This window comes from Leptosomus discolor, chromosome 12 (genome assembly GCF_034619465.1).
Source record: "Leptosomus discolor isolate bLepDis1 chromosome 12, bLepDis1.hap2, whole genome shotgun sequence".
Taxonomy (NCBI): domain Eukaryota; kingdom Metazoa; phylum Chordata; class Aves; order Leptosomiformes; family Leptosomidae; genus Leptosomus; species Leptosomus discolor.
The window spans coordinates 22033156-22176592 of record NC_141402.1 but is presented as its reverse complement, the minus strand read 5'-3'; the positions used below and the strand labels follow the sequence as shown (position 1 = coordinate 22176592).

At 49.0% G+C, this 143437-nt stretch overlaps 3 protein-coding genes and 1 long non-coding RNA gene across 4 annotated transcripts; all 4 read right to left on the bottom strand.

The window, feature by feature from the left end:
- Positions 1-56160: 56160 nt before the first annotated feature.
- LOC147414650 (serine/threonine-protein kinase PAK 3-like) lies at positions 56161-111540 on the bottom strand. The gene is made up of 20 exons (XM_086472016.1): positions 111515-111540; positions 111206-111371; positions 110704-110800; positions 110501-110620; positions 103007-103190; positions 101597-101663; positions 100949-101054; positions 100561-100590; positions 99646-99683; positions 98532-98662; positions 97394-97551; positions 73736-73797; positions 72610-72660; positions 69870-69982; positions 68879-68996; positions 67928-68027; positions 67299-67495; positions 63241-63400; positions 57737-57854; positions 56161-56236 (listed from the first exon to the last, which is right to left on the bottom strand). Exons 1-20 carry the CDS (start codon positions 111538-111540, stop codon positions 56161-56163), a joined length of 2118 nt encoding a protein of 705 aa, XP_086328142.1.
- Positions 81179-93004, bottom strand: LOC147414651 (serine/threonine-protein kinase PAK 3-like; the record flags this gene model as incomplete). Its single annotated transcript, XM_086472353.1, has 6 exons — positions 92964-93004; positions 87944-88061; positions 86995-87094; positions 86362-86558; positions 82780-82917; positions 81179-81235 (listed from the first exon to the last, which is right to left on the bottom strand). Coding segments are annotated over exons 1-6 (651 nt in total), but the record flags the coding sequence as incomplete, so codon positions are not given.
- A 1033-nt stretch (positions 111541-112573) lies between the features above and the next one.
- Positions 112574-124148, bottom strand: LOC147414649 (coiled-coil domain-containing protein 40-like). The gene is made up of 17 exons (XM_086472227.1): positions 123986-124148; positions 123613-123803; positions 123007-123090; positions 122699-122918; positions 121713-121867; positions 120766-120888; positions 120248-120369; positions 119282-119525; positions 118992-119174; positions 117506-117751; positions 116551-116764; positions 115830-115999; positions 115614-115705; positions 114891-115011; positions 114039-114227; positions 113669-113827; positions 112574-112906 (listed from the first exon to the last, which is right to left on the bottom strand). Exons 1-17 carry the CDS (start codon positions 124086-124088, stop codon positions 112661-112663), a joined length of 2862 nt encoding a protein of 953 aa, XP_086328353.1. The 5' UTR covers positions 124089-124148; the 3' UTR covers positions 112574-112660.
- A 386-nt stretch (positions 124149-124534) lies between these two features.
- LOC147414648 (uncharacterized) lies at positions 124535-125461 on the bottom strand. The gene is made up of 2 exons (XR_015183845.1): positions 125339-125461; positions 124535-124657 (listed from the first exon to the last, which is right to left on the bottom strand). It is a non-coding gene; the product is annotated as an uncharacterized LOC147414648 (long non-coding RNA).
- Between the last annotated feature and the right edge of the window lie 17976 nt (positions 125462-143437).

The window sequence follows — 143437 nt, the reverse complement described above, 5'->3', positions numbered from 1 at the left end:
ACCTTTTCCTTGGCAACAGAGCTGCATCCTGGTCTCCTTGGTAGATAAAGAATTTGAAGTCCAGGATGCCTTTGTTCTCCAGTGTGAAGGTGCAGGTTTTCCTGGTACCGTGCGTCATGGCACCGAAGCTGATGAGCGAGGCAGGGTAAATGCTGTACTTGCTGAACACAGCTTTCGCTGACACCCTCACTGGGATGACGGCGATGGTCTCGCCTCCTTCACAGAGGCTGGGCTCAACCACCTGCAACCGGAGGAGGGGTTGGTCAATAGGACAGAGGCCAGCCTCTCTCTCTGTCCCCCGATGCCACCCCAAGACCCCACCAGCCTCCCCCAGAGCCAGATTTTCAGCTCCACTTAGGAAGTGTCACAAATGGTTTCTGAAAGACCTTGTATATGTATGAGAGAGGATTGCCCAGCTAGAGCCTTCCTTCCAGAAGACATGCCCTGCTTACACTCCCAAGCCATGGTGTGCTAACACCGCCTGGCCCAGACAGCTCACCTGGCAGTGCAGGATGTGTTTGTCCTCAACATTCATTTCCATCTTGGGCTGGAAGAGCAGCTGGACCTGCACAGGGCGCCCAGAGGCAGTCAGCACGCCCTTCCGCGGCTGGATAGGGAAGTGCAATGCCAAGTCGGGTATGTTGGTATCTGTGGTTTCCAGCCCAAAGCTGGGAAGAAAGGGAAGGAACGAAGACGTCTGCAGTTAAAAGTGCAGGTGGCACCAGCACAGCCAGCACTTTGCACAGGACCATCAGAAAAAATAAAAAGAGAAAGAGTCCAGCTCTGCTTGGGGAATCCCACATCTTGACACAGAGTGCGGACAATCCCGAGCGTTGCAAGCTAACCTGGACACTAAATTTTTTCATTCCCTCCTTTAAAGAGTCTCATAAAGAGATATGAGCTGACCCTCAAAGAAAGGCAATGAATCTCAGCAGTGAGTGGCTTAAATGTCAGAGTCTCTCCTCCTGTTTCCCGCTGAGCTGCGAAGAAATGCTGGTGTGTGGCTGGATTCTCTATCAAAACATCTGAGGTTCGAGAGCCCAGGTTTTGTATTTACCCAGACCATGAGGCAGCCAGCACAGCAACAGCTTCCAGCCATGGACAGAAGGAGAATGCAGGCCTGGGCAGATGGTGGCACCACGCGTTCACAGACCAGGCAGCTGGACCCACCTGTATGCAATGTCGTACTTCCCTTTGTTCTTCAGAGTCAGCACTTGCTTCACATCATCCAGGACCTTAACGACTCCAAACTCCACCCCGCCATCTGTACCTGCAGAAAACCCACAGAGCGAGGTAAGAAACGGTGAATATTTGTGAGCTGCTGCAGACTACACCGAGTGACAAGATACATATTTGGAGATCTCAGGCGGCACAAAACCCTTCTCAGCAAGTTTCCGTTCTCAGAAGTTTTCTCTGGCTACTTTGCTGCCCCTTCTCTCCTTACTAGGAGAATATCCACAGGGTTTAGCAGCTAAGGAGCTCGTCTTCCATCTCCTTGCTTCCAAGCACAGATCCAACAACTTTATTGCCATGCTGCGCCTTCAGGAGCTGCCAACTGCTGGTTGACATCACTGTGGTTTCAAAGCCCCCAAATAAATCTGCACAGGAAGTTCCACACTTCAGAGGTGACAGATGCAGGGCTGGCTGTGCCCCGACAGTGCTTTACTCCCTGCAGCTTGCAGGACATGTACTTTATGTATCTGTGCCACCCTTGCATGCCATCCCGTCCCGTCCTGTCCCAAGCACTTTGGCTGCCCACCTGCCACAGCAATTCGTTTTGGAGGCATCCACTGACCTTGAGGAATGTCGATGCTCAGAGCAATACCGTAAGCCTCCGCAACGATCTGGATATTTTCAACCTGAACAAACCCCAGGACGTTTTCTGCGTCTGAAACCTGAAGGCAGCAAGAAACAAACACTGCTTAGACCATTCTCCTAAATGCTTTTGGTAGACCACATACAAGTCCTTGTCTCCGCTGGCTGCTTCCACCATGGCCTCCCCCGCTTCACAAGCATTTGCGGACTCCCAGGCTTTCCTAACCTGTTCATCTCACGGGCTGACCCAGTGCGATTCTGTTGCAGTAAGAAACACTGTCAGCCCAACTCCGCACTCCTACAGCGGGGAAACTGCTGCCAAAGCACCCTGGGAGGCACAGCGATGTCAAAACGACCACAAGAAGGGCAAGGTGTCCCAGAGCAGGTGGCATTGACAACCACCCCTCTCCTCTTAATCACCCAGCATCCCCACTGAAAGGCAGCCCCTGAACCACAGCGAACCAAACCCCAGGGTGAGAGTTTGCTGCTCTGTGTTAAGAGCCCCAGATGGACCCCAGGATGGGTGCAGGGAGCACGCCCAAGTCTGGACAACCAATTCAACCACGCACAGCAGCAAGGCGCTTGTAGTACAGGCTCGGGACGCAGCCTCATAACGCAGGGTAAGCCCCGCAGAGGCTGCACCTGGTCATCTGGGGCGACGTGGATGCTCAGGGATGCGCTGTGTGTTCTGGCGAACCCAGAGGCAGCAGCAGCTGGGGACAGAGCACCCTTGTGGCCGTCAGGTACACCTCTTCCTGACTCCACAGCATACTTGCCCCATGAAGCTCAGCTATAGGAGCACCTGAGTTGTCACTGAGTTTCCAAAACTTTACCCTTCAGTGAGTCCCCTGCTGCTACGGCCTGGACCCCCTGGCAACGGGGGTAGAAAGGAATCTCATGAAGGCTTATCCTTTTGCCCTCTTTGCAGGGTAACTTTCAAGCACAGACTCCATCCCTAAGAGCACAGGGCTGGTCACTGCCCTGCTCTGCCAGGGAGGGCACAGTCCCCCTCACCTCTAGTTGGATCATTTTCTTAACGCTGAGAGCCTTTGTGGCCTTGAAATATAGATACACCACAAACTCTGTGCAGGGACCAACGGTGCCCTTGTCTTGTGACACAGAGAAGTCCTCGCCAAGGTTTTCCAGCCCACTGAGCCGCCAGGCCACGGGCAGTGGGATGCTGTTTCTCAAGACCAGGGTCTTGCTGTCCCTCCTGCAGAGACACAAAGACAGGCAGCACCAGTCGTGTGACGGTCATGCTAGCCTTGCAACCGAATGCAACTCAAAGCAGCCCTATCCACACATCGGAAACTGCAGTTAAATGTTTTCTCTTTGCCACAGACCTGAGAGGTGAGGTCCTTGGGGGAGAGCTTGGTGTTAGAAGTGTATCCGACAGACGGGAGATAAGGAGGAGCAACTGGATTGCTCTCTGAGCCAGCAGACAAGATGCAAATGCATCGGGATGCTCATCACACAGGATCGCTGGGGGGCTACAGAGCTGGTGGCTGTCACGGGATATCCAAGCCAGCAAGGAATGGTGAGCAAGAGACTGGGAACCACTGGGAGAAAGAGAGGTGCTAGCCCAACCCCCAACCTGAGCGGCCGCTGAGGAGGAGCTTGCTGACAACTCTTGTCCCCAGCAGAGGGACCACGGGATGACTGACCTGTGCAGAAGCAGCTTGTTGAAATGCACCTGCTTGGGCTGACCCCCAGCTCCACCTGCACCCCCTGGCAGCACAGGTGGAAGACCACTGGCTCGGGGTTCTCCTGAACGCAGCAGATGAGGTTGTCTTCCACGAGGCCGGCCGAAGTGGGGTACGCCCAAACACTCAGCTCCTAGCCCCGTCCCCGCAAAACAAACACCAGAAGAGCATTCGGTGAGCAGGGAGAACGGCTCCTGGGCACTTCTGCTGGTGCTGGCCCTACCTGCCCGTCTCCTACCTGCTGCTCGTTAGGTTTCAGCCTCATGCTGGGGGGGGTCTGAAAAGAACGTGCCCGCTTTGCGATCCCGCTCAAAGAAGAAACGCACTGCTGCTTCGAAGGGGGTGACGTTGAGGATGGTCAGCTTCTCGCAGTTGCTGGGAGATTGCAGCGCCTTGTACCTGTCCACAAAAGGGGAAAAGGCTGCAGAGGAGACCGTTGCCTTTATCACACATCGAGGAAAGCACTGTGTCCAGGCAGCAGGAGGCTGCGCTGGAAGGCCACGATCTAACAAGCAGGCTAAGAAAAAGGATCCCTTGCAGGGGCACGTTCCGTGGTACATGTCTTCATCTCGATGTCACTTTGATGCCCGCCCCTACACTTGGTGCCTCCATCCCAGGAGCGTGACGATGCACAGGCCCCTTAAAGAGCGTTTTACAAAACACAAATTCAAAGGCGCCTGGAAAAATAAAAGTACGCCAAGCACATGGGTTCTTCCCCCTTCTTTGTTGGGTTTCCTTCCCTGCAGGGTATAAAGAAAGGCTTTTGAAAAGAGGTTTCAAAAATAGCTAAGCTTCTCTCTTTCAAAAGTCATGAGACTGCCTCGTATTTCATGGATTAGCTCAAAGTCTGAGGGAAGGAAACGGAAGGGATTCATTCCCAAGAGGAATGCTAAATTTAACAAACGTCCCTGCTCTCTGGTGTGGAACAGAATTTGGAGTTAAAGGGCTAAAAAACCAAACAGAAACCCTAGACCATTCATCACCCTGGCTAAAGATCCTCCTTTGGTTTTTAAACTGCTTTGATTAAATCTCCTTGGATTGTCAAGATACCACTAGTTCTCCAGAGCTCCCAGGAAGACAAGAACTTCATTTCTAATAATAAAAAAACCCAAAAAGTGATGCTAAACCCAGAAATATGCCAGCAGCTACTATGACAATTTTTTTTAGGCAGGTTTTATCCAGCAGCAAGGATCAGGAAAATGTAATTCCCCTTTTTCATTCCTCTGCAGGTTTCCCCCTTGCCCACACTCATATTGGCAGGTCAAATCACAAAGTCTTACTAATATTACAGATTAACGAGTGGCTTACAAAGCCATCAGCAGAATAATTCAGTCTACCCCTAGAGCTCAAAGCACTTTAAAGAAGCCCCACAAAATTCATTTCACAGGTGGTGAAGCTGAGAGGTGGTGAAGATGAGACGTGGTGGAGTGGGACACAAGTTGCCCCAACTCACCTTCAGGCCGGAAGCAGCATGTGGCTGTGGCCACCAAAGCACCCACCAGGCAGCAAGATCAGCTCCATCTCTCCCCGGGTCGTCCAAGACTCATGTGCCTGCTATCTGCTCAAGTTCACACATCCATGGTCCTTCAGCCCCATGTATCTCCCAGGTCTGTGCCTGGGCCCGCCCTGAATTGTGCCACCAGGGCAGTGTGTCTCCAAGCGTGTCCACGAAAGCACAAGGCTCTGGAGAGCCCATCCCAACATCTCACTCTGGGCAGGCAGCGCATCAGCATGCTCACTCAGTGCAGGAAACACGTACCGGTCTCTTGACTCCCCACACAGCAGTGGTCCAAAGTGGAAGACGCCCGTGTTCATGACATACTGCTTGAAGACGATGTCATCATCTGCCTTGCTCTTCCTCCAGCAAGGAAACACCAGCCTGGGCAGAGAAAATGAGGAATGAGGAGTCGTGAGATGCTCTAAGTAGAAAACCTGGTCAGAAAGCCATAACTCTTATGGGTGGCTGAGGTACCAACACCGATTCCCAGCTCCAAGCATGGGAAGAGATGCTGGGCGGCTCAGGCAGCGCGCTCTGCCCAAGCCAGAAGGTCACTGGGGTACAAGGGGCAGCCCTGGCTCTGAGTTCAGGGGGGAGCAGCGTGGGAGGCTCCCTCAGGCCAGCTTTACCGCGGGTCCTCGCTGGTGGTGGGATACAGGCAGGTGCCCCTGCAGTGCAGCTGGTACAGGCGCCTTGTCCCCAAGATCTCAAAATGCAGGCTCCGATCAAACTGGCCCGTCACCGCGGAGCTGAAGTGGACCGTCAGTTCCACCTCACCACGGGCAGGCACTATCCACCGGCAGCTGCTCAGCCTGGCAATTAGAAAGGAGGCTTCAGACATTGCTAACCAGCAAATGAGCCAGGAGGAGGGTCATGGACTGGCCCTCCCATGGAGGGACCGGCAGAGGGTCCCTGCAAAGCTGGGGACATTGGACTTCACTTGGCAAGATGGCCGTAAAGCAGAGGGATCACCTCCTCCCTCACAGCTCACCTGACGGACCTCCCCAGGGATGGGAGCGTGTCCACACTGCTTTGGTGTGCCTCAGGGGAAGGTGTGGGTGCTCCTGTGTCTGGCCCCTGGAGACCTCTCCTGCCCTGGCCAGAGCTCTGTTTCTCCCTCGCAGCCTCCCGGCTGCCCGCGGCTTTCTGCTTCCTCCATCGGCCCCTGGTTGGGGTGACCTGCTCCTCCGGCATCTTTGCATCGAGGGAGAGAGAAAAGGGAGAGAGGTGAGACCTGCCCCGAGACATCCCCACCCTGGAAAGAAAGCTGCAGCTTGGTTCAACAGGAGAGAGACTAAATACCCCACCACATCTGCCTGTGGACTTGGTCTTCCTTATCAGACTTTGTTTTGCCTACGACACCTCTCCCTGCCCAGGACCCCTCCTTGCCCAGCACCCTCTCCTCAAGGGAAGTTGGGGGGTTTATGTGTTGGGTTTTTTTTTCTCTCATCTTACAGAACTGCCCTGTCTCTTTTGGACAGACAGAAGGGTTGCCTGCAGACATGGGGCCCCATCATGTCTTCACTGCCCTTCCACAGTGATCCTTTTCCATCCCACCTGCCCCCCATCCAGCCTGGCCCCCGCCCTGGCACCTTCACTGTGGGCACAGTGGGGGCATCCACGAGACTTTCTGGACCCTTCCTTTCTTCTTCCGCAGGGACACCTCTGGGCACAACGAAGATGAAGTGCTTGAGGGCTTCTCTGGCTGCAGGGGCCATCCGCTTCTCCGGGTAGTGGATCACAGAGTAAAAAGTGGTAGGTGGAATGGGAGGCCCTGAGGGACCCAGTCCCAGGTCATCCAGGATCTAAAAGCATAAGAGAAAATCCTTTTTATACATACTTCCACCACCTTCATCCTCACACTTCCTTAAAGACACTAAACTTTTGGCCATGTTTTTTTTTTTTATATCTATGGAGCGCGGTGCTTTTTTTTTTTTGCCCAGAGGGGTGGGCAGGCTCCAGAGCAGTGCCAGGACCTACAGAGAGAAATCTCTCCTCTGAGTGACTCAGCTGAAGGAAACCGTGACCATGAGCTTCCCTGCCCTGGGACCATCTTTAATGGTTTACAGACTGGGAAACTCTCTGAACAGACAGGGTGCTTGAATAGAGAGCACTCTCTCTTTCCACCCATCTGAGGGACGGTGAGAACCTCCCCAGCCACCTGACTGCTGTGGAGCTGTCGTGGAACATCACCAGTGGCCTGGACAAGGCTCTGTGCCATTGTCATCTGGTGGGACACAATGCACAAGGGCCCAGACCATGGAAGGCTCAGCATCTGAGCCTCATGGGGCTTTACCTGCTCTGCTGCCGGCAGCTTGCCGCTCTCCAAGATCCTCTTAGTGACATCTGCTGAGCTCAGCACCTGGATGTCCAAGCAGGGCACTCCAACACCCTGGCCTCTGGCTGACCCTGATGCACCTTCCCCTTCCAGCGGAGATAACTTGGTGTCCTCAAAAGCCTTGAGTTTCTTCAGCCGCTCCTTCTCCAGCCGCTCCTTCTCTCTGTTCTTCCAGTTCCTGTGGCGGGATAAACGCTGGCGCTGGTCTTCTGCTTGGTGCCGCACTTCCTCTCGACTCAGAGGGGACAGCAGGATACACTGAACCCTGTCCCAGGATGACAAAATGCGCGTGACATCCTTCTGCGATGCCTCATACATCTCAAACCTCAGGGTCAAGTTCTTCTCACTGTCACTCTGAGCCTCGTCTTTGGTTTCCCCCTGTTCTGGGTCTGAGAGTTGCACAACCGCTGCTGGGCAGGCCTCTGTCAGGAGAACCTTGCTCTGCTTTTTCGTATCTTCCTTGTCACCTGCAGAGTCTGCGTCCTCCTTTACAGATCCCTTCCTGTCTACCCCCTTGGTGGCATCCAGACGGTTGCTAGTGGACACCCTGGTGCTGCTGGCGGATGTGTTCACACTCTGGGCAGGAGGAGCAGGAAAAAAGCAGTGAGTATTTCAAAGCACTGACACAAATCATAGAATCACAGAGTGGAAGGGGTTGAAAGGGCCCTCTGGAGATCATCTAGTCCAACCCCCTGCTAAAGCAAGTTCACCCAGAGCAGGTTGCACAGGACCGTGTCCAGGTGGGTTTTGAATATCTCCAGGGAAGGAGACTCCACAAGCCCCCTGGGCAGCCTGTTCCAGGGCTCTGCCACCCTCAGCGTAAAGACATTTTTCCTCATGTTCAAGCGGAACTTCCAGTGCTCCAGTTTCTGCCCATTGCCCCTTGTCCCGTCACTGGGCACCACTGACGAGAGCCTGGCCCCATCCTCTTGACACCCGCCCTTTAGGTATCTATAAGCGTTGATAAGGTCCCCTCTCAGTCTTCTGCAGGCTAAAGAGCCCCAGGTCTCTCAGCCCCCTAAGCATCTTAGTAGCCCTCTGCTGGACTCTCTCCAGTAGTGCCTCTTCAACTGGGTGCCCCGGAACTGGACACAGCACTCCAGATGTGGCCTCACCAGGGCAGAGTAGAGGGGCAAGAGACCCTCCCTCGACCTGCTGGCCACACTCCTCTTAATGCACCCACAAGGGCACATGGCTGGCTCATGGCCAACTTCTTGTCTACAGCTCCCAGGTCTTCTCCACAGAGCTGCCCTCCAGCAGGTCGGCCCCCAGCCTCTACTGGTGCAGGGGGTTATTCCTCCCCAAGTGCAGAACCCTACACTTGCCCTTGTTGAACCTGCCGAGGCTCCTCTCTGCCCAGCTCTCCAGCCTGTCCAGGTCTTGCTGAACAGCAGCACAGCCCTCTGGCGTGTCAGCCACTCCTCCCAGTTTGTATCGTCAGCAAACTGGCTGAGGGTGCACTGTGTCCCTTCAGCCAGGGCGTTGATGAATATGTTGAATAAGACTGGACCCAGTGCTGACCCCTGGGGAACGCCACGGGGTAGCTGCAGTAGGACAGTGATGAGCTTTGCAATAGCACCCCAAGCCTCATCCAGGATCTGTGCTAGGTTCTCTACAAATCCCAATTCAGAACGCAGCTGGTACCCAGTTTAGCTCAACCGAAACCAAACCCTCCAGCATCAGGCTGATGAGGAGTCCTGCAAACCAGCTGAGAAACAGAACAGCTTCCCAACCCAAACAGGGAACTTAAGACACCTCCCTACTCCTATGCAGTCCCTCTGGGCTCATTTCTGGTGTGCTGAGCATCCCTGACACTTTGGGAAGTCTGGCTGCTAACAAACACCTAAGGCCTGGTGGGATCTCCTGCCAGACCTGGAAGAAAAGACACTGCATCCCAGACTGATCGTGTCTCAGAGGTGTAAGTCGCATGCAGAGTGGGCAGAAATGCTGGCCTAAAACTATCTAGAGCTTCACAGTGAATGGATGGAGTTACGTGAAGCCATGACTCAAAGGCAGCATGATCCTAGAAGAGCAGCTCTACCAACAAAGCCATGGGAAAACACCCTGGGTGAAGCAGCAGCGTGTTCAAGCACCAGCTGTTGTTTCCCAGTACAGCCCCACATGTTCCTCAGGGCCAGGTACTCGTCCCCAGCACTGCTTGTGGCTGCTGGCTTCCCGGGAATGGCACAGCTCAGCTAGAAGGTCCCCAGGGCTTTTACTCATCTATAAACACAGCCACCTACCTGCCTGACTCCAGGCCGGCTTTTCTTCCCTGAAGCTTTATCTTTGTCTTTTCCAAGCTCTCTCATCCCCCGCCTAGACTTCTGCTTCAGCTCTTCTTCCTCCTTCAAGCGTTCTAGCTCCTGTCGGTGCTTTTCCTCAAGTTCTCGAGCCAGCTGCTCCAGCTCCCTTCAGAACGACAAACAGAAAACAACCTTGAGAGTCACCACCAGAAATCTGGGCTCGCTGTAACCCCAGCTGGTTCTGCACTTCATCCATCGACCCTGAGGCCATTGACAGAACCATTAGATCATCTCCACGGACTTCCCTCAACCTGGGGAGGCTGGGAACATCCAAAGTGAGGAAAGGTGGGAGGGGACCTCCAGGGCCAGCCAAATCTAGGCTTTGCTGTCATAAGGTCCAAATTGTGCTGCTTCTCAAGAAGGTCCACCTGGACACCTCCAGCACACTGCTGAAGGCTGATCCACCGTCATTCCGCACTGATGCCTGAAGCCCTCTCGATTTCCCAGTGTAAACCAGCTCACAAATCACTTGCACTTACTTATTCCTGCACCAACACTGACTTGGCTTATCCAGCCCTTCCCCTGGGCATAGCCCACTCCTTAGTGAGAATAACCATATCCATTGGAAAGCAAAGGCTGCAGTAACTCCCCTCCTCTGGTCTGAACCACCAGATTTCCTGCTGCAACCCAGCTGTGACTTGTGCTGCCTGTCCTGGAAATCACAATCTGAAGCAGTCCTAGTGATACCCTCCCAGGGAAACAAGCTTCAGCTGGCGCTGCAAGTGCTGAAATGCTTGCTTTAAGCAAGTCCCTCCCCGAGTTTTAGGTGGGGATTAATACAGGCTTACCCTTATCCTACCCATCCTCCTGAACATGGCTGCTTTGCTGGACTAGAGCTTCTCTTAGGCTCACCTGCTGCTGGAGCTGAAGGTGAGCCCCAGAGACACTCGCTTTTATGGCTGGTGTCACTCAGTAAGGAGAACCCTGGGAGACCAGCACTGCAAGGGCTTCATCTATGGCAGGACTGGTATCTGAACCAAGCCAGCACAGCTACGCCTCACACCAACCCACACCACAACCCCTCTGGTTTGGTGACAGGGGGATGACAATGATGAGAATCAACATCATTAACTTAGAGACACTCGTAAGTGCAGTGGCAAGTCAAGCACAGAGACGAGCTCCTTGCAGGTAGCATCTAAGTCAGAGGGCTCACCGCTAAAATGGAGAGAAGATGTTCTCATCTCACCAGAGGAAGGTCTTTCCTCTGTTGGGAACCAGGGAGGTGGAACTGGCCATCTTTGTGCTGCCTATAACGGACACTTTTGGCCTCTGCTCTGTCAACCCTCTGAGCTCCACCAAGGTCTCTGGAGCAGGGAAACCCTTTGGGGACACTATCCTGGGGAGTCACCCATGGAAGGCTTACAGACCTCTTCTTCTCTCAAGCCTTCAACATTATCTGTGTGTATCTGGGCTACCAACAGAGCTTGTAGGAAATGTTTTTATTAATCCTTCCTCCTTCTGCCTCAGTATAGCCAGCACTCAGCTCCCAGCTGCTTAAAATACAGCAGAGCTGAGGCTGTAAGCCTTGCCTTAGTCTCTAACATTAAAGCTTGGGCACAAGTGCAAGCTGCTGTGGCTCAGTAACTGGCTGCTGGCCAGCTGTCCACAGCACTCACTTTCCTGCTCTTTTGCAGCTGTTTCCCTGGCTTTCAGAGAAGCGTAATCCTGGAACAGGTTCACAAAATAGATATATATGGCCGATTTCTCACAGCTTTGAGCAGGCAGAGGAGAGCAGATGCCATGTTGCAGGAAAAGAGGGTCTCCAGGCCATCAAACAACACGCCTTGGTAGCTCAGCTGTGAACCAAGTCGAAAAGGAGAGAAGGAAAGCTATCAGACGCACTAGGGTCTCAGCGGGGCAGTAAATCCCAAGGTCAAAGGACACCACATTAGGTGGAAAATAGAAGTTCCAGAGAGTTTCTATGGCATTCCATGGCAACTAGAAGTTCCAAAGCTTTCCATTGGATTCCAAGGCAACTAGAAGTTCCAGTGTCTTCCATAGTGTTGCGTGGCAACTTGTAGTTCCAGAGCGTTTCTATGGCATTCGATGGCAACTAGAACTTCTGCAGCATTTCATGGCATTCCATGGCAACTAGAAGTTCCAGAGCATTTCTATGGCATTTCATGGCAACTACTATTTGCGATGTGTTTCCATGACATTCCGTTAGAATAAGAAGTTCTGGATCGTTCCATTGCATTCCATGGTAAGTAGGAGTTCCAAAGCATTACATGGCATTCTACGTCACCTAGAATTTTGAGAGGGTTTCTGTGGCATTCATCGGCAACTATTATTTGCGATGTGTTTCATAGCATTCCATGGCAACTTGTAGTTCCAGAGCTTTTCTATGGCATTACATGGCAACTATTATTTCCGATGCGTTTCCATGACATTCCATGGGAAATAGAAGTTCCAGGGCGTTCCTTGGCATTGCATGGCAACTAGGAGTTCCAGTGCGTTTCTATCACATACCATGGCAATTAGAAGTTCCAGAGCGTTCCATTGCATTCCATGGCAACTAGAAATTCCACAGCGTTCCATACCAACCAAGGGCAAGTAGTAGTTCCAGAGCTTTTTATGGTATTAGGTGGCCACTAGAAGTTCCAGAGAGTTTCTATTGCATTCCATGGCAACTAGTAGTTCCAGAGCATTTCTATGGCATTCCATGGCAAGTAGAATTTCTACAGCATCCCATTGCATTCTATTGCAACTAGTAGTTCCAGAGCGTTTCATTGGCATTCCATTGCAACTATTATTTGCGAAGTGTTTTCATGACATTCCATTGCAACTAGAAGATCCGCAGCATTCCATGGCATTCCATGCCAACTATTATTTCCAGAGAATTTCTATGGCATTTTGATGGCAACAAGGAGTTCCGCAGCGTTTCATGGCATTCCATGCCAACTCTTATTTGCAATGTGTTTTCATGGCATTCCATGGTAATTAGTAGTTCCAGTGCGTTTCTATGGCATTTAGAAGTTCTGCAGCGTTCCTTGGCATTTCATCGGAACTCAAATTTTGGGAAGGTTCCATTGCATTCCGTGGTAACTAGAGGTTTCAGAGAGTTTCTATGGAATTCGATGGCAAGTGGTAGTTCCAGAGGGTTTATTTGGCATTCCATAGGAACTAGAAGTACCGGAGCATTCCATGGCATTCCATGGCAACTAGTATTTCCAGAGCTTTTCATAGCATTCCATGGCAAGTAGTAGTTCCAGAGTGTTTCTATGGCATTCCATGGCAACTAGAATTTCTGCAGCAGTCCATGGCATTCCATGGCAACTAAAAGTTCTGCAGCGTTACATGGCATTTCATGGCAACTAGAAGTTCCGGATCATTCCATTCCATTCCATGGCAACTAGGAGTTCCAGAGCATTTCTATGGCATATCACGGCAACTATTACTTGCGATGTGTTTCCATGACATTCCATGGCAACTAGGAGTTCCAGAGCGCTTTTATGGCATTCCATGGCAACTGGTAGTTCCAGAGTGTTTATTTGGCATTCCATAGTAACTAGAAGTACCGGAGCATTCCATAGCATTCCATGTCAACTAGAAGTTTCATAGCGTTCCATAGCATTCCATGGCAAATAGTATTTTCAGGGAGTTACTATGGCATTCGATAGCAACTATTATTTGCGATGTGTTTCCATGAAATTCCATAGCACCTAAGATTTCCAGTGCATTTCTATCGAACACCATGGCAACTAGAAATTCCAGAGCGTTCCATACCAATCAAGAGCAAGTAGTAGTTCCAGAGTTTATTATGGCATTAGGTGGCCAATAGAAGTTCCAGAGAGTTTCTACGGCATTCCATGGCAACTAGAAGTTCCAGTGTTTTCCATAGCGTTCCACGGCAATTAGTAGTTCTAGAGCGTTTCTATGGCATTCCATGGCAACTGCTATTTGCGATGTGTTTCCATGGCATTCCATGGGAACTAGTAGACCCAGAGCGTTTCTATGGCATTCCATGGCAACTGTTATTTGCGATGTGTTTCCATGGCATTCCATGGGAACTATTAGACCCAGAGCATTTCTATGGCATTCCATGGCAACTAGAAGTTCTGCAGCGTTCCATGGCATTTCATGGCAACTAGACATTCCGGAGCGTTTCATTGCATTCCATGGCAACTTGTAGTACCAGAGCGTTTCTATGTCATTCCATGGGAACTAGGATTTCCAGTGCATTTCTATCGCATACTGTGGTGGTTTGGCCCTGGCCAGACGCCAGGTATCCACCAAAGCCACTCTATCACTCTCACCTTCTCAGCTGGACAGGGGAGAGAAAATATAACAACGGGCACTTGGGTCAGATAAAGACAGTTTAATGAAGCAAAAGCCGCGCGCAGAAGCAAAAGTAAAACAAAAGATCTTATTCTCTACTTCCCATTAGCAGGCGATGTCCAGCCACTTCCTGGGAAGTAGGGCTCCGGTACGCGTAGCGGTTGCTCTGGACGACAAATGCGAAACGAATGTCCCCCCCTTCTTCCTGTTTTCCTGAAATTATATTGCTGAGCAGACGTCATGTGGTATGGAATATCCATTTGGACAGTCTGGGTCAGCTGTCCTGGCTATATCTCCTCCCAAGTTTTTACCCATCCCTAGCCTACTGGGGAAATGTTGGGGAAGCAGCCTTGGTGCTGTGTGAGCCCGGCTCAGCAGTAGTCAAAACATGGTAGTGTTATCTAGCTACCACTGCACAGCACGGTGAGGGCTGCATCTCAGGCAGACCCATTACACATACCATGGCAACTAGAAGTTCAGGAGCGTTCCATTGCATTCCATGGCACCTAGAAGTTCCAGAATCTTCCATAGCGTTCCGTGGCAACTAGTAGTTCCAGAGAGTTTCTACATCATTCCATGGCAACTAGAATTACTGCAGCATCTAATGGCATACCATGGCAACTGTTATTTCCGAAGAGTTTCCATGACATTCCATTAGAATTAGAAGTTCTGGATCGTTCCATTGCAATCCATGGTAAGTAGGAGGTCCAAAGCATTACATGGCATTCCATGGCAACTACAATTTTGAGAGGGTTTCTGTGGCATTCATCGGCAACTATTATTTGCGATGTGTTTCATGGCATTCCATGGAAACTAGGAGATCCGCAGCGTTCCGTGGCATTCCAGGACAACTAGTATTTCCAGAGCATTACTATGGCATTTTGATGGCAATGAGAAGTTCCGCAGCATTCCATGGCATTCTATGGCAACTAGAAGTTCCAGAGCGTTCCATAACCTTCCATGGCTACTAGTAGTTCCAGAGCGTTTCTATGGCACTCCATGGCAACTAGAAATTCCAGAGCGTTCCATACCAATCAAGGGCAAGTAGCAGTTAAAGAGCTTTTTAAGGTATTAGGTGGTAACCAGGAGTTCCAGAGCGTTCCATGGCATTCCATGGCAACTAGATGTTCCAGAGCATTCCATAGAGTTTCGTGGCAACTTGTAGTTCCAGAGCGTTTCTATGGCATATGATGACAACCAGAAGATCCAGAGCGTTCAATGCATTCCATGGAACTAGAAGTTCCAGAGAGTTTGTATGGCATTCCACGGCCACTAGGATTTCCAGTGCGTTTTCATCGCATTCCATGGCAATTGGAATTTCTGGAGTGTTTCATTGCATTCCATGGCAACTAGGAATTCCAGAGCGTTCCATAGCATTCTATAGGAACTAGTAATTACAGAGTGTTTCTATGGCATTTCATGGCAACTATTATTTGCGATGTGTTTCCATGACATTCCATGGCAACTAGAAGATCCACAGCGTTCATTAGCATTCCATGCCAACTACTATTTCCAGAGCATTTCTATGGCATTTTGATGGCAACGAGGAGTTCCGCAGCGTTCCATGTCATTCCATGGCAACTAGAAGTTCCAGAGCGTTCCATACCCTTCCATGGAAACTAGTAGTTCCAGAGCGTTCCATGGTATTCCATGACAAATAGAAGTTCCAGAGCGTTTCTATGGCATTCCATGGCAACTCTTATTTGCGACCTGTTTCCATGACATTCCATTAGAATTAGAAGTTCTGGATCGTTCCTTTGCATTCCATAGTAAGTAGGAGTTCCAAAGCATTACATGGCATTACGTTGTATCTAGAATTTCTACAGCATTCCATGGCAACTAGTAGTTCCAGCGAGTTTCTATGGCATATCATGGCAACTAGGAGTTCCAGTGTGTTTCTGTCATATTCCATGGCAACTAGAATTTCCGGAGCGTTCCATTTCATTCCTTGACAACTAGATATTCCAGAGCGTTCCATACCAATCAAGGGCAAGTAGTAGTTCCAGAGCTTTTTATGGTATTAGGTGGCAACTAGTAGTTCCAGAGCCTTGCTATGGCATTCCATGGCAACTAGGAGTTCCGGACCGTTCCATGCCATTCCATGGCAACTAGATATTCCAGAGCATTCCATACCAATCAAGGGTAAGTAGTAATTCCAGAGCTTTTAATGGTATTTTGTGGCAACCAATAGTTCCAGAGCCTTGCTATGGAATTCCATGGCATCTAGGATTTCCTGAGCGTTCCATAGCATTCCATAGCAACTAGTAATTACAGAGGGTTTCTATGGCATTACATGGCAACTTTTATTTGCGAAGTGTGTTTCCATGGTATTGCATTGCAACTTGAAGATGTGCAGCGTTCCGTGACATTCCATGCCAACTAGTATTTCCAGGGAATTTCTATGGCATTTTGATGGCAAGGAGGAGTTCCGCAGTGTTCCATGTCATTCCATGGGAACTAGAAGTTCCAGAGCGTTCTATAGCCTTCCATGGAAACTAGTAGTTCCAGAGCGTTTCCATGGCACTCCATGGCAACCAGGATTTCCAGAGCATTCCATGCCATTCCATGGCAAGTAGAAGTTCCAGAGCGTTTCTATGGCATTCCATGGCAAATCCTATTTGTGATGTGTTTCCATGACATTCCATTAGATTTAGAAGTTCTGGATCATTCCATTGCATTCCATGATTATTAGGAGTACGAAAGCATTACATGGCATTACATAACATCTAGAATTTCTGCAGCATTCCATGGCATTCCATGGCAACTAGAAGTTCCAGAAAGTTTCTATGGCATTCCATGTCATCTAGGAGTTCCAGTGCACTTCTATCGCATACCATGGGAACTAGAAGTTCCGGAGCGTTCCATTGCATTCCATGGCAACAGAACTTCCAGAGCTTTTCTATGGCATTCCATGGCAACTCTTATTTGCGATGTGTTTCCATGACATTCCATTAGAATTAGAAGTTCTGAATCGTTCCATTCCATTCCATGGTAAGTAGGAGTTCCAAAGCATTACATGGCATTCCAAGGCAACTACAATTTTGAGAGGGTTTCTGTGGCATTCATCAGCAACTATTATTTGCAATGTGTTTCATAGCACTCCATGGCAACTAGTAATTCCAGAGACTTTCTATAACATTCCATGGCAACTAGTAGTTCCAGAGCGTTTCTATGGTATTACATGGTAACTATTATTTGCGATGTATTTCCATGACATTCCATGGCAACTAGAAGATCCGCAGCGTTCCTTGGCATTCCATGCAAACTAGTGTTTCCAGACCATTTCTATGGCATTTGGATGGCAACGAGGCGTTCTGCAGCTTTTCATGGCATTCCATGGAAACTAGAAATTCCAGAGCGTTCCATACCAATCAAGAGCAAGTAGTAGTTAAAGAGCTTTTTATGGTGTTAGGTGGCAACTAGTAGTTCCAGAGCCTTGCTATGGAATTCCATTGCAACTAGGAGTTCCGGAGCGTTCCATAGCATTCCATAGCAACTAGTAATTACAGAGCGTTTCTATGGCATTACATGGCAACTATTATTTGCGAAGTGTTTCCATGACATGCCATGGCAACTAGAAGATCTGCAGCGTTCCGTGACACTCCATGCCAACTAGTATTTCCAGAGTATTTCTATGGCATTTTGATGGCAACGAGGAGTTCCGCAGCGTTCCATGTCATTCCATGGGAACTAGAAGTTCCAGAGCGTTCCATAGCCTTCCATGGAAACTAGTAGTTCCAGAGCGTTTCTATGGCACTCCGTGGCAACTAGGATATCCAGAGCGTTCCATGGCGTTCCATGGCATTCCATGGGACGTAGAAGTTCCAGAGTGTTTCTATGGCATTCGATGGCAACTCTTATTTGCGATGTGTTTCCATGACATTCCATTAGATTTAGAAGTTCTGGATCGTTCCAGTGCATTCCATGGTAAGTAGGAGTTCCAAAGCATTCCATGGCATTCCATGGGAACTAGTACTTCCAGAGAGTTTCTATGGCATTCCATGGCAACTAGGAGTTCCAGAGCGATTCTATCGCATACCATGGTAACTAGAAGTTTTGAAGCATTCCATTCATTCCAAGGCAACTAGAAATTCCAGAGCCTTCCATACCATTTCAATGGTAAGTAGTCGTTTCAGATCTTTCTATGGTACTAGGTGGCAACTAGAAATTCCAGAAAGTTTCCATTGCGTTCCATGGCAACTAGAATTTCCAGTGCCTTCCATAGCATTCCATGGCAACTTGTAGCTCCAGAGCATTTCTATGGCATTGAATGGCACCTAGTAGTTCCAGAGGGTTTCTATGGCATTCCATGGCAACTAGGACTTTTAATGCGTTTCTAACGCATACCATGGTAACTAGAATTCCAGAGCGTTCCGTTGCATTCCATGGCAACTATACATTCCAGAGCGTTCAATACCAATGAAGGGCAAGTAGTAGTTCCAGAACTTTTTATAATATTAGGTGGCAACTAGAAGTTCCAGAGAGTTTCTATATGGCATTCCATGGCAACTAGAAGTTCCGGAGCGTTCCAATGCATTCCATGGCACCTAGAAGTTCCAGCGTGTTCCATAGCGTTCCATGGCAACTTGTATTTCCAGAACGTTTGTATGGCATTCCATGGTAACTAGAATTTGCAGAGAATTCCACAGCGTTTCCTGGCAACTTGTAGTTCCAGAGCGTTTCTATGGCATTTGATGGCAACTAGTAGTTCCAGAGCGTTTCTATGGCATTCCATGGCAACTAGAAGTTCCAGAGCATTTCTATGGCATTTCATGGCAACTACTATTTGCGATGTGTTTCCATGACATTCCGTTAGAATAAGAAGTTCTGGATCATTCCTTTGCATTCTATCGTAAGTAGGAGTTCCAAAGCATTACATGGCATTCGATGGCAACTGCCATTTTGAGAGGGTTTCTGTGTCATTCATCGGCAACTATTATTTTCGATGCTTTTCGTGGCATTCCATGGCAACTAGTAGTTCTAGAGAATTTATATGGCCTTCCATGGCTACTAGAATTTCCAGAGGGTTCCGTGGCAAGTAGAAGTTCCAGTGTATTCCATAGCACTCCATGGCAACTAGTAGTTCCAGAGACTTTCTATGGCATTCCATGGCAACTAGTACTTTCAGAGCATTTCTATCGCATTCCATGGCAACTAGAAGATCCAGAGCGTTCCATGGCATTGTATGGCAAATAGTAGTTATGGACAGTTTATATGGCATTCCATGGCTTCTAGGAATTCCAGAGGGTTCCGTGGCAAGTAGAAGTTCCATTGTGTTCCATAGCATTTTATGGCAACTAGTAGTTCCAGAGCGTTTCTATGGCACTCAATGGCAACCAGGAGCTCCAGAGCGTTCCATGGCATTCCATGACAACTAGAAGTTCTGGAGCGTTCCATTGATTCCGTGGCAAATAGTAGTTCGGAGACTTTCTATGGCATTCCATGGCAACTAGGAGTTCCAGTGCACTTCTATCGCATACTATAGGAAGTAGAAGTTTTGGAGCGTTCCATTGCATTCCATGGCAACTAGAAATTCCAGAGCATTCCATACCAATCCAGGGCAAGCAGTAGTTCCAGAGCTTGTGATGGTATTACGTGGCAAGTAGAAGTTTCAGAGAGTTTCTATGGCACTCCATGGAAACCAGGTGTTCCAGAACGTTCCATGGCATTCCATGGCAACTAGAAGTTCCAGAGCGTTCCATAGCCTTCCATTGAAACTAGTAGTTCCAGAGTGTTTCTATGGCATTCCATTACAAATAGAAGTTCCAGAGCGTTCCATGGCATTCCATGGCAACTAGAAGATCCGCAGCATTCCGTGGCATTCCACGCCAACTAGTATTTCCAGAGCATTTCTATGGCATTTTGATGGCAATGAGGAATTCCGCAGCGTTTCATGTCATTCCATGGCAACTAGAATTTCCAGAGAGTTGCATAGCCTTCCATATAAACTAGTAGTTCCAGAGCATTTCATGGCATTGCATGGCAACTTGTAGCACTCTACAGTTTATATGGCATTCCATGGCTTCTAGAAATGCCAGAGGGTTGCGTGGCAATTAGAAGTTCCAGTGTGTTCCATAGCATTCCATGGCAACTAGTAGTTCCAGAGCGTTTCTATGGCACTCCATGGCAACCAGGAGTTCCAGAGCGTTCCATGGCATTCCATGGCAACTAGAAGTTCTCGAGCGTTCCATTGCATTCCATGGCAAATAATAGTTCCAGAGCGTTTCTATGGCACTCCATGGCAACCAGGAGTTCCAGAGCGTTCCATGGCATTCCATGGCAACTAGAAGTTCTCGAGCGTTCCATTGCATTCCATGGCAAATAATAGTTCCAGAGCGTTTCTATGGCATTCCATGGCAACTCGGAATTCCAGAGCGTTCCATACCAATCAAGGGCAAGAAGAAGTTCCAGAGCTTTTGATGGTACTAGGTGGCAACTAGAAGTTCCAGAGAGTTTCTATGGCGTTCCATGGCAAGTAGAAGTTCCAAAGCATTCCATAGCGTTTCAAGGCAACTTGTAGTTCCAAAGCGTTTCTATGGCATTTGATGGCAACTAGAAGTTCCGGAGCATTCCATAGCCTTCCGTGGCAACTTGCAGTTCCAGAGCGTTTCTATGTGATTATACGGCAACTAGTAGTTCCAGAGCCTTTCTACGGCACTCCATAGGAACCAGATGTTTCAGAGCGTTCCATGGCATTCCATGGCAACTAGTAGTTCCAGAGCGTTTCTATGGCATTCCATGGCACCTCTTATTTGCGATGTGTTTCCATGACATTCCATTAGAATTAGAAGTTCTGGATCGTTCCATTGCATTCCATGGTAAGTAGGAGTTCCAAAGGATTACATGTCATTCCATGGCAACTACAATTTTGAGAGCGTTTCTGTGTCATTCATTGACAACTATTATTTTCGATGTGTTTCATGGCATTCCATGGCAACGAGTAGTTCCAGAGCCTTTCTATGACATTGCATGGTAACTAGTAATTACAGAGCGTTTTTATGGCATTCCATAGCAACTATTATTTGCCATGTGCTTCCATGACATTCCATGGCAACTAGAAGATCCACCGCCTTCCGTGGCATTCCACGCCAACTAGTATTTCCAGAGCATTTCTATGGCATTTTGATGGCAATGAGGAATTCTGCAGCATTTCATGTCATTCCATGGCAACTAGAATTTCCAGAGCGTTCCATAGCCTTCCATATAAACTAGTAGTTCCAGAGCATTTCTATGGCATTCCATGGCAACTAGAAGTTTCAGAGCATTCCATGGCATTGCATGGCAACTTGTACTTCTCGACAGTTTATATGGCATTCCATGGCTTCTAAATATGCCAGAGGGTTCCGTGGCAACTAGAATTTCCAGTGCCTTCCATAGCATTCCATGGCAACTAGTAGTTCCAGAGCGTTTCTATGGCATTCATGGCAACTAGGAGTTCCAGTGCATTTCTACCGCATACCATGGGAACTAGAATTTCCGGAGCGTTCCATAGCATTCCATGGCAACTAGAAGTTCCAGAGCGTTTCTATGGCATTCCATGGCAACTATATTTGCAATGTGTTTCCATGACATTCCATTAGAATAAGAAGTTCTGGATCGTTCCATTGCATTCCATGGTAAGTAGGAGTTCCAAAGCATTACATGGCATTCCACGTCACCTAGAATTTTGAGAGGGTTTCTGTGGCATTCATCGGCAACTATTTTTTCCGATGTGTTTCCATGGCATTCCATGGCAAGTAGAAGTTCTGCAGCATTCCATGGCATTTCATGGCAACTAGAAGTTTCGGAACGTTCCATTGCGTTCCATGGCAACTAGTAGTTCCAGAGGGTTTCTATGGCATTCCATGGCAACTAGGAGTTCCAGTGTGTTTCTATCACATACCATAGCAACTAGAAGTTTCGTAACGTTCCTTTGAATTCCATGGCAACTAAAATTTCCAGACCGGTCCATACCATTCAATGGCAAGTAGTAGTTCCAAAGGTTTTTATGGTGTTAGGTTGCAACTAGAAGTTTCACAGAGTTTCTATTGCATTCCATGGCAACTAGAAGTTCCAGTGTCTTCCATAGCGTTGCGTGGCCACTTGTAGTTCCAGAGCGTTTCTATGGCATTCCATTGCTACTATGATTTGTGATGTGTTTCCATGACATTCCATGGCAACTAGGAGTTCCAGAGCATTTCTATGGCATATCATGGCAACTATTATTTGCGATGTGTTTTCGTGACATTCCATGGCAACTGGAGTTCCAGAGCATTTCTATGGCATATCATGGCAACTATTATTTGCGATGTGTTTTCGTGACATTCCATGGCAACTGGAGTTCCAGAGCATTCCATTGCATTCCGTGGCAACTAGTAGTTCCAGAGCGTTTCTATGCCATTCCATGGCAACTGGTAATTCCAGGCGATTTATTTGGCATTCGATGGCAACTATTATTTGCCATGTGTTTCCATGAAATTCCATTGCACATAGGATTTCCAGTGCCTTTCTATCGAATACCATGGCAACTAGAAATTCCAGAGCGTTCCATACCAATCAAGAGCAAGTAGTAGTTCCAGAGTTTATTATGGCATTAGGAGGCCAATATAAGTTCCAGAGACTTTCTATGGCGTTCCATGGCAAGTAGAAGTTCCAGTGTCTTCCATAGTGTTCCATGGCAATTAGTAGTTCCAGAGTGTTTCTATGGCCTTCCATGGCAACTCTTATTTACGATGTGTTTCCATGACATTCCATTAGAATTAGAAGTTCTGGATTGTTCCATTGCATTCCATGGTAAGTAGGAGTTCATAAGCATTACATGGCATTCCATGGCAACTACAATTTTGAGAGGCTTTCTGTGGCATTCTTCGGCAACTATTATTTGCAATGTGTTTCAATGGCATTCCATGGCAACTTGGAGTTATGTAGCGTTCCATGGCATTCTATGGCAACTAGTAGTTTCAGAGCATTTCTATGGCATTCCATGGCAACTAGCAGCTCTGCAGCATTCCATGGCATTCTATGGAAACGAGTAGTTCCAGACAGTTTCTATTCCATTCCATGGCAACTAGGAGTTCCAGTGTGTTTCTGTCACATTCCATGGCAACTAGAATTTCAGGATCGTTCCATTGCATTCCTTGACAACTCGATATTCCAGAGCGTTCCATACCAATCAAGGGCAAGTAGTAGTTCCAGAGCTTTTTATGGTATTAGGTGGCAACTAGTGGTTCCAGAGCCTTGCTATGGCATTCCGTGGAAACTAGGACTTCCAGAGCGTTCCACGGCATTCCATGACAACTAGTAGTTCCAGAGCATTTCTATGGCATTCCATGGCAACTAGAAGTTCCAGATCGATCCATGGCATTCCAAGGCAACTAGAAGTTCCAGAGTGTTCCATGCCATTCCATGGCAACTAGTACTTACAGAGCGTTTCTATGGCATTCCTGGCAAATAGAATTTCCAGAGTGTTTCTACGTCATTCCATTTCAACTATGAGGTCTGGAGGGTTCCATGGTATTTTAGGCCAACTAGAATTTTGAGAGCCTTTCTATGGCGTTTAACAGCAATTATTGTTTGCGATGTGTTTCCATGACATTCTGCAGCATCTAGAAGTTCTGAAGCATTCCATGGCATTCCATGGCGACTAGAAGTTCCAGAGCGTTTTATAGAATTCCATGGCAACTAGTTGTTCCAGAGCCTTTATTTGGTATTCCATGGCAATTAGAAGTTTTATAGCGTTCGATAGCATTCCATGGCAACTGGTAGTTCCAGAGCGTTTCTATGGCAGTTCATGGCAACTAATGTTTTCAGAGGGTTTATTGTCATTCCATGGCAACTAGTATTTCCAGATCATTTTTATGACATTCCGTGGCAACTAATATTTTCAGAGGGTTTATTTGGCATTCCATGGCAACTAGTATTTCCAGAGCATTTCTATGGCATTCCATGGCAACTAGGAATTCCGGAGTGTCCCATGCATTCCATGGCAACTAGTATTTCCAGAGCGTTTCTATGGCATTCCATGGCAACTAGGAATTCCGGAGTGTCCCATGCATTCCATGGCAACTAGGAGTTCCAGAGCATTCCATGGCATTCCATGGCAACAAGAAGTTGCGGAGCATTCCATGGCATTCCATGGCAACTAGTAGTTCCAGAGCATTTCTATGGCATTCCATGGCAACTATTATTTGCGATGTGTTTCCATGGCAACTAGAAGATCCGCAGCGTTCCGTGGCATTCCATGCCAACTAGTATTTCCAGAGCATTTCTATGGCATTTTGATGGCAACGAGGAGTTCCACAGTGTTCCATGGCATTCCACGGCAACTAGAAGTTCCAGAGGATTCCATAACATTCCATGGACACTAGAAGTTCCAGAATGTTTCTACGTCATTCTGTGGTAACTAGGAGTTCCGGAGGGTTCCACTGCATTCCATGGCAACTAGAATTTTGAGAGCGTTTCTATGTCATTCAATGCAACTATTATTTGCCATGTGTTTCCATGACTTTCCATGGCAACTAGGAGTTCCTGAGCGTTCCATGTCATTCCTTGGCAACTATTAATTCCAGAGCGTTTTTATGGTATTATATGACAACTAGAAGTTTTGCAGCATTTTATGGCACTGCATGGCAACTAGAAGTTCCAGTGTGTTCCATAAAATTACATGGTAACTAGTAGTTCCAGAGCGTTTCTATGGCATTCCATGGCAACTATTATTTGAGATGTGTTGCCATGATAGTCCATTTCAACTAAAAGTTCTGCAGCATTTCATGATATTCAATGGCAACTAGAAATTCCATTGTGTTCCATGGCATTCCATGGAAACTAGATATTCCAGAACGTTCCATAGCATTACATGGTCAGTAGTAGTTCCAATGCGTTTCTATGCCATTCCGTGGCAACTACTATTTGTGGTGTGTTTCCATGACATTCCATTGCATTTACAAGTTCCACAGCCTTCCACTACATTCCATGGAAACTAGAATTTCCAGAGCGTTCCTGAGTATTCCATGGCAACTAATATTTCCGGAGTGTTTCTATGGCACTACCTCGTAACTAGTACTTCCAGAGAGTTTCTATGACATTCCATGGCAACTAGAAGCTTCAGAGCGTTCCATAGCATTCCATGGCAACTAGAACTTCCAGAGTGTTTCTCCGTCATTCCATGGCCACTAGGAGTTACGGAGGGTTCCATGGCATTTAACTGCAACTAGGATTTTCAGAGCGTTTCTATGGCATTTAACAGCAAGTATTACTTGCGATGTGTTTCCATGACATTCCATAGCATCTAGAAGTTCAAGAGCATACCATGGCATTGCATGGCAAATAGAAGTTCTGCACCGCTCTATGGAATGCCACGGCAACTATAGTTCCAGTGCGTTTCTAGGGCACTCCATGGCAAATAGGATTTCCAGAGCGTTCCATGGCATTCCATGGCACCTACAATTTTGAGAGCGTTTCCATGGTAAACAACGGCAACTATTATTTGCGACATGTTTCCATGGCAGTTACATTGTCAACCCAGCTTCATTTCTTAGTGGGAAGACTGGAGAACCAGTGGACCACGACTGCCTCGAGATGATTGAGGCCACGTACTCTAGCCGCATCGACCTCAAAGATGCCCCCATGGATGGGGTAGAGCACTGCTTCACAGATATGAGCAACTATGTTCTGGGCAGAAAACAACATTCCGGCTACGCAATCACCACTACGGAAAAGGTAATAGAATCTGGACCACTACCGGCTGACACCTCAGCGCAAAAGGCCGAAATCATAGCCCTCACTCGGGCCCTGGAGAGGGCTGAAGGAAAGGCTGTGAATATTTGGACTGATTCTAAATACACCTTTGGAGTGATAGATGCCCACGGAGCAATTTAGAAGGAGCAAGGACTGTTGAACTCCCAAGGAAAGACTATCAAGCACGCGAAGGAAATTTTAAGACTTTTAAATGCAGTCCAGCTTCCTGAAAAGGTGGCAATTATGCACATCAGGGCACACCAGAAAGTGAGCACCGAATTGGAAAGAGGAAACGAACTGGCGGACAGAGAGGCAAAACAGGCAGCTAAAGAAATGGTAAAGGTGGGGAGGGAGCACTAGTCCCAGACGGACAGATAACCCTAGAAGGTAAGCCAGAATACACTAAGGAGGATCAAAAGTTAATCACAGATTTGGAAGGAACATCCAATGAGGATGGGTGGGCTGTAACATCACATGGGAAACTCATAGTCCCCTCTTATATGGTTTGGCCATTGGTCCGGGAGGAACACAAGAAGGGACACTGGGGGGCGGAGGCATTACACAAATACCTTATCAGACACGTGACGGCTCAAAATTTATACACCACTGTCAGACAAGTGACTCAGCAATGCGACCTTTGCCTCCAGACTAATCCAAAAATTGTCCCAAAACCAGAAATGGGCCAAATTGGGAAAGGGAATTGTCCGGGACAACACTGGCAAATTGATTTTGCGGAACTTCCTAGAAAAGGAGGGTGTAAATACTTGCTTGTACTAACTGATACCTTTTCAGGCTGGCCAGAAGCCTTCCCATGCAGAACAGCCAAAGCTCGAGAGGTGACCAAGGTGTTGCTACAAGAAATCATACCCAGGTTTGGAGTCCCAGCGGTGATGTCCTCAGATAGAGGGCCGCAATTCATCTCCAAAGTTGTGCCAAAAATAAACCACCATCTAGGGACAGATTGGCAACTACACACTCCATACTGGCCACAATCCAGTGGCCAGGTGGAGAAAATGAATCACTTGATTAAACAACAGATTGTTACATTAGGACAAGAAACCAATTGGGCCTGGCCACAATCTCTGCCCCTAGCAATGCTATGGATACGAACTAGACCCCGAGCTAAGGAAGGACTAAGCCCATTTGAAATCCTATATGGGCGACCCTATGGGGTACAAAAGGGAACCTCTTCACAAATTGGTGAAGAATTGATGACTTCCTATATGGTGGCATTAGGGAAACAGCTTCGTAAAATTGAAAAACAGGTGTTTGGAACCCGATGCAGGGGTTTGGATGGGCCAGTGCCTAACATACAGCCTGGAGACTATGTGTGTGTTAAGTTTCTCACAGAGAAAACTTTGGAGCCACAGTGGGAAGGACCATATCAAGTGCTTCTCACCTCTTTCACGGCAATTAGGCTCAGGGAACAAAGCGCCTGGATTCACTACAGCTGTGTGAAGAAAGTACCTCCTGGGATTTTTCTAAGCTGTGGGTAAAGCTAACCTCTTGGTTGTCAAATCTAACATGGTTAAAGCAATTGCTTGTCACAATGATAACAATTATCCTTTTGTTTATAGTCCTTTGTATAACAGTCTGATGTAGTTTATGGTGTTTTCAAAAGACAGGGGATTCCTACAATGAATTGAAAAAGAACCAATGACGACGGAAGCTTGAGTCTAATAAGTATTTTAAAAATGTTAGATAGAGGAACATTATGTTCGGCTGTAGTAAAAGAATTCACTTAACAGAAAAGGGGGGAATTGATAGGGGGCCATATAGAAAATATATTTTATAACCAAAGATATATCGAAAATATTAATAGGGAGCTACATAGAAAAAGCTAAAACTATTAAAACTTGCTTCCCAGAACTAACACACAGGCAAGTAAGCAATTAGTCACTAACCCCTGCAAATTGCTTGAGAAAGAAGCTGATAAAGGAAACAGAAAGGACAGAAACAAGGACGCAATTCATGGCTCAAAGGCGTCAAAGGCAGGAGGAGATAAGAGCTAAGGAGGGCTCGCTAACATCCATCTCTAAACAAGAACAAAGAGGAGATAGCCAGGTGTGCACACAGGGACAGACCAGGCTGAAACCAGTCTGGGACTGCAAGCTCAGCCAAATTAGAGATTCCAGGGGAGAGGTGAGGAGTACACAGCGAGGAAGACCTATGGCCTTCATCCCTGAAGACCCCTGTTCACGACCACCAGGAGGAACTGTGCAAGGGCACCGAGGAGGAGCCTGTGGCGGAGATTATGGAAATGAAGTGACCAGAAGGAACTGCCTTTTCAGGGGTAGATCATGAATATGTACAGGCGTTTCGAAATAGGTGATGTTTTAACTGTATAAATCCTGGACAAGCAGCCACGGTGGGTATGCCCATGTGTGGTGGAGCGATCCCCCGTGCATCTGTGCGCAATAAACACACCTACTGTGTAACCTTGCAGGTTGTAGAGTCTTTTCCGCACCTCATGTGTCACTTTCCTTATTATCATTTAAAAAAAAACAAACCCAAACAGGACTTGCTTATTGATGATCATGAAAGGGACTTAGCCCGGCATTGGCTACGAGCTGCCGTTCAGGACTGCCAGGAACTGCCCCCCCCCCCCAAGCCCCCCAAGCCCCTCCCAGCTGTGAGTGAGCGCAGGTCTCACTGCTGCAAGCTGGGGTGCCCCTGGGGTAACAATGCACGGGCCCAGTGAGGGCAGAGCTCGCTTGCCCTGAGGAGGAGCAGGGGGACAAGGGGAAGGAAGCCAGTGCCTTCTGCCAGGCGAGAGCGTGGCATTTCCCAGCACCCACTGCACTGGAGAGCTGGAGCAGACACTGGCAGCAGCACTGAGCTTGTAGGTACTGCAGGAGTTCAGAAGACAGGTCAGCTTCAAAGTGCCCGTGAGGTGGAAGAAGGGTCTGAGCTGAGCTGTGCTGTGCTTCCTCCCCCGTTGCTGAGAAGCTCGGAGCATGAACCTGTCCCCCCGTTTCCCCTGTCCTGGCTCATGAACATAGAAGAGTGGTTGGCAGAGCAGACTTTGGGGGCTGCTAATGCTGCTGCCTCTGAACTCCGAGGGGGAGAGAAAATCAGATGAGGAGGGAAGAAGAATGGCCTGAGGCAAACTGCAGAGGAAGTCAAGCACCAAGTAAACCGACAGCCCCACTCTTAAAGCCAGCCCTCTGCTGTGTTTCACCACGGCAGGGATTCCAACAGCACAACCTTTTACCTTGAAGATTCTTTTTTCTTAGATGACTAAAATAAGGTAATCTACCTCAGCTGTTTGATGGATTTTTCACTGACAGCTGAGGATTTGAAACCCCCCTCTAAACTACAGAGCACTGAACTAATAAACTGCTGCTTGAAAGTGGAAATGGGAAAAAGATTAGAAAAGGCTCCGATCGATTAACACTGTGTTGTAGCACGGTGCTCGACTGCCTTGAGTCACCCATGCCAAGGTGTGAGGCAATGGATGAAGGTTCACAAAGCCTGAATGCTGCCTACAGCAAGGAATCACAGAACTAATTCAGCTCTTTACAAGGTGCTTGTGCCTGGGGCAGCGACAGCCCCAGCCGAGCGCTCGCTAGGGGGGGTGGGGTGGGTCTCAGGAGTTTGGGGAGCACAAGGGGGACCCAGCATCCCCATGTCCTGGAGGTACCTACAAACCGGACGGAGCAGCCGCTCAGAACGGGGATTTATTCCCACCCCACGTAGCCAGCACTCCGCCAGAGTGCAGTACAGCTCGGGGTCAGCTGGGAATATCACACTCCGCGGCTTGGCCCAAGAATGCCCAAGTTTCACCATCGATCCTTTCGGCACGATGACCCCACTCACAGAGGGGGAACCGGCCCACGCCCGGTGCCCCGACCCTGCAACCACTCACCGACAGGCGAGGGCTTGCTCACGGACAGAATCTGCGGGGTCTCCACTCACCCAAGGCCCCCGGGGGGTGAGGGCCCTCAGCCCCGGGCAGCGTCCTCGGGCACGTCCCAGCCCCCGGGAGAGTCCCCGGCCGCAGCCCCGCTGCTCCCCGGAGGCCTGGAGTGGCTCCCAGCACCTCTTGGTTGGGCTCCGGCTGCGCCCCCTCGGCTCGGGCTGGGGTCAGCTCTCATGAGCTGGGGCCAAGTGCCAAAACCGTGAGGTAAACGCCATGATGAGATCTTACCGGCTGAACTCCGATCGTTGTCTTTGGCAAGTCCCTGTCAATGTTGGCTCTTTGCCAGGGCGGGTGCATCTGCCACAACCCACCCATGACCACAGCCGTTACTCAACTGGTTTCCTGGGAGCGGTCGTGCAGCCACCTCTTGCCTCCAGCGTTAAAAGCGAGCGTGACCTCGGGGAGCTTTCGTGCTCACTGTGGATCGTCATTCCTCAATTATCCTTCTGTCCAACACGGACAGAACAGGTTTCAAGGGGGTGCACTCTATCGTTAACAGGTTTCAGTACTGCACGCCTACTCTGGCTTATTACAATACAAATTACAATAATCATAACTGCAGTCACCTAGTAAAATCCAAACATTCCAAAACTTTCCCCGACCCATTAGTCCCCGGTACAGCAACAACTGCCTCCCAGCCTTTTACCACTTTCTTCATTTCGTTGGCCTGATCCCGAGGTGGCATCGACACATCTCGGATGTGGATGCAGCCCTATTCCACACACTCCTTCTCCTTTGGTCACACAGCATTGTGTTCCACTGAGCACCACACTCAGCTGTCGCCCTGGGAATGTTGAAACGCAGGGTAGTGCCATTCCAGTCCCCACCCCACGGTGTCATGAGCAGGTAGGAAGGAATAAGTTCATCGCTCAGGTGAATCCCACTGGCATTTTTGCCACCACATGGTCATCCAGGTCCTGGTTGTCACCATGGCCAGCAGGGACACCAGGGCAATCGCTGTCCCTGTAAGACAACACGGCTGGCCTCAGCTTGGAAACTGGGCTTCAGGGTTAGAAGTCAGGGATTATCCACCGGCACCAATATGGTGGATTTCCCACTCCCATCCAGGGCTTCCCAGGCAAATATGCCTCTGGGTTTCGCCAGGGTCATGGGCACAATGCCGAGGGAGGGCAACCTCACCATTACAGGTTGGCCCACGTATGTCCACAGTGTCCCTTTTATCATCTGGTACAGGGGCGATGCCCATCAATGGTCCCATAGGACAAAACGCTCGAATTTTGGGGTTTCCATGACGCCCCCAGTGGTTCTTGTCAATAAAGACCGCCTGTGGTGGCTGTACATCCCAGTTACGGTGTCAGACATCGGCACATCTTTCAATCAAACCACGGGTTCATTCGACTGCATGGTCAGCCTGAGTATGAGACCGTGGATGAACACCCACCTGATGCCCTCCCCTCGAGCCCAGTGCTGCACCGCTGTGGCCATAAAGTGTGGCCCATTGTCACTTTGGATGCACTCAGGAGTGGGTAAAATACCGTGCCTTGCCGGGCACGTTCGATTGTGGCAGCGCAGGAGCGAGCTGCAGGGGCCTGATCCACCCCCAGTTCCCGAAACCCCAATGCTGAGAAAAAATGTGGATTAGAAGGAGAGATGTTAATGCCATGTGCGGAGGAAAAGGAGAAAAAGGAAAAGAAACATCTGCCTGGATGTTGGGGGGTGACAAACAAGAGGATGGGCAGTTGCGAGTCCCTTCTTCCCCTCCCCCGTGTGACCCCGGTCCAAAGGGGAAGAGAGGCAGGAAAACCCAGACAGAGCAGAAAGGACAGAGAAGAAATGGGGAGTTCGGGGCTGTTTCAAGCGGCACTAGAGGGCACTGAGGGCACTCAGCACACACACCCCACACCCCCCCCCCCACAGGTGCCGCTGAGCCAGGCTGTCGGGGTGGATGCTGCGGCATCTTTCTTTCTCCCATCCCAGCACCCCCAAATCTGGTTATATTCCCACCTGCACCCCCAAGTCCAGTTAAATCCCCCACCCTGCACCCCTAAATATGGTTAACTCCACAACTTGCACCCCCAAACCAGGGTGTATCTCTCATCCTGCACCCCCACATCCATGGGTGCCTTGGTGCTGGGGGACCACCCAGGCAGGGTGAGACACAAAAGATGACGCGGAGGCCACGGCCTCGCAGGACGCAGTGTTTATTTTTGGCAGGGGAAACTGAGGCACGGGGATGCGGACAGACCTGTGTCCCACCCCCTGCCACCCCAGCCCGGGGAATGCACCCGTGCCTCAGCAGGCATGGCCACTGCCCCCTTGGGTTAAATAGCTTAAAAAACAAACAACCAAACCAAAACAAGCCCAAAGGAAAAAAAAAAAAAGAAAAAAAAAAAAAAAAAAAAAAAAAAAAAGGAGATTTTAAGGGAAATAAAAGGGTGAGAAGCCCCAGAGCTCAGTGGGGACCAAGGCCGGGGCTCCCAGGAGCCTCGCAGGGGAAACTGAGGCACGCGGCGGTGTCATGGCCAGCACCCCACGGGATGCGGTACCACACCTTCCCTGAGAGCCTGTTTAGTGTTAAACTGGGCAGACCGGAGGCTGCTGGCTGGACCTCCTCAGAACTAGCCCTTGGGGTGGGGTCTGCCCCACGGTCAAGGGGAAACTGAGGCACGGGGTGGGAGGAAAAGTCAGTCCCTCATCCCTGCAAATGGGATCCTACTTTGCTGTCAGCAGGGGAAACTGAGGCACGGACTCATCCTCCACCTCTCCAAGGTGCCCCAAACCAGCTCCCAACTGGAGAAACTGAGGCACGGACCCACTGGTGCTCCCCCCCCAAAACCCCAGCCCTGCTCAGCAGGGGAAACCAAGTCACGGATCCACCTCCCCCTCACCTCCCCGCCCCCTCCCCCAACAACTCCAGCAGCCCCACTTCTCCCAGTCGCGCCTTGGAGTGCTCCCCCCAGCCCCGGCTAGTTTCGGGGCTCGGGTGGGGGTGACCCCTCGCCGCGGAGGGCCGGGCCGGCGGCTGCCACTCGCCGTAACGCCCCCGCCCGCCCCCCGAACACCCCCGGCCCGGCCGCGTTGGGCGGGGGCAGGTTCGGGCCGCGGAGGCGAGCGGAGAGGCGGGGCGGGGGCCGCAGAAGGGGCGGTGCCGGCGGCGGGGGCGGTGGTCGCGGCAGAGGGTCTGGGCAGGGCGGGGCAGGGCCCGCACCGGGCGCTCGGGGGCGGCTTCTTCGCCCCGCGACGGCCCGCGGCCACCTCCGCGCGTGCCAGGCGCCGCCGGAGGGCACCGGCGGGACCGGGGGGGGGGGGCGGGGGGGCTGGTGGTCGCCCCCCCGGGCGCGGTTTCTCCTCCCTCACGAGCGGGGGGCAAGTGCCAAACGGGCTACTGAGCCCTGCGATCAGGCTTTTGCAGCCGAGGCCGGTTGGTGGGGGGTTGGCCGCGCTGGGATGACCTGATCTCCGCCACACTTTGGCAACCCCTGGCCGCTGCCGGGGCTTTTCAGGGCAGGGCCACGAGCCACAGCGGGGGATCGGTGAAACCCCCCACTCGATCGCTCTTCCCTTCCGACCAAAGCTCCGGTCGTACCGCCGTGTAGGGGGCTGCTCCAGGCGCAGTGATTTGCCACAGAAGAGTAAAATCATTTTGGATGTTGATACAACGGGGAGGAGTTGGTGCAGCTCGGGAGTCAGGAGCGCTGACCAGGATGATGCTGGACTCCCAGTTCATGGGGAGCGTGTGAGCAACCACGCTCAGCTCAGTGTGGGCACTTGCATCATTTAAAGGTCAGGCTCGCTGAAACACTTCCCTGAACCGAAGCTGCACTGGGTTGTGCCCTAAAAACCCCCGGGACCGCCCCGCTGCACCAACCCCAGGCGTCTCCACCGGCGCGCCGTTCCTTGCAGGCTGGCCCGCTCCTGCCAGCACAAGCCCTGATCCCTGCTGGCTCCTCGGGACGAGGCGGGTCACCCCGCTGCCGCCAGCAGCACCTGCCCCAGCAGCGGGGCCGTGTGCCCAAACCTGTGTTTCTCTGGCCATGGAAGTGCAGCTGGAGTGAGGGCCGAGGGCCAGCGGGGACTGCCAGCGCTCACGACACCCCTCTCGTCCGAAGGGTCTTTGCTGGGGCAGTGCTGAGGGACAGGCTCTACTTAGACCATGCACAAGGTGTATTTATTTTTAATCAACTTCCTTGCTGACAGGTGCACACTTCAGTGAGAAAAGATCATTAAACAGCTTTCTGTACCACGGAAGTCTAACCATGCAAAAGAAAGATTATTCTGTTTTTCCCGGAAGAAAACATAAACTCCGAAAACAAGTCTCAGCACTGAAAGCAAATTATTAATTTAATAGCACTGTAAAACCAGATCACAAAACCACACATGCAAGACAAACGATTAGGATGTCTAACTTGGAGCCTCTTTCCCTTGAGAATCAAGACAAAACCAATTTCACTAGAACGGATGGGTTATTTCTGTTACAGCAGCAGTATTTGGACAAGGCAGGTGTTACCATTCTTACAGCTACAAAAGCAGGGCCTGTCCTGGGTTACAGTGTAAAATGTGCCAAAAGAAAAAATATATTCTATTACCATCTTCAGGAGCTGTTGAGACCAGGTGGGGCGGTGCTCCCTGCCTCCCCCCTCTGGACTATCTCCTGTTACTGGGCACAACAATGCCTTATCGCCTGACCCATCGGTAACTCGCTCCTGGGCTATCTCCTGTTAATGGCCCATCAAGGAACTGCCTCACGACTCCCCATCCCATTGTGAGATGCTCCGCCCGGGGAGGGGGGGGGGGAAGGAGCCAAGCAGTCCATGCCAAATAAAAAACGGAGATTTTGAACACCCTAGCCGCTTTTCTTCCACTGGATTCCCAGAGGAGCTTTTTCTTCCACTGGATTCCCAGAGGAGCTTTTCCCCCCACTGGAGTTCCAGAGGACAAGAGCTACCTGCCGAACACTGGACCTTCGGAGGAAGATCAGACTCTTTTACCTGATCGCTGCTTCCACAGAACTACACTCATCACTTCAGGAGGACTGCAGCCAGCATCTTATCGGACTGCTACTGCCACCCTAACAGGGTGTCAGGTTGTATTCCTGACTCTTGTCAGTGTAAACTAGTGGGTTGTTTGTTTTTTTTCCCTGCCTTGTGTTATATACATATATATATTAGTAAAGAACTGTTATTCCTATTCCCCATATCTTTGCCTGAAGGCCCGTTAATTTCAAAATTATAATAGTTTGGAGGGAAGGGGGTTACACTCTCCATTTCAAGGGAGGCTCCTGCCTTCCTCCACAGACACCTGTCTTTTCAAACCAAGACAGATTTTGGCGCCCAACGTGGGGCTCGAGGGCATCGAGAGATAAAGGAATAACGGTTTTTGTGCATTGGATATAGATTCCTTGTTAAGTGGCATCATGTGGGCTAGTTTATCCCGGTTCGTGTGGCATGTGGTGGTGGCTGTATTTCTCCCATTTGCAGGCCCTTATCTAAACATGGGTCCTATAACTAAGGCTACCGTGACTGTTATCCAGTTTGTTTTATGGATTAATAAGGTGAGGAATTCATGGCTTATTAACTTCCTCTGGAAGGCGGGCACATGGATTCGGAGCTATCAAACACTAAATGTATGCTTTTGGGGTTACTTTAATAATGGTACCTACTGTGAGGAAATGACACCGGGAGAAACTTTCTCCCAACCCCTAACCCAGCTCTTTGGGTCTACTCCACCAGTTTTCGAAGGATTCAGAGCTTTCCTAAGTGCTAATGATATCATACAGTGGCTGGTGTTGCTGATAATCCTGTTTTATTCAGTATTCAGAGATCAGGGGAGATTGGCTTGGATAACTACCCTGACTAGGAATGCTGCTCCAGAATCTGACCCTGCCTCACAGCTCACATCAGAAATGAACCACTCGGATTGGGTGAAGGAGATACGTGAGATGGGCCAGATGCTGAAGGAGTGCATTCTCTCAGCTGCTGGGAATCCCTCCTCCTGCCTTGAAGAGGGAGAGTCTAATGGTGCAGCAGTAGAACCCACAGACGTTACAACCGTCCAGGTTCCAGCTGAAACGCAAGGGCAGTCAGAGCCAGCAGCAGTCGCCCCTGTGGAAACGAGGAAATCTAAGATGAAATCAGACCACTCAGTTAAGAAAGGAGGGCCCTCAGAACCTGCAGGCGAGCCAGTGGTTGAGATAATCACAGAGTCCCTGACGTACGACAGTCTCCGTAATCTGCACAAAGACATCGTACGGCGGGGGCGTGAGGCTTTTACAACCTGGTTACTTCGGGTCTGGGATCTTATGGGTACGGGTGTGCAACTGGATGGCAGTGAGGCAAGGAATTTGGGACCCTTGACTCAGGACTCAGGTGTCAATCTGGTATTTGTAAGGGAGCCAGGGACCCTTTCCCTCTGGGAGCGGCTTTTAATGAGTGTGAGAGAGAGGTTTGTCCACAGAGAGAGAATGCAGGAGCACCATCATAGAATGTGCTGGAAGACCCTTGAGGAAGGGATCCAGCAGCTGAGAGAAGTGGCAGTATTGGAGGTACTCTTTGGGAGGGATGGACAGCATGGTAATGACCCTGACAAAGTCAGGTGCACAGGGCAAATGTTGTGGAATCTGGCAAATCTAGGGCCATCCGAATACTCCACCTTCATTGCAATGATTAATGCAGATAACGACCGAGAGACAGTGGGTTCTGTCACGAGCAAGCTTAGAAATTTTGAAAGCATGATCAATGGCCCAATGCAGGCTAACGTTTCTGCTGTGATTAAGAGCCTACAAGAGGAGATGAGGGAAATAAAGCAGGAGGTGAGGAGGAGCAGTTCCCATTTGGCACCGGTACAAGTCACAGGCCCCAAAGTCGGAGCCCAACGTCCCCCAGCTAGAGGGAGAGGGTACACCCCACGAGCTGAGCTATGGTACTTCCTGCGCGACCATGGGGAAGACATGGGAAGGTGGGATGGGAAACCCACTTCTGTCCTGGCAGCACGGGTGCGTCAACTCAAGGAGGGAAACACTAACCGGGGGAGTAACACTAAAGTGAAGGTAGCCTCAACCTCCCAGGACCGAGCTGCCAGATATTACAGAAGGGAGGATGATCTGACAGATCCCCTTGAAGGAACCTCTAGTATGTATGTCCAGGAAGGGAATGGTAACCAGTGCTAGAGGGGCCCTGCCTCTAGCCAGGGAGAGGCACGGGAAAACCGGATATTTTGGACGGTGTGGATCCAATGGCCTGGCACGTCAGAGCCACAAAAATACAAAGCGTTAGTTGATACTGGTGCGCAGTGTACCCTAATGCCATCGGGACATGTGGGGGCAGAACCTGTTTCCATTGCCGGGGTAACGGGGGGATCGCAGCAATTGACTCTGTTGGAAGCCGAGGTGAGCCTTACTGGGAAGGAGTGGCAGAAACATCCGATTGTGACTGGCCCAGAGGCCCCGTGTATTCTGGGCATAGACTTCCTCCGGAACGGCTATTACAAGGACCCAAAAGGTCTCAGGTGGGCATTTGGGATAGCTGCTGTGGAGGCAGAGAGCATTAGGCAATTGAACACCTTGCCCGGACTATCAGAAAACCCATCTGCAGTAGGACTCTTGAAGGTGGAAGAGCAACAAGTGCCAATTGCCACCTCGACAGTGCACCGCCGGCAGTATCGGACGAATCGAGATGCCGTGATCCCCATCCACAAAATGATCCGCGAGCTGGAGAGTCAAGGGGTGGTCAGCAAGACCCACTCACCCTTCAACAGCCCCATTTGGCCTGTGCGCAAGTCTGACGGAGAATGGAGATTGACTGTGGACTATCGTGGCTTGAATGAAGTGACTCCACCGTTGAGCGCTGCCGTGCCGGACATGCTGGAACTCCAGTACGAGCTGGAGTCCAAGGCAGCAAAGTGGTATGCCACTATTGACATTGCCAATGCTTTTTTCTCCATTCCTCTGGCAGCAGAATGTAGGCCTCAGTTTGCCTTCACCTGGAGGGGCGTACAGTACACCTGGAACCGACTGCCCCAGGGGTGGAAGCACAGTCCCACCATCTGCCATGGACTGATCCAGGCTGCACTGGAAAAGGGTGAAGCTCCGGAACATCTGCAGTACATCGATGACATCATTGTGTGGGGGAACACGGCAAAGGAAGTATTTGGGAAAGGAGAGAAGATCATCCAGATTCTCCTGGAAGCTGGTTTTGCCATCAAGAAGAGCAAAGTCAAGGGACCTGCCCGAGAGATCCAGTTCCTGGGGGTAAAGTGGCAAGACGGACGGCGTCAGATCCCCACCGAGGTCATCAATAAGATCACTGCGATGTCTCCACCAACCAGCAAGAAGGAAACACAGGCTTTCCTAGGCGCCATAGGCTTTTGGAGAATGCACATTCCTGAGTACAGCCAGATTGTGAGCCCTCTGTACCTGGTTACCCGCAAGAAGAACGATTTCCACTGGGGCCCTGAACAGCAACAAGCTTTTGCCCAAATCAAGCGGGAGATCGCTCATGCGCTAGCCCTTGGCCCAGTCAGGACGGGACCAGAGGTGAGGAACGTGCTCTACTCTGCGGCCGGGAACAATGGTTTGTCCTGGAGCCTTTGGCAGAAGGTGCCTGGAGAGACTCGTGGCCGACCACTGGGATTCTGGAGTCGAAGTTATAGAGGGTCTGAGGCCAACTACACTCCCACAGAGAAGGAAATCCTAGCAGCCTATGAAGGAGTCCAAGCTGCCTCGGAAGTGATTGGCACCGAAGCACAACTCCTCCTGGCACCCCGACTACCGGTGCTGGGGTGGATGTTTAAAGGAAAGGTTCCCTCCACCCACCATGCCACTGACGCCACATGGAGCAAATGGATTGCCCTCATCACACAACGCGCCCGTATTGGAAACCCAAATCGCCCTGGGATTTTGGAGATAATTACGAACTGGCCGGAAGGTGAAGACTTTGGCCTCACTGACGAAGAGGAGCAGGAACAAGTGATGCGGGCTGAAGAAGCTCCACCGTACAACCAACTACCAGCAGAGGAAACACGATATGCTCTTTTCACTGACGGTTCCTGTCGCATCGTAGGGATGAACCGGAAGTGGAAAGCAGCCGTATGGAGCCCCACACGACAGGTCGCACAAGCTACTGAAGGAGAAGGTGGATCAAGTCAACTTGCTGAACTCAAAGCCGTTCAACTAGCCCTGGACATTGCTGAAAGAGAGAAGTGGCCAAAGCTCTACCTTTATACTGATTCGTGGATGGTAGCCAATGCTCTGTGGGGCTGGCTGGAAAGGTGGAAAAAGGCCAACTGGCAGCGTAGGGGAAAACCAATTTGGGCTGCTGATGAGTGGAAAGATATTGCCACTCGGGTAAAGAAGCTACCTGTGAGGGTCCGTCATGTAGATGCTCATGTCCCCAGGAGTCGGGCTAACGAAGAACATCGTAACAATGAACAGGTAGATCAGGCTGCAAAAATAGAGGTGTCCCAGATAGACTTAGATTGGCAACATAAAGGAGAGTTGTTCTTAGCTCGATGGGCCCATGATGCCTCAGGCCATCAAGGCAGAGAGGCCACTTATAAATGGGCACGGGACCGAGGGGTGGATCTAACCATGAACAGTATCTCCCAGGTTATCCAAGACTGTGAGACCTGTGCTGCAATCAAGCAGGCCAAGCGGGTGAAGCCTCTGTGGTACGGTGGACGATGGTCGAAGTACAGGTATGGGGAAGCCTGGCAAATTGACTACATCACTCTTCCCCAAACCCGTCAAGGCAAGCGCTACGTGCTGACCATGGTGGAAGCAACCACTGGGTGGCTGGAGACCTACCCTGTGCCTCATGCTACTGCCCGGAACACCATCTTGGGCCTGGAAAAGCAAGTTCTTTGGAGACATGGCACCCCTGAGAGAATCGAGTCAGACAACGGGACACATTTCAAGAACAGCCTCATAAGCACTTGGGCCAGAGAACATGGAATCGAATGGATATATCATATCCCTTATCATGCACCAGCTGCCGGGAAAGTTGAACGGTGCAATGGGCTACTTAAGACTACCCTAAAAGCACTTGGAGGGGGGACTTTCAAAAATTGGGAACTGAACTTAGCAAAGGCCACCTGGATGGTCAATACCCGAGGGTCCATCAATCGAGCTGGTCCCGCCCAGTCTGGACCCTTGCACACAGTGGACGGAGATAAAGTCCCTGTGGTACACACGAGAGGTATGTTAGGAAAGACTGTTTGGATTAATCCCACATCAGGCAAAGGCACACCCCTCCGTGGGGTTGTTTTTGCTCAAGGACCTGGTTACACTTGGTGGGTAATGCAGAAAAATGGGGAAACCCGTTGTGTACCACAAGGAGACCTAATTTTAAGTGAGAACTCTGTGTAAGGTTTCATTGTGTATATATGTATATATGTATCTGTAAGGGGGCATTGGGTTGGGTATGGTGTAGATGGTAATAGAATAAGGGGTGGATTATGTCCTGGGTTACAGTGTAAAATGTGCCAAAAGAAAAAATATATTCTATTACCATCTTCAGGAGCTGTTGAGACCAGGTGGGGCGGTGCTCCCTGCCTCCCCCCTCTGGACTATCTCCTGTTACTGGGCACAACAATGCCTTATCGCCTGACCCATCGGTAACTCGCTCCTGGGCTATCTCCTGTTAATGGCCCATCAAGGAACTGCCTCACGACTCCCCATCCCATTGTGAGATGCTCCGCCCGGGGAGGGGGGGGGGGAAGGAGCCAAGCAGTCCATGCCAAATAAAAAACGGAGATTTTGAACACCCTAGCCGCTTTTCTTCCACTGGATTCCCAGAGGAGCTTTTTCTTCCACTGGATTCCCAGAGGAGCTTTTTCTTCCACTGGATTCCCAGAGGAGCTTTTCCCCCCACTGGAGTTCCAGAGGACAAGAGCTACCTGCCGAACACTGGACCTTCGGAGGAAGATCAGACTCTTTTACCTGATCGCTGCTTCCACAGAACTACACTCATCACTTCAGGAGGACTGCAGCCAGGTTCTTATCGGACTGCTACTGCCACCCTAACAGGGTGTCAGGTTGTATTCCTGACTCTTGTCAGTGTAAACTAGTGGGTTGTTTGTTTTTTTTCCCTGCCTTGTGTTATATACATATATATATTAGTAAAGAACTGTTATTCCTATTCCCCATATCTTTGCCTGAAGGCCCGTTAATTTCAAAATTATAATAGTTTGGAGGGAAGGGGGTTACACTCTCCATTTCAAGGGAGGCTCCTGCCTTCCTCCACAGACACCTGTCTTTTCAAACCAAGACAGGGCCCTTCAGGCTTGACAGCTCCCCACTACTGTTAAGGCCAGAGGACAAGTTCATAGAAACCTCTAAATTGGGCATTACAAGAATTAAAAACCCTCAGATGTGTGATTTTCCCCCTATGCCTATGCAGAAGAATCAAAGCCCAGACAACGACCATCAGAAACAGCAACCGCATTAAACAAGACTTCGTGAGGAATTTGTGAAGTAAAATTTTTCATCTTTTTTTTTTTTTTCTTTTTTCTTTTGGCAGTATACAAAGAGCCAAACCAAACCAAACCCCAACAGACTTATTTTGAGACCTGACTCTAAGATCTTAAAGTAAAATCAATTATTTTTTCCATTCTCTTTTTTTTTCTTCTTAATTTTGCAAGCCAAGGCCTGTAACGTTACACGAACAATCCCTTTTCGATGTGACATCACGTGGCTATGTACTTCCCAGACTAATGCTCAGGAGCAACCACAGCTCAAACACCACCCCGGGGTTTTGTTGGGTTGGTTTGTTTTCAAAAACATTTTATATTCCTCTCCGGTAAGAAAACAACAACAACTTGCCTGGGGTCCTGTGATCAAAACCCCCAAAATTCTGCCAGTGACACAGGGCTCGGAGCCAGGTATTCATCTGATGGCTGTTCCTGTCTCTTCCCTCGTCACTCCCTGCAACTGGAAGGAAAGGAGAACACTACTTGTGTTCCTGATCCCTTCACCACTCCTCCCAAGACCCTGAAGTCTCTCTTGATTGCCCTTGGACTTCTGGTTACAACTTCATCGCTGCCTACCTGGAAAATCAATCCCGGATAATGTACAGGGTACTAACGGATAGGCACACCCTAGGCCATCCCCCCCGCCCCCCAATACTTATAGTCACGCGAATTGGTGGGGTGAATTTCTGTTAGGCCATGATGCTGAATTTAAAGCAATCACTTAGACGTAAAATACAACTGTAACAGGCAGAAAATGTTCACCTCACTCTACAATGTTCCAGTAATTTAACCTTTGAAGGACAAGGAAGAGATAAATCACCATTGTTCCACCAAGTGAAAATCCAACGACCTATTTTCTGATGATACAAGGTAAGCACCAGACTGCAGTACTGTAATTCTTAAAGTTATCTTTTCAGGGAAACGGTCAGTATTTCTCCCCCCTCACTGAAGAGGGTATTTCAAGCAAGAGTTCATGCAGACAGCTGCAGTGCACAACCATCTGCATCAACAACTCAGCAGCCTTTTGCCACCTTACCCACTGTTTTCTATCACCTAAAACTGTTAGCTGTCCCGCCCTTTTCACCAGCAGGGCGGGACTGCAACATTTCCTGACTGCAACAGATCCAAGATGTTCACAAAATGTACCTCCTCAGGGGACACCACATGGGTGACTCTGACAGGAAAGGGATCTCCTGGACCAGGTAGCGGTGGCAACAGGTACGAAGGCAAACCAGGAACGTCTTCTTCGAGTAGCTCCTAGACCAAGAGAGGTTTTGGTCAGGCATCATGTTTAGTAACAAAATGGAAACTAGCTTTGGTATGATTCCTGGCACAAAGGAGTTATCTGAGAATGTAACCAGCATGTCTTTGACGAAAAAGATATTAATCAACATTTCCAACAAAAACTTAAGCTAAAAGATAACAGAAGAGAACTAGTTAATTAACACTTTTAAAATAGAAAGCATCTATCTTTGAAATGGTCCTAACACACTGACTTGCTAACTTGGCTGCTGTTAATTCAAAAGTGCACTGAATATGGCATTCCCTTTAAAGAGAGAAAATATTTAGAAAGAAAAACGAAGATAACAGCAATTTACCTGCACGGATTAACCCGAATGCCGTGCCCAAGGCTACTGCAGTTTGCCAGAGCAAGCTATCCCTTACGAGAAAGGCAAAGGATAATTTGACTCCTTAGCCGCCAGCATCATCCCACGTTCAAAACAGATCACAGACTTTGCAGAGTACAGATGCCCATTGTCTGGGCAGCACAGCACGCTCCGGTCTGTCGTCTTCTAGACCCTCATATTGTACAGGTTCAGCTCTACGTGCCGTACGCTCACTTGGCTCAGGACAAAATCAACCTTGGCACATTCCATTATGCCTTTAAAGTAAGGATGGATAGCACATAGCTCAGCTGGACCATAGCTCCGGGGTACAGCTCCTGTCCTCTCTCGTACTTTAATGTCATACGTAACAAAAGGCACAATTTCTCTGAAATAATTTTATTTTTCAAATATCTACTTCTGCCCAAAACAAAAAGTGGAAGCAATCAGATACCGATAACTGCAAAATAAAACAGCTTAAAAACCCCCACAAACCCATCTTGATAAATACCGGTAAAGAAAGGACATCTAACTAGATCACAGACACACACAAAGTGCCAGATTTCTGCCAAATCACCAGGAATATTGTGACGGGCCACCTGACTGCACCTGGCTCTGAAGATTCCTCTGAAATTCCTGCTTGTTCCCAACAGAGCACTGCACATCGCCCAGCCGGGCACCTTGGTCACCTCTCGTGCGCGTCTTTGAAAGAAAAACTGCCCTCGCAGCTCTGCTGTTGTGTTACCAGCCCTTCCTCGCTGCCAGCAGGGTGCTTACTGCCAGATCTGCCACACCGGGGCGTGGACAGCCCAGTTGCAAACACTGACCCTAAAAAGGTGTCCTGCCAAGACCTCTCAAGGAGCTACCCGTTTCAAAAGGCTGTCCCTCTGCCTTTCCGCCTTTCCGCCTGTTCTTGAAACACCTGAAAAGGCCTCACATTCCTTAATGCATCTTTGAAGCCACAGCCAAACCCCTGAATGTTGAATAGATAATTCACACATCACCTAACACTGCACACTTAATAAGGCAACACAGGAGCGCTTTTCAGCACGAGGAATTCAATCCAAAGAAAGCAAAGGGCAGGCTGCAGGGCAGCGTGTCACCTCGTACCTCCTTCACCACGTACGTCCTTCACCACACGCAAAGCTTTGGCCATGAGCAGCCTACATGAGCCCAGCCAGTAGGCTGAGGCATTAAAGACGTCTTTAGGGTGAGGAAGATCGAAGTGACAGTCCGGCAAGTCTCAGATTCTGTACTTCCCCGACACGGACAGGGTACCGTAGACTTCCCTCTCCTGTTGACAAAAGGAAAGCAGAAAGGGCTTTCTACCCAGGTGTTTGCAGAACGCCTTTCCACTGGACTTGTTGCGAACATCAGCCACAGAACAGGTCTTCTTGGTGTCACAGATGGCGGGACCCACGACCCACACAGCTGGCCTTCAGCATACGGCCACAGTCACGTGACAGCCCCGTCCTTCATCCAGGCCTGGCCTGATAAATTTCTAACAAGGAAACAACAGCTCAGGGGATCGGGCAGGTCTTTCAGTCGTACAGATCACCGGTTCCAGAGGGAATTAACTGCCTGTGTAAAAGTGGGGAACAGGGACAGGAGGAATAAGCCTTCCTGCAAGCCGCAGGGCCCAACCACCTCGCAGTCCCAGTGCTAGGATCTGCAACTCTGCCGGCAGTGCTGCAACACCAACTGCAGCATCTGCTCTCCTACCGTGGAAGCCCACGTGGAATCAGAGGAGAAGGAACCAGCCCTTCGCACGCTGCTGCTTCTGCCTAAAGGGTTCTCCCTCTGCCTGAGGAGACGCTGGTCCCTCCTAGAACGGCTGGTGGCTGAACAGCTCCTGGTGAGGCTGGAAGCGCTCAGACGACTACAAGTCAGTCCCATCACAAACGGCTGTGCGTCAAGTCTGTTCAGCACGGCCTTGGCTGTCATTCAGAAGGCAGGGGCTCACTGAATGAACGTGCCCAGGGTGTCAACAGCAGTTTGAAGCGCAGCTCTCCTCCGACCCGAGCTGACGGACTGTTCCAAAAGCCAGCATTGCCATTTCCAGGGGCAGATTACAAGGGACCAGGCTGGCCAAGGGCTCGCTCAGATCATGAGCTTAAAACCTGCAGACCTCAAGTACCTCCCTACGGAGGGGCTGACAGGCAGCGCGGTTAAATACAAAAACAGGCCGTAGGAGGAACTGGGGACTTATTTTGGCTCAGACGCTTGGAAAGGGTTTGTCGTCAACTGCTGTAGAAAAAGTAATTCTAGAAATGACGGTTAGTTAAACCTCAGCTCAGAACAAAGAGATTAAAAACTCGTCTGTCAAATGAAGCAAGGTCACAGTCCCCCAGGCCTGAATCTAGGAGCACAAGGCAGCACCTGTACCTACGCGTATGCACACGAAGACACGTTCACGTGCATACGTTCACCCAGAACGAGACTCGCTGCCGTGAGCTCACCACGCCCGGGGTTCTGGGGTGCTCTCCAACACCCTAGTGCTTGCCAGGGAATCTCCTGGCTAATGACTAAGCCGGGATGGTGCTACGGTAACAAAGACCAGCTCCTGAACTCGCCTGTCAGCTCAGCAGAAGCGCATCTCGCAGACAGGAACACACTCTGAAGCAAGACACCGGTGTAGCGGGCTCTGCATAAGCAGCTCATTACCACTGTTAACAGCACGACAACACTCCCAGAACAGACCACAGTCCTTACCAGGTTACCTACCCGAAAACACGCATGTGAAGCAAGGAAGTAAAGTTACTATAAAATAATAACATGGGTAATGGCTGTACTTTACATAGTAATGGTATCCTTCAGCCAACGCAGCGTAGCAGCTGGCTTGTGAGGACGGAGGGCTGCTGAGCCTCTCTGCAGCTAAACCCAGAGCTGATCGCGGCTGAACATTCTCAGAGCTGCAGGCTTCCCCCTTCTGCTGTTCCCGAGGCTCTGCTCCCGGAACCAGCTCGAGCTCTGGACGCCTTGCTCCTTTTCTGGTCCACAAATGAACACCTCCAACACTCATTTTCTTACACATTCTTCTGAACCGCTTATTTCTGGATTGGGTCTGCTTAATGCTACATGCCTTGCGGAGAGCATTCCTGGCTTTCCGAACGCTCCTTGCTTACAACCGCCTTACGCAGCTTGGTGGCTGTTTTCCAAATTTCATTTTTGTTCTAAGGGTACAATCCCATTTCAAGACAGTTTGCAGAAAGTCGCGTGTCACGTGCTGACTTTACCAAAACGCAACAAGAGACTGATTCACCATTGGGGTTTCACTGTTACTCAGTTCTAACGCACGCTGAGAGATTCTTCTAACTGCATCACTGCCATGCACGCCACGATTACATCAGCAGTGACAGCAGCGTCCTCTGAAGGGGAAAACGATCCTCTGAAGCAGAGACGAGCAACTGAGCAGTCTTTTTAATGTCAGAGGGACAGCAGCAAGAGACACACCTACCCACACAAAAAAGCTCACCAGCTTTGTTATGTCCTGACCCTCTTCAGCAACACAGAACTTCTGACGTGCCATGAAGGAAGAAAGCGACGTTCCACCAAAACACAGGCTGACGGACAATTTGCCCCACGGGTTATCTGGTAATTCCTACTTAGACAGGACAAAATAAGATTAGAACAGGCACAGTGTGACTGAGGTTTTAGAAACAGCGACCCGGAAGTTCCAACCTGTCAGTCCTACGCGCGCCCCACTCATTCGCCAACAGGACGAAACCCCCAAGGATGGTCGTTAACGTCAGGTAACGACACAAATGGGAACGTGCCCGTCCCTGGAACGGCAGCCCCTACCACTCGGTCCAACACCGAAACACCATCCCACGTTCGCTCACTCAGCGATAAACCCTTCTCTTCCACAATATACCATTAGAAATTAAATTATCTGAAATTGCAGGTTTTCAGACAATACAGATTATCTGTTTCCCTGTAGTGTCATACATTAATTTAAGCATGTCCATACTCGATTACGCCCAATTTTAATAACTTAAAATTGAATTGACAAGAATTTATGCTGTTGGTAGGTAGGTTGCTTGTCAGAACGACAACACAGAATACAAACAGCACCAAAAAGCATTTTTGACCTCTAAAGGACGCGTTTCGGGCCTGAAAATTATAACAAAGGTAAAGTCACGGGAGAAAACTTTAGTTTGGGATTTTGATCTGTCTACGCAACACATTTACTGCTGTACTCCTTCACCTATTATTCCTGATGCAAGTTAAAAGGAAATTAAAGCAAGATAACAGAAAGTAAGCCTCATTCCACACCCGTGAATACATTAAGCTACCTGAACATGGATTTCAACCTCCTCATGTGTAAGTAGTTCTTGAAGGCAATCCATTGCACCTTGCTGCCAAAAGCTGCCGATCTGTTGGGTGAAAGCAAGAAAATCGCCACACGTTAAGACGCTGACACTAAGCCCCACACCATCCTCAACACAGGGGCATGAAAATAGGCGACTACCATTGAAAAACTTGGTTGAAAACACCCATCACTGGTTTGATTTGTCTACAACAGTTTAAACGTTACCTGCTCTTTGGGACACTAAAACTTTCCGTGTGACAAAGCCCACCAGCCAGTTCAGACGTTGAAGTGGCTTAGAAAGAGACGCTGCTTGCCAAGGCTGACCTTTACCCCAGGCATAACAAGGTCTGTGTGCACAATCACCCAAAGCAGAACCCAAAGACACAGAATTACACTCGGAGATAACAGACAACAGGAAACACAGGACACTTTAAAGACTTCTGTGTTTCCCTGCAATATCTGTCTGCGTCCCAACCCGCAGGCCGATAAGCCTGTCTGTCTGAATCTATCCGTTGAACTGCTCCCAGCAATAAAAAGGTTTTCTTTATGAACAAGTTCAAAAGTGAGCCAGTCGTTTCAGTAATTGACCTTTACTAAATGCACCATTCAAATGGGACTAAGGTGTGATGACACCCGAGAACGTTGTTTACATACCAATTACCGACTAACAAAACCCCTAAACCACTCACTCCCATGAGCTGAGCAGCGGTAACAGAGGGTTTCCCTCACAGCTACCTGCAGAATGACAGAAACGCTTTTGCAGGACTTGAAGACTGACAATTTTCTGGCTATTTTGCATTAAGAAATCCAGGCCCCCCTTCTTCTCGCTGCTACTGCAAAACAAACTACCACTCCTGAGTATCATCCTGCCAACTACCGCAGCGTCCCCTCTCACAAAGATTTAATTCCAAGGACAGCTGCTTCTGAAGCACGGTCACTTCATAAAGTAATCCAGCAGCTCCTGGTAAAAGCCTGCCTTGCTGAAACCATCCTCCAGCTGTTCTCCCCATCCTCGCAGGCAAGAAAACACGCCAGCAACTAGCCTCAACCTTGGTGGGACTCAACAGCGTACCAGTTTGAGTAACTACCAGCTAAAACCTCTTCCAAGTCACTGTTGCTCACCGGTACTGTCTTGTGGAGCTCACAGGGTATGCAAAACGCAGGAACACCAGCATACAGCGCGGCTGGATACAGAAGGCACGGAATAACCCTCTCCATGTAACCATGGTCTATGTACTGTACCTATAGGAAAAGAAAAGCTTTCCTGAAATAATTCAGTCAAGTTTACTCAGAGAACGCGTTCATTGACAGCATTCACTTCTCTGGGGGAAAAAATAACGGTCTGCTGAGAGCAGGTGATGTGATGAGGTGGAAATGAAGGAAAGGATTAAAAAACCGCTATGGCAGGTCAGAAGTTCACTTTCCAAACTTGTCTTGCAAGAGACCCCACGTGTTGTGCAATAACCCACAGCAGTTTAGAAGTGAAAGACATGAAGAATGCGTGAACCAGGCTGGAGTCAGACTTGCAAATCTACGTTGAAAGAGGGCAAGCAGACTCAAGAGTTTAGGTAGGATTAACTGCTCATTCGAAAAAGGAGCTCTGTACCTGTGCAGCAGAAAGCATTCAAAACACACAGCCAGCCCCGACTCTCTGGGTGGGGGGAAGCTAAACCCAAGTATTTTCAAAGCGTTCCACACATGGTAACACCAACAGCAAAAGAAGAAAAAACCTGCAAGGGATTACTTACAGGGGATCAAGGGGAGCTTTTTACTTAAGAACATTTATCATCACCAGGAAAACTACGGGAAAGATTGTGACAACTGAGATAGGTACGTAGAATTCATCTTTAACAGAAACGTTAACATCCGGACAGTTACCACACTTTTAAGCAGAATGAGCATCTGGAAAGTCAGGTCAGCTGAATGAAAAAAAAGGTGTGATCATAAACTGACAGTAGACGACTGGATTATTTGCCTTTTTTTTTTTTTTTTTTTTAACATACACGTGCGCCTGTTCATACGCACATGCCCCCTGCCCCCATATAATCAAACTTACCTGGAGACAGGCACTGCTGAGTCCTACAACTCTACCTCGATACCACATGGCATCTGGTCCTCTTACAACACAAGCTTCTCCCTTTGCCCAGCAGTAGGGTTGCAGAAGACCAAGGCACTGGAGGTTACTTTGTATGTCAGTCATCAATTGGTTTAGTGCCGTTTCTGGGGGTGGGGGGAGGAATAAAAAAAATCAATTCAAAACAGTCTATAACATAGTAGTGCAAATGATTTCAGTCACCAAACCCCAGCAGATTCAGGTGAAGACCTGTATAAACAGAAACCACACGTGCTGCTCCAAAGAATATTTTCCAACACTGATACAATCTGTATGTTCGACGTCCAGCATATGCAAACACGCTACTGCTCAAAACAAAAAGCAAACTGCATTCTAATTGGGAAGCCATTAGTATTTCTGGACTCTCATCTCAGAGAAGGAGGGTCTGTAAATTTTGCAATCGACACCTTGACAGCACTAGTACAAGAGCCTCTCCATGACCAACGCAACAGATTGCCAGAGACAGCAGCAGGACACCATGAACCACCACCAAACACACGTCCGGACGACCCTCTGGAAACCGGGAAACTGGGTACTGAGCTCACGCGGAAAGAGGAAAGTCCAGCAGTAGCTGAGAACCAGGCTAACTCCCAAGCATCTTTAGGCCTGCACCTTCCTCAACAGCGGCAAAACATACCACCAGCTCCGCGTTCCAAAGCCAAGCACTCGCTGCTGCACCCCAGACTGCCCAGAGAAGAGGTGAGTAACCCGCCTGTCGAAGCGCTCGGGCCTCCTGGATTTCTGGGGCGGACGGAAGGAGGAGAGAGCCCGTTGGGGTGGGTGTCAGGGCACGGAAACTCCTCCGGGGATCAGGGTTTCCTCTGCCAGGGAGCTGCCGGAGCTCTCCCCACCGCTGCAGCGCAGGGGGTGCACGGGCATGCACCCCTCGCCCCCCCTGCCAAAGGCCTCATCGCCTCCCAACAGCAATCCTCCCCAGCAGGAACCTTCCAGAGCCGGGCTCTGGCACAGGACGCGCACACCAGCACACAGAGCTGCCATGTTCCGATGCACCCAAGCCAGCAGATTCACAGGCACAAACGTATTTTCTCCTCTGGAACCTTACCGGAGGATTTGGGTATTATATAAATAGTTCCATCGCATCCAACGCAACTCACTACAGCTTGAAAAGTCTTCGCTTCAGGTATAAAGGGGGGTTTATAGATTTCACCCATTCCTGAATGACGCTGTGACACACGTGTTTTACACGACTGTTCTTCACTCTCTGAAACAGCGATGTGGTCCTCCAGAGCAGCGCTGGTTTTCACACGTGCCGTTTCTGAACCGCAGCCGTCCAGTCGTGTGTTCCCTTGCTCTAAATGTACTTTAAGATGTTCCTTGGAGACTGAGCGAGCCACACCAGCTTTATGAGTTCTAGCAGGTTCAATCAAAGCATATCAACACATTAACTGGCAAAGAACTTGAAAAGTGCAAAAGAACAAAATAACAGAAGTCAAAACCCAAACACACCAAGATGGCAAATGCTTGTTAAAATACTGCCCAACATCTCATCTACCAGCTGAGAGAACTGAAATGTGCACTGGGTACAACTACGAACGTTATAATCCAAGTAGTTCACTGCAGATGGAGTTCAGCTGCCACATGTGCTGTAGAGGACAGTGCAAACTTCTGGTTTACTCATTAGCTTATCACGATGCGAATATGAGAGTCAGAAAGAACATAAAAAGGAAAGTATCCAAACCTCCTGTTTTGAAAAACCAAACCCTTTTTAACAAGCTGCTCTGCAATATCAATCAATTCTCCTGTTTCATCTTTGCAAAGAATTTTCACAGGCAATGCACCAGCCACATCCCTTTCCTGGAGAAAATGAGAGAGATCGACAACATATTACACTGTGCAGCTCCGCTAACTACCGGCGTTTTCCATTGTACTGGTACTGGCCGCCAGTCAGACGTTGTTGAACAACTGGTGCCCACATCAGAAGACAAAAACCATTTGATCTGTGTCACAGTTCCCATCGTTTTACCACCTGTTCTAAACAGGTCATTTAAAAAAAAAAAACAAATCACAGCACAAACCCTTGCTTAGTCCCTCAGCTCTGTCACTTGCATGAGCTGCCAAACACCAGTTTTCCTCCAGCAGGAGCTTTAAGCCCACTTGTAACCACCTGTGCTCACCAGTGCTGTCACTTCCAGACACACTGTAAAGCCTCGCTGGCAGCTGCCAACGGACACTGAATCCATCAACCCCCACAATAATTCCGTTTTGTTTTACCGGTGCAAGCACTCAGTGACTAACGATGCTCGTACAGCATCGGACTCGTTCTTTCCATTTCCGAGCAAACTTGAAAGCTAATAGAGTGGCTGCTGAGACTGTTCTCCTCAAGAACGTGAGCATCTTGCTCACCTGTCCATAAAAGCTGTCAGCATCCAGTGATCCCAAAGATGTAAATATTATTCTTCAGTAACTAAATGTAGCTCAGACTCTGTTCTTTCCGCCCCGGGGGCCAAACTGCTCTAACGCACCAGGGAATAACGAGAGTAAAGCAGAAAACAGAAAAAGCCCCTTTCTCCCCACAGCAAACACCACCTTTCTCCCCACAGCAAACACCACCTTTCTCCCCACAGCAAACACCACCATCTAAGCAAACTCCATTCAGGACTTTTTGAAGAGTAACAACATTCAGAAAAAAGAAATAAAAAATTAAGAGACAACCTGACAGAAAGTTTACAAATCCTGCTGGGTTTGGTTACAAACCTGTAGGAACACTTTGACTCGTGCCCCAGCTAGGTAAGAGGATAAACACTCACATGCTGTTGCTGTCCACTGCGGGCTTCCACCTGCTGGTCTGACACAGAACAATCACGATCCCTTTAGTACAAGAGAAGTTGGCATCTCCTGAGCTTAACCACAAACCCTGCCCTTTACTCGGCTTTTGAATGTTTTTTGAAACTGCCTGAACTGTCAGGGGGAAAAAAGACAGTTTCCATTACAGTCAACAGGAAAAAGAAATGGTTATTCATCTCTGGATCTACACGACAGGAAGAATTCAAAAATCTAACCCCAAAACTTCAAAATGAGGAGCATCAGGAGGTCCAGAAGGATGACGCCTGTCTGAACAGAACAAAGGAAAATCCATATGTCATCTGCAAATTGGCTTTTTATAGTCATTCAGAGAACAGGTTTTACAAACATGATTATTTTTTCTTCACAGCACAGACGGCACATAAACAAAGGCACGGGACGATACCCCGGTTCTCTGACCTCCTGCATGTTTTCACGAGACCAGATTCATCTCAAACTCTGAGACAAGGAAAAAAGCACTCAGTGCAGTCAGAAAAACCTCTACCATCTGCCCACTATTTTAGAATTCATCCTATAAGTATGCTTTCTTGCTTTCTATAGCCCCGTTTCTGCTTTACTGGTAAGTAGCTCAACCCTTCGGAAAAAAAAAAAACCTTTTTATAGAGCAAATCACAGCTGCCATCCCGTTTCTTCTTTATTCAAAAAGCAAAGCCCATCCAAATCCCAAATAATCAGTGCTAACACAGAAAAATACTAAGTTATGGCATTATTAGGTGACTAAGACTGCTACTCCGTATAAGGAAAGGCTACCTTATATCTGCCAAGGAACATTCTGTTGCCAATGGCCTAATGATCTTCAGATTTTCCTCGAGTCTTCTTAGACAGCTGATATCCACTGTTTTTTCAGCTCCAGAATCATAAAGCATTACCTGTTACAGATAAGAAACACAACAGAACAGAACAAAACCCCCCTCTCACTCTTCGCTGTAAGGAACAGAATTCAAAGCATGCCTGAAGAGGTGAACAAAATTCAAACAAACAGTACCAGGATTCACTGAGTGGCCTTTGTGCTGAAGTACTTCCTCACACAACACCGGTGACCACCGCAGCGGGCCGAGAGGACAAAACACACACAAACATGCTCAAAGGGGGTCCAACAACTTTACAGGGCCTGTGACTTGAGTAAGAAAAGTTCTTCTCCTGTGCTCCAGTTACGTGGGTGCATTTCAGTTTGTAAACCCAGGAACGGCGGAACAGCTCCTCTCCACCCCCCGCTTTTCACTCCGAGGTGGTTAAAGAGCTGCTCGAGGGCTCTTTGCCTCAGAAAGCAGGCGACAAACCACAAGTAGAGAAGGTCCCACCGCTGCTCCCAACTACCACCACCCACGGGCATCAGCTGATGAGGGTGGAGAGAACCCATGGCAATCCAGCCCTGGATTATCTGCAGGATTAAAAAGCCACTCTGACTTTTGAGGCAAGTGGTTATCTATTCACAAAACGCCTCTTCTGGTGCTCCTCCCTCTTCAAATGAGCGCAACAACACGCCTGTTTAAAGCCGCCCTGTGGGAGAAGCTCCCGGGGAAAAGGTTACCCCTGCTCGGCCCAGGGCGTCACCGCCCGTTTAGGGCCCAAGCAACAGCAGGACGGCATGGGCGCTGGGGTGCTGCTCTCCCTTCAGTTGGCTCCCTCGTTTACTTTGGATGAAGCGTGAACTACTGGGACCCTCAGGCTCACGCAGCTGGAATCTAAGCTAAACCATTAGGCTGCAGTTTGGGAATCTGCCATGGTGCAAAGCATCGCGTAAACACCCGCACAGTCAACCTCCTGAGCCCTCCGCCACGGCCGGGCCCCTGCTACAGGCACCTGCGCTTTGATCAGACAGAAAGCTTGTCTGCAGCAACGCACAACAGAACCCGACCTCTCGACAAAAGCAGGAGGCTGGATGAGACTGTATTAACACAGAAGTAAGCAGCAGAGATTTGACATTATTTCAATCAGCGCACGCTTACAACCTTTAGAAATCAAAGCACGAACCCTCCCCCGGCAAGAGGCTTACCTCTGCACAGCTGTCAGGCACAGTCCTGCTTACTCGACCTCTCTGCCACTGTTTCACCTCACAGCTGTAAACAGCACAGTGCGTGCCACGTTCCCACTTCACGGGCTGGGGCTGGGATTCTCTGTAGGTGGTGGCCATCTTCTCCTGCAAACTAACATTCAAGGAAACCACGTTTCTAGTGGCCCAGTTTTGTCCGGCGAATGAAGGGGTATTTAGCCCACCACTGCCCAACTAGCACACAGGACAGTCTCAGTGACCGTTTAACAGACACACAGTATTGTTGTTTTTCTTCATGACATGTTAGAAATACCTGAAGTGGAGCTCCCAAACACATGCCGTACCTAAACACCTGCCAAAGGCAGGCGGATGGATACACCATGTCTAGAAATGGCCTTCAGACTTTCCTAACAGCCTATTAGAAGCACCTGGAAAGAACGAACTTGACTGAAGCTCTACAATGCAAGATACTGGGATTCTTTAGCAAGATTTCTAACACGGGAACGTGGAGGAGAAAAGAAAGAGCAGAAAGATTTCATCTCTTTCTGGACAGTGTGGCATTTATCAGGCCCCAACATTTACTACACTAGAACTGACCAGAAATAGGAGTTCGACATGTGCTTAATTTGGAATCCCAAATATTTAATAAAACACAACATAGTGCCAATCTGCCTTCTGGCCCTAGACTTTCCCCAACAAAGCCAGGGGAGCCCACAGCACCAGAGTTTGCTCTAACTACACTTCACCAGTTTGTCCTAAGAATGCTTTGAGAAAATTCATTTGGATTTCAGTACCTTTTCAGTGTCCTTTCTGATGACAGCCACTGTAGAAAGATTTTACTGGGAGATACAACATGACTAATTCTCGCTTGTAGCTCCTGCTTAGAAAGGGATTTGAAATCTCCTCCGTCCATGGACTCCACGTCTCTAGGATTTAAAGCTTCCGAGGCTTCAGGAATTTCTAGAGGAACATCCCATATTTCATTGGGCCTTACACCAGTACTTTCAGGGCACCTGTAAAGAGCATAAAGTCATTGGAACGGGAAGTTTAAAGCCATTTGAGACAACACAAAAAAGAGCTCAACCAACAGTTCAACATGACGGGAATCACTCAACGCGGAGAAGAGCGAAGAACAAGTAACTTAGAAAAGCAGACAAAAAAAGGCAAAATCATTTCTAAGTGCTGAAACACTTGGGAGAGTACCTTGCTTTTATTCCCCTTCAGAAGGCATCCTTGCACGTTCTGCTGAGAGATGGCAGCACTACACAGTCCAGGCTGCCAGCAGAAAAGCAAGCCTGACACAAACGGACTGCTGAACATTCATGTTTGCGTCTGGCTTAAAAGACATCAAATGACCGACATCAAGCTTCTGGGAGATCAGTGTTGTCTCCGAGTGAAAGCTGCAACATTCTGCTTCTAAGATGTGTAAGTATTCCTTCCAGACGTGAAGATGACGAACGTCAGCCAAACATTTACCTTTCTAGCGGTCCCTGAGCATACAAACGCACCGCAACCGGTGCCAGCACTGTCCTCAGCAGAGTCCCAAGTGAAGTCTGGTCATGCAACACCTTGACGAAAACTTGTTTAAATGGCCTGAACCGGATAGAATAAAGCCCAGCAGCAACCCAGAGGTGGCTGGTAGGTACTTTGAGCCACAGCCCGGCTCAAGACAAGCCTGTGTGAGCTGCGCCAGCTAGAGCCGTAAGAGACTGCAGCTCCAACAAAAAGCTGTGAACACAAAAGAACTGGCTTCTGGTAACCACCGCTGACCAAAGGAGACGGCAAGCGTGAGTTTAACTGTGGGCACTGCTGGGCCGCCAGGAAGAAGCTCTGTTCTCGGAGATCTACCACCCGTCTATGCCTTCCTTCACGGGAAGGAAACAAACTGCTCTGGCAGAGAGAAATTCCCTGAAGCTTTGACTCACCCACTGCCCACTGCCCCACAGTTATTTCTGCAAACCTGCCTGGGGCAGGCGTTTGGAAACCAACGGGTAAAACAGCCGCCTTGTAGAACCAGGGAAGAAAGGAACACCAAAGCTCACAAGCAACGCTTGCCGTGTGTCCAACCAGCCTGAACTGGGAAACGGACAGAGGCAACGTGCCACAGAGAGCTCTCCCAAGTGAAGCACACGTTACGAGTCCTCCAACACCCTCTCTAGTAACTCCAGTACAGCAGTATCACTGCACACCCATCAGCAAAAACCATCTGTTTGGAATGAACTTCAGGCTCCAAGGTTGCTCCCCGGAATTCTGCATGGACTACTTCCTATCCCAACGCAAGAGCGAGGTGACTAAGGTTTGCTGGCCAGCAAGCCAGCTTCAGCGGAGCTGTGCTCTCCCGCTTAGAGTCTCTTCTACCAGTTCAGGGCTGGCCTGGGCATCCCCCAACAACAACCTTAAACACGGAAGAGTAATCCTAATGGGAGCCGGTGGCACCTCTCCTTTCCTGAAGGGCAGAAACGCCAGGGAGAGAGAGGAGGGAACAGAACAGAGGGAACAGAGGGAGAAGGAACCAAGGTCAGGAGAGCAGAGGGTATTGGAGGGGGGCAGAGGCACACTCCTGAAGGGACCGAGGCCTGCGGAGGGCCCACGCTGAAGCACGGGAAGCAAAGAGCACGGAGGAAGGAGCAGCGGGGAGAAACGGCTGGTCCTGGCCCCAGCCCCTGCCCTGCCCATGGCCTCACCGAAGGGACTGAGGGGAGCCGGGGCATCAGGAGAGGAGAGGGGCTTGGAGCAAACTTGCGCTGGGAAAGGGAGAGGGGGCTGCTGTAACTGTTTGGGTACAATGCTTGCACCAGTCTTGAAGGATTTATGCTAATTAGCAATAAACTAAGGTAAATTGAGTCTGTTTTGCCCACAACAGTAGTCAGTAAGCAACTTCCCTGTCTTCTGTCATGTTGACCCATGAGATTTCTTGCTCCTCTTTCTTCTGTTTTCTCCCCAGTCCAACCAAGGAGGGGGCAGTGAGCGAGTGACCACAAAAATCCACATTAGGCAAGCCACCAACTTTAGACACTTACAGTAAAGTCACATGGCTGCTTGTTTGCAGCTGCCACACAATAAAACACCCCAGTGACAGTGACAAAACAACTCTGCTGTTCAGGTTTCAATAAAGCTCCTTCACTTGACAAAAACCTGACTGAAAAGCGTGACCAGTAAGGAAAAGTCTTCCTAGGATTTAGTCGTATTTCTGAGCTAAGAGACGAAAATCCACTTACTTACTTCCTCCTGAAAAAAGCAAATTCAGAAATTCCCTTTCGGAATCAAAATTTTCTACACAACAATCTTCTTATTCTCATCCCTATTCAAGAGTTATTCACGAGAGAGTAATGACTGTTTTTCACAAACACAGCCCACGGATTAGCCTTCCAAAAAGCCAACAAACTAAATGCAGCCCTGTCATCTCCTTATCAGCCCCATCTCCCCCAGCAGGCTTCCCAACCCTTCTGTCTGTGGCTGTCACAGCTGGTTACCTCAGTACTTCTTCTCCAACAACAGACCTTCCACAGAGACGACTCACCTCAGCTGCAGGTCCAACACACAAAAGGGGTATTTCTTTCCTTACTACAAGGGAAGGGGAACCTTCACGATAACCAGTTTGGGAGGACTGGGCACTTAAGCACACTACAAGTATGATGCAGACATTTCATCTCCACCTTCTCCATCAACTACAATTCCAATACATGACGTTGGTCAAGATTCAGCTGGAGAACTCGATCATGCCAAACTGCAGAGTTACACTCTGTAACTCACATCAGCTGAGGAATGTGACTTGTCATGAATTTATCACAAATGTGGTAAGTTACAGTCACTGGAGGCGACATATTAAAGCCAGAAACTTTACTACACAAATTCAGTATCTCCACATACTTTACGTTACACACAGAGTACTTACCCAGTTATGTAGGACGCCAGGTCTTCTTTAACTAGCTGGCAGTTAATACTAAAGATTCTTCCAGGAGGAGCAGGGGAGTCCACGAGTTCAACAGACAAGATGTTCGCCTCTAAAATTTCTGTGAATGAACAATATAAACAGAACTAGAGCCACCCAATGACAGTATAAAGACTACTGACGGCTTTGGAGGCAAATGGTACTATAAAAGACAGAATTCTGTAAAATGACATTTTGTTTATAAAGCAATTGATTCTGAACATCAACAAAATGCAGAGGCTTAGCTTTGCACGTATCTACAAAATTTAACTTCAAATACACCAATAATTACACCATGTTTTTGTACAAAATAACCAACTGCTACATGTCATTTCATTTATGAGATGGGCTCCAAACCACCATCCCCCAGGCGCTGAAAAATAACGAGCTACAGGTTAACAATAAATGGTGTTGAGAAAAATCCTACTAAGGCATAGATGTGTTAGCTGAAATTCTTCTTGCTTGTTTCTTCTTTTTGCGATGCTTTACAGCCGCAGCGATCCCACTCCCAGCTACCAGTAAAGTCAGAAGAGTCAAGGACAGCGAGCACTTCTGGAAACAGGCCCCTCTTAATAAACCAGGACACTTATGTCCCTCAAGGCTGGTGTGGTCTGTAAGAGGAGCCATAACCAGAGCTTTTGTCAGCAGCCATCATCTGTTAGGTCTCCTCCAGCTGGCTCATGGTGAGATACTCTCACTCCAGGCCACCTGTCACAAGTACGAGCACAAGCGCTTCCAACAAACACTATCTAAAACACGAGAGTGCATGTTTCAACGTTTGAGTCAATTCAATCATACTGAAACAGAAACTTGATAACTTACCAAAAATTGAACACAGCAGAATTTTACCTTCAGTCATTTCTCCAAATCTTGCCTTGGCTTCTCTGTTCCACTCGTCTGCCCCTTTGCAGGGCTCAATGCCAGCCAGCCTGCACCTGATCGCCTACAGGAAGACTCAAGTTATCGATCTCCCATCACGCACCAAGGCCGTCTCACCACAGCCCCGTCACAGCCTCTGCTTTGCGCTCACGCAGGACAGCGAGACAGCGTGACCTCGGCTTCTGCTGCCACGTCACCGCCATTTGATTGGATCTGAATTAAACACACACACACTATACAGACACCTCCTCACCCCAAGGCAGCCTCAGATTTCATTTAAAACTGGATGAAACTGGATGATCCAAAACCAATTAAACGGGTTTTCAATGTGACAAGGAACTGGCTTAACATTTTATTTACTTCTGAACGTTAACAACCCTCGCCTTCCTCTTCCATCCACCCAGATTCTGTTTATTTTGAGTATTTAATCCAGGCGAGCTCTAATTTACCTTTTCTGGAAAGCTCAGAAACTCCTTTTCGACTCTGCGTATGTCTTTAAGAGTTAAGGTGGCAACATTGCCAAAGTCAACATATTTCACCAAAACTGCTTGATGACTTGGCAGCCCTTCAAGAAAAACAGCCCAAGTTATTAAAACAAAAAATGAGTATCTGATACAGGTTAAAGCACCCGAATTTCAGAGCAAACCCCACATTTACACCATACAATCATCAAATATCACAGCTTCAAGTGTCCTACAACCCAGTTCCAAAACTCTGTTCTTTGAGAGTCAGCTCTGTCACGTTCCTGCAACGACAGAGTTTGCAGTTTGGTCCCCTTCCATCTAACCACTTCATGAGACCCGGGCACATCAAGTATGTGCCCAGGAGACACGCGAGCACACAGGCACGCGGCGCTGCCCACACAGGCAGCACAGGAGCCAGCACAAGAACGGCCAGTCCCCTTCGGAATTGCCATGGGGAATAAGCGACCCACGCGAGCTAGGCTCAGAGGTTGGCTTAACAGACAAACCTGTAGTGCAAACTGTAGCAGTAAGAGAAAAATTATTTAAAATAATTAGATCATAGAATTTCAATAATATATAGAAAATGAAGTATACCGCTTCTCTTGATTTAAAGAAAAGTAAAAATGCATAACCCACTCCAGTAACAGCAAAAGGTCATAACATGCATTAGTACTACTGACTCTATGAACCTCCCGCCAGTCTAAGAACGCCCAGTGAAAACAACAGCTTTGTTACTGCTCACAGCCCGTGATCTAGAGCCACATCTGACTTCCCAACCCAGCGTTAGAGCGAAAGAATCAAGACTTCACCTAGAATCTGCGCTCTGTACCAATTCCCATCTTCCCACTTTGCCACGCAGGCTTGGCCTTCAACTGGGCAGAGCATCTCCACGTTTGTCCCATGCTCATGTCTATACACCTCCTGAATTTTCTTTGCAGGAGACAGAGAATCCAGGCTGTCTGTCTAAAATGAGAAAAACAAATCTCACACACACACACACACACCCCCACACCCCCCGCACCCCTGCCCCGTGGTACTGTTGCTCTCTTAAGGGCCATTTTCTATAGCAATGTACTTCCTAGGCCTCCCCCAACATGACACAGCGGCTAGGAACACCTCACGTGAATCAAAGAGCCTGACAATTGTTGGATATTGCCCTGTCCAATCTCTGCTTGAAACAGTAAACCACTGCATGCCCGCATAGGAACTAACCATCTAACAAAACTGACCAAAATGTGTTAACCTTCCGGAATTCTAAGAATTCCTGGAATCAAGCTAGGATTGTAAGAATTAATCTCACCTACTAATTCCAGGAATCCTAAAACCGGTTACAAGCGACGGACAGTAGCTTATTTAAGGTGGACGACAAGTAGCCAAAGGTTAAAAGGTTTGTTCAGAGTTTTATTTAAACAGACCTTATTTCTAAACTTACCCACTGCAGATAGAAATCACTCGGACTATTAATGTGAGAAACTACGACTGAGACTTCTCTCTCCTGTGGAATCCTAGGTGGGCTATACTGCAGGATGGTACTTCCTAACTGACGGGGAAGCTGTGCTCTAAACCTGAGGTAAATAAAATACAACTTGGAATAAATTCTCTCAAAATTAACCGAGAAGGAACCCTTTTCTATTCAAATGTCAAGCTGCCCGTTAAAAAAGTGCAAAATGGTCTTATCAAAATAACTCGATTCGTGTTTGTATGAATAGCTTGACCTTCCCTTCCTGCAGCTGATGCAGCCAATTCTCTCTCATGCTTCTCCCATCACAAACAGAGCACACGAACGACACATGGCAGCTGGCTCCTCAAGACATTTTGTTATTTGGGATGCCCTAGCGCACATTTAAATTGTTAAAAGAAAGACAGTAAAAGGCTAGAATCCACTACCTTGCCAGAACCTTTGCCTTTTCCTCACTTAGGAGGAAAGGCAATTACCCGAGGAACACAGAGGCTGTAAAAAATGACCTCCTGCTGCTCTCATACGTCACACTTAGATGACGTGACTGCTGAAACAATAAACATCTCTATTACTTGTACTATGAACGTGTAGATGCGGTGCTTAGGGACATGGCTCAGCAGCAAACTTGGCAGTGTTACTTTTACGGTTGGACCCGATGATTTTAAAGGTCTTTTCCAACCTCACCGATCCTAGGGAACAATCACGGGATCGTATCGTTAAACGCCAGCCACAGCTGAAAAGCACAGCACAGAAAAATCTCTTCAGCGACACGGGGAAACAGTTGGGTGAAGCACAAGTAAAACCGAGATGTCAGAACTGAAACACTAACTGGATGACCTGGAATGCCAACTGCAATACCAGTATCTGCAGCTTTGCTTTGTTTCATCACACTCTTAGACACCCACTAGCACACGCAGATTTTTTTTTTTTATTTTAAAATTTAATTTCCAATAAATATTTAACCATTAGAAGAACAGGTAAGTTACTGTACCTAGCCTCTTCATTAAAAAACAACAATACTTCCTGCCCTGTTGTTCCCCATCCAATCATGCCCAAGTTTTTAAAAACAGATGTCACCTCATTGGTGTTCAGGAAGAACCTCGAGAGAAGAGAAGAAACGTTACAGAAGGTGATGTGAACACCTCATCACTCTGACAGTTTGCCATAGACCGTATTTTTCACCACAATATTCATCGAGGGACAAAGTAAGAGATTAATCACCTACTCCAGTTCCATTCCTCCCCTCCTATTAAGAACCGATTTGGTTGCTCATCTACCTTCACATTCAGACTTAAAAACTCTCTTGCCTTTTGCTTTCTCTCTCTCTCACGCACAGAGTACTCCAAAATTCACTCGCTGAGTTTTCACCCCTACACCCAGTTCAATTCAACAGATCATTCTGCACGGAGAAAAGGAATTCCCCAACAGTCCTGAAGAACACCACCATAACTGAAGTCCAAAATCTACCTTCTCTTTGTTCTGCTTATCGCTACGCTCACGAACAGCCGCTTCTTTCACCGATGAAAGCCAGCAAAACCCTTTAAGTGCCTTCACAGTCAGACTGACAGAACTGCAAATGTAACTCCACTGAATCAAACCCTCGGCTCCGCTGTCCGGTTACAACAAGCAATTGGTGAAAACTGGAGCGTAAGCAGTACGGAACAGCCCACCTTCTCTTCTCCCCTCACCCCTTCAGGAACGCACCCACCCTTCGCTCTGCAGCACTTCATGTCTACAGAATGGGCCTCAACTCCTGCACACCTCCTAGTTGTGACTTCTTTCACCTTTGCTGTTATTCGGGAGTGGCACCAGCATGTGAGGCCTCTACCAGATCTCCTTTTTTCCCCCCCTGTTCGAGTTCTTCAAAGGTCTTCCAATGCAAACGAGCTTGATTTTGTCATGTTTTAGCTTTCTTCTAGGTTGGGAGAGGTTGCCATTGTGCATTTCAATAGGCTTCTCCGACATTCTCATTCACCACTGACATCTTCAAAACAGCCCCTACCTACTAAGTCACCAAGTTCACTAGAAGATGATTATGAAGACTCCTTTATCCATATTCTAACGACTCAACTGACACAGCACAGGGGGAGTGGTAACCTTCTCAAGCATTGGAGCAGGCTGCCCAGGGAGGTGGCTGAGTCACCAGCCCTGGAGGCATTTGGCTGAGAGAACTGGGGTTGCTCAGCCTGGAGAGGAGAAGAGGCCGGGGAGTCCTTGCAGCCACCTTCCAGTGCTGAAAGGGGCTTATCCGGAAGATGGGGACAGACTTTTTAGCGGGGCCTGTTGCAATAGGACAAGGGGTAACGGTTTTAAACTATAAGAAGGCAGATTCAGACTAGATATGGGGAAGAAATTTTTTACCGTGAGGGTGGTGAAACACTGGCACCGGCTGCCCAGAGAGGTGGCAGAAGCCCCATCCTTGGAGACATCCAAGGTCAGGCTGGATGCGGCTCTGAGCAACCTGATGCAGCTAAAGATGTCCCTGCTCACTGCAGGGGGGCTGGTCTAGATGGCCTCCAATGGTCCCTTCCAACCCAAACCACTGTATGATTCCACTTGTTTTTCAGCTGAAAAGCACCGAGAGTGGAGACTAACACGAGGGGGCTCCATCTGATGCCTTCGAGTTCAGCTGATGACAAAACCAGGACACAGCGCAGCTCTTTCACCTGCAGCCGCTTCGCGTTTTATCGGCAGAAGGTTCTGGGCAGACCCTCGCCTGCCCACGTCCACCTCCAGGCAGCAGCTCAAAAAGGCCTGAAACTCAGCGGACAGTTGCTCGGGGTTCTGCAGCTCTGGTGTCCTGTTGGTCACTATCAGATCCATCGCCTAGAGAGACAAGAAACACGAGACTCCACCTGTTTCTTTCTTACCCAGAGCTGCTCATAGGGAGCCTGTTTTTTAAGGTCCAGTCTCCAGGGCCAGTTTCTTCCCTGGCAAAGGGTTAGAGATGATTTTTCTATACCTACAAAACAAACCCCGATGCAGCCACAGCTACTCCAACATCAACGTGATCTTGCCTTGACAGCTGATTGCAGTGGCTGACCTCATTAGTAGGAACTACATCAGCAAAAGCACAGTTTGCTTCTCCATGCATCGACACCAGCTTTCCTGGCTATTTTAAAGAGTGAATTCGGGCCAGCTGTATTATTTCAAAGGATGATTACATAAAATGCATCCCTGCAGTGCTCACTGCTCCCTAAAGTACAGCTTCCTTAAAACAAACCTAGTCCAGATTTTTGCTCTATTCTAGATAGAAATGGTAAATGGATGAAATAAAAACTAGATCCATCAGCTTATTCCTTGGATAAACAGAAGCATTTGGAACCTCATTTCTAACACAGACATGTAAGCTGTACGCACAATTTTATTAGGAAGAAAAAACACTATTGGGCAGACAGGAGCCACCTGCAACTATGTCAGCAGTCTCCAAATTCCAGATCAGCAAGTCTTCCTGACAGACCTCAGGCCAAGGAATTAGAACAGAATTTTGCAAAACATGGGGCGAGCATTATCCGGGGCAGTTCACTTGGAACCAAGGTCTCACATGCTGAGAAGCCGGACAGATGAGTTCATTCTGCTTTTGTAAGACGTTCTTTAGAAACACAAGACAAACGTTTTGAACTGTTTGCACCTAAACTTGCAGAATATGTCCCAAATATACAGCAATAATAATGGAAATAGGCCTAGGAGTCTTCCATACAAATGTCCGCCATGACAAGAACAGCTCTGCGCTACTGGCATTTAAAGAGACGGTGGCCAAAGGGACTTTGCTCTTATCCTCTTAAACACAGAGGAAAAATTCCAGGCCTAAAAAGGCAAATGAACTATCCTAGAGGAAAAACAATAAAAGGAAGTTTCTCTACTTTTCCCACAACAGAAGTGTCACAAAATCAGTCCTGTCCCGTCCCTCTGCAGCTGCCCTCAGGCACCGGGCACAGCAGTGAGCCGGAGGGCCTGTCCTCACTGCGGTTAAATGGTGCTGCCCCAGGGACGTCCCTTCTCCTGCGGTAAAGGAACACAGCACCCATGGCAGCCTTGGGAATTTTATTCCGGCTCCATTCACCTGGCTGTGAAACAGGAGTGCCAGGACAAAGGGAGCTCTTTCAGCTGCTCCTTTCTTCACAGAACTCCAATCAGCAGAGTCATCTGTAGCTGGGTACTGCACCTTTTAAACAGTTCTACGACCACAGAAAAAGATCTAGGGGAAGCTGAAGCACCTTCTTGCCGTGTCTCTTTTGCTTTCCTGTGATCCAGCTGGCAGAGAAAAGCAAGTACAGTACAAAGGAAAGAAGTGTTTGCAGTAGCTGCAAAGGGGCAATAAGCTCATGGATTTCTTTAACGTACCAAGAAAGAAGAATGGATTTGGCATACAGCTGCAGTCTGTGAAAATGAGACCCTAAAGTTATCCAGGGCACCCAGATACATGACGGAACAACATATGGATGATTTAGAAGCCTGAAACTGTAGAAGATTCACAGCATTTGGAAAATATGTTATAGGTTTGAAGAAAATTGATGCAGTGTGGTTAATAAAGGAAAAAGCAAACAGAAATGCCTGGGATTTGGTTTGTTGGGTCTTCTTAAAACTGAAACTGGGGAGGTCCGACCGGCATTTCAAAGGATATTTATCGCACCAGTATTTGTCCCTCAGGCCCCAGGCATACGCCTGGTGGAAGGAAATCACAGTGAGAGAAAACAAACACCGTCACAGAAATATCCAGGCCACTCTTGGCTGGAAAATGGTTCATTCCTGTGAGTTCTGCATCGGCTGGGAAGAACTTGAGCAACAGGGGATGCGTTTGCTCTGCACATGGAAAACAACAAACGCATCGACATTAAGCCTGGTTTTAACTCTACGATTAATGATCCTTTAATGCCCTTATAGTATATTTCGGTATTTCAATCCATGTCGGTAATGGAAGCTGCTGCGTGCCTTGCACTATTGAAACACGCAAAGTTTGAAAGAGCATCCTTTGGTTTCCAGGCTTCGCAGAACTCCCTGGATGGGGTCTAAATGTGACTATTAAACCCAACAGCTACTGTGTGCCATCAGCTAAAACCTGACCTGCAAACACAGGCCTTGCTTATCAGCTCTCCTGTCTGGATGCAGCTGAGAGCTCTCACTGCACTCTGTGATTCCACACACAACAGCAGAGGGATCCTGTCCCTGCTGGGGATGATTCACCTTCATAAAACCAGCTGGGAACTGGGGAACTTCAGGCGGTCCATCACAAGCTGTTCACTGTTCCCAGCTCAGGGGCAACAGCCTCTGCCCAAGAGCCCAGGAAGTGAACACAGACGGGACCAACTCCAGGTGCCTGATTTTAACCTCCTGCAGGTTGACTCAGGCACCTGAAGATGCCTTGAAGCTCCAAGTGCTCAAGCTGATCTCAACTCCCGCAGCAGACGAGGCATGTATGAAGAAAAAGAGCATCTCAAATAATCTGGGCAAGGGCAGGAATGGCTGAATGTGAATTTGATCAGAGATAAGAAATCCAGTTCCCTTCCTCACAGTCGACCTGAAGCTTCTCGAGGAGCCCTAATTAACAGTTGAGGTTAATGAAGCTTGGAATTTTCAGCCTCCAAACCAGGGACACAGGCCTACTGCCACCCTGCCAGCTGTGCTGCACTCAGCTGACTCAGTATCAGGCTGAACCCAAACCTGTTTGCTTCTTCTCCCCCCTCACGAGGTGGCACAGCGCACGCTGCTCCTTCTGTGTGCACTGGAACGAAAAACCTTGGGGCACCTACCAAACCAAAAGAAGTCTTCCAAGAAAACTCAGGAACCTTTGTTCAGAGTGGAGGATTGACACTGGTGTAGCTGTTGTATTCCTTTCTTAAGTAGCCTGCCAGGGGGTATGTCCTGATCCTTCTGCTGTTTCTTCTCTCAGCCTGCAGCACGCACTCTGGGTGCTGTAGAGTAGGGAGAGTGCAGCCTTACTGCTGTGAGAAAAGCTACGCATCATGCTCTATTTTAATTCCAGCCTTAACAAAAATTCTGTGTCTATACACATGGGTCACAATTAATTTCCTCATAAATTCCTGCATCCCTATCAGGAATTAACTGTGCAGCATCTAAGTTTGTTCCAGCTACCAGTCATGAGGTTTTATCTTTATATACATTCCTCCACTATTACACACCCATTTGGGATAAGAGCTGGTCATTTCATGTTAAGAAATGAGGATGAAGCTGAAAAGTTCAAATCATTAAAAATACATTCATTTACTACAAGTTTCTGTGCTAAAACACATTTTCAGGAAGTTATTTGCTAATGAATAATTATGGCATTTCTATAAGCAGTGACACCTCCTGAAAGGCTCAGGTAAGCCATCGGCACTGACCCGTTTGAAAAGACTTCTCTGCCTGCAGACACAGCTGGAATGCTTTTCAGAAAAACTCCCCAACTGGAGAAACTTGCCGCTGAAAAATCGCTGTCACTCAGAGATACAGCTCAAAGAGAGTTCAAAAAACATACGAGGTATTTCAAGCCCCGTTGAAGGCAGAAATGGCATGTTTCTGAACTGGATACAAGTCACTGCTCTTTGGAGGTTCTCCCCTTGACGTCACCAAAGCTACAGTAGATGCTGCTGCGCTCCCTGACAGCTTTAGAAGTGGCCCATGGGGGAACTAGTTCCAGCTGATGCGGCTCGGGTTTTGTCTCATGGGGGACTAAACACGGGATAGATTTGAAAGACACTGGTATCTGATTTTATGTGCACCTTACCCTGAGAGGATCTTCACTAAAGTAAGGAGGTTCTCCATCCACCATCTCTATAGCCATGACCCCAGGCGACCAGATGTCCACCTTGGGGCCATAGGCTTCTTTTCTCATCACTTCTGGTGCCATCCAGTATGGAGTCCTGAGCATTGTGCTCCGTTGACTCTGCTCAGGGATGATCCGAGCACAGAAGCCAAAATCAGCTGAGGAGAAAAACAAGTGGTGTTAAAGGCAGCTTGAATTAGGAAGGCGAGCAAAAGAAATCCCCACTCTATACCTGAGAACACGGTGTGGAATCTATCTGGAAAAGCTGCCATGCTCTGTTTACTCAGTGCTGTAGCCACGGAAATACTGATTTGGCCACTTAATAACACCCCTCAAGTTTTCTGCAGTGGCTTTTATTGACTTGAACCGTTAGACTGTAACTGCCTCCCTCTGGAAGGGCCACACACAAACCAAAGCCACTCTTGACACCTTTTTCCTTTCTCTGCCTCTCTGCATGTTGGAACTGTCCTCGGAGCTGGCAGCAGTGGTCAGCGCACTGCCACAGGCATCCCTTTTGGGGAACTGGCCATCAGTCAAAAGCAGCCCCGTGCCACAGCCTGGGAAGGCTGTGCCTGACCAGGAATACCCACCCAATTTGACAGACCTGTCCATGCCAAGTAGAATGCTGTTGCTTTTGATGTCCCTGTGAATCACTTGCTTTAAATGAAGGAAATCCAGGGCTTGAAGGCACTGATACGTAAAAAACAAACATGAGGGTAAAAATTAATGACCTGATTTCACCACACAAGAAAGGAAATGCCTCTAAAAGATTTAATTTCTAGATTAATTGTGAGTAACGCCCAAATATTGCGCTGTCCAGAGGAATAGCTTGGTGCTTCAACTTACTATTAAAGTAATAACTTTCCAAATAAAGGCTTATCAGGTTTGGAAAGAGAAATGTCCATTACTGTCACAGACTAGCCCCTGAAAGCACAGGCAGGATGGCTGCTGCCCAATCAGTGTGCTATCTCCATCCGTATGACAAACTATGTTTTGCCAAAAATGAGAAAGTCCCTTCCTTCGGTTTGAAGTGGATCACTGTTGGGTGGGAGGTTGCAGGACAAAGATTTTATTGTCAGGCTCTATAGCAGGTTTGGAAATAGCACCTTAGTCATTTTTCAGAAGCAAATGCCATTTTGGGTCGAATGCTATCCTTTTAAGCTGAGGACTCTGACAAATGAGTCTCTATTTTTCTTTGCTGTTCTTTTAAAAATCTGCCACCAGCATGTTTGCTTTTACAGGCAAGGAATGCAGTACAGACATGCTCCAGGCACGTGTTTAAAGAGGTAGAGCTGAGAAGAGTAAAAAAAGAAAAAAAAAAAAAAGAAAAGATAACACAGTAACAGTGTTTCAGAGTGTAATGACAGAGGACAGTAAGTGCAGCGATACTGGCAGGCAGTTCACTTAAGGTGCCCTTTCTTCTCCATATCATAAAGCAACGCAGAAACAAAGCTCTCAAGATGAAATCCCTCCTGTTCTTACCACCTGTTCACCAGTACCATCCTGTCCAAGGAAGAGGAAGCACACGCGGGATCCCTCACCTCCCTGCAGACAGCTGCCATCTGCTCTTCATCCATACAAAACTGGGTAACAACATCTCTTAAACAGCCACCAGCCATGTATTCCATCACCACCCGGAGCTCATCACCGACCAGGTGGCTGAAAGAAGAAAACAAGGGCACTGAGATGAACAGGCACAGCTAAATTACCTCATGGAAAAGACTGCTGGTGGCTTTTGTTTCCAGGTCATTTTCAAACGAAGACAGAATAAAATGACTAGACGTTCCTTCTAGGCTATACAGGACTTAGAATCTGTGCAGCCTAAATGAGAAAGGCATGCGAGTGAAAAATTACATGTCTTAGATGGCAAGCAAGTGAAAAATGCAGTTTACCAACAGCAAAGATAAATCTGGAACCAGGACATAGCACATCATCTGGTTCATCATCTTAACGCAAAGATTCCAGGATTAACTCCAGAAACAAGGCAACACAACTTTCATAGACATCCATGGTAGGAGGGTGTGTACCACTGAGGACAGAAATTGGTCCACAGTTTGGAAAACCTTACATAAAAAACACACAGAGAGAGGAAAAAAAAATTTAAAACTGGCAAATGATGTGTTTCTGGAAACAAGAACCTAGTCTTCCTGGCATCCACAGTAATGGAAAATAGTGGGAACAGCCCAACGGAAATAATTTCTGTGAGGACTTATCAGCACTTATCATAAGACAGAGAAAATATGATCAATTTAAAAAAAAAAGGAACAAAAAAACCCCAACAACAAAACAACACAGAGGTAGTGAACTCATGGGCTGTTGTTTTAGTAAGACATGGCTGATGCACATTTTTAAAAACAGTCTTCAAACTATATATGCCAGAAAAGATTAACGCAGACAAAACACAATCTTCTCCCAGAAGTAGAGTAGATAAATAATGAAGAGGTCAATCTTCTGCCAGAGACCAGAAGTTTTTTAATCTTTGGCTTGTAGTACGTAAATGAACATTCATGTGATAGTACCAGAACTACTTACCTGTCTAAACAGTTAACAATATTTGGATTCCTATTTTCCCTCATCACCAGGCTTTCGTTAAGAGCTCGTTCCTTTTTGTGCTGTTGTTGGAGATTCATTTGTTTTATGGCCACCTGAAATGACATTAAAAACCATTCATTTGAGCAGTCTGTGGTACGAGATCAGAATGAACATGAAGGGAGTGGGTTTGGAATGACATAGCAGAGCTCTGCCAAGCTGTCTTGTTATTAGACCTAAGAGGTCAGTAACTCACACTACAACGCCCTATTTCTTTGCTAGCTTGGGTGCTGCTTGCAGGACACATGGCCAAATACATTTTGCCTTGTAAATCTGTCAAAATGGTCTACCATTTTTAGGTCTATCTACGTTCTTTTCAAATGGCCTTAGTGTATCACGGTATTATTATTCATGCACGCTTTCAAGCAGGAAGTGATTTTATTGCTGTGAAAACATAAAACCAGCTGGTAATGCTTTAGCAATCGTGATTTTTGATCATTATTTCAGCAATTGCTGGTGTTCTTGACTGCATAACTGAAACAAAACACAAATGCACGTTACGTGGCAAATGCTGTACTAAAAAGATTACTAAGGTTACACAAAAAGTACGACCCTAGCACTTCCTAATGCCTTGAATTTTTATTTTGCAACTCTGAATGCCATTCTTTAGCACAGTTTAGATTTGCAATTATTTTCTGGGTTAAAAAACAATAATCCATTCATCAGTATTTTATGGATACACCCAGGGTCATAAGCAGAGCTTAGGGCTTTTAGATCCCTTGCAGACCTCTGTCTCAGAGCAGCTGTAAAGTGCAGCACTGCAGGTGGATGAGACACTACCCGTGAGATTCAGATGTATCTGTTGACAGCCAGGAATGATAAATCAGAAAGCTGAAGCTGTAGCCCCAAAGAGCAAAAGGATTCTCTAAGACACCACCTTGTCTAATTATCACTAATATGACCACTTTTGCTCTGAACCGCTGTAGCCAGCCTGCCTCTGCCTCAGCCTGGCTCCTGCACCCAGTGCCACCTTCCCCCAGGCAGCCATGGGCCCTGCTCGAGCTTTTCGTCCTGGCCTCCTCGTGAGCCCGCTTCTGCCAGCCCCGTCCCTCTGGGCTCAGCCCTGCTTCCCTCCCTGCCTTCCAGCTCAGCTCCGGCCAAGGGCTCCTACAAACCCACCCCAGAAGAGCCCCCCTACCCGACACGCGCCCGCTGGGGAGACGAGGCCCTGGGGCTATTTCAAGTCTGCCTCTTGCTCCCCCGTAGTCTGGCCAGCCTCCCCCTCTGCCCAGTCCTGCTCTTGACATGGCCCAAAAGAGAGCACCCCTCCGCTCTCGGGCCTGGTTTTCCAGCCAGATTTGCAGGCAGTGTTTGCCCATATTCAAAAACGTTAAGATGCCACTTTAAAGGGGCCACTACAGGGACTGTCAGTGTTAACTCTCCTTCAAGAGCTGCTTCTCAACCCCCCGGCCCCCACTTCACTGCAACCACTCCACGGGCTGTAACAGGCTGTCACCGACACTGGACCTAAACACGGCTGTATTCTTTTGGAGAGAGCTTTGGTCTTGAGATACGTCTTCTCATCTGTCAGGTGTGTGTCAACCAGCTTCAGGATGACTAAAGCACAAAACTGAGTCCTAAACACGATCTCTCCTTCATTAGGTCTTGCATCACACTTTGGAGATGAAACACCTGATGGAAAAAATGCTAAACAGTATTACTGCCTGAAGCTGTGGTTAAGGTAAATTGGGACTGAATGACGGCAGCCTTCAGCAGCGAGTGGATGCATCAATATATTCAGTAACTAAGACAGAGCTAGTGTGGCCTTCTCTGAAAGGAGAAAGTGCCCTCCTTGCGTTCTTGCTGGTTGTTAATAAGGACAAAGTGTGTCCAAAATTAAGTGACGTAACGAAGCTATTTATTCCTCACAGCAACAGGGGAATCTGTGACCACCCCTGGGGTTCTCCCGAGGCCTCTCACTGTGACAGATCTTCAGATTTGACGATCTGTATTACTAACCAATCTATGGCCAGGTCCACAGGCAGTTTTACATGCTGTAAATGTACAGAGTTAAATTGTATATCGAGACCAACATTCTCTGTAAGAGCACAACTTCATGCACAGTGGGGAACAGAGATGTAACAATTTCTAAACCAACACATTCACATTGGCAGTAAAAACTATAGTTTTTAGCACGCCCAAAGGCTTGCTGCGATTTCTTTACAGATTTCTCTCCATTCAAATGCCCAGTCAGGGATGAGGTAACATGGTAGCAGCCGGGGACCAACAGCACTGTGGAGAGCACCAACCTGTCCTCAAGACACAGTAAGTAAAAAAACAGTTCTCTTACGATGGGCCTTGGAAGCGATGGGTGAAGCATCAGCCCAAGCACAGAAAGCACCAAGGCTCTTCCTGATGCCAGGGGGACCAGGACCTCCCCCCAGGAATTCGCAGGCACCTTTTCAGGCATTAATCAACCCCTCGGTGCAATGCCTGCTGGAAAGCGGATAGCCACAGGAAGCGTTCAGTTCCTGAGGCACAGAACCACGGTGCCCTTAAAGAGCTGTCCCTGAAAAGCTGAAGACAGCAGACGAGGTACGTTGCAGGCTGACGCCAGCCTGCGCTTCAGAGGAACAGCCTTTGCAGTAAAGATCTCCTGGCGATCCGAAAGCCCATCCGCTGTTCGCACCAGGGCGGAAATCGCTGAACCCCTGCCAAATCTGCTGGGGCTGCTGACACCCACCTCTTGTCCCGTGCTGATGTCGAGTGCGGTATAGACAGTTCCAGACGCCCCAGAAACAAAAGAGCAGCAGAGACATGAGAAGTGGTTTAGACCCTGGAAGTGAAAGCCCTGACAGGAGCTCTCTGTTGCCTGTAGTGTTTCCAAAACACCTTGGTTCCTCCACTCCTTCAGCCAGCAGTGCACAGCGCAGCAGCCCACCAGCCCCCTGCCATGCAGGCTATCCAAGAGAAAACTTAGGTCCAACAGGAAGAAAAAGGGCTGATGCAAATCTCCAGAGTTCATACTAAATTCTTTTAGTCCACAACTGAAAGGCGAGGTGCCTACAGAGACTGGAAAATAATAGATTTCATTCTTTTCCCTTTTTCTCCAGTTTTGCGCTGTTGGGTTTTATTTTTTCCCTTTTTTTTTTCCTGCGGTGTGTTTGTGTGGGTTTTTTCCGGAGAATGTAACACGCACACAGTCTAGCTGTGCCTTCTCAGATCTCTTCTTTGGATCTATCTGCAAAACTCAGGCAACACCACGCAGTCATTCTGAGAGCCCTGAACACACGTGCCAGCCATCTGAGGAAAGGACAGTGCATCGACACTGTGTTTATTACTGAATTGTTGGTTTTCACTACCTCTGCCAGAAAAGAGAGCTGAATATCTAATCTCTGGTTGCAGTTTCTAAACTATGCCGTTATAATCCTGATCACTGAGTATTTTTTGAAAGCAAAAGATTGGAAAGAAATGTTCTTGAGAAGTGTTATTTATCTGACAGCTATCAGGTTCTAAGCTGCTCTTTCAGGCAATAAAGATTTTTCTCCTTTCTTTAGCGTGGCCGTATTATTTTGAGACACACAAAAATGATTTCCCCTAAGAAAACAAGCAAACGGGTGCCACAAACTTGAGGGACAGTAGATCTTCCAGGTCCTGCCCCTCGCTGCAGACAAGACGTTGCCAGCATCAAGTGCTCTTTGACGACGCCTTCTGACCACAGGCACCAATTCTGATCAGTACTGAGAGACAGGAGAATCTAAGCCCAGGGTCTGAACACGTTTGGAGCTTGCCCGACTTCACGCTTGATATCACACCAGCAAAATACCTGGCGCGTGCTTTTGTGTAAGTAGCTGTGACGGGACTTACCCTTGCCCGACTTGTTCAAATCGAGTGTATTTCTGCTTAGGATCTGCCACGCTCACAGTGCTCCCTGAAAGAAACAACATTAAAAATGGAGACACCCCCTTCCAGCAGATCAGAAATGCCGCCCCACTGTCTGGGGTTGGGAGCCGTTTGTAGGCAGCTGGGTGACAACAACAATACAGGCAGCTCCGCAGCACAGAGAGTCTCCACGAAGACTGATTTTTACAGTCCTCTGGAGAGTCACCTGGACAGGAAACCAAGAACTTGGAGAAACATTCACAGGAGCCGCAGATCAGAAAAGAACAAGTACCAGTGCAAGTGCTTGTTGTCTCGAAACACTAAGGACAGCTGGAACAACAGAGCCTTCATCTTCTTAGCAAGAAATAGTCTGTGCGATTCCCCAGAAGGTTTAAGACTTCTGGAGGTTAACTGCCCCTTGGGTTCTGGAATCCATTCTGATGAACAGGTGCCACTTGCAGACAGGAAGAATATTGCAGAGTGTTCCCAGGAGGGGATCTTCTCAGCGTTTCAGCGGCTTGCCAAAAGAATGCCGTTATGTTTTTAGAGAACAGCGTCTCCTGTTACAAACAAGAGAGAAAAAGCATCTCAGGCAAGAAGCCAGAGAGATTGGGAACATCAAGGAGGAATGCAGATTGGGACAAAGAGGCAGTGAATGAAAAACCAGCCATGCGCTGCAGGACAGAGACAGAGGAAGGAAAAAAGAGGGGCAGGGAGCAGGACAGAGGGAGAGCAAGGAAAACCAAAGGGGCAGGTAGAATAGCAGAACAAGAGAGGGGCTTGGAAAGCAGAGAGGGACGAACAGGGAGCAGGGGACAAGAACAGACAGAAGAAGAAAGGTACAAGGAAGCAAAAGAGTGACGCCAGTGATGGAAGGTGGGAGGGCACAGGCACAGGGAGGCACCCGGAGCACAAGAGGGGTGACACGGCCCCAAGTGTGGACGGAGGGTCGCAATCACGACAAATTTATCTACACACTTGCAGATAAGCCGGCACGTCTTTATTGCAGCGCTGGGAAGCACAGGGACAGCTCCACCCGACGGGCTTCAAAGTTACATCAAAAATTCAACATCTTATACCCTTTTTCTGCAAAGTCAGGATCTTTAACAGATTTTAACATAAGCATGCACGTTATGCCCGCTATTAATTTTGACAGTTACAATGATTGGTCCGCCCTATTCTATAACTTTCTTAATAGTCCTATCCTAACCTAATCATTGGTTATTTTACTGATCAAAATCTCTGATATACAAATTAGGATGGGGAAGACGGGAGAGTCTTCACAGCAACATTCCTTTGTTTCGATGGATTCATCACATAAGAGAACTAGCTGAGAACGTACAATTTCACCCCTTGTACCTGCCTCCCTCCCTCCTCGTTCTGTGTTCTGTACAGTTTCCCAATCCACAGCAGCTTCAGCTTTGGCCATCTTCCTGAGGCCTGCATCTGCTGTCTCTTAGCATAAGTGAGGTTTTGTCTACTCCTTACCATAATGTAAATTATTTGAATCAGGAAATAATTAACTATAAGAAATTAGTTGTTTATTCAAAACAATTAATTATCAATGAAATTCAAAATCAGATCTGATTATAACACAAGGGCCCAGGACTCACTGCCGCTCCCACTCTTGGTGCTGCTGGGAGGATTTTACTGTTGAGACACTTCTGTCTCTGCCTCTCTCAGCTCTTACAATATGAGGCTTCCTACATACACAGCCTCACTGCGCACACACACACACACACTACATGGCTGTACCGTGCTTTGGTTACGCACACAGACCCCGCGGTGCATGTTGGTGACCAGCTCTGCTCAGGACTACTCACAGGGACCCTTCCTCACGCCAAGAGGCCGGCTGTCTCTTGTCTGCAGCTGGGGGCAGCTCGCAGCCGGATCCCCTTCGTGTCCTTCTCCAGCCGCTTTTCCTTTTGCCCATCTCTTCAGCTTCACCCTGAGCTGGATGCAGCTGACGACATCCCCAGGGCAGGAACAGACCACCGAGCCCCTGGCACGGCCTCTGGCAGAGGGAAAGAACCCTGACTGTCACAGCCGGCCCCAGGCCGGAGCCCCTCCTGCTGCAGCCGCTCCTGCAGACCCCGCTCCTTCCCCGCACTGCTGCTGAAGGCCCCTGGGTTAACAGAGCCCTGGGCCTGCCCGAGGCCCCGCTCGCCGCTGCCAGGACAGGCCGTGGGGCAGCCTGGGGCTGCGGGACAGGCCTCAGGGGAGGGGCTGGGGACAGGGCAGCTGCAGGGGGGGAGCGGGGCTGGGGGGGATCAGGGGGGCTCTGAGAGTCGGCGTGCCCAGTGCCTGTGCTGGGGGGTCTGTCTCCCTTCTCCTTCCCCTCCCCAGCTCTCAGGTCACCCCCGGGGATGCCCCAACTGACCCGACTCCGGCTTGGAGCTCCCACCCACCACCCCCGGGCAGCCAGCAGGCAGGAGACACCCCCTCCCCCGTGCAAGGGCCTGGCTCACCTCAGGGGCAGCCCCAGCCCTCACCTCAGACGGGCCATGGCTGGAGCAGAGCCTGCACCTCCCGGCACCAGCATGGCCGCCCGGCAGCCCCTGCCCCAGGACTACAGCTCCCAGCATGCCCCGGGGCCTCTTCCTGCTGCCTGCCCCTGCAGGGACACTTCCCCCGGCTCCGCCCCGCCCCCGCGGGCCCCATGGCCCCTCCCCCAAGCCAAGAGCAGGGCGGGAAACATCCCCCAGAGCCTGAGGGCCAGCGGGAGGGGGAGTGTGGGGCAGGGCGGCAGAGAGGGACCGAGCAACGGTGGCCGCCGGGGTGGGGGAGCAGGGGGAGCACGAGGGGCCGGGGCAGGCAGGGAGGAGGCTAAAAAAGATGGGGACAAGGAGCCAGAGTGAGGAAGGGGAAGAGAAGCAGCACAACAGGCTTTAAGGCAGAAAGAGAACAGCTGGAAACCAGGGAGCCAGAGCCTGGGAGAAAGGGAGAAAGATCAAAAATACCGGCTGTGGGCACTGCTGCCATTGCTTGAGCACTGCCCAGGAACTGCACGGCCAGGAGCCTCAAAATAGGGGCGGCCTGTGAAAGCCCTGCCCCGGGCCCGCTCCTGCACCCTGCTGGTGGTGGTGAATGTCGCCTGGCAGGGTGGCCAGGGCCTGGGGGAGACAACCAGTTGCAGGGTGGAATTGCCCAGCTTTTTTTTTGTTTGCTGGTTGCTTTTGCTTTTTTTAAAAAATAGCATTACAGCTCTGAATACAACCTGCAAGGAGAAAGGAACCAGGCGTACCGGGCTGGGCACATTGAAAGCCCAAACCCGTTCAACAGCCGCACAAACCACCGCTGGCTCCCGCTGTGCACACTCCACTGCCCGCCTGCAGGTACAGGCAGCCGCCGTTTCTTGAGCCTTCCCCAGGATCGGCACCACCGGGCAGCTCAACAAAGCGGGTGGGCTGCAACCACAGGCCATCTGCACGACTGCAAGGGTCTCTCTCCTTTGCTCGTGAGCTAGTCCAGCTTCTGGTTTCCCTAGTGAATTGCACAAACACACAGCGCTCCGAACAGTAGCTGGCCCGAGACACTCGCTCTTGCCCACCGCTGGGTCGCCGTGGCCTGTGTTCCCTTCTGCCCTTGCTGGCCGCCAGCCCTCTGGACCCACCCGTGCCCTGGGTGCAGAGTGGGGCCGCACACGAAGGAGTGGGAATCGCTCTCCAAGAGGAGGTAGGACGCACTGCGGTGATCACCTGCAGGGCTCAGTCAAACAAGCACACCAACCAGCAGTTTGCCTCTGTGGGGTTGGCTCCTTGATCCCCCCCTCCCCTCCTTTTTCCATGCCTATACATGCCCCTCAAATGCCTTGACTCCCCTCTTTCTCCGCCCCTGTCTCCTCCCAAGCAAGGGACCTCCCCGCGGGTATTTTTTCCCCCTTGCTCCCAGGTTTGCCACAGCCGTCCACAGGTTTGCTGTTTCAGGCACTGTTAGCTGGGTCACCTCGGACTTCCACGGCATTACCGATGCAGTTTTTTCCTGGGTACTGCTGTCCCTGCCAGACTTCTCTCCCCAAAACCACCCCAGCTCTTCCTTCAGTTATCTGTCAAGTGTGGCCACCTCCCACACCAATCCCCCTTAACTACCTGTGAAATCCAGCTCTTCCTCATGGCACTCTGACTCCCGTCAGCTTCGCACTCGCTTTGCTACAGACAGCAATAGCTCTTGGCATGCTCAGGCGTTTCCCACGGTGTGTTCAGTAAGCGAAGGCTCCCGGCAGGCCCTAATCTTCAGCTTGCGTGCCTTAAGGCATACCCCCAACGCTGGCTGCGTGTCACATCATTTCCTCCTCTCCTCTTGCTAGCCTCCCTCTAGCCAGTCTTCTCCACCCGACAGTGGCTCTGAGCACCCTCGTCTCAGACCGGGCACGGTTTCAGCTTTTGGAGTGACTCTTTGCCCGTGTGACCGACTTGTCTGCCTGCAGCCTCGTTCTGCAGGTGCTGGGCGTGGAAGTCCTTGCCTTGCACAGGAGACTGGACTGAAGCCTGGTTAGCTGTGAAAATTGTCAACTTTATTTCAAGAACTAAGTCAAGAGCAGCTGTTGTGTGTGCCCTGAGAGGAGCGTGGGCAGGACCGAGCAGGCCACTGGCACTGAGGCTGCCTTTGGATCTCAGCAGGCATTGCCCCAGGAGGAAAGGGTGGTGCTACTCTGCAGCCTGCACTGGATCCTCTTCCTCTTGCTGCTCAAGCCTTTTTCCCCCTTAGCACCTGCAGGAGCTCCTGCACCCGAGTAAAGAACTCCACCAGCTTCTGGAGTGGGAATGGGCAGGAGCTAAACGTGCCCGACTGTGTTGGGATCGGCCTTGGCCTCTGCACGGGGGTGGAGGCGGTGAGAAAATGACTCCATGCCCGCGCCGTTGGAGCAGCCCGGACTGCTGGGTGCAGTCCCATCTGTACCAGGATCCAGTTGTAAAAGTGCTGCGTGGAGGTGTAGACTCCGGGCCGCCTGGCTCTCGCGCAGCCTATCCCCCAGCTGGTCACCCCCACGAGCCAGAAGTAGTCGGCGTGCTTGTCTTGGCAGACGAGAGGACCACCGCTGTCACCCTGCAGCGGAGCGGAGGAGAGTCAGAGGGTTCTGGTGGTGTTGGGTGGCCCCTGTCAGCACTGTGGCTGGCTCCTTCTCTCTCCTGGCACCTGCCAGAGCTGTACCCCGTGCCCAGAAAGGCTCTGCTCAGGTGCTGGAGCCTGCAGGACCTTGTCTGGGAGGGGGTGGTGGGCCTGCAAGGTAGGGCGCTCTCTCCTCTCTGCCCGCTGATCCTGGAGGTGTGGAAGGGGGACGTTCCAGGACTGGGATCCGGACCTCTGGGCTGGGGCAAGAGCACTGGGTAGCCTTTCTGGGCAGAGTGCCGGGGCTCTGGGACAAGAGGGGTGCTGGGCAAGGGCCTGCAGACGGAGAAGGGAAGGCAAGCCCCGACAGCGGTGGGGACCCAGCGGCAGGAGGGCGACTTGGCAGGCGCAACACGCGCCGGGGGACGTTTGGGCGCTGGCGACAGGGCTGCCTGTGCTGCTGGGGGCTGGCGCGGAGCACGCTCCTACCTGGCAGGTGTCGATACCGCCCTGCGGATAGCCGGCACACAGGTTGTGGGGGTGGACGGCCCCTCTGTACCAGCGGCTGCTGTTGCAGACCTTGACATCGATGAGGTGGACCTGGGCCTCCTGCAGGACAGCAGTCGATCCTGCAGCTGTGAGCACAGGAAGGAGTTAGCAGCCAGCAGCCCTTCTGTTCCCACTTCTCCTCCCCTGTGTGGGTGAAGCCCTTCCCTAGGGCCCGCCTTTGCCCCTGCAGAGGCCTTGTGCCGGGCTTGCCCTTCCCTCTCGCTTTGGCTGATGGCTCGGGCCCATCTCTCCGTGGCCGTACGTCCCCACAGCCCGACTCTGGTTTTTGCCGCCGCCGCTGCCCAGAAGCCCAGCCCGCCTCCCCAGCGTGCCGAGCTTACCCTCGGCACACGAATACTCTTTGGGAACTCACATCTTGCCATGGTGGCACCCCAACCGCTGACGTAGCAGCTCGTCAGCTCTGACACTCTCAGTGAGGCGTCGGGCACGCAGGCCAGCTGTACGTAGTAGCCGCACTGGACAGGCTGGTCCAGTTCCAGCAAGGCGATGTCGTTCCTCTCCGTGACGTTATCGTAGTGTTCATGAAGTATCAGCCGATAAATACCGCGCACTTGGGTCTCAGGGCCCAGCTGACCCAAGTGGGTGGCCCCGATCACCACACGCCACATGGTGAGGTACCTGGAAGGCAGATGCAGAGAGGCCTCAGAGGGAGCGGAGCCACATGCTGCAGCAGCCCCACGGTTCCCTGCCTTCTGCTTCCCAAGGCAGGGAGGAAAGCAGCGCTGCGGAGGGTGCCACTGCCCTAGCATGCCTTGGGCACCAGGAACGTGGAGCTGGAGGCTGCTAGGAAGCGGTGGCACGAGCCCAGCCTTCTGCGGAGCAGTCTCTCAGCTGGGCTCGCCAGTGCCCTGGCACCAGGCATACTGCAAGGCAGCGGGATGGCAGGAGCTCGTGGGGCTGCGGACGGGGCGCCTGCTGGTGCTGTGGGGATAGCCCCCTTCCCTGCTCCTCCTTACCTGGCCGCGTTGAAGCAGTGGGCTGCTGTGAGGACCCACTGCGGGCTGATGAGGGACCCTCCGCACACGTGGCCCCAGGGGCTCTGGATGCTGACGATCCAGGGCCAGGCCCCTGGCTGGGCACCCGAGCCACCCACGACGCGCGACATGCCGTAGCTAGCCGCCATGGGCCGGAGCCCGCAGGTCCTGGTGTAAGAAGAAACTCATGAGTGTGCTGCTGGACGGCTGTGCTGCTGTTGAGGCTGAAGGTCAGCCGTCTTCCCTCCCCCCGAGGGGCTGCACGGACGGCAGGGCCAGGGAACCCCGTGGCTGTGCCTCCAGCCCTCTGTCCGCTGTAGCCCCGTAGACGGGTTGTGCCAGCAGCCTGGGTGCTGGCAAGGAGCTGAGGCTCCCACAGGGAGTTTGGGAAGCTGTGGAGTGGCCACAGGGGCCGCGCGGGCCCCCTCGAGTGAAGCCCGTCAAGGGCTGCCCGAGCTCCCTCCCAGAACCTCGGCCCACTTACCCACAGCTGTCCCACATGCCGTGCGCAGGCCGGCACACGGCCAGCAGGACGAGGAGGGCGAGCACTTTCATTGCTGCCAGCGGCACGTGTCAGCTGCAAGAACGAGGTCTGGTTGCCTCCAGCGCAGCTGCCAACGTACTGCCCGCAGCAGTCTCGCTGTCTCTGATGGCCTTGGCCCTGGGGTTGATGTCACAGAGCCGCCGTTTCTGGGCGTGGGGCACGGTGGCCTCTCAAGGGGGGGTGGAGGTGGGGGTGTCAGCAATAGGGGGGGTTTCCAAGCAGGAGGGGAGGCGGAAGCTGGGATCGGACAGCCCTGACAAACCCCTGCTGAACACTCTGCCTGTGGGATGAGGGCGTGCAGGCCCCGTGGCTGGCAGCGGCAGAGGCTGGGCTTTCTTTAAAAATGGATGCTGCCCAAAGGAAAAAAAAAAAAGAAATGAACCATTACTTTCCAAACTCAGTTACTGACGGGCTCAAGCAGTGTTCTGCTGGTTACCAGGAATATGCAGAAATGGGACTTAGGGGACCACCTGCACCTGCGTCTGCAATTCCAGTCCCTTGCTATCCCAGGCCAACATGGCCCATCATTCGATTAATCCATTTATCAAGGTGTCTTCAGCTTGCTGGCAATTTTGCCCTGCCAGTGCTCTGGGAATGCTGCTTGCTGTCCCAGGGCCTTGTTCCTCTCAGGAACCTCAAAATGCTCACTTAGGTTCCTGTTTGCTACAGACACGGGCTCTTTTAGTGCTCAGAAAAGATGAGGGGCACAAGCCACACCTCAAGGAACTCCAGTACCTCTAGGAAATGTTTATCCCAGCAATATTTAGGCCCACGTGTTCTTCTGAAGGCCACTGAGGTCGAGAGAAGAGCAGGGAGACAAGTGACAGAGCGCTGATGCACTCAGATCTGGGTTGCAGGGACAGCAGTGTCTACCACCCCATGTCCTGCCCCTCCTGCGCTGGCTGGCACCTTCACAGCAGGGACAGCCAAGGGGCACACGGTGCCACCCCCTATCTGCCACAAAACCTAGCACCAAACCTGCAGCAGTTTTCATCTACTCGACTATGCCAGGCAACAGAAGGAGCTGTGACAAGTCCTGCTCAGCCATCCCCGTTTCGCTGGCAGAAACCTCTACAAGTGGGGCAGGAGGGACAAGCCGGGGCCCCTCTGATGCTCACAGGGAGCACCTGCAGCCCCTTCCTTCCCACCGCCAAACCTCTTTCCGCTTGGCCGGGACTGACTTCACTGCGTTCCTCCCTGCTCATCTCTCGGCATACACCAGTCCCCAACCCCATTTCAGGCCTCTGCACCTGCTATCGTTCCACTGCAGTTATTTTGCCACCCTGTAAACCTGAACTTCCTATCAAAACACAAAAGAGGGCCACGAAAATGACCAGAGGGATGGAACACCTCCCCTGTGAGCACAAGCTGAGCGAGTTGGGGTTGTTCAGCCTGGAGAAGAGAAGGCTCCGGGAAGACCTTCTAGCACCCTTCCAGTGCTTAAAGGGGGCCTAGAAGAAAGATGGGGACAGACTTTTTAGCAGGGCCTGTTGCAATAGGACAAGGGGTAACGGTTTTAAACTAAAGAGGCCAGATTCGGACTAGATATAAGGAAGAAATTTTTTACGCTGAGGGTGGTGAAACACAGGCACAGGCTGCCCAGAGAGGTGGCAGAAGCCCCATCCCTGGAGACATCCAAGGTCAGGCTGGATGTGGCTCTGAGCAACCTGATGCAGCTAAAGATGTCCCTGCTCACTGCAGGGGGGCTGGACTGGATGGCCTCTAATGGTCCCTTCCAGCCCAAACCACTGTAGGATTCCACTGATTTTTCAGCTGAAAAGCAACCAGAGTGGAGACTAACACGAGGGGGCTCCATCTGATGCCTTCGAGTTCAGCTGATGACAAAACCAGGACACAGCGCAGCTGTTTCACATGCAGCCGCTTCGTGTTTTACCTGCAGAAGGTCCTGGGCAGACCCTCGCCTGCCCACGTCCACCTCCAGGCAGCAGCTCCAAAAGGCCCGAAACTCAGCGGACAGTTGCTCGGGGTTCTGCAGCTCTGGTGTCCCGTTGGTCGCTATCAGATCCATCGCCTAGAGTGACAAGAAACACAAGACTCCACCTGTTTCTTTCTTACCCAGAACTGCTCACAGAGAGCCCATTTTTTAAGGTCCAGCCTCCAGTGCCAGTTTCCTCCCTGGCAGAGGGTTAGAGATGATTTTTCTCTACCTACAAAAAACCTCTGATGCAGCCACAGCTACTCCAACATCAATGTGATCTTGCCTCGACAGCTGATTGCAGTGGCTGACCTAGTTAGGAGGAACTCCATCAGCAAAAGCACATTTGGCTTCTCTGTGCATCGACACCAACTTTCCTGGCTATTTTAAAGAGTGAACTTGGTCCAGCTGTATTATTTCAAAGGATTCGGACATAAAATGCATCCCTGCAGTGCTCACTGCTCCCTAAAGTACAGCTTCCTTAAAACAAAGGTAGTCCAGATTTTCCCTCTGTTCTAGATAAAAATGGTAACTAGAGGATAAAAAAGTAGATCCATCAGCTTATTCCTTGGCTAAACAGAAACATTTGGAACCTCATTTTCAACACAGACACGTTAGCTGTGTGCACAAATATACTATGAAGAAAACACATAACTGGGCAGACAGGAGCCACCCGCAACTCTGTCTTTGAGCAGTCTCCAAATTCCAGATCAGCAAGTCTTCCTGACAGACCTCATGCCAAGGAATTAGAACGTAATTTTGCAAAACATGGGGCGAGCATTATCCGGGGCAGTTCACTTGGAATCAAGGTCTAACACGCTGCGAAGCTGGACAGATGAGTTCATTCTGCTTTTGTAAGACGTTCTTCAGAACGGCAAGACAAATGTTTTGAACTGTTTGAACCTAAACTTGCAGAATATGTCCCAAATATACAGCAATAATAATAGAAATAGGCCTAGGAGTCTTCCATACAAATGTCCGCCATGACAAGAACAGCTCTGCGCTACTGGCGTTTAAAGAGACGGTGGCCAAAGGGACTTTGCTCTTATCCTCTTAAACACAGAGGAAAAATTCCAGGCCTAAAAAGGCAAATGAACTATCCTAGAGGAAAAACAATAAAAGGAAGTTTCTCTACTTTTCCCACAACAGAAGTGTCACAAAATCAGTCCTGTCCCATCCCTCTGCAGCTGCCCTCAGGCACCGGGCACAGCGGTGAGCCGGAGGGCCTGTCCTCACTGCGGTTAAATGGTGCTGCCCCAGGGACGTCCCTTCTCCTGCGGTAAAGGAACACAGCACCCATGCCAGCCTTGGGAATTTTATTCCGGCTACATTCGCCTGGCTGTGAAACAGGAATGCCTAGGATTTGGTTTGTTGGGTATTTTTAAAACTGAAACTGGGGAGGTCCAACCAGCGTTTCAAAGGACATTTATCGCACCAATATTTGTCCCTCAGGCCCCAGACATATGCCTGGTGGAAGGAAATCCCAGTGAGAGAAAACAAACACTGTCACAGAAATATCCAGGCCACTCTTGGCTGGAAAATGGTTCATTCCTGTGAGTTCTGCATCGGCTGGAAAGAACGTGAGCTACAGGGGATGCATTTGCTCTACACGTGGAAAACAACAATCATATCTACATTCAGACTGGTGTTAACTCTTTGATCAATGATCCTTTAATGCCCTTAGAGTACATGTAGGTATTTCAACTCCTGTCAGGAACGGAAGCTGCTGCGTGCCTTGCACTGTTAAAACAAGCATTCACGAAAATGTGAAAGAACATCCTTTGGTTTCCAGGCTTCGCAGAACTCCCTGGATGGGGTCTAAATGTGACTATTAAACCCAACAGCTACTGTGTGCCATCAGCTAAAAACCTGACCTGCAAACACAGGTCTTGCTTATCAGCTCTCCTGTTTGGATGCAGCTGAGAGCTCTCGCTGCACTCTGTGATTCCACACACAAGAGCAGAAGGATCCTGTCCCTGTTGGGGCTGATTCACTTTCATAAAACCAGCTGGGAACTGGGGAACTTCAGGCGGTCCATCACAAGCTGTTCACTGTTCCCAGCTCAGGGGCAACAGCCCCTGCCCAAGAGCCCAGGAAGTGAACACAGGTGGGACCAACTCCAGGTGCCTGATTTTAACCTCCTGCAGTTTTACTCAGGCACCTGAAGACACCGTGAAGCTCTGAGTGCTCAAGCTGATCTCAACTCCCACAGCAGATGAGGCATGTAGGGAGAAAAAGAGCATCTCAAATAATCTGGGCAAGGGCAGGAATGGCTGAATGTGAATTTGATCAGAGAGAAAAAATCCAGTTCCCTGCCTCACAGTTGACCCGAGGCTTCTCCAAGAGCCCTAAGCAACCTTTGAGGTTAAGGAAGCTGGGAATTTTCAGCCTGCAAACCAGGGACACAGGCCTACTGCCACCTTGCCAGCTGCGGTGCACTCAGCTGACTCAGCATCAGGCTGAACCCAAACCTCTTTACTTCTTCTCCCCCCTCAGGAGGTGGCACAGTGCACACCGCTCCTCCTGTGTGCACTGGAACCAACAACCCCGGGCACCTACCAAACCAAAACAAGCCTTCCAAGAAAACTCAGGAATCTTTGTTCAAGCAGAGCGGAGGACTGACACTAGTGTAGTTGTTGTATTCCTTTCTTAAGTAGCCTGCCTGGGGGTATGTCTTGACCCTTCTGCTGTTTCTTCTCTCAGCCTGCAGCACACAGTCTGGGTGCCATAGACCAGAGAGAGCACAGCCTTATTGCTATGGGAAAAGCTACACGTCATGCTCTATTTCAATTCCAGCCTCAACACAAACGATCTGTCTATACACATGGTCACAATTAATTTCCTCATACATTCCTGCATCCCAATCAGGAATTAACTGTGCAGCACCTAACTTTGTTCCAGCTACCAGTCATGAGGTTTTATCGTGGTATACACGCCTTCACTATCACACACTCATTTGGGATAAGAGCTGGTCATTTCATTTTAAGGAATGAGGATGAATCGGAAAACCTCAAAACATTAAAAATACATTTGTTTACTCCAAGTTTCTGTGCTAAAACCCATTTTTAGAAAGTCATTTGCTAATGAGTAATTATGGCATTTCTACAAGCAGCGACACTGCTTACCTGAAAGGCTCAGGTGAGCCATCGGCACTGATCCGAGTTTGAAAAGACTTCTCTGCCTGCAGACACAGCTGGAATGCTTTTCAGAAAAAGTCGCCAACTGGAGAAACTTGCCGCTGAAAAATCGCTGTCACTCAGAGATACAGCTCAAAGAGATTTCAAAAAGCATACAAGGTATTTCAAGCCCAGTTGAAGGCAGAGATGGCACATCTCTGACCTGGCTACAAGTCACGTCTCTTTGGAAGTCTTCCCCTTGACGTCACCAAAGCTACAGGAGATGCTGCTGTGCTGCAGTGACAGCTTTAGAAGCGGGCCATGGGGGAACTGGTTCCAGCTGATGCGGCTGGGGTTTTGCCTCACGGGGGATTAACGGGATAGATTTGAAAGACACTGGTATCTGATTTTATGTACACCCTACCCTGAGAGGATCTTCATCAATAGAAGGAGGCTGTCCTTCCGCCATCTCTATTGCCACGACCCCAAGGGACCAGATGTCCACCTTGGGGCCATAGGCTTCTTTCCTCACCACTTCTGGTGCCAGCCAGTATGGAGACCCGACCACTGTGCTCCGTCGACTCTGCTCAGGGCTGAGCCGAGCACAGATGCCAAAATCAGCTGAGGAGGAAAACAAGTGGTGTTAAAGGCAGCTCGAATTAGGAAAGCAAGCAAAAGAAATCCCCACTCTATGCCCGAGAACACGGTGTGGAATCTATCTGGAAAAGCGGCCGTGCTCTGTTTGCTCAGTGCTGTAGCCACGGAAATATTGTTGAATTGGCCACTTAAAACCCACCCCTCAAGTTCCCTGCAGTGGCTTTTGTTGACTTGAACCGTTAGACTGTAACTCCCTCCCTCTGGAAGGGCCACACACAAACCCAAGACACTCTTCACACCTTTCTCCTTTCTGTGCCTCTCTGTAGGTTGGAACTGTGCTCGGAGCTGGCAGCAGTGGTCAGCGCACTGCCACAGGAATCCCTTCTGGGGAACTGGCTGTCAGTCAAAAGCAGCCCCATGCCACAGTCTGGGAAGGCTGTGCCTGACCAAGAATACCTACCCAATTTGACAGTCCCATCCACTGCAAGCAGAATGTTGTCGCTTTTGATGTCCCTGTGAATCACTTGCTTTGAATGAAGGAAATCCAGGGCTTGAAGGCACTGATAGGTAAAAAGGAAACATGAGGGTAAAAATTAATGACCAGATTTCATCACTCAAGAATGAAACGCCTCTAAAACATTGAATTTCCAGATGAATTGCGAGCAATGCCTGAATATTGCACTGTCAAGAGGAATAGCTTGCTGCTTCAACACTATTAAAGTAACAACTTTCCAAACGAAGGCATATCAGGTTTGGGAAGAGAAATGTCCATTACTGTCACAGACTAGCCCCTGAAAGCACAGGCAGGACGGCTGCTGCCGCAATCAGTGTGCCATGTCCATCCATATGACAAAGTATTGTTTGCCAGAAATGAGAAAGTCCCTTCCTTCCGTGTGAAGTAGATCACTGTTGGGTGGGAGGTTGCAGGACAAAGACTTTATTGTCAGGCTCTACAGCAGATTTGGAAATAGCACCTTAGTCATTTTTCAGGAGCAAACACCATTTTGGGTGGAATGCTATCCTTTTAAGCTGAGACTCTGACAAATGAGTCTCTCCTTTGCCTTGCTGTTCTTTTAAAATTCTGCCACCAGCATGTTTGCTTTTACAGGCAAGGAATGCAGTACAGACATGCTCCAGGCACGTGTTTAAAGAGGAAAAGTTGAGAAGAGTCAAACTAAAAAAAAAAAAAGTAAAAAAATGTAATGCAATAACGGTGTTTAAGAGTGTAATCACAGAGTACAGAAAGTGCAGTGACACTGTCAGGCAGTTCACTTAAGGTGCCCTTTCTTCTCCATATCATAAAGCAAGGCAGAAACAAAGCTCTCAAGATGAAATCCCTCCTGTTCTTGCCACCTGTTCACCAGTACCATCCCGTCCAAGGAAGAGGAAGCACACGCGGGATCCCTCACCTCCCTACAGACAGCTGCCAGCTGCCCTTCCTCCATACAAAACTGGGTAACATCTTCGGTTAAAGCACCTCCGGCCATGTATTCCATCACCACCCGGAGCTCATCACCGACCAGGTAGCTGAAAGAAGAAAACAAGGGCACTGAGATGAACAGGCACAGCTAAATTACCTCATGGAAAAGACAGCTGGTGATAGGGGGCCACATAGAAAATATATTTTATAACCCAAGATATATCGAAAATATTAATAGGGAGCTACCTAGGAAAACAAAGCTAAAACTATTAAAACTTGCATCCCAGAACTAACACGCATGCAAGTAGGCAATTAGTCACTAACCCCTGCAAACTGCTCAAGAAAGAAGCTGATAAGGGAAACAGAAAAGACAGAAACAAGGACCTAATTCATGACTCAAAGGCGTCAAAGGCAGGAGGAGCTAAGGGCTAAGGAGGGCTCGCTAACATCCATCTCTAACCAAGAACAAAAAGGAGACAGCCAGATGTGCACACAGGGACAGACCAGGCTGAAACCAGTCTGGGACTGCAAGCTCAGCCAAATTAGAGCTTCCAGGGGAGAGGGGAGGAGTACAGAGCGAGGAAGAACTACAGCCTTCATCCCTGAAGACCCCTGCCCAGGACCACCAGGAGGAACTGCGCAAGTGCCCCGAGGAGGAGCCCGAGGCAGAGATTATGGAAATGACAAGTGACAGGAAGAAATGGCCTTTTTGGGGACAGGTCATGAATATGTCTAGGCGTTTCGAAATAGGTGATGTTTTAACTGGATAAATACTGGAGAAGCAGCCACAGTGGGGATGCACGTTTGTGGTGGAGCGATCCCCTGTGCATCTGCGCGCAATAAACACACCTACTGTGTAACCTTTCGGGTTGTAAAGTCTTTTCCCTACGTCAGTTTTGGCGAGCCAGCCAGAAGGCTCTCTGCTCGGCTGTGGGATCACCTGGGGAGCGGACGCCCCTGGGCGCACCCCAAGCACTTTCCTCGGAGGAGCCTCCGCTGCCAGCCGCTCACCGCGGGAGCAGACAACAACCTCCTGAAGCCGCGGATCAAACGGTATGTTTTGTGAGAGGGGCCTGTAAGTCGTACGCGTGGCAGGGGCAGCTGGTAAATCGAGCAGAGACATCTGGCGTGCAGCATAGTCCCCGTATGGGAGGAGGGTACCCTGCATGGTAACAGGGGGATTTGCTGACTGATAGGGCGGCCGCTAGCGATCTTGGCAGTAGATCGAGCAAATCCGAGGTTGCCGCTGCATCCCAACATCGGGAGCCAGGACGGACCTGCTAATGACTGGTACATAAGAAGCAGGAGAAGGGTAAGCGGGCCTCTCACGATCATGTCATCTTTCCAATATTTGCAGCTGCTTAGAAGGGTGTTCACTGGGAAGGCTAAATAACTAAACTTAAACCCCACAATCTTGCCAGGGGATATTGGTTATGACTCTTGTCCAGGGAAGTCGGTTTGCCCGTGCCCTGGATGAGTAGGTGGACTCCATCACCTGGCAACAAAAGGGGAGGTAATTGTATGATTTGCCTGGGGATCAACATGAGTCGTTTGTGAATGTCTTTATATGTTAGTTGAAGCTTCCTGCAATTACAATTCCTGTCGTTACTATCAAAACTGTCCGGACATTCTGAGTGTATGCGTGAGTGAGACGTATGAAGTGAGTGAGGAGCTCTATCCGCGGTTCCGAGCTGGGGCGACTGAGGCGGCCGGAGAAGAGCGAAGCAAGTGTAATAACTTGAAGTATGAATAAGGAGTGCCGTGCCCATCCTTGATACGTCTGTGTAACACGTGGATATTGATAAGTAGTAATGTTGGTCCGTGGAAAGTAGAGTTGTGCGGAGAAGGAAGGAAAAGATAAGCGAAGGGTTCGGGTTTGAAAAACAAAAGATGGGGGGAGGAAAGAGTAAACCTCATGAAAAATCCCCTTTAGGATGTGTTCTGACACATTGGAAAGACAGAGCAGGACAAGGGGGCACAGAAAAGAAGAAAAAGTTGATTAAGTATTGCAATCAATGGTGGCCGCTTTATAAGCTGGAAGATGGGGCAAAACGGCCTAAGGAAGGAATGGAGAAGGCAATTCCAAACCCTATAAATCGAGCAGTGCTATATGCAGTGAAACAAGGTCCCTCTGAGTCGCCTTCCAAATTTCTCGATAGACTAAGGGACACGATGTGTTGTCATACACCACTGGACCCCGGGTCAGCAGTGGGAATACAACATCTGGTATCCCTATTTCTAGGACAATCTCAGAATGATATCAGATGCAAATGACAAAAATTACGTCCACCAAATAGTCGAAACTTGGAAGTGTTATTGGAAGAGGCTTGGAGGGTGTTTAGCAACAGAGAGGACAATTATAAGCAGAGTCTAGGCAAATTGGTGGCAGTAGTTAGAGAAGAGAGAGAATGGAAACCTAAATCCAGGATGAGACGTGGACCGGCGCCCCTGAGCAGGGATCAATGTGCTATATGTAAAAAAACGGGTCTCTGGAAAAGGGAATGTCCGGAGCGACAGCGTCAGGGGAACAATAGGTGGCGGGATAACCCAAGAAAAACGATCGCACATGTAATGGACTGATTAGAGGATCCATTGATTACAACGAAATGAGGAGAAAAACAAAGAAAAAAAAAAAAAAAAAAAGGAGTTTCTAGTTGATACGGGGGCAACATACTCAGTTTTGAATCAAGCTTTAATGCCTTTAGGAAATGACTATGTCATGGTAAAGGGAGCAACTGGCCAGAGTGAAAAAGCTTGTTTTTTGGAACCATTAAAATATAAACTGGTCAAGCAGGTAGGCATCCATAAATTTTTGTCTATGCCAAATTCACCGAATTCCCTGTTGGGAAAAGACCTATTGGAACAGCTGGAGGCCACGATAAAATTCAAAAAGGGTGAGATTACTCTGGAGGTAAATGATGATCAATATGTACAAATAATGAGCTTGTCTTTGGTGAATATTCCCATAGAAGGACAAATCGACGAGGAGATCATTAATCAGGTCTGCCCCGGGGTTTGGGTGACTGATGCCCCAGGGCGTGCCAAGAATGCCCAACCAATAATAAGAAATTTGAAGGATGGACAGAGAGCGGTAAGAATCAAACAATACCCATTAAAGAAAGAAGACAGGGAAAGGATTCAACCGAAAATAGAGCGATTCCTAGAATTGGGCTTATTGAGGGAATGTGAATTGGAGTTCAATACCCCCATTCTCCCGGTCCGAAAACCAGATGGGTCCTATCGAGTAGTCCAATATCTGAGGGCCATTAACAAAATAACAGAGGTTCTATACCCCGGGGTTGCCAATCCATATACCTTGCTAATCACCTTAACTCCTGATTTAATTTGGTTTACAGTTTTAGAAGTAAAGCCTTCTTTTGCCTCCCTCTCCATGAAGCCAGTCAGAAAAGTTTTGCATTCAAGTGGGAAAACCCTAAGAGCGGTCGGAAGACCCAGCTCACAAGGACGGTGTTGCCACAAGGTTTCAAGAACAGCCCTACCATCTTTGGGAACCAACTAGCGAAAGATTTGGGATTATGGGAACCACCATCGGAAGAAGGAAAAATACTACAATACGTGGATGACATCCTCATTGCAACTAAACCCAGAGAAGCCTGTGTCACCTGGACTGTAAGTTTATTAACTTTTCTTGGGCTTCAGGGGTACTGAGTGTCCCAAACAAGGCACAAGTGACTTTGCAGCAGGTTACATACTTAGGGTATAAGATCAGTGCAGGACAACGGTCCTTGGGGCAAACCCGGAAAGAAGCCCTATGCCAGACCCCTCGGCCACAGACTGTAAAAGAACTGCGGACCTTCCTGGGAATGACGGCGTGGTGCCGGCTCTGGATACATGACTATGGCCTGCTGGCCAAACCACTGTATTCCCTGATAAAATCCAGTCAAAGTCACCTCCAATGGGATGCTGAGTCAGATCGGGCATTCCATCAGCTGAAGAAGGCCCTGATGTCAGCACCTGCACTGGGACTCCCTGATGTGAGTAGACCATTTCTCCTGTTTTCCCATGAAAAGCAGGGAATAGCGTTAGGAGTACTGGCACAAGACCTGGGACCATACAGATGAGCTGTGGCGTACTTCTCCAAACAACTGGATGCTGCTGCCAAAAGGTGGCCTGGCTGCCTAAGGGCGGTAGCAGCAGTCATCCTGAATGTCCAGGAACCTCAGAAGTCTACCCTGGGTCAGAAAATGACTGGTTTCCTATCTCACACAGTGTCTACAGTCCTTGAAGTGAAAGGGGGACATTGGCTCTCCCCACAGAGATTCCTGAAATATCAAGCTATCATGGTCGAGCAGGATGATGTTGAGATTGTGACCACTAACATTGTCAACCCAGCTTCATTTCTTAGTGGGAAGACTGGAGAACCAGTGGACCACGACTGCCTCGAGACGATTGAGGCCACGTACTCTAGCCACATGGACCTAAAGGATACCCCCATGGATGGGGCAGAGCACTGGTTCACAGATGGGAGCAGCTATATCCTGGGCGGAAAATGACATTCTGGGTACGCCATCACCACTGCTGAAAAGGTAATAGAATCTGGACCACTACCGGCTGACACGTCAGCACAAAAGGCCGAGATCATAGCCCTCACTCGGGCCCTGGAGAGGGCCGAAGGAAAGGCTGTGAATATTTGGACTGATTCTAAATACGCCTTTGGAGTGGTACATGCCCACGGAGCAATTTGGAAGGAGCAAGGACTGTTGAACTCCCAAGGAAAGACTATCAAGCACGCAAAGGAAATTTTAAGACTTTTGAATGCAATCCAACTTCCTGAAAAAGTGGCAATTATGCACATCAGGGCACACCAGAAAGTGAGCACTGAATTGGAAAGGGGAAATGAACTGGCGGACAGAGAGGCAAAACAGGCAGTTAAAGAAATGGTAAAGGTAGAGGGAGCACTAGTCCCAGATGGACAGATAACCCTAGAAGGTAAGCCAGAATACACTAAGGAGGATCGAAAGTTAATCACAGATTTGGAAGGAACATACAATGAGGACGGCTGGGCCATAACATCACATGGGAAACTCATAGTCCCCTCTTATATGGTTTGGCCATTGGTCCGGGAGGAACACAAGAAGGGACACTGGGGGGTGGAGGCATTACACAAATACCTTATCAGACATGTGACGGCTCGAAATTTATACACCACTGTCAGACAAGTGACTCAGCAAGGTGACCTTTGCCTCCAGACTAATCCAAAAATTGTCCCCAAACCAGAAATGGGCCAAATTGGGAAAGGGAATTGTCCGGGACAACATTGGCAAATTGATTTATCAGAACTTCCTAGAAAAGGGGGGTATAAATACTTGCTTGTACCAACTGATACCTTTTCAGGCTGGCCAGAAGCCTTCCCATGCAGAACAGCTAAAGCTCGAGAGGTGACCAAGGTGTTGCTACAAGAAATCATACCCAGGTTTGGAGTCCCAGCGGTGATGTCCTCAGATAGAGGGCCGCACTTCATCTCCAAAGTTGTGCCAAAAATAAACCACCATCTAGGGACAGATTGGCAACTACACACTCCATACCGGCCACAATCCAGTGGCCAGGTGGAGAAAATGAATCACCAGATTAAACAACAGATTGTTACATTAGGACAAGAAACCAATTGGGCCTGGCCACAATCTCTACCCCTAGCAATGCTACGGATACGAACTAGACCCCGAGCTAAAGAAGGGCTAAGCCCATTTGAAATCCTATATGGGCGACCCTATGGGGTACAAAAGGGAACCTCTTCACAAATTGGTGAAGAACTGATGACTTCCTATATGGTGGCATTAGGGAAACAGCTTCGTAAATTTGAAAAACAGGTGTTTGGAACCCGATGCAGGGGTTTGGATGGGTCAGTGCATAACATACAACCTGGAGACTAGGTGTATGTTAAGTCTCTTACAGAGAAAACTTTGGAGCCACAGTGGGAAGGACCATACCAAGTGCTTCTTACCTCTTTCACAGCAATCAAGATCAGGGAACAAAGCGCCTGGATTCACCACTCCTGAGTGAAGAAAGCTCCTAAAACTCCTTGGAAAGTAACACAGGGTGAGGATGAACTGAAACTAAAGCTTTGCCAAGCGAAATGAGTATATTGCACCCAGAAGTGTTTAGTAACTCGGCCTGCCAAGATTTAGTCAGGAAAATTGTTGTATTTGTAGTTATCGTAACCCAAGGGTTGAACAGTAACACCCCAGAATGGCCATGGACCCAAGCTCATATTGAATATACTGGGGATATGGGATCGCTCTCTGATAGAAAAAGCTTAAGCCTTGCCACGTGGTTATGCATAAAAATGAAGTGTAGCCCAAAAATTATTGGAGCACAGACCTTCAGAGAATGATGCCTCAACTGCAGGGAATGCTGGGTCAAAACATAAGCGTAGGATGCCGAGGAATTAACGGAACTTCCTACAAAAGGGCAAACCAGATAGCTGTATCCAATATAATAACAAACACAACAAATAGAAAGCCGTGCAGTATCTTGGATTGTTGGCATAATTTTACTCTAACACAACCTGTCTTTGTAACCTGGGTCTGGGCACGTGGTGAAATAAGATTACCATTGAAATCTTGTTGTCTATGCAGGAAACGGTTGTGCTTGTTTAAGAACAACATGTCGCTTTGTGTCTGTAGAAGGAGTAGAAATAGACACCAGGAATCACTCGAACTTCTGTATTTGTAATTTTACCACCATCACAGGATGTGACTTTAGCTACTTTGCTCCTGTGGTTTCTCATCAAATCCTGAGATCAAACTATACACTGATTTCTGAACTAGAACCCACACCTACAGGGATGGATTTAGCAGTGACAAAAAGGTTGTTGAAACACCCAGACTTAATGCAGATATTAGAGGAAGCCAAGAATAACGGACAGGAAACTCTAATAACTGTTCATCATGAGGCAAATGAGATAAGTAGGGTCTTGAAAAGGGTCAAAAAGGATGGAGAACACAAATGGTGGGATACACTTTTTGGGTGGTCACCTTCAGACACTGGACTTTTTCAACGTCCTAATGCATCCAATAGTAGCGTTGTTGATAGCTACCGCTATTTTATTATTTCTAGTAGGGACCCTATATATGTGGGTTTGGCATATAGTTAGAAGAATAACTTCAATGTACGAAGCATTATACCAACCAGAATAGCCAAGTAAAAGAATTCACTTAACAGAAAAGGGGGGAATTGATAGAGGGACATATAGAAAATATATTTTATAACAGAAGATATATCGAAAATATTAATAGGGAGCTACATAGAAAAAAGCTCAGCTGCCACTGAAGGCCAACAGGGAAGCGTGTGCTGCCTGACGGCTTCTGGCCCACTCGGAGTTGCAGGTGGTCTGAACAGCAAGGAGAGCAAGCAGTCATTAGGGTGCCATGTTTGTGTTGAGTGAAAGAGCCAAGATCTGCTACACTAATCTGAAGGAATAACTGAAAAAAAACATACTGCTTTCTCTGGTCCGGTAGTTTCCCAGATAAAATACAAACAACGAAGGTGATCGCTCAATGCAAATGACTTCTCAAGGTTTCACTTGCAACGTACATCACTGAAATACTTGAAGAATCTTAGTTCAGGAGGAAGACTTTCAGTGTTTCACAGTGTATTTTGTTTGACCCTTCTGGCAATATTCCTGTATCACCAACACAAACACAGGCTTCTTTGTTCACCTGTGCATCCAAAGCAAAACCGGGTGATGCACCATTCACTGGAAGTAGGAACAAACACCTCCCTCCCCTGTCCAGGCCTTTTCTCTGGAGCAGAGGGCTTCAGCATCCACATGGGCATCTGACTGGATGCCTAGCCAGGAATCCTGCCTGCCAGCACGGCAAGATGACGGGGCAACCCCACCACCGGCTACACCCCCTGTTAACACTGTTTTGCAAAGCCTGCCTCAAACATTTAGCCTCTGTTGAAGACGCTCTAATTCCTCCCTTTATAAGCTAACATACCTGCAAGGAACCCTCTGCCCTGGAATTTACTTCATTGTGCCCTCAGCTAAAGCTATTGAACTGAGCCCTTGGATACTCCCTCATGGCACTGAGATTCAGTTCTTGAGAGTCCTGTCAACCTGCTAAGGGTGCAGAGAACTCTACAGGAGCAGCTGAAATCTCCCAGCTGAGGAAGGCTTCAGCCTCTGCAGTCACACCAGCCATCAGTGGCAGGGCAGGTGCGACAGAAAGGGTGGTACAGCACAAGGACGAGCACTGACAGCCGCTGTGAAGAAGCCACAGCCAGACTGCACCCCTTTACAAGCTGTTGTCCCCGTTACAGACAGAATGGTGTTGGCTTTGAGATCACACACGAGGAGGTGTAGCTCCATCCACTTGCTGTCCTAACAGTCAACAGCAGACACAGAGTAAACTGGGCTATGCTATGGACCCAACAAGTTTCCATCTGAGAACACAGCACTGGCCGTTATGAAGTGCAAGAAGCAGATTAAGCTCTTGTACTGCAGAATCACAAAGGGCTTGGTGTCTTTTCCTAGAGTAGGGCCTAGCCAGGGGTTGGGGCCAACGGTCAGGATTCTAATGGTATGAACTGGCTGGGAATGAGCTATGACAAAGTGCCCCGTATCGGAAGGATATACAGTGGATGTGCTGCAGGCTGCCTCCTGAGACACGCCTGCAGTGCAGTTTTACCTGATCGAGCCACGCAGATGTGTCTCGGGTACATCTTTAGAAGCATAAAGCTAAGAAATAAAACAAGGATTGTTATAAAAGTTTTTTCTTTTTTCTGTTGGGGCACATTGAAAACACCTCCTCCTCTCTATCCACAGTGCCAACTGATGTTCTTTCAAAGGAGTTCTCTCTGACAAAAACAGAGAATTCTTATGAAAATGAACTCCCATCTATTAGTAGAAGCAGTAGTAGTAACAGCAGGCATAAAAATGTCACCAATGGAGTATCTGGGGCAGGAGAGCTCCTTGAGGCTGAAAGAATCAGCTTAGTGCTGTGGTTGTCTATGGGTTAAAAAAGAAACCAAACCCAACAAAACCACAAAGCAAAACAATCCCAAACCAACAGCCCAACAGATTTCTGCAAAGTATATTTGGCTCCAATGACTGCCGAGAATCAGGAGTCTAAAGATCACTCAGGAACCCAAATCTTCTGGTCCATTTGGCCATTAGCACACAGGCGTTCGCTAGGCCAGTCAGGAGGTCACAGCCTTCTGCTCAACCAGAAACAATCTCTGCTTCTGCCTTCAGCGGAGAAGGCAGCTCAGGCAAATCCAACCGCGTCACAGCTGCCCTCGGCGGCACAAGGAACACCCAGAGCGCTCTCTCGCTTCCTCTTCAGCACAGTCACAGTTCGTGTAGGGAGTCGGGACGCTGCGACACTGAACTGAGGATGAACACTGAGCACCTGTAACCCCGAGACATGCGTAGAGCACACACTGCTTTATCAGACAAGAAATACAGAACACATACTCAGTTTCTCTAGGATCTCCTCATCGCTCATTTCGGGTTTCTTTCGCCACCGGTCCGTGTCTCTGTACAAAGCATTTGAGTTTTCAGGCTGGCGAGTGGTGGCTCCTTCAGCTGGTGCTGGTGCAGCCGCAGGTTCAATTACAGAGCGGGTGTAGGTCTGTGACGAGAAAGTATTTTGCGTCAGAAAAGCAGCTTGCAGAGATGCCCCTGAGACTGTGTTTCAAATGCAAACCCTTAGGAAGATGCTGTCTGCCCCATCCAGGGCTCTTAAAATGTTTGGGTTTGCTCTCCCCTTCTCAACCTCAACAGACAAAAGTGAAAGGCTGGCTTTACACAAGTTCATGGTCAGTTTCATTTTCAATTTTCATTGATTTTCTGAAAAGATGCCTCAAACAATGAATTTACTGTGGTGCAAGGATACAGAAATAGGTCTGTCCAGGGCCCCAGAGCCTTGTGCCTTGATGCTCGTGTGTTTTCTCGGGTAACGACACGACTCTTTAGCTGCTACGCAAGTGTCTGAACAGAAGCAGGAAGCATCTCCCTTTTCTGATCACAACGGTGGAACTGACTTCTCATCAGGATTTCAAGCCGTAGGGAGTGGCCACGAGGAACTGCGTTCCAGTCCTTCAGAGACCTCCCTTCTCTTCACAAGGCAGAGCTGTGCAGGATTCTCCTCACCAAACTGCAGCCATGGAAAAGCTAAGGGGGCAGCCTAAGCTCTTCATTTACCTACTTGTACAGCCTGCGGAGAGCGACGGCTACCTCCAGGGGACACTTTCTCCTAAGGATCCCGCAAGGGGGTGGACTGTGTCTGATGACCGCTCTCTCCGCTGATGCCAGAGAGCCCATACAGGCACTTTGGACAAAGCTGCTCACGTTGACACCGCTGGCATTAACAGACACAGTGCTGCCTCTTATCTGATACTGATGAACACACGGTCCCTCTCAGAATCACAGGAAACTCATGACTACATGGGAAAGTTCAAGGCACACTTTCCTGGTGTCGGTGACGTGGGTGAAGCACTGGGTCACGGTAGGACTCCAGCCCGTTCATCCGTGGACGGCAAATGCTGTCTGATCCGAAACATGTAGCTCTGAATGACACCCGCTGCAGTGCTGACCAAAGCTGGGACTTCCTGATTTTGTATGTTCAGGCCACGGGGCGATAACAGAGGGAGGTTTGTTGTCCTCTTCCTCTTCTTCATCACCTTCATCCTCTCCTTCAGAAACAGAGGGAGCTGGTGGGGGTTGTGAGGCTGGTTTTGTGCTCTGTGGACAGACAGACAGCAGCGTGAGTGACAGTCCCCATTCTGGCACTTGGGAGGTTTGATAATCACACCACACTTGAGTCTGCTTTTCCCTGCACTGTGACATCCAACCAGCATTCTCTGAGTCGGTAACTTTTGAAAGCTCCCGTCTGGACTGTCTCACCACTGCCTACGTCTGCTAGAGCAAACTGCCACAGCATCCGCCAATGCACCCGTACCCACGGGAAAAGCCATGGGGAAGGCTTATGGTGCTCTGCTGAACCCCAAACTTCCTTTTAAAGGTGTGTTTTAGCAAGATGATGAAAGTGGCATCAATTGAAAATCTGAAGTGTGACTATTCAAAGATGACTTTCATTTTGTTAGACACGCTCTCTGCTGTGTAATCCCAAACCTCAAATTAAGGTGCTTGATACTCGAAAATAAAGGCCAAATCCCCGTTCAGTCATTTGCTATTCAGTCCACTCACATCAACACTACTAAAGCTGGTCAATATTCACGGGGAGGGCATGACTACATCTCTGGGATTGCTATGCAATCCAGTATTCATTAGAGTGGAGGATTATTTCAAACTTTCTTGCAATGGTTCCAGTCACTTACGTATCAATTCTAACCTTATCTATATTCAGCTCCACATCCAGCTGTACTAAGGAGAAATCATAACAAGTAACAGAAATCGACACTAAGTTGTTAAAAATTAAAATGGATTAATTAGACAGTACTGAATACTGTTGTGAATGATATATTCCACCATGCCCAAGAACAGCAAGCGATCTTCTGTCTGCAGAACCAGACTTTCATCTGTCTAAAAGTTCTTGAACAGAAAATTAGAGAACAGCCAGTGACCCCTTTACTGCCGCTGCATAGACACTAAAAGGTATTTTCGTTCAGCCTACGAGGCTGGCACTCTGTCACCAAAGGCAAAGCTCAGAGCCTGCTCCACAGTTCTGAAACGCCATGGAAGGAAGAGGTTCCTTTCACACTCACTGAAGGACAGGCTTCTGGGTATCCATGGGCGCTTTCACCTGCAACGTGCAAGGGAGAATTAACCAGATGCCGTTATAAAACTGCCTGATGGGGGGAACCCCACAAAACAAGTAAATCCAAACAGATAGCATTTCTCTTTCACAACAGCCCTCCAGCAGCCACAGCTATTTTACATAGCAAGCAAGACAGCAGGACAATATACTAGGCTACTCTTTTTCTAGAGTTTCTGGTGTCTATGTTTTGCTCGGTTTTGCCAGCCAATAAAATAAACAGAAACTTGATGAAGAAAATGCAAATTGCTCTTTAACAGTCAATGCTTCTGCTCTGCCCAAGAGCTAAAGCAGCTTCTTTTCGTAGAATGGTTTGGGCTGGAAGGGACCTTAAAGACCATCTCGTTCCAACCCCCTGCTGTGGGCAGGGACACCTTCCCCCAGACCAGGTTGCTCCCAGCCCCATCCAGCCTGGCCTTGAACCCTGCCAGGGAGGGGGCAGCCAACAGCTTCTCTGGGCAACCTCTTCCAGTGTCTCACCACCCTCCCAGGAAAGAATTTCTTCCCAAGATCGCATTGAAATCTCCCCTCGTTCAGTTTCAAACCGTTACCCTTCGTCCTATCACGGCACTCCCCGACAAAGAGTCCCTCCCCACCTTGCCTGTAGCCCCCCTTTAAGCACTGGAAGGGCACGAGAAGGTCTCCCCGGAGCCTTCTCTTCTCCAGGCTGAACAACACCAACTCTCTCAGACTGTCCTCACAGGGCAGGTGCTCCAGCCCCCTCACCACCTTTGTGGCCTCCTCTGCACTATCGGTACCTTAATGGTATTTTTGTTGGAAAATCAACTTGGTTATTAAGGAACAGCAAAAGGACACATCGATACAGAAGCCAGATATCCTGCACCTAGTAAACCCCTCTGCTTACCTGCTAGATCCGTCATCAGCCACACTTTGTCTAGCAAAAACCAGAAGGAATGGGCCAAAGGCAAAAGAACACTGAAGAGCACACCACAGACTTGCTCCTTCATCTTTGCAGTGCTACACTACAAGTCTGCAGACGGGGCCCAACCAAGGGGACAAAAGGGCACTCTCGTCACACCCTCCTGGAAGGAGCGTGCTACAAAGGCTGCTCTGGGCACTGACACCTTCCTTCTCCTCTGGGCCAACGTTCCCGTGACATCATGACAGCAGCCCTGAAAAATGTGCTGTGTCACAAAGCATCCCAAAAAATTCTCTTCCTCTGGAACACGAACACATTGCTCAAAGGATCCCACAATAACTCATAAAACGCACAAAACAAGTATACCCTGTACCCAGTCTGAATTTGACAACAGCTAGAAAAGCTTGTGGGTTCTTCTTCTGCTCCAGTTTTGTTACGCTGGAGGTCTGGACCAGCCTGGCCCACTGCTCTGGAGTGCCCTGCAGATGTCAAGTGGAAAGAAGGAGCATTTAGAATACTGAACAGCCGCAGCCTCACACATCTTGACCAAGCTCCCATGCTACCTCTAAGATTACTTTCACAAATTTTGGTTGACACCTTACCATTCAAGTTAGTAGCTTCTACACTAGATGCAATCATTCTCTTCTCTACCAAAATACACAGCTAAAACCAGGATTAACTTTACAATCAAAAGAAAGTTAGGACTGTGATAGGAAAAAAAGGGCATGAAACTCATCGTTAAATCAACTCTGCTCTTCATGGCATAATGATTTAAGGCTTCACTTGTTTTCCTGGGGATTCAGTGCAGGCACAACCAGACGGTTCTGTATTTGTGGACAACACTGTGTATTTTAGGAGCTTTACACTGGATTTTGAATGCTTAATAACGCAAACCCATCTTGCTGAAATGATCACTGCTGTCTGACTAAAAGCTAAACCCCATCCTGATACAATTCATTTGCAGCATACCAGGGAACCCTGCGGGCTTAAGAATCTGCATTTAAATTCTCAAAATCCTAACACTGAGTTCCGCCACTGCTGCTAAGGACGCCTCTTTTGCGAGCTCCTGTAGCTCTCTAGGTTCTCTCCTGTAAAGATGCAGAAACCAGGGACTGGGAAAACAGGCAGAAAGTGCCAAAGCCTTGGCTGAAGTCTCGGACACCTTACGAGGGAGGGTGGAATTTCAGAATTGATCCAATCTCTGAAAGCCGCAGCTCTGCGTTCAAACTATATGGATGAACAATTGCTTTAAATCTCCAGTGCAATTTCCTGAATTGGAAAGCCTGTCATTTTCCCCATATACCTGCACAGCCAACACCTACCAGCCAATTGCAGGCCTTACTGAATGAAAAACTCCACCTGAAGAACATTTAAACTTAGCCTTGGTGCCACCCCAATCTAGGGTTTGACTGGCTTGGAAGTCAGTCAGTCTGCGTCTGCGTCCGTTTCTCACCTCCCTCCTAGTTTAACAACTCTCAAAAGTAACATCGCTTGTGGTCATCCATCTCCTGAGCCTTTTACGATTGACAAATCTCACTTCAGCCCACTTTTAGTGACCCTGATAAAGCGTGAGTGGAACAAAGGCTGAGAGAAGCTGCCTTCCCTCTGATGCATCAAGAACCCATGTTCAACAGAGATTTATTTCTCTGAGAAATGGTCACAATAATGCCAGTTCTGGACAACTCCCAAACACCCAGATAAACACGGCATAAACCCACATGCAAACATCTATCCTGCTGGTGGGTACCTCACATATTGGGCTTCCCTGCAGAACCAGCATTCTCCAAGACTAACTACCACGTGGCTGAATAATACAGCACAGAGCTGTCTGTAGGATCTTCTCTAGTGCCAGTGGTACCTCTGTAACAGCCGAGAGGGGAACTGCCATTCTACCAAATACATTTGTCTTTTCACTGGAAAAATGACCGAAAAAATGTTATAGAATCAGAGAAGCGTTTTGGTCGGAAAAGACCTTTAAGATCATCAGGTCCAACCATTAACCTAACACGACCAAGCCCACCCCTAAACTAGGTCCCTAAGCACCACATCTATACGTCTTTTGAACACCTCCAGGGATGGTGACTCCAACACCTCCCTGGGCAGCCTGGGCCAATGTCTGACCACACTTTCAGTAAAGAAATTTTTCCTAATAGCCAGTCTGCCCTGGCCATTACCTCTTGTCCTGTCATTAGTTACTTGGGAGAAGAGACCAACACCAGCCTCACTACAACTTCCTTGGAGGGAGCTGTCGAGAGCAAATTCCTGTCTTACAGCGCTCACTTGCAGTATGCGAGAGCTATTAACACAAACTCAGGAACTCAGTCACGCTTAAAGCGCTCATGTAGAACACAAAACAGTCACATCCTCTCACATCTTTCAAGCAAGTACTCTGCCCCCCAGGATCCCCCCTCACCTCGGCTGCCCTCCTTACCAGTTTAAGGTGTGTCTGGTCGACATATCCTCACCGTGGTGCTGAGCAGGCTTCTCTATAGATCTGATGTGACGTGACTTCACGCTAACAGTTGTGAGAAACCCAGAGATAGACGAGAGGTTTATACTGTGCCTCTCACAGTGGGACTCTCTATCGGGATCTCCAAAGGCCCGTGTATCACTGTCTATCGATGACAACACGAAAACGAATACACGTGCCATAGTAACACATCAGCAGGAGAGGAAGGAGCAGTTGTTCAGGTCCTGTCTTTGCCTTCCGTATTCCCTCCGTGCAGCGCCAGGGACAGCCACGCTATGCACAGCAAGAAGAGCTGGACGAAGACAACTTTGCGTGTGTCTGACTTCAAAAGCACGTGTCCCCATCCACCCTTATCAACCAGGATGGAGCTTTGCGAAATCTATTTCCTGGCACATCAGTCTTCTAACATAAAGCACTACCATGCTCATGGACTTTTAATTAACAGTTTTCTCTGATGTTTTACTATTATGTCTGCCAGCTGCCCAAGTTTACCTAGGGGTCTCATCCAAAGCCTGAACTCGCTATGGACCAGCACCCTCCCAGCCTGGGTCTGTCTTTGCTCACAGACACTAGCTCCACAAGGCCTCTCTTGCTGTGCCTTTCTTCTCCTGCCTTACAGCCTCCTTCAGTTGGAAGATGCTCTGCTCTTCTCTTCAGAATTACAGTCTAGAGTACTTTGGATGTTTCTAATCCTTTCTCTGCATTGTTGCATTTACCCTCATTAAATAATTAACTGTCACCTTTGGTCTGTACTGCACACCCCTACACAATGTGAAGAGATGAATTATTTTCAGTCAGCATGCAGGAAAGATGGCAGCAATAGATCAAATACAAAGGCAAAGGCTTTTCTCCTTCTTTTATCTCTACGACGATGTTGTTTAATTTTCAGGATAGATGTTGCCAGTTACAAGACATCATCTCCATTCAGCACATATAACTTTTGACTGGAGATAACAAAACTGGCTTCTCCTACCTCAGCATTTCCAAGCAAATGCAGTGAAAGTTAGATTTAAAGGATCATCAAATTCAGTTCAAAGCAACAGCCAAATCTAGAAACGAAATAAGGCATTCCAGGAAACGTTCCATCAAAAGCAGCACTTGTCCATTCTAGGCCTCTCCTGCCAGCGGGCAAGTCTTCCACCAGCTCATTCCCTAAGATTTGCCTCATCTGCTTCACAGACCTCTGCCTACCAGACTGGGGATAGAACATCCGTCATCCAAATGCTGATAAACCATAAATTAAATACAGAACTCAACATCTCCTTGCAACACCCTCACCCCTCCCCAGTCTAAAAACTCGGACACTTCTCTCTGTGCCCTGCAACTCACATCACTTCTGGGTTATGTAAGCTGGCAAAAGGAGACGAAAAGGCATGACTCTCTTGAAGCAATGACTGAGTGGATTCAAGGGGTTTATACTGGGCATTCCTGTTGGATCTTCTCACAAACACCCCTCACAATACACTCCTGCCGCACAGCAGTTAGCCACAAGGGCCACCCACACTACCTCAGCAACTCTTATAGACCAAAGAGAACAAGGAAAGAGTTTTCTGTCTTCCACGGTCTGCAGCATCACCATCATTACTACGTTAAAAGAGCAGTTGTTTGGCAGAAAACCATGACTCAGCTAAGTAGCAGCTTTTCTCCAGAGAGAAAGAAAGGGTTTGACCCCACGCTTGCGCCCTCCTGTTTGCTTGCCTCCTCTTCATCTCATTCTCTTCTTTCCTCCATCCCCTCTCCCTGCCACTGTCACTCATGCTGTCCTCCCATCCTCCTTCCTGCTCTGCTCCTCCTGTCCTTCCCCAGCAGCCTTGTCCTTTTCTTTCTCCTCCATTAATCTCAACCCTGCTGGGCAACCGGATGGCTGAAGGTCAGACTGCTCCCATCCGCAGCTCAGTCTAGAGCAGCTTCAACGGAACTGAGACTGTTCACCCAGTAATCGTCACATGGATGTACCTCCTCAGCGGAAAGGGGCATCTGAGCTGGGGTGGGCCTGCTGCCCCTGCATTGCTTTAGGCTGAATGCTCTACAGCGCCTTCACGGAGCCACCAGCTCACACACAGCACTAATTGATTCCATAGCACGGCAATTACAGGCGGTTTAATGAAGGAAGAACAAGGCTGGATCAAACAACCAGAAGAACACAAGTCATTTCCTTCTGCTCTCAACTCTCCTCAGGTAAAGCACTCTGCTGAAAGGAAACACAAGTGCTGTCAACTCCACCGAGGCTCCCATCACCACCATTACCAGAACAGCCTCCATAAAGTGTCTTCTCAGGCCCGTACCCAGTGGTTAGTCTAACAGACTGATGCTGGTTTTCTGCAGTGAGTGCTTGCAACTCAAAAAACCCAAAAGCACACCCCCCAACCCCCACCCCCACCCCAATGTAGCATTCCTTTCATTACTTTACCCAAAATAAGACCTATTGTTGGTCTTCCCTGCAGCAGGCACACACGAAGAAGCTATACAAAAGGCAAGTCTCCTGTCACAATGTCGAAGCAGACTGGGTGCTGCAGGCTGTTTGGGGCAAATCAGTGCCCATTTACCATCTACCTCCCCCACAACACCTTGTTCCAGCTTTGTGAACTGCTACAAGTCAACTGATGGAGCCACTTCACAGACTGATTCGGGGCCCCAAAGACTTCAAGATCTTCATCTGAGGTATCTTTTAGACCTTATTTCAATGACAGTTACAGCGGCTCCACTCAATACTTGAGAAGAAAGTCAAAAGTTGAGCTTTAGCATAAAGCCCAGTAGTATGGCCTTGAAAAGAAATCAAAAGGCTTCAGCTCTTTCCAGAAGAACGTATAAAAAATCCTTCCCTTGCTCTCACCAAGGTCTGACATCCATTCTTTGACCAAGTTACTCAGTTTTCCAGGAACAACCAGCCTGTAAAGAAAACTCATCCGTTTGTCCTAAAAAAATGAAGAGGTGAACAAGTTTTACAGCCTTGTTAGACCTGCGATTCAGTTCTTCCTCGTCTTCAAATACCCCACGTGGCTTCATCGCTTCAACCAGCTTCTGAGTATGACGGCAAGCTATATCCTTAGCAGGAGCCAAGCTAATTGCACATGTAATTCCATAGTGCCTCCGGGGCTGCTTCTGCAGCCTACAAGTACTGTAGGAGAAAATAAAATGCTGAAGACTCCACAAAAGCAAAAAAAGAAACTTATTGGGAAACACCCTTCAGCTTACAGGTTTCCAAATCAACTTCTACTCTTTTACCCAGCACTAACAGAAATGAGAAAAAAAATCCTGCTGATGATTTTTAGATAACTTGACCCAATTTAGAAGCCACAACTACCTCTTTTGAAAAACATTTGGGGATAGAAGAAAAGATCCAAGTTGCTACCAACTTAACACAACTGATTTGCATTGCTCTGGACAGCTAGAACTAATCACCAGGAAATGAAAAGGTTTCAACCCTACTAAGGGCCACACAGCAGAGGTTTTGGACCCATTTCCAGTTCCATACCAGTTTTGACTTAAGGATATTCCCATCAGCTTCCTGATGACACTAAACAAGACAGTTTAACACCGGCTTCTTTTCGTTCAATGTATTTGCTGTGCTGTTGCTGATTCTGGAAGGGCCTTCTAGTGGAAGGAGAAATAACAAAGCAGTCTGTTAAACACAGCTCATGCAGTAAATTCAGTATTACCTTGGGTTTCTTTATGGAAGAGTGGGAGAACATGAACCAATCTGCAGGGAATGCTGCTGGGAGAGCCTCCTGCTCTTAACACGGTGTTCAGTTTTTATAGTCCAGAGGCTCAGCTGTACACACGGCTGTTTTATCTAAACCAGTCAGCATACAAAGCAGCCCAAGCCAAGCTCTGGTTGTAGAGGGTGTTCAGATCTGGCTCAGCCAGCTCACTGCCCCGTTAGGCAGAGCACGACACCAGGCACCTGGTTTGGAGGCCGCCCAGGTTACTGCCCTGGAACTCCAGCTACAGCAAGGCATCATTTTCACCTCCCACCCTCCACTTGTCCTGCGTGTTGAGGCTCATTTGCAGTCAGAAGCACAACAGACCAACAGGGGAGGTGACTATTCAATTAAAGGCAGCATTAGCTTTTTTTTTTTACACCATAAACCCCTTGCTTTACAAAGTGAAAAAATGGAGAAAACCCCCGACTTTTCACTACCAGCTGAAACCAGCAGAGAGGGAGGAGTGGGACAGGAGGCAAGAACTGTACTTAACAGATGAAGGATCCCTACAGAAACACTAGCAGCAACAGGGGGAGACCCATCAGAAGGTCTATTCAACTCCTCCTGCTTGTCAGAGTCCATACCCAGACCCTAAGGCTAAAGGCATTAATGAGGCCATTACTCAGAGCGGGTATTTTCCCCCTTCACATGTGGACAAGTGCAGAGATCAGCTGGGTCAGTCAAGAGATGCTTTTGAGGTACCTGACCCACTTCAGCTGCAGTGGGATTAGGAAATGCTCAAAGGACAGCTTCGACACTGGGGTTGAAAAAGGACACCTGATTACAGCTCCTCATTTCTAGTCGTTGCCCTGACTCTCCCATGCAGGGAAGATGGATGTCTCTCTCTCTCGGAGCAGCTTTATCCAACTACAGACATAGCTCTTAGTCATCTGGTGGGTTTTCTTCCCCCCTCCTCTCTATGAGCTCCTTTGTCACACTTTCTTCTATGTGCTTTCCAAAAAGCGGGGGGGGGGGGGGGGGAGGTATTAGCACTGTAAGTCCTATTGTCCCCCCAATCAGGGTTCTTTTACTCAGTCTGCAAAGAGCTGAAAAACACAGTCAGGATATTTGTTTAATTCCAGTCCTGCACAGAAAAGTGTGCTAGGTGGTACCTCCACAAAGCTAGCACCCCTTTGGGGAAAGAAGCTGGGTCTTAAGATACAAAACAACAACAAAGGAACTGCAGTGAAGTAAATGATGTCCCTCCTAACTTGACCTAGGAAATCAGACATTTACCATTCTCTTATCTTCAAACTCCTGTTGTCTTTGAGATCAGTTTGGTGCCACCAAGGTCTGACACCCCTATGAAGACAGGCTGAGAGAGTTGGGGTTGTTCAGCCTGGAGAAGAGAAGGCTCCAGGAGGACCTGGTAGCAACCTTGCAATACCTGAAGGGGGCCTCTAAGAAGGCAGGGAAGAACAATTCGCAAGGGTTTGTAGCAATAGGACGAGAGGTAGTGGTTTTGAGCTAGAAAAGTGTAGATTTCGGTTGGACATTAGGAAAAAGTTCTTTAATATGAGGGTGCTGGGTCACTGGAAGAGGTTGCCAGAGAGGTATTGGAAGCCCCATCCCTGGAGCCATTCAAGGTCAGGCCTGATGGGGCTCTGAGCAACCTGACCTCGTTAGAGATGTCCCGGCTTGTTGTAGGAGGCTTGGACTAGATGGCCTTTAGAGGTCGCTTCCAACCCAATACATTCTACAATTCGATGAAGGAGAGAGAGGAGGACAGGGGCAGGGAGTGGGACATGCAGGCAGAGAGAGAAAAAGCAGCGCAGGCAAGAAGCCAGAGAGACTGTGAACAACAAGGAGGGATGCAGATCGGGACAAAGAGGCAGTGAACAAAAAACCAGCCATGCGCTGCAGGACAGAGACAGAGGAAGGAAAAAAGAGGGGCAGGGAGCAGGACAGAGGGAGAGCAAGAAAAACCAAAGGGGCAGGTAGAATAGCAGAACAAGAGAGGGGCTTGGAAACCAGAGAGGGACGAAGAGGGAGCAGGGTACGAGAACAGACAGAAGAAGAAAGGTACAGGGAAGCAAAAGAGTGACGCCAGTGATGGAAGGTGGGAGGGCACAGGCACAGGGAGGCACCCGGAGCACAAGAGGGGTGACACGGCCCCAAGTGTGGACGGAGGGTCGCAATCACGACAAATTTATCTACACACTTGCAGATAAGCCGGCACGTCTTTATTGCAGCGCTGGGAAGCACAGGGACAGCTCCACCCGACAGGCTTCAAAGTTACATCAAAAATTCAACATCTTATACCCTTTTTCTGCAAAGTCATGATCTTTAACAGATTTTAACATAAGCATGTATCTTATGCCCGCTATTAATTTTGACAGTTACAATGATTGGTCCGCCCTATTCTATAACTTTCTTAACAGTCCTTTCCTAATCTAGTCATTCGTTATTTTACTGATCAAAATCTCTGATATACAAATTAGGATGGGGAGGATGGGAGAGTCTTCACAGCAATATTCCTTTGTTTCAATGGTTTCATCACATAAGATAACTAGCTGAGAACGTACAATTTCACCCCTTGTACCTGCCTCCCTCCCTCCTCGTTCTGTGTTCTGTACAGTTTCCCAATCCACAGCAGCTTCAGCTTTGGCCATCTTCCTAAGGCCTGCATCTGCTGTCTCTTAGCATAAGTGAGGTTTTGTCTACTCCTTACCATAATGTAAATTAATTGAATCAGGAAATAATTAACTATAAGATGTTAGTTGTTCATTCAAAACAATTAATTACCAATGAAATCAAAATTCAGATCTGAATATAACGCAAGGGCCCAGGACTCACTGCAGCTCCCGCTCTTGGTGCTGCTGGGAGGATTTTACTCTTCAGACTCTTCTGTCTCTGCCTCTCTCAGCTCTTACAATATGAGGCTTCCTACATACACAGCCTCACGTGCGCACACACACACACACACTACATGGCTGTACCGTGCTTTGGTTACGCACACAGACCCCGCGGTGCATGTTGGTGACCAGCTCTGCTCAGGACTACTCACAGGGACCCTTCCTCACGCCAAGAGGCCGGCTGTCTCTTGTCTGCAGCTGGGGGCAGCTCGCAGCCGGATCCCCTTCGTGTCCTTCTCCAGACGCTTTTCCTTTTGCCCATCTCTTCAGCTTCAGCCTGAGCTGGATGCAGCTGACGACATCCCCAGGGCAGGAACAGACCACCGAGCCCCTGGCACGGCCTCTGGCAGAGGGAAAGAACCCTGACTGTCACAGCCGGCCCCAGGCCGGAGCCCCTCCTGCTGCGGCCGCTCCTGCAGACCCCGCTCCTTCCCCGCACTGCTGCTGAAGGCCCCTGGGTTAACAGAGCCCTGGGCCTGCCCGAGGCCCCGCTCGCCGCTGCCAGGACAGGCCGCGGGGCAGCCTGGGGCTGCGGGACAGGCCTCAGGGGAGGGGCTGGGGACGGGGCAGCTGCAGGGGGGGAGCGGGGCTGGGGGGGGATCAGGGGGGCTCTGGGAGTCGGGGTGCCCAGTGCCTGTGCTGGAGGGTCTGTCTCCTTCTCCTTCCCCTGCCCAGCCCTCAGGTCACCCCGGGGATGCCCCAGCCGGCCCAGCTCCGGCTTGGAGCTCCCACCCACCACCCCCGGGCAGCCACCAGGCAGAAGACACCCCGTCACCCACCCAAGGGCCTCACTCACCTCAGGGGCAGCCCCAGCCCTCACCTCAGACGGGCCACGCAGCATCCCAGCAGAGCCATCCCAGGAGCACCCGTGCCCCCCGCCCGCAGCTCGGCCCTACCGATGACGTCCAGGTACTGCCGCACCACGCTCTTGGGGTCAGGGCCCAGGAAGACATAGAAGTCCAGGATCCCACCCGTCGTGCGCCAGGTCAGGGCCGGGCTGGGCTGCAGGAGCACATCTGGTGAAGCACGAGCGCCGGAGGAACAAGCTGAGGATGGGGACGTGGGCCAAGCCCATGCCCAGCACCTCCGTGGGACTCACCCATCGCGTTGCTGTTCAGCAGAAAGACGCCGTGAGCCGAACCGCTGTCCTCCATCACCAGGTAGAAAGGGTGGGAGCCGTAGAGGTTGACCTGGGGCTGGAGTAGAGCACAGCGCAGTGCGGGTGAGGCTCCGTTGGAGGCCCCAGCACAGCACCCACCCACCCACCTGCCTGCCACTGGCCAGAAGCACCGTCACGGCTCGGGGTGCAAAGCCAGGGCTTGCAGCCCCAGACACTGCCTGAGTCAGCAGAGCTCTGCCCCAAACAAGAGCCCTGGACCGTGTCAGGGAAAGCGGCTTCTGAGCCAAACAAGAGCCCCAGGGGGGACAAAGCCTGACTTGGGGACAACGGTCCCACGGGCTTGCCCAGGGCTGAGGCCAGGTCCCAGAGCTCCACAGCCACCGATGCCTTTCCCCAGCCCCAAACAAGATGTCAGAGGTTGCAGGGCCACCCCCACAGGCGCAGATGAGCCACCTCCCTCTCCCTCAGCCCCGCTCCGTACCACAGGCGCCATATCCCGATTCCAGAGGGTGACCCTGGTCCACGCCGTGTCGAGGACCAGCGGCGTCTGGTGCTCCCCCAGCCCAGAAATGAAATAGGAGGGCAAAGAGGTGGAGATCTGCAGGAACTGGTCTGCGAAGAAGAGGGGCGCGACGGTGGTGTTCGGCCTGTTGGAGAGAAAGGGAGACTCCGGCAAACAGCCCCAGCGGTGCCCAGCAGCCGGGTTTCGACTGATCTCTGAGACTCCTGCTTCCCTTCCCAGGCACCGAACCGCAGAGGGGCTCAAAGCAAAGCCCCCGCAGCCGCTGACCGCCACCCTGCTGCTGTCACCGCCATCCCCTGCCGCATCCCTGCTCCGTCCCACGCACCGCTGGGGTTGGGGCCAGGACCCGCTTCCAGACCGAATCCCTTCGGGAAGGCTCGGGGCAGGACGGGCACTTACAGGACCTGCCCGTCGCGCTGCCGGCAGACGACGAGGCCGAAGGGATCCTGGTTGATCTGCAGCCCGTAGAGCGGGGAGGCGGCTCGGCCGCTCGCCCGCGGCGTGGCCAGGGGCACCTCGTACCGCTGCCGGGCCGGGTCCCGCAGCTGCGGGGACAGAAGGGAGGGGGGGGGTGTCAGCGGGGGGGTCCGGAGCACCGGGGCACCGGTCCCGGGGCCGGCTCGCACCGTGAAGCGGAGGCGGGTGGGGGTCTCCAGCGCCACGTCCAGCCGCCAGCTGCCCACGGCCCCCGGCAGGAAGCTGGCGGCGACGCGGCGGAGCCGGGTGGCGGAGCCGGTGGCGGTGGCCGTCAGGTTCTCCGCCCGGTAGCTCCGGTAGCCGCTGGGGAAGAAGCACCAGGGCGGGCCGGGGCTGGAGCCGGAGCCGGGGCTGGAGCCGGAGCCGGCGGGTGCGTAGCAGCAGCCCCGCTCCTCGCAGTCCGCCCGCGACAGCAGCCGCTCGGGGCCGCAGTCGAAGCGTTCGCCCGGGGGCACCTGGCAGCCGGCGGCCCCGGGGCTGCCCGCCGCGGCGGAGCCCAGCAGCGCCAGCAGCAGCAGCGCGGCCGGGAGCCCCGGCCCCGCCATGGCCCCGCCGGCCCGGCCCGGCCTCCCAGCAGGCGCGGCGGGACCGGCCCCACGGCACGGAGGCGTCTGCGGGGCGGGACCGGCCCCGGGAGCGGGCGGGCGCCTTCTCCCGCCGGGGCCGGGGCCTTCCGCCTCCCGGAGCTGCAGGGAAAGGCGGTGAGAGAGGGGGGGCCCGGAGGGGAAGGGGGCGGCTGCCCCCAGCGCCCCAGGCCAGGGGGAGGGATGAAGCCACCCTTGTGCAGCCAAGGAAACAAAAATCAGTTGCACTGCTACAGCTTTGGTGACCACTACCTGCTACACAGACTTAGTTTTTAGATATTTGTTTATTTACAAAGCCTGCAGGCTCCAGCAGAACAAGAGCTGAGGGTTACATGGATGGGGTTGGTGGCAGTCAGGCTTCCTGCGAGCCCAGCCTGGAGCCCAAGCACTGTCTGAGCCACTGGAGAGTCCGGTAGTGCTGGGGATGGTCCTGCTGGATCTGCTGGACGATGGCATCGATGGTCTGGAGCCGGTGGCGCAGTTTCTGGTGCTCATTTCTCCAGGCTTGCTCCGTGCGGCACAGGGGAGTGTACGTCCCTTCCTTCAGCGCCTGCAGGTGCTTCCGGCGAGTCTGGTAGGACACGATCTCCAAAAGGTTCTGAGGAAAGCAACAACAGAAATTGCTTTGACAGCAGGCCGCAGAGAGAAAAGCACTAAGAAAGGCAGGTGACTTTTGTCACCGGTACTGGAACCATCACATTCTGAAAGGGAAGGGCTTCTGAAGAGGGACAGGGCTATCAAGTCCCCCTTGTACCGGCAGAACAGCTGCTAACGGGTACAGCCAGAGAAGTGGTTAGGTTGGAAGAGACCTTTAAGATCATTGAGTCCAACCATGAACCTAACGCTGCCAAGTCCACCATTAAACTGTGTCCCTAAGCACCACATCCACACGTCAGCTAATAGAAAAAAAAAAAAAAAAAATTAAATGTTCATCACAGAATTCCATAAACCAGAGAAATACCTGCATGCACAGGGCAACCCTCGCCAGGATATAGTTTGACCAACTTACAACCTTTGCAGGAGGCCATTCAAGACCTTCAGCTGGCTCTCAAATCTGTAACATATGAGCAGCCAGAAAGCGCTCACAGAGGAGAGCTGTGACCGGGTATTTTCAAGACACAAACCATGTCCTTCAGGCTGATGTCTCCAGGTGAATGCTGCCTCGCTAAGAGTACAACTGCAGCCCCAATTCAGGACCCCCATGAGCCCTCAAGGTGTGCTCAGTTAACTTAAAGTGCCGCTAAAATGCCAAGCACACTCAGTTCAGGATGGTGGCGAGACAGGGAGATGGGGAGCCGGCACCAGGAGAAAGCAGCCGGTCCCGTTGGGCTCGCGAGCTCCAGGGAGCGGAGCCGCTCACCCGTCGCTTCCTGTTCCAACGAGCTTCTGCGTCTGCATCGAGGCCGTCGCACTCAGCCTCCAGCCTGCGCAGTTCTCGCTGCTTTTCCAAGAAGGCGGCACCGAGGGACGCCTGGGCGCTCTCCAGCTCCAGGAGGGTTGCGTTGCAGTCCTGAACGTTCTGGCAAACGGAAGAGAAGGAAAGGGCAGAGTGTGGTTCTTCGTCCAGCTGCACTCCCAGCCATCTCCCCAGAACTCTCCTGTGGGGTTTTTTAAGGAGCCTCCAAAGCCTGTCCCGTCCGTGTCCCGACACCCCGCGTGTCTGCGCTCAGCCCACCCTGGTGCTCCTTACAGCCCCGGTGAACTCCTGCAGCCCTGCTCTGCTCGCTCACCTTCTGGGCTTTGCTGATCTTCTTTCTCAGCTCCTGTTTCTTGCAGTGGAAGACGCTCTTGGGGACAAGCTTCTTGTCTCTTTTGTTCTGACCCTCTCCACAAAGCGCTATCACCTCTCTGCGAGAAACAGATGCCTCCATATCACGAATCATCTTCTCCTGCTGCTTCATCAGCTGGCCATAGCGGACCTACCGTGTGTCAAGATATGAAATAGGCTGAAAGTAACCAATGTTCACAAACGGCACCGAACCGATTCTGTGCGGCACATCCCCTCTACATAAACCAGACATACATGACACGTGAGCGTTGGCAAGCCAAATTTGCTCTAAACCCAAACCCGGCTTGCCCTGTGTGGATCTGGAAAGCAAAGGGCTGGATTATCAACTCGTCTAAAGTAATCTTCAAAAGGTTTCACTGGAACTCCTTAGCAAAAGGAAAAGCAGAAGAGTAAAGTAACCTGGGAACAAAAGGGAAGAGTTGCTTTGCCAGAAGACAGAAGGCTTCCCTAACCAGTGATTAAGATGATGCAATATTTAGTCATCAACATTCCTTTGCTTATAAATTGGGGTCACGGCATAAGGTGGCAAACATATTATGTTTTAAATAGATTGCTCAGGTGTCTCTAGACTCTGCTGCAGCCCATTACACGGCAGGCGCAAGGAAGGCACGAAGAGCACGCACGCTGGATGTATTTCATTCGGCCCAGCTGGAGGGTGTACGATTTCCAACATTGCTGTGGCCTGGCAATGCTGCTTCCCCAGCCCATTTCTCATCTCCTGCCTTCAGCAACGCCGAAGCTGAATCCATCGTGTGCAGCTTCCCCTCTCCAGTGCTCCTCCCCCGGGGCTCACCTGCATCCTGTGAATCTCTGTTCTCATGGCGTGGAGCTCGCCGTGCCCTGACTCAGACTCCACCGCCGCACGCATCTCTCTCGTCAGCTGGATCTTCTTCTCCCACAGCAGGATTTGATGCCTTCAGTGACAGAAAGGGAAAGCGGCACCTTTGTCAGTGCCCGAGAGGACGCTCGCTCCCTGTGCACGCGTGGCAGCACGCTCCCGAGCTCAGTCCTGAACATGGAGCTGAAGGTGCAGCAGAACCTGAGGGTTTGCACGTGGGACACGTAAAAGGGCAGCCAGGAGCAGCGTGGAACCAGACAGGGAGCTCCGCCATCCACAACGTGGCACGGTGGTGGCACGGTGACTAACAACAAGCGTGCCCAGGCTGCCGGGGGCTGGTGGACCCCAGTGAGCTGCCCAGCGCAGCACGCTCGCTCCGAGTGACTGGCGGAGGAGAGCGCAGGCAGAGTCACCCCATACAGATCTCAGCAACGTCCAGCACGAGCCTGCTGGAACTGTTAAAGCCGACATCCTCATGGCTCTCGCTGCTTGCAGAGACAGCTAAAGCACCTTTCAGCTTCTGCGCCCAAAAATCCATGAAACTCCTTTCATCTTCTCCGAGAAGGACAGAAGCACATTTGCTGTTGCTGGTTCAGTTCGATGAGCAGAGAGGAAAGGTGACATGGACACCTACATTCAAAGAGGGTGGCACAAAGCAAGAACCTCTCTGGTACCTACTCTGCTTCCACCAGGCTGTTTAGGAGTCTTTCCTTCTCCTCAGTCAGCTGACTGTGCTTCTCCTGCATCTCAACCGACTCTTTTTCTGCTGCCTAGGTTTGGGAAGCATAACATTGTCAGACAACACAACGTGGTCAGACTAAGAAAGATTTACACGGTCACTGTCTGCCTCCGATCTGCACGGGAGGCTGAGACCTGGAAATGAGATGTCTGTACCTTGAGAGAGCGCACAAACTCGTTCTCGGTGATCGTGTTGCCATATTGCAGCTCCTCGAAGCTGCTGCTGTTCTTGTTGATCAACACATTCAGCTTTATCAAGTCATTGGACATGTTCCTCATGTGACGTTCGATGTCTTTCTGCTCTTTTGTTTCCTGCTGAATTTCATCTACAGGTGAACAGAAAAAAAAAAAAAAAAAAAGTCTTAAAATTCCCACAAGCAGCAGGTGGAACACAGGCAAGGCGTGACAGACTGCCATCAGACCAGACAACGCTGCCTGCAGAGCCACCTGCGTCCCACGTACCCAGCCAAACCGTTTTTCCACAAGCCCAAAACCCAAATACGGTTTTGAAGGAGACTGCTGTGGAAAAGAGCTGGTTTGAGCCAAGGGAAGCGCCATCGTGGTGGGGACATTTACCCACCAACTACTTGCAAACGTTATTTAAGAAGTGTAGCACGTGACACGGCCACTTCGGTTCGGTTGTGCCCGTTAAGGCAGCGGGATCAGTCGGGACAGGGAATAACGCCAGGCAGAGCAGCAGAGGTGCCTGGCTCGTAGCCCCAGAGCAGTGCTGGGGCCGCCTGCGTTACTGCTCACACGGACGTAGGAGCACGGCGCATTCTCTGGTGAAGGTCTGGCTCACCCATCCGTAAGCCCTCGCTCCCTTTTTCCTCCATTCACAGCTGAACGTTTTAAAAAGAGTTGGGGAATGACCTACTTTCCCTGCGCACTTTCTTCTGCTGCATTACTGTGATCCGTTTCTTTAACGTGTCCAGGGAGGCTACTTGTTCCTCCCGTTGGTGTGTTAACTTGACCAGCTCTTGCTGCTGATTGAGCCAGTGCTTTTGTAGCGTCATCACCTCAGAGTGATATTCTTCTATCTGCTTGGACAGCTTGTTGATCTCCATTCCCAGTGGCCCCAGTTCTTGACCCTGGATGAGGGCAAGGTTGGGGATTAATCAGGCAGAAGCTGCTGAAGCACTTTTTGCAGAAGGCCAGTCCAGCTGCTGAGATGCCTACCGAATACTTCAGCTATACTGTTACTTCCTTTGTGCCTCTATTTCCCAGGAGCTGGATGGGACCAATCATTCCTGACCTCACGGGAACAAATGCAAGGGAAGCCCGAACAGCTCTCAGGCTCTGGGGCGAGAGGGGCCTCCTAAGCTCCTACAACAGGCACATCTGGGTGTCCAAGAGTCTGCCACAGCACTCATTCTTGCATTGGGCTCTATAAAGGTCTTGCAGCTCACGGTGCCAGGGGCAGACCTGGGTATCTATCAGCTGAATGGGGCCAAGCACCAAGTGATCTACATCACCCCGCCTGCTCCATTCGCCCCTTGTCAGTATTTGCAGGTTTTCTGATGAGACCCTAGTTACTCCCAGAGTATTGATGTCATTCAACGTTTTCATCGGGCGCAGACAACTCCCTGCAGAAATCTGTGCTGGGCACACCCTCATTTCACAATTCCCTCATGCCAGCTCCTCCCCCCCGTGCACTAAGAGCTGTTTGACAGACGTAAACATTTACATTAACTAGTGCAGCTTTTAAACCTCTATACTGATGCCTGAAAGTTTTAACTACTCAGCACTTACACAGTTACATTTATCAGGGGCACCTGTGGTCACCACAAAGAATAAAATCAAGCCTGGGACTGAAATGGGAATGTACATACCCCCTGCCGCGCAAGAATCTTCTCCAACCTCTTGTTGTACTGGCTGAGCACCGCTTGCCTGTTCTCGGTCAGGAGACTGCACCTTGCAATCTCGCTTTCCCTGCAGCTGATCAGGTCACGGGTATTTTTCACTTCCTTGTCCAGCTGACAAAGTGTGTTTTGGAGAACTGTCAGCCTGCAGCTGGTATGAGTTCCATTCAGAATAACCTGGGCCACATCATTCTCAACCTTGGAAAAATGCAGCTCCTAGGAACGCCAACAGACAGAAAACAAATTACTGTCACCAGCAGCAGCCCACTGATTTGGAACGCCCGCTTCCCGAGGCACAGGAGTCAGGGGATTTAGATTCTCCTCCCAGGTCTGTGCCACAAGCTGCGAGCCAGCCACTTACCCGCTCTGTACCTTTGTTTCTCCATCTCCTGACGGAGATACCAACATTTACCTCTGCCATAAGGCTGCTGAAGAGCATGAAGGAGCCCAAACATCCCAAAGCCTTTAAGAGGCCGCGCTCATCACCTCTGCAGTTACCTGCCCTGCCTGGGTGTCTCCAGCTGCCCGGCTCACTGGAGCAGGACATTCTCCACCGCACCCGACAAACACGTCCCTCACCGAACCACCACCGCAGCAGCCAGAAAGGCGGGTGCCTGTTGAGCGCAGCGCGAATGCAGCCGGGTGACTTCTGCTGCCCCCGCGCCGCCAGCGGCCACGACTCTCTGGCTACATCCAGCCGTGCACCGCAGGTGCTGATGGGAGACAACGCGAGTGTCCGCTTGTTGGTGTGCCTGTGGGAAGGGGGCGGGGGGCCCCTCTCTCACAACGGAAGCCAGCCCTGGAACTCTTCCTCTTGCTCAAGATAATGCCCCCGATTTAAAAATCCCAGGGCCAGGCTGAAGTAACCCGCAGAAATACAGAGGTGTGGGTGCCTTGTTAGTGCCAGCCCACACAACTCAACACCACAAACACTACGCTGGATCTTCTAGTTTTTCTATCTGTTCCAGTTACACACTCCCAAAGAGAGCAACTGATCGTGCCACAAAGAACTGTGGGTCTGGTTCGATTGCTCCTTGGGCTGTAATCCTCACTCAGGAACGAGAGCAGGCCTGTATCGCATTCCATGATGCCGGACAGAGATACAGGTTAGTTCAATGTGGAGTACAGCAGTACTACATATCCACTGTCTTCCTCCAATACATAAGAACTGGTACTACTTTATGGTAAAAACTCCCAGAATTCATCGTTCTGTCCCGTTTTTTAAGTAAAGAAAGAACAGTACATTATGTGTCAAGGCCTTTTTGGCCAAACCCTCTCGCGTACACCAGAATCCCACAATAAGAGCACTGGAAGAACCAAACTGAAGTCACAAACTCAGCAGACCTTCAACTGCAGATCTGAAAAGCAGAACGAAGGCACGGACGAAACACACTTGAGAAACACCGCTCAGGGCGGTTTCCTTCCCCCGCCCTCCCAAACGGAAGAGATAACACACCAGGTCTGTTTTTCTCCTACGGAGCTTTGCAGCCAGCTGCGAGAAGTGCTTTGTGGCTTTGCTGGACACCATCTGGTCCTGAAGCTTTGCCATGATTTCGTTCTCCATCTGCACTTTGGCATCAGTTCCTTTCTCTATGTCCTTACTGATGGACAGCAACTGATTCAGACAAGCAGCTTGATCCTAAACGCAGGAAAGACAGGAGACAGGGTCACTACAACTGTTTGGGGAAGGGGATTAAACATCTGTGTCTGATTTGAAAGGTTCTTCTTCCAAGTAACTCTCCTCACCATCCTGGTCCTGTTGAGGGCCTGCTCTGTCTCGTGGAGAACGCGAGCGTAGGTGCCAGATTCCACCTTCAAGGCCTCCTGCCTGGAAAGGCACTGGGCAATCAGCTTCTTTGTCATCTTGGCATCGTTCTGTGAACGGCTCAGGATGGCGACAAGCAACTCATTCTTCTCCTCCTCCTTCCTGATTGACTTCCTACAGCCATGGATGTCCGTTTCTAGGGACTTGAGGTCATGTCTGTACTTGCTGGAGAGGCAAAGAGGATGGAAAATCACCACAGGGGTAGACTCACGCGCTGAACAGTCATCTACAAATTCCTCTTTTCAAACACGCTACTGCAGCGACAACAGACCAAGGAGGAAGATCTTTACAAAGGCCACCCTGCTGTGACAGTGCAGAGTCATCAGAAGATGGATGGAGACAGAAGACTGAAAAGCAAACGTACGTAGGAAAATTAATTCCCGCTTTCAGTCCTGTCCCCACCCCCCACTCTTACCAGGATGCCACCATCAAAGCACATTGCAGGGAATCAGCCAGGCTGACTCCAGAGCAAATAAGCGCTTCCTTTGGCAACAACAGGACGGTTTTCCTGATGATTTCTGAAGGCATCACAAAACCCTAACTGAGAGCGACAGGTAAAATCCCTCTTGAAGTCTAGCTCTTTGGATTGAGAGATGTTGCAAAGGTGAAGGAACTCTTCTAAAGGACTAAAATATGAACAGAAAAACTCTAAACAGCTTTAAAAACCCCACACATTTGGGGGGAGAGTTGTGTTTTGGATACAGAATAGTGACGAAGAACTGTGCTTCCTATCCTTTAACCTTACTACGTGCTTCAGAGCAGCAAACTTGTTCTGCTTGACATATCCTGCACGCGCAGCAATAAACTGGAGACGCACTGCCCCTTTCAGCAGCCCTCCCGTCCAACCCGTGTGAGGTCTCTCCTGGGACTGTTCTCAGATACCGTACCTCAGCAGCGCTTGGGTGGCGATATAGGCCTCATCTCTCTGCTTCATTCCCGCCAAGCTGCTATTCCAGTGGTTCATCAGTCGCTTTTTCTCCATGTTAATAGCCTGAACCTCCATACAAGCCTGGGGGAGAGAGGATGTGTAGACAGGATAAATCTATACTAGGCTGGGAAACCAAATTCACGTTACAATGCCTTTTTTTGGTGTGTGTTCATAATACGCTGGGCAGGAACAGCTTCAGCTAACGTGCCTCTGGTTTATGGTCACCCCCGACCACAGAGCATAGGTCTGCAAGGAAAAAAATGCAGAGAGGGTGGGGGAGGAAGTGATTTATAGGCAATTCTTGAGGACAAAGGGAAAGACAAAACAAACCAAAACAAAAAAGTCTTCATTCCTCCAAACAGGAACTGATCATACAACTCTGTCCTACACTGTAGCTACCACGTGAGCATGAGCCAACGGGGTCGGTCCTTCCAGAGGGAAATATTAACCAGAAGCAAAAAAAAAGCATTCTCCTACCTCATTTGCTGCTTGCCGAGTTACTTTTGTGTCCTCTGCCTGAGCCACAAACTGAGCTTCGAACAGAGCAATCTGTTCCTGCAGCTCGTAGGCTTTCCGGGTCAAGCGGTCTACCAGAAGATCCTAGAGAGGCAGAGCCAAACAGCTCAGGATGAGTAACATAATCTCAGGCTTAACCAACTAAATTCTACAGCAATAACTTGGGCTGAAAATGAATTCAGTTAGCTTTGATTCCTACTGAAACTCTTCCATTCCTATCCAAACGACTCCTGAATGCAGCAGTGACAATTTTCAAGAGAACAAAACCTTCTTTGCTGGTTTTTATCGTTCCACCCACAGTAGGAAATTGGTCCTTCAGATCTGAAGCAGCAGTCATCCCTGCCAGCATGGGTTACATTGCGCCACCTCTCCAGCAGCTGGGAATCTTGATAATTTATGGTTTAAAATCCTTTGTTAAAAACCATCTAAACCCATTCCATCTCAACCGTTTGCCCGCAATTCTGCATCAACAGTAATTAGTTGGTGTCCTGCTGCAAGCAGGAGGCAGCAGAGGGAGCTCCAGCACACCGACCGCTCAGTTCACCTTCCAAGTTCGCTCTTCCTTGGGACTCAGAGCAATTCTCCAGACTTCAACATATGATACTTCTTTGCTAAATATCTTTCTGCCCCCACATCCCCGTTGCCTGCGTGAAGAGTGATCACTACTGATTACTACTTCCTATTATAAGGCTCATAAAAAAATTCTGTTCAGTACATGCCACTATCTTGGTGGGGGGGATTCTTCTCATTTTCAATTATTTGGGGAAAATATCCCCACGCACCTTCCATGGTGTCTGTATATTCACTACAGCCTTCCTTCTGCCAAGGCAGCACGTCCCCCGAGACTCGCCGCTAGCTGTCACCTGAATTCATTTATTTATTTGAAAGAAGAGAGTTTTACTTGATACCTGTTTTTTCTTTTCCACGTCAGCTTGGGCCTTCTCCAGCTCAGCCCTCTTTGTCGACCGTTTCGTTAGTAAAATATTATGGTGCATATGGTCCGTGTTCTGCACGTAGAAGAGGTGCAAGGCCAAGTTTTCAACCTGGGTCTGCATTGCAGAGACTGGGGAGGCAGGGGGAAAAATATTTACAGAAAAGTATGTTTGTAAGACACACTTTAAACAGAGGTAAAAGGGAAAGAAACACAGAAGCACCCAAAGCCAAATTCGCACACTGACCAGCCAAATCAGGCCCCCTGAAATGTGAATTTGCATCGGCTTTGGAGTACAGCTCCACAAGCACAGCTAATATCTTGGTAAGCAATTCATTGCTTCCCAGCACTCAGAAGCCCAGGAGATCAAAGAAGGGGCGGCCTCAGGAGGCTGTGACTCCACTCCTCTGCCCCAAAACAGAACTGTCTCTTTCTCAGTCTGTTGAACGCTTCTCTATTTTTTTCAGCAACCTGCCAAACCTTTCTAGGCAGTTTATCCTACGCTGAGCTACCCTCGCCATCACAGTTGTTTTCCTGTCCCCTACCCACAGGCCTGCAGCACAACCAGCATGAGTCAAGTCCATTTCTTTGGCTGGGACGGGTTCCCACACGGATGGCACTCTCAGGCTCCCGGGTGCCCCTCACGACCCACCTTTGCGATCTCATCACACCCTTACAGAGACACAGGCAAACGTAACAGAGCGACAGGATCTTCCTCCTTCTAAGTCACAGAGCAGCCCATCTGCCCGGAACAGTTTTAGTCCTAAAGACCTTCTTAGAAGTACAAGGTAGCCACACGGTCTTAGAAACAACCAGGAATACCTGTGAAAGGTTTCAGCGAGTGCCTGATTCCTGATCAATGTTACTGTATTTTTCAATCCAATGCTTGACTTGGATTCAAATAAATCCCTTTCTCCACACAGTACTAGAGCCAGGAAACCTGGCAAGGGCTGCCTCGGTCACCTTTCTGGCGTTCATCGTGTGTGTTCTGACACATTTGCTTGTAAGTAAGCCTGAGGCCCTCCAGCTCCTCCTCCAGCTGCTGACGTGCTGTGGCCACCTGAGAACGGCGGTCGTGGCTCTTCTCCAGTTCCAGCTGCAGGCGGGCCAGCTGCTGCTGCGCTCCGTAAAGAACCAGCCCAAGCTCTTCCCTCTCTGCTTGCCCCTTCTTCGCTGCTGCCCTCTGCAAACACAAGAGGAAACCAGTTACCTGGCTTCAGCTCGGGCAGGGGTGGGCTGCTGCGGGAAGGCAAAGTAAGAATGCCACGTACCAGTTCCTGAAGCTCTAGGCTCACTTTTTCCATCTGCTTAGTGAGGTGACTCTTCAGGGCAGCCTGGAATCTTCTCATCAGAGGCTGTCAAGAAGTATGACATTGATACAAGTCAACGTACTTGTGTAAAGAAATTATGAAGAAACCTTACTGCTACCCCCGCTGTTAAATAACACAGCGTATTTTCTGCCACAGACCCTTGCATTCTTCCTTTAGCTACGCTCACTGTAACGAGTGAGAGGAGTTACACAGTGGGTATTTGTTGACAGCAGAAAGCCACTACTGAGGATATCTGAAAGTCAGAAACACATCAGAAGAGCTGCCTCTGAGAGCCCATCCCCTCGCTCTTGCTGACAGTACTTCTCTTTCAGGAGCACTGAGGAGTATCAGATTTACCCACTACACGGCTCCCTCCTGAGCCTCCCGTTTGGGGTTAACCCTGAGGGAGCAGACACGCTCAGGAGTCAGTACTTCTGCAAAAGCCTGTTTTAAACACGTGGTTTCAGCCTATGGCTGAGCCGCTGCTGACAATCTACCTTGTGTATTTCATACAAATAAAAACAGCAGGTCTGCGAAGAAGAACGACAAGATTGGAGGACTTCTCACATGTTCTAGATCCAAGACAACCAGCTCTGTTTCTTCTACGGTTTCTTCACTTCTTCCACTCATTTCGTGCCCCTCAGCTCCACGCTGCTGGCATGCCTGTTCCCGCCTTTGGTCACCATGCTCACTGGTGAGCTGATCCAACTGCTCAAAGGCAGTCTCTGAGCAGAGAGAAATGGGTTCTCCAATGTCACCTGGACCCCACCCCCCAAGAAAAAAAAAAAAAAAAAGAGAAGAAAAAGACAAAGAAAATGCTTAGATTTCAAAGCGTTGTGCCTCCAGTTGGACTAACAATGACGAGAAAGGGAGAAAACTAGAAACTGTGCTTGACGGGTGGTACGGAGTGTTGTACTGTTAGCAAGGGACTGAAGGATACCTGACTCTGTGCAGCTGTTCCGCTCCGCTGACCACGCAGACACCTGCTGAGGAGCTCCTGAAGGAAGGGGAGGGTTTTCTCTCTCGGTTACTGGCTGCTCCATGTCACCCAACGCAGGAGGACAACTGTCTAATTCGACTTTGTCCAAGAAAGTCTCAGGGGATTTTTTCTGAAACGTAAAATCCACCACCTGAAACAGCTTTTCAGTCTGCCCTGACAATCTGCTTGTTTCTGTCATCACGAGACAAGAACGATGCAGACACAGAATCGGCAAGAGGGCCTTGTTCTAAACTCAGCCCACAGATACACTGGCAAAGCTGTGCCTCTGCCGATTCAAAAACCACCTTTACCCACATGCAGCACAACAGAGGAACCTCTCCAGCTCTGTCACAGCTTTTGTAGACTTTGTGCCTGACCAGTTAGCTTCTCTCTGTTCAGTTCTGGTCGGGTTTGTGTTGGCAGCAACAAAACCGCCCCAGGAGAATTTGAAGTTACAAATACCGGCCATGCCTTCTGTGAATAAGATTGTGTGTGTTATTAGTGTCTCACCTCTGCAGAACTAACAAACAGCTCTGTAGCTCCTCTTTCTGCTGGTGGAAATGTCTCTTTTTGGTCCTGCAGAGGAACGGACCCTTCTTCTTCACTGTCGCTCCCATTCTCCGCCTCTACTGCCTAGCACACACACAGGCAAAAAGCAGAATAGCAGCGTTACAGCAGGTTGTGCATTTGGTTTAATGCTCATGCTACGGTGCTGTAACAACTGCTTTCTGTCATGGGAGTTTAATTTTGAAGTTTAATCTCGTTCACAAAAACAGTCACCCAGGCAGCATGAAGATGGTAAAGATCCTGACAAAAATTCTACACACCACTTTTAATTTCAGATGTGTCTCTGGCTCACGTCTATTTTTTAATAAAATGCCCTTAGGGATTTTAGTCCTCCAGCTGGTGCTACACGTAGCCAAACTATTATCTTCTTTTTAAAGAGACACTGTTTTATCCCGTACCATCATTTGCCAAATTCAAATATCGTGCAGTACCAACAGACAAAAAAAACTTATCACCACCAACCTCGAACACAGCCCCCGTACGTGTGTCTGTGAGATGGGGGCAACCTCCCGTTTAACATGCCTACAGCCATCTGGGAGCTGAGTGAGAAGCACATGCTTCAGGACGCTGCTGACACACAGAACTACAACTACATTTAACTTGTTTTTTTTAATAGGCAGGGCAAGACTTCAACAACCGCTCCCTTGTTTTACTTCTCCCTATCGAAACTGCTTCCACGAAGCCATCACTCTGCAAGGAGAGCGTAGGAACATCATGCTGCCCCGCGAACGTTCTGAAGGAAATCACCTCCATAGCAAGAGGCGACGGAACTCGGACGATATCCCGCGCAGCGGAGCCGGATTCCACCCCAGAGCCCTCTGCTGCGCCACCGGCGGCCTCCTCCATATTGCTGGGCTGGGGATGGCCTGTGCCTGCAACCAGAGCGGAGGGAAGAGTGAGAACCAGCCCGGCTCCCCGGGGCCCGCCAGCTGCAGGCCGCCGCGGGGCTGGGCACGGGCACCTGCGGGGCCGGGGAGGCCGGGCGGCCGAGGGCCGGGCGGTTCAAGGCCCGGCCGCGGCCCAGCCCCGCACTCACCCGCCGCCGTCTGCGCCATGTTCCCGTGTTCCCGTTGCCAGGCGACGCAGCAACACCCGGTCACGTGAGCGCTCCGGGCCGCACCACCTCAGCCCGTGGAGGGGGGGGGGGGGGGGGGGGGGGGGGAACGCGGGCCGCACCACCTCGGCTCGTGGAGATGGGGGGGGCTGTGGGGGGGGCGCTCGGCCCGCACTACCTCAGCCCGCCGGGCCCGGGGGGGGGCCCGCGGCGTCCCGGCCGCCCTGGCGGCGCCAGCCCCGGTGCGGGGCAGCAGGTAACGGCGCCGAGGTCTGGAGTCCGGGCGGGGGGAGCTGCGGGGACGAGGCACCCGGGACGCTGCCCAGCACCCCGGGGACGCATCCATTTTCTTTTATCCCGCTCTTTGTCTTCCCTTCCCACCGGAGCCCCGAGGCGCTCGGTGTGCTGCCGGCTGGGGGCTGGCGGAATGCGAAAGAGTTCATTTTAACTTTATTTTAGTTCATTTTAACTTTATTTTATTATAGGGCTGGCTCCCTAAAGCTTGGGGTGTATTTAGGATTGCCTTCCTTTTGGGGAGGGGGTCCTCTCTCAAATTGCCCCAGTATCTACCTCTTCCTTTGCTGTTATCAGCAGAGACATGAGGGTGGATGGTCGGTGTAATAAGTAACATATTGTGCTTTGTTCATTAAACCTGTATGGGAAGGTATGGATGGAAGATTTATGTGCCCACAAGGCTTGATAGCCCAACCGAAGGACATCCGGCAAAGTAAACAGGACCCGCAGCTGAGGGGGTTGAGTAATCACATTCTTGCATAAGTTCACCCACAGGGCAACGAGGAAGACCTTCAGCCTTCATCCTTACGACCACCAGGAGGCAGAGAAAGACCCCCCAGCAACAGAAGGAACATGCGCAGAGTATCGACCTGATTGCGACATCGCGAATGCAGGAAATGAGACTGTATATAATGTGCTTACACGAGGCGGGAAGGCGCGAGCCGTTGGCGGAGCGCAGACTCCCCGGCCGCCCAGTGCTGCCTTTGCTCTTGTTCTCTTGCTAATATAATAAAATTCGCACTGGATTTTGACACTTTAAATTGTCCGTGTCTCTACTTATCACAAACAGAATGAGTTAAAAAATTTCAACAAAACAAGGAACAAAGTCTGAAATACAAATTACTGGGATAAACCTATGTTAAGGCAGGTTTATTAAATGCAGTTCTTCTGTCACAGAACAGATTGACAGAACAGTCGAGGTTGGAAGGAACTTCTGGAGACCATCTAGTCCAACCTCCCTGCTCAAAGCCTATGACCTCGTCTAGTCTTTCAGTTGGCTTTGGATTTTTTTATTTGACTTCAGTTTCTACACAAAGGTATTCTGACAAGTGTTCAAGCCATCCAATCACAGTTAACCTTAAGCCCAACAACAAAGAAGCAAAAGAAAAGGTAAGTGAAGGTAGTTTTCCTTCAAGGCAATAAATACTATTAAACATCACCAATTAACATGTGTACGCCCTGAAACTGAAGCATCCTGAATTGACAATAATTATAGCAGTGAGTCTAAAGTTTTACAATACTTACTTCAGAAAAAACAATTCCAAATCTAAGACTTTGCAGCTGTTTAGTTTAATATCCACCTACACCTGTTCTTTTACTCATTTTATTGACTCTATCAGCCTGTCTGGGCTCTACATTTTTCAGAATGCAAGATGTATATAGATATGGTCCTACTTTCTATCTCAATGAACAGTGACACAGTAAAGTACTTGGACATTTCCGATCATCACTCCAAGCTGGGCTAAAAACTGGCTGGATGGCCAAGCACAGAGAGTGGTGGTGAAGGGAGTTCAATCCAGCTGGCGGCCGGTCACAAGGGGTGTCCCCCAGGGCTCAGCATTGGGACCGCTCTGGTGTCACATCTTGATGGATGAGCTGGATGAGGGGATTGAGTGCTCCCGCAGGGAGCTTGCAGATGACACCACGTTGGGTGGGAGTGTCGATCTGCTGGAGGGCAGGGAAGCTCTACAGAGGGATCTGGACAGGCTGGATTGCTGGGCCAAGGCCAGTTCCACGAGTTGCAACAAGGTCAAGTGCTGGGTCCTGCACTTCGGCCACAACAACCCCCAGCAGCGCTACAGGCTGGGGAGGAGTGGCTGGGAAGCTGCCCGGCAGAGAGGGACCTGGGGGTGCTGGTCGACAGGCGGCTGAACGTGAGCCGGCAGTGTGCCCAGGTGGGCAAGGCGGCCAACAGCATCCTGGCCTGTGTCAGCCATGGGGTGGCCAGCAGGAGCAGGGAGGTGATCGTGCCCCTGTACTGGGCACTGGTGAGGCTGCCCCTCGAATGCTGGGTGTGGTTTTGGGCCCCTCAGGACAAGACAGACACGGAGGTGCTGGAGCGTGTCCAGAGAAGGGCAGCAAAGCTGGTCAGGGGTCTGGAGAGCAGGTCTGATGGGGAGCAGCTGAGGGAGCTGGGGTGGTTTAGTCTGGAGAAGAGGAGGCTGAGGGGAGACCTTACTGCTCTCTGCAACTGCCTGAAAGGAGGCTGGAGTGAGGTGGGGTCGGTCTCTTGTCCGAAGTGACAAGTCATAGGACAAGAGGAAATGTCCTCAAGTTGTGCCAGGGGAGGTTTAGGTTGGACATGAGGAAAATTTTCTTTACTGAAAGAGTGGTCAGACATTGGAACAGGCTGCCCAGGGAGGTGGTGGAGTCACCATCCCTGGAGGTGTTCAAAGACGCACCCATGTGGTGCTCAGGGTCCTGGTTTAGTGGTGGGCTTGGTAGTGTTAGGATAACGGTTGGACCTGATGATCTTAAAGGTCTTTTCCAACCAAAATGATTCTTCTATGTTGCTCCAGGGAGGTTTAGATTGGACATCAGGATAAATTTCTTTACCGAAAGGGTTATCCAGCATTGGGACAGGCTGCCGAGGGAAGTGGTGGAGTCACCAGCCTTGGAGGTGTTCAAAATCGTGTTGATGTAGTGCTTCTAGACATGGTTTAGTGCGCATGGTGGTGTTAGGTCAACGGTTGGACTTGATGATCTTAGAGGTCTACTCCAGCCTAATGATTCCATGATTCTATGATCACTACTGGCACAGTTTTAAGAATGGGTCAGTTCATACCTCAGAGCTATTGTTTTAAGCTCTCTGACAGCTCAAGCAGACAGTGTATTACTGGATTGACTTGGTTTTGGTGTTGAATGTTTCCTGGCAACTACAACTACAGAACTGGTTCTCATTTGAAAACAAAATCAAAAACACAGGTCTACCTCTGTTCCCAAGATACTTTCTTTTATGTCCCCTGGGATTGCTGCTATTATTCTAAGAAGTTTGGCTTTACACAAAATCCTGCTTAAATTGAAGATGGCAAGGAACAGCATGTATTACACAAATCTGCACACAAAGTTCCACCAACAGAACTTCATTGATTCAGGTTGTGAAAATTTATGGCTACTGATCACCATGTTCAGAAAAAGGAATCAAATAGCTACACAAGTTCACTACAAATATTTCAAATCTTACTGTATTAAGCCTTTGAGTGGAATGGATCATCAAAAGCAACAGGACTGCTTAAAGAATGGAAGAGAACTTGCATTTCCAATGCACTGAGAAAAAAAATAATAACCACCATCATCATCATTTAGTCGGATCAAAGTAAGTCCTCGCTTTTTATCTGTTATCTGTTTAAAGGCTCCATATTTAATAACAGAGCTTTAATAAAGAACAGAGGACTTCCTACATTTAAGATACCCAGAGGACTTCATTAAGCTCCTCAGTACAACCTGACACCTGAAATAACAACATCCAAACAAAACACAGACATCTCACTGCGTTACTCAAAGGTCCATGGGGACTAAGGGTTTCTGTACAAAAGCCGGGGTAGTACAAATCTGGAAAAAACCAAAAACCATAAAGCACACTGGAGACTTTTTGGACTAAATAGTTGCCAAAGGAAGGTGCAATGGAGAGGGGATAAAACTAAACAAAATACAATCCGTTTAACTCCCAGGACACTCTACACTTTGTAAGTGAACAGGACAAAGTCTCCTTATCACAGTAACAGGTAAAACTTGGGGATAACACTATAGATTAGCCATGAGAGGTAGTTTCATGCATTTTATGCATATGAATATAACTTTTGATGAAGCTATTACAAAGTAAACATTTGAAGCCAGTTTATTCCCTACTAGTTGGTTTTCTGTAGTGGTTTTATTGCTTTTTACCCAAGGGCTTACAGAAATAAGCATTAATTAGGTCTTTTTTTTTCCGCTGATGGCAGAATACACACATGGTAATCTGCCCAAACCATTGTTTTCCCATGCTACAGCTACTGGCATAGTAGAAGCTAGCCCTAAAAGAAAAAAAGAGAGGACTAGAAGCTACTGAATATATTTTCCTGTTCATTGTCAGAGAAGTGATTGTCTCGATCTCTTTCAAAACAGACTTTGCTTTATACCCGTGTGTTTAGATACCCTTGCAGCTGGTTACCCTATGGAGAACTCCAAAGATTAACAACCAAATCTGAAGACCCAGGTGAACCTTGTAAAACACCATTCAGTGATTCTGCACCTTCCATACTGGTTTTGTTCAGCCATGTGCCTCTAGTGGTATATTCTACTTTTTGTAGTGAGATGCTCTAAGAGCTTTTACCGGCACATTATGTCAGCTTACGTGCCCCGTCATGACAAGCTTGAGTAAGGAATGCACTTGAACTCCAAGCTATGACTTTTCCTAAAGTCACTGGACGTGACCAGATCCGAAAGCACGCAGGGTGTTAACGTCAACGGTGTGATACACTTTGCAACAGCCCTACTGCTCATTGCTTAGTGAAGACACAGCTCAAAAGAGCACTTAAGTCTTCCTCAGAAACTATCACTGACATTTCCAAGAACTGAAAAGACAGGCTGTCTTTCTGAAGCCGTGCAACAACTTCATGCTAATCATCCAGTGTCAGGAGACAGATCAAGAAGTTGGCCAAGTTCAGAAGTACACTGACAAATCATACCTCCAAGTTTTTTGTCCCCGAGGTCGGTTGGAGAGTTATCGCTGCAGTGAACTCACAGTCCACAAAGATCACTAACTAGTAAAATGTTTTGGGGCTCTTGAACTATAAAGTTGCAACTGTCTCTCAAAATAAAAAGGTTGTCAGGACACACTCAGTTTTGTAAAGCAGTCAGAGTACTACTTAACTAGAGGCTCTAGTTTGAGACTGGAAAACTCTCTGTGAACACCAGTACCACAGAACACAACTATTCCCGTTCTCGTGTTTCAGATTTGGAAGTATTTGCATTTTATTTCCAGTACTAATGGCATCACTTTTGTTCTAGCCAATTTTATTATTTTGCTGTCCTGGCTCCCGGTCCTTTTGAGAGAAAGGTTTCATTCAATCCTTTGAACAATAACGATGAGGTTACTAACAATGAGTTTAAGAAAGAACTGACACACACAAACTTGTTCAGGCATCCAGAACAAAAGAACCTGGAAGTATTGAGAGCAAAGTTCAGGACGATGAAGAAAAGGATCTATTTTTCATTTGTAATTAGACCAAGAAGGGAAAATGCTATAAAGTAGATTCAAATCATTCAGATCAGATTACCAGTGCAGCACTGTGCCAAATTATAAATTAGGACTTTACTTCATTTGACATTTTTATCGCTATTAGAAGCATTTTCCAAAGCCTCAGTAGAAATTGATGGAAAAACCAAAATCTGAACTCTCACACCCTAACCATCAGACTGCTCTTCAGTCAACACTTACTCTTCCAGTGGTCATTCCAACACTTGGGACAACTGAAATAAACAGACTGTAACCAGGAATAAAAATCTGTGCTTTAAAAGTATTTTGCATAGTTAAGGCCAACACTTGACTGATTATTGCAAGTCCTGGCCAATTAACTTGAGTATATCAAAAGTAAAATAAACACAAAGTGCATTGAGAGCAAAGCACAAACCAACAGGAACTTCTCACACAGGTGACCGCCACAGCATAGTATTAATAGTGATGGCTGTGGCTGGGACAACCACCTGAAAACCTCCTATTGACGGAAAGTAAGACTAAGGCTTGTGCAACTCTACAGAGAAGCTGGCCATTCAAATCCCTGGGGCTCTAGCCCTTTAAGAGACAAAGAATTCCTTTATTTCTAGGAAAAGCAGAAAAGAATTGCCATCGAAACCACCAGAAGACCTTGAGATCTAAAACCACAGGTCAGGCTATTTATTTTGTCGTGGCTTTGGTCAGAAACTCATTCAGCAGTGTCACCGGGGTGTTTCTGCACTGTCCTGTTCTAAAATGAATGCTCCAGCAAACTTCATTTTCATTTCTTCAGAAAAAAAAAACAAACCAAAACAAAAACCAACCTTTAAGAGAAAAACCCACTATATTTCTAGCTCTTTGATGACAAAGGCAGACTTCCAAATAAGAATCATTTCAACCCTATGCCTGTAGAAAAATTGTTCCTCTGCCTCCTCTGTTGCTATTCAGAGATTTCTAAGCAGCTAAGAGTCCCGACCAGACAAATGTAACAAATTCAAACACTCCTGGCAGAGGCCTGTTTATTATTTTCCAGTATGACTGTCTGCCAAGTTTCCCTGTCCAGGGTTTGGCTTGGCTTTGTTTGGCGCTTTTTTTTTAAAAAAAAAAAGAAAGGAACTGTGTGAGCTAAGCTGTGTCAGGGACTCTCCTTCCAACAGTTCTTGCAGAAAGTGGAAGTGCACCAGCACGTATGCAGACTTGTATCTGAATACGGTTCAAAACCATTACAAGACACAGCACAGTCAAAACTTTAGTCTTCAAAAACCAAAATGCTATGCTGTGAGTCTTGGAAATCATTTACCAGTACAGAATACTCAAAGTTGTTCTTAACACATGATGAAAAAAGCATAAACTTTAATGAAATCAAGCTGAAATTGATGAACACAGACATCTTTGGCTGCCCTCAAAATACAACCTTTTAATAACACCTTTGGTTTGATGACTTTTCAATGCAATTCTACAGCGCCTGTTTCCAGTCTATTGCCCATCAGTTTAGCTGTACAAATCTGCACACAGCGTTACAGCACAAAGGCACAGATCTGGTGAGGGTTTCTTAGAAGCACTGCTGCACACTGTTATCTTAAATGATGGTCTTGTGATTAAGGCACCTAAAGGCAAGAAAAGGAGGACGAACCCCCCTTCAAACCCCTCGCGACCCTGTACAGGTCATCCAATCCCTCGCTCTATATTCCACATCTAAAATACCAAATTAAGAATTGCTCAAATATTTTAAATTTTTTAAAATCATTCGCTAACTGCATACGTGGCACTCAGACACAAATGCAGTCAGGCAGTCTGTATGGGCGATAAACACTGAAAACAATTTCTTTGCAGGAGTAGAATTAAAAGCAAGAAAAACATCAAGAGCCTTTGCAAAGGTTCTGCACACAATTCTCAGCTTTCAATCTGAACACAGTCTGGAAAGGCCAACGTGAAGGAATCATCCTCTGGAGAGAGTTTAATCCAATTTCAAATAACTCCAGTAAAAGCACCCAACAACAGAGATATTGCTTAAAAGGGCAGGGGTTTGACACGGCAAGCCTTTTGATTACTCTTGCTATTAGGAGGTTTTCAGGTCTTGAGGTACAAAACTCTGTTCAGGACATGAACTGGGGAGTTGTGGGGGAGACAAAACCCTGAAGTTATGACTGCATGAACAACAGCAATCACTTCAAAGTTACCATCCTGAAGAACTAAAAACTTAAGCCCATACACGACTCACAAATGAGACCGTGGGTTCTGCTGCTTCTCTCCTACAAATAAGTAACTCTCCTTGACAATTATGCATTAGAAAAATGCAGGGCTCCAATTATTGTTTCTAACTAAAAACATTTGTAGCGTATTTCTAGGAAAAAAGGATTAAGGGTGGAACTCCTGGAGGTAGCCAGACATACACTGATTTTATAGGAATTGTGATCATTCTATACTTTTGAAAAACCACGTTCTTGATGTTACGGAGCCAGACCAGGCAGATCATCTCCTGACAAACTTCCTTGCACCCAACGGAAGGATTGCCCCTTGAAATTTTAATCATGTCTCAACTATTAAGAAACTGTCTTAAAACAAAAAGATAGATCTAATACATGATTTCCTACAACAACGGCAAGCTAACAAAAATATTTAAATGTGACATTTTGGACACATTCATCCTGTTATTGTGGCTGCTACTGGTCAATAGCCAGGGATCAAGGTCTCTGTTAACACAGACAACTCCAGAACATAATCCTCACATGAATACACTACCTCTAGTGCTAGCAGTACCCTGGTTTGAGGAGCTGAAACAGCAGAATTCTTCTGCAGAGCTTCAGTGTGTGCAGTATTTCAGGACACACAACTGGTAGAAAATCCCCTGCCCTTCTTTAGTTACTCATCGCAGCATCCACAGGCAGCTCACAAAATACTCTGAAACAGTAAACTACTTTCAGCTCCAGAACAACTCAAACCTCCATTAGTGCTAACAAAGAACTCAGTCATTTGAGGACAACAGACTGAGTCGACCTCCAGAAGAAAAAACCCGAACCAAAACACCCCCCAGCCCTCCTCAGCTCAGCAAATAAATCGCATCAGGCTTTCCCCTCTGCTTCCCCCTGCCCCACAATTCTAAGTGACTTTCTAGTCTAAAGGCACTCACAAATAGCCACACCGTGCCTTTGTCCAAACAAGCCCAATGAAATCAGACGGCTTCAGAAAGCAACATTTACGCCGTGTGACGGCTGCTGCATCAAACCCTCGCACTAGGAAACTCCTGTTCACTATTGCACACCACGAAACATCTAGGATTATTAACGAAACATAAAAGAAAAATAATGCAAGCTACTGGATTTGAAAACTCAGCCATCCACCTTCGAGGCAGGTGCAGATTCAACTGCATGACCAAGCTTCCAGTTTCAACTGATGGCTGCTGCAAAGCAGCTGTAAAAAACGGCCAAAGTTTTGATCTACTCAGTTTTAAGCATTACTTGTGCTTCTCCTGACCCTTCTACACCAAGTTATCTATCTTCAGATAATAAAAGCATTATGCTGCAATCTTAGTCGCCAAGGTTTCTCCTAAACCGACTTCTTACTAAAGGGTCTTTGGCCAACGCCACTCTGATCTACTGTTACTTTTCCATCACCATTTTATCTCCACAATTTTATTGTCAAATGTATAAGCTTCGGCCTCTCGCCGTCAATGTTCTGCTATCAAAATACCAAGTCCCTGGTCATGAGGGTACTACAAGTAAAAAAATGGAACCGCTCAACCTTTAGAAACTACAGAATTCAAACATCCAGTGAAATTAAATGGTTTACTACGAGACAGATGACTATTGACAGAAACCAGATTATTAATAAAATTAAAATATCGCATTGCTAGTGGTTTCCACAAGAGAATGACATTCTGAAAAAGCCAAAGACTATCTTGGAAAGAATCAGATGTTGCTAAGGTTTTCTTTCAACAACTCAAGCTCCCACAAAACAAGTAAGGTATTTATGGAAGCAACTGAAGAACATGACAAACAAACAGGCTACAGAAAGCCTCCTGAGCCTAAAGAAGAGATGATCAGTTGAAGAAGTGACCTGTTTCTCACTGTGTTTGTGTTTTGTTCTGTTTTTTAAATCTGCCACATAGGCACCTAGATTAGGCAGCTCCACCAAGCTTTCTCCGCCAGCAAAAGTATTTTCTTGTGCACGCATCACCCTGCAGTCAGGCTTGAAGTCTGTCTGGTTTTAGTTTATTTCTGCTGATACACGGGGAAGATGAACACTAGATATTTGGAATCCATTTTATTTACATTTTCACATCCCTTAACCTAAATATAACCACCCAAATTTTCACGAAAGCAGGCAACACAAAACGTGCTCACAAACTGCACAGTGCTCACGAGAACACTGTAGTTCTCCACTATGTTCAACACCTCTTGGACACTTCTCAGCCAGGGGGACTTTGTTCTCCTTCTCTCCTCTCCCACTGCACAGAGCAATCAACCTCACCTAACACTTCATCTACTTCCACAAGTCTGGAGATAAGAAATTCCAGGGGATGAGTCAGCCCCGTGAACCAAAGCAAGCGAAACCAAAAGGGAGCACCTTGGATCACTGGTCCCTGTTGTTGCAACTCCCACGTCAGCATTTTCTGCAGCCCTGGCTCTCAGCACTCTCTTCCTCCAGCCACCCCTACCCTCCCCCCCAGCTCACCTCACATGCTCTGCATCTCCCTTTCCACTCCCAGCCTTCCTTTCAACACATCCTCCCCTCCTCCTGTTTGTCCACTCGGGCAATCCCTCCTACAAAATTTCACTTCAAAATGACGACTAACAATATTGCCATGCCATCTGTTTTCGTAACATATCACTCTTCCTACACCTTTTAATTCCTCCTTTTATAGAGAACAGAATTCTTTTGGAGTGAGGACTATTCACCATTACACTGTCTAAACCAACTCGTTTCTGTTCTTAAGTCTTTCATCTTTAATATAGCTGTGGTTAAAAATGACTATTTATTTCCTTGATTAGTTTTCCAACTGCTGGCATAAGAACACAAGCTCACCAAAACCTGACATGCTGGCACAACCTCTAAATCCTTAGCAGAGCTTTAGTCTGTTCTTCCCATCTATCCTATGGTGGGCGGTTTTGTTGGTGGGTTTTGGGGGTGTTTCAAGCACCAGACTCAAACCAGAAATCTAGACTGTAAAGGTACTAAATCCATCTCTGCATGGGCATTGCAGGTTCACAAACATACATGTGAATGCACAAATTCCTTAAGAAGCATCCATTAAAAAAAAACATAATAAAGAATGACCTGAATTACCATGGCAAGTTAAATTACTTTATGCACAACATATGCCACTCTTCTGAAGTAAAGAAAACATGGGACAATTTAAAACTGTATTTCTGGTACAGAACACCTTCTTAGTCAAATGACGACTTATATTCAGTTATTTTAGATCATTCCTGTGTTTTCTGTTCAGGTAATACATACCATCAAAAATCAGAAAATACAGACTCAGGATTTGTCACTATTACTTTAGTCATACCATACCCAAGATATCTACATAAAAGTTTTCTAAAAGCTACAGAACAAGCCTTGCTGTAATCAGAAATGAAATGCATCACGTACACGTTCACCCCAGAGGACGGCATGTTAAAAAAAGGAAGAGGTAACAACAAAACACACCCTGGAGAGCTCTAAACCAGATTTGGCTGTTATGCAGCGGAGAGAGAAATGAAACTGAAGTGAGGAGAAGCAGCCTTGCGGTAATGCAACACAGAGGCCAGTCACTAGTGGTGCTCCAGAGGTCAACACTGAGGCCAATATTGCTGAACACCTTCATTAACGGCCTGGACAGCGAACAGGTGTACCCTCAGCAGGTCTGCAGATGATAACATTTGGAGGAGTGCCTTACACACCAGAGGGTTGCGCTGACATTCAGCAGGACCTCGGCAGGCCGGAGAAACGGGCAGAGAGGAATCTCCTGAAGCCCTACAAGGGGAAATGCAAAGTCCTCACGTGGGGAGGAATAACCCCGTCCCTCACTGCGGGCTGGAGGCAGACTGTCTGGAAAGCAGCTCTGCAGAACAGGACCTGGGGTCCTGGGTGAAGCAGCCAGCAACGCGCCTCGGCCACAAAGGCGGCCAACAGTGTCCCGGGCTGCATTAGGAAGAGCACCAGCAGGTCGGGGGACGTGACCCTTTCCCTCTGCTCAGCACTGGTGAGACACATCTGGAGTGCTGGGCTCAGGTCTAGGCTCCCCAGTACAAGGCAAACACGGACATACTGGAGCCCTTAATTAAGGGCTTGGAGCATCGGACATACAAGGGAAGGCTGTGTGAGCCAGGATTTTGTAGCCTCAAGAAGGACTGGGGGTGGCGGGAAAGAATCTTATTGATGCGTATAAAAACCTGATGGGAAGCAGTAAAAAAGTGTGGGTCTGACTCACCCAAGTGGTGCCCAGTGAACGGACAAGAGGCAACAGGCACAACTGGAAACACAAGAAACTTAAAAAGGAAGTTTGGGGTGGGTTTGGTTTCTTTCTTTCTTTTATTTTTTTTTTTTTTCTCCCCCTCTTGCTGTTTGTTTTGGTTTTCTATGAGGGTGGTCAAACACTGGAACTTACCCAGACAGGCTGTGGCGTTTCCATCCCTGGAGCTGGTCTAGGTGACCCTGATGGGAGCAGGGCGCTTGGACTAACTAAATGATCTCTAGAGGTCCCTTCCAACCTGAACATTAATCTGAGGGTAAAAAACCCACTTCTGTGGTAGGAAACAGAGGAACAGATAATACTCACAGCAGAACTGGGTTGGTTTTCCTGCTGCAATTTACACCTAACAGTAAAGATGATTAAGCCTCAGTACTACAAAGCTAATTCAAACAGCCCAGAAGTCAAAATAGTTGATACCAAGTATTTATAAAACCAGCTTCATTTTACCTCAATGTAAGAAACTGCCTGTAATCTCTCTCAGTTTCCTAGAGACACTACACTGGGTTTCACTGCTTACAAATGTGAATGCTTAACGGTCAACGGATAAAACCACACAAGAACATGAAGCAAGATCCATCTGTGATGAAAGTCTTTTGTAACATTTTAGCTAGGTTAAATATACAGCTTTTTAAAAGGAAATACAAAAGCTGCTGTATCGAGAACTCCAGAAAACAACCTCCTCCACTGGATGACAAATATAATAGGGGTGGCAGCAATAAAAACGTGTTCATTACTGATCTGAAGGCAGGACCCGCAGAAGTGAGGCCCGAATCAGTTTCCAGTTCCCACTGCTTAACCAGAACTGTGCTACACAGAAACCCACCTCGGCAGTTTCAAACACAAAAGGAAAGACTCATTGTACATCTCATCATACACAACTCAGAAAACTTGTATTGCAAACCTCCCCTGAGGAGCAATGCCAAGCATTATGGATTAGCTGCAACATCCCACAGCCCTTTCAACATTCCCACTGGGTACCGCGTACTGATATTGCACCTGAAACAGGACATACAGCCTTGCTGTAGCACACACTGGTTTAGGCAGCAAACAGCACAGAGGCACAACTGGGATGGAAATAAGCAGGGTCTGCTCCTACTTTCTCTGCAAGTTTCAGGAAAAGAACCTGTCACTGAGGAACAAACCCAAGCTGACATGGGCTCTGGAGTTAATCTCTTTCTTTTCTTCTGCTTTTCAAATCTAAATCAGTTTTCACTAACAGTGCCAAAACCTGCCAGTAACTTTTACAGCTGCAGGGTCATCAACTTCAAGACAGCTACTTGGCAACCTTTCCACACCATTTGGATGCGACTGTGTTCACCCGGACACACAAACAGGCTGTACAGAGAGAGACAACATAAGACAGACAACTGTTTTCAGGCCAGCATGTTATTTTGAGGAGGTTCACTTTACACCCTGAAAAAGAAGATGTTTCAACAAGCAGCCAAAGAGCACCCTTAAGAAGTATGTGACAGAACTGGAAGTTGTGGCTGAGAGACATAAGCTGTTAGCCTGCTTCCAGGGGCACTGATCATAAACATCAGTCCCAAGTTATATGTTAGACCCAGTATAGATGCAGCTACTTTGTGAAACGCTTTGAAGTCTGCAGCTGATGGAGTTCTAAGCATGCAGTGTCAGTTATACATGTGGTTTTTTGGTTGAATTACAAAAGCACAACTATATTCAGTGACTTGATCAAGAGGTGACCCACAGTGGCAAACCGAAGAACGGTTATGAAAGCAATATCTGCATTCTAGAACATCGATTTTCTCACAGTATTTTAAGGTTTATTCAAGAAACAGAACTAAAGCAAGCTGTATATACGGTACCACAGATGGGTACTAAATTTGCTACTGAACGAGTTTCATGCCAGCAGAGCTGAATCTCGCAGTCTATTCAGGCAGCCTCTCATTGCTCAAACAACTCAGCAGGCAATCTATACAAAGTATGGAACAAACGCCTCAAAAAAGGAGAAGGTTCTCCAAAAAACACCCCCACGACACACCAGACAACACATCCTTTTAAGAACCAGGGAAGGTAGAGGCTAATGACCTCCCATCTCATCACTGACAAAATTCCAACACTGAAAACAATCTCAGAATAACTACACGGTCTCCAATTCCTCAGTCCTACTCCAGCCCTATTCACAGCTCACAGAAGCTATAAACCTCTGGAGAAAAAAGAGAAACAAAAGGACAGGAGGCTATTTTCCAAAGAGCTCTTCAGAAGCACGAGAAGCCTGCCCGTGCGAGGCGCAGAAATGGTGTGCTGGAAGCGGAGCTACACTGTACGATGCCGACAATCTGCGAGGCCACGCTGCAGCCCGCAGAATAACCCCCTGTCCGGAGCTGGACGCTGGGGTAGTTTGGGAGAGGGTGTGAGAAAGGAAGGCAGAGGCATAAGCCGCACCACAATGCCTGTATCCGCTTTGCAGCCTCAGCCCCTCCCTATGAAACCGCAGAAGGGACTGGAAGGCTGTGGACAAGAAGTGCCCACTTCTGAAAAACGGAACACGGGAAGTGACGGCAACTGGAACGATGCCGGGCCGTGAGCACTGGGACAGTGAACCAAGGAGGCTACGGGGCACGAGCACTGTGGGAAACAAAAAGTTACTCCCGCGCTGAGTGTAGAAAGCAGCGAGTTCCTGCCATGAGCTCGTTCCTTCTCAAGTGAGCAGCAGTGGAGGAGAGACAGACACTTGGATGGCATCAGATACACAGCCCAGCCAGGGGAGGGAAGGGAAGAACAGAGGAAAGAAGAGAAGCAGGCCCCCTCACTGAGCCAGACCAGAGCTACTGCTGCTAGAAGGGAGCCGGATTAGAGCTGGAGCACTTGCCTCTGCTTTTTTCCCCTCTCAGAAAACCAAGGAGAAGCCACCAAACTTAGACCCCTACCTGAAATGCATTCAGATTTTGCTGACTGCAAACCCCTACTCTGAATCACACCTAGCCTCAGAAAAACTCGCCATCAAAAGCACGCAAGAGTGACTTCAGAACATCCTCCTCTTCGGCTGAGTGTTTGTGCTGCCCTGAAGTAAGATTCATTCTTGGATCAGTGATTTCATAATGTAAAACACAAAACCCTTCAAAAAGAGACAAATACATAAGGTGGCAGTTAAGGACAGCAGTTATAATATTCCTCAAATTACACGTTGCTTTCTCTTAGGTAAATTCCTAATCTGCCTTCTCCAAAGGCCCTCCTGTCAACTGAACACACATTTCTCAGGCTAACACCCTTCAAATGCAATTTTAAAACATGTACCTATTTCTGTAAAATTTGTCACGTGGCAGCCTCAAATCAGAATTCTGATTTTTAAAAACACTTCACCTATCTGTTTTACAACACTCACCACACACCAACAGGTATCTTGTATGCTGTTTACTCTCAGTGTCCTCAGCTGCTTTGCACTCAGGCTTGTTAAGCAAAGCAATAATTTAGCAACGTCGGCTCGTTTATTAATGTCTCCCCTAACATGACATCTAGTCTCCCCCTGATTTCTTTACGGCTGGATTTACAGCTTGGTTCTGTCTTCCTGCAATTGAATAAGCACCTGACAGAAACGCCCAACTGAACAGTCACATACTCATTTTGAAGCAGTCACGGAAATCTTGAGGAAAGACTCAAGAGCTTGAAATGGCCAAGAGCTGGCAGGAAATAAATCAAAACTTTGATACCTCCATACACCCCAAGTTAGCAACAAGAACAATTCAAGAATCACTAATTAAACAAAAGGCCGTATGTAAACAGAAAACCCCATTTTCATTATGATTTTACTCTAATAAACAGGCCTTGCAATTTCTCAAAGGGTTTTTTTTGTGTGTTGAAAGGAAATACTGCCTTAGAAGGTAACGAAATTTTGTTTCATAGTTCAGCATTGTCTAGTGAATTACAAGCTATTGTTTCTATATATAAGCAGCAACATTGTGAGACTCCTTTAGAGATACAAAGGCTACCGCATCAAATAATACCGACAACCTTACACCTCAAAGCATGAATTTAACTCTGCTTTCATTGTATTACCACCACGGCAGCGTTACAGCATTTCTGAAATTACACTTTTGTCCAAGTCACTGTGTCAACAGACAAGCCAGTCTGCTCCAAGCACCGAAGGGCTAAAATGGAATAAAACAGCTCAACCAGCTAAGATGCATTCAAACATGAATTCTAGTGGTGCTTCACTTCACTTTGCTGCTGTAGTCAAAATTTTACTCTCTGTATTTTACAGAACAACAGAAAATCGTAGGCGGATTTTTGGGTTCAAACAAAAGTTTGATGCCTTGCCTTTCAAGCTCTTACTACGTAAAGATGCAGGACATCAAGAGAGGACGCCCATAGTCTTGCCAAATGCAACGAGATTTCTCCTTCAAAAGACCTACAGAAGTTGTCAAACCTTAGTGCCAGCACGGTCCATTCGAGGAGCTGATCCTTTCACCATTTTCAATTAAAAGTCAGGGTTTCACTTCCCCCAACCACCACAGCACAAACCACTTTAACTTCCTAGATTGTACCAGCAAACCTTTACAAACCGATGGCTGAGCACAGGAGCACACAAAAGCCCTCAGAGAGAAGAACACTGGCAGGCCTTGTTCATACACCTCGCTGAGCACAACCCCTCCAGAAGAAGAGGCAGAAAGACTAGGTAGGCAGCTTCAGAGCCAGCGCCCACAGCTGGCACTAGCCACGAGCTGCAGCGCTGCTGGACGTTCGGCTTCTGAACCTCCGCATCAGCCGCTTCCACGTGCCCATCCGCCCCTTCACTGCGCAGGTGGAACGAGGAGCCTGGGCTGACCCTGACTCCCCAGGAGCTGCCCAGCCTGGACACCCAGCCTGACACAGACGGAGGCTGGTGCAGAGCTCCCCACGCCACAGGAGCAGCAGCCTGTACAGGCAGGGTGGGTGGCTGGCAGGCAGGCAGCCCGGCAGCTGAGCGCCTTCCTGCAGGCAAGACACGCACGTCAGACCCCGTGAGAAAGGGTCGTTCTGATCCCTACCAACTCCAGGGAAGACAAGCATCGCGCTGCCTGCGAGCCAAACAGGAAGGACACTCCGCTCTCTTGTACAGCAGGTTAGAAGTTGTTTCTGCTATTTCTTTCTCCTCAAAGAAAATGTCAGTGTAGACACAGGCGATTACACTTGATTTCCTTCTGTATTTCAACCCTCAAGCAAATAATTGGATAGGTGCCTCTCTGAAGTCACCTACAGGACTTCTGACAATGACTGCGTGGGTCCAAGACCTCTGAAAAGAGACAGAATTACATTTATCTCTTTTAAAAAAAAAAAAAAAAATAACACAGATGTAATAAGAAGTTCTTGAAACTTATTAGCAATCATCACTAAAGGTATAGAAAGCAAAAAAAGCCATTAAAAAGTTTCACATGGAAACAGATAGAAAATGGCCAAATCACACTTCCTTTGCAGACTATAGTGAAGTGTCTTCTCTAACCAAGACAAATTAGAAACGCCTGTATTATGCAAACTCATATCACAGTTTACGGCTTGAGAAGCCAGGGATTTCCTACTGTGTTTCTAACAGCTGGACAACTAAACTACTTCACTCTTTACTTTGTGATGCCGCATTCGTGATATGGCAGAGCCTAAACATTTTCTTAAAAGAAAATGAGCCTGAAGGAGTTAACCTCACACACACAGAAAGCCTGATACCTGCCAGACAACCTCAGGCTCTACAGTTTTTAATAATGAATAGTTACGCATGCATTGCATAAATATTATTACATCATATCTCGTATGTATGCAAAATCAGAACTACAATAAAATAGGCTCCTCTGTTTCAATATTGTATCAATTAACCCACTCATCCACTTAATTTGGAGCTGTAGATGCATCAGGTCA

Excerpts from the sequence above, each read along its gene's own strand:
- LOC147414649 (XM_086472227.1), bottom strand. The coding sequence starts at position 124,088 with ATGGAGCAGCCAGTAACCGAGAGAGAAAACCCTCCCCTTCCTTCAGGA. Across the intron at positions 123,804-123,985 it reads GAACAGCTGCACAGAGTCAG|GTGACATTGGAGAACCCATT; the intron begins GTATCCTTCAGT and ends GGTGGGGTCCAG. Across the intron at positions 123,091-123,612 it reads TTGTCTTGGATCTAGAACAT|CCTCTGATGAGAAGATTCCA; the intron begins GTGAGAAGTCCT and ends ACTTCTTGACAG.
- LOC147414650 (XM_086472016.1), bottom strand. The coding sequence starts at position 111,540 with ATGGCGGTGACAGCAGCAGGGTGGCG. Across the intron at positions 110,621-110,703 it reads GCTGAACAGCAACGCGATGG|ATGTGCTCCTGCAGCCCAGC; the intron begins GTGAGTCCCACG and ends GTGCTTCACCAG. Across the intron at positions 56,237-57,736 it reads CTGGCGTCCTACATAACTGG|GTTGTTGTTGGGGGATGCCC; the intron begins GTAAGTACTCTG and ends TCCGTGTTTAAG.